This window comes from Astyanax mexicanus, chromosome 5 (assembly GCF_023375975.1).
Source record: "Astyanax mexicanus isolate ESR-SI-001 chromosome 5, AstMex3_surface, whole genome shotgun sequence".
NCBI lineage: Eukaryota > Metazoa > Chordata > Actinopteri > Characiformes > Acestrorhamphidae > Astyanax > Astyanax mexicanus.
In genome coordinates this window covers 28,420,801-28,564,979 of record NC_064412.1, presented here as the reverse complement: position 1 = coordinate 28,564,979, position 144,179 = coordinate 28,420,801, and the positions used below count along the sequence as shown (strand labels likewise).

The window sequence follows — 144,179 nt, the reverse complement described above, 5'->3', positions numbered from 1 at the left end:
ACTGCCAGTATAGCTTCAGCATGATAGTAATTTTACACAAAATTGCTTTAACCTGTTCACATTGATTACCCGGTTATGAAAATGCCACAAAACCTGGTTTTAAGATGTGAACATGTTTTTTAATTTTAGAGTGTTTTAGGTTTTGAGTGTACTGAATTGGTTAGAACATTGAGTCTCTTTCTGCATCCTTTCTCGAACCAATGAGAACAAACCCCCTTAGTTTCATTTTCATTGTTTATTTCTTCCATGCAGACTTTCAGATTGGCCACAAACCACTTTCAGGCTCGTTACTTTGTTCTTGAGTGTCTCTGTGGCTCTCGAGCAAAAGCACTGCATTCCTCTGCCGTCACGTTAACCGCATTCTTCTCGAAGTGCTCCAGGCTACACATACAACTCAAAACATACCATTTCATCTAAATAACTCTGCAGCGAGCGTCTATCAGCTGGCCTGTGGAATGTTCCAGAGTGGTGTGCTGGCTTCCTATCATGCAGCATTGGCTGTCTGAGCCCCTATCTCTGGTTATGTCAGACAGATTTCCTTTTTTCCCCCCTCCTCTTTCTTGCTGATCTGTTTGTAGCTCCTGCGCTAAAGATTAATTTTAAGCCACCTCGGCTGACTGGTGAATCCGGCTTTGTAGTTCACCTCATAAGTCTTACAAAAATGTGTGTATGTGTGTGTGTGTGTGTGTGTCTGTATCTGTGTGAGAGATGGATTATGGATATGACTGCGGACTGTCGCCCAAAAGCCATCTGTCTCCTGCCACCCATGAGAAAGATCTCGAAGTCGATGGGCTGTGCAGAGAAGCTGATGAGTGCAGTAAGGCTGAATTTGGCAACTTCCCTATTCCTCAGAACAGAAATGCTGAGTTCACAACAGTCCAGTAAAGGAAGTGTCTCTGCACATCACTGCAGTCCCGCAGATGACGAAAAGCCTTTTCCTGGACTTGTCGAGCACCAGGGGCCAGTTATTATTGGCTGTGAGTTGGAATACGAATGATTTTTTTTTTCTAATCTCTAATGCTGATATTTTCAGAACATTACCAAAGTGTTAAATTATTATTAATAAATGCCATGTGTTAAAAAATTAAGTACAACCCTGACGTGCCCACCCCTGAGATACCCCTACCTGGCTGGGTTGTGGATAGTTTTAAAAATGAGTCCAACATTTAGACGGCTGTGCCACTGGAAACTGCCAAAAAGAGCGAAGGCCCTTTACGTTTACCTTAAATACATTAAATTTGATCTTGTACACATATAATTCATGGCTTATTTTAGGGCACAAACCCATAAAAATAATAATAAGAGAACCTGATGAAGATGTTCTGGTTATGTTTAACTCAAAATTCTGAAAACTAAGCTGTACCCTCCTGAGATTTCATAAAAAAATGAGCACATTGCCAGTAATCGATCCAGCTAATTTCTAGAGTTTCCGGAGAGTGGCAGTGTTCCCAGTATATTGTGTCAACACCTTGTTCTGATTGCGGTGTTCGGAATAAGATGTTCTACCTACCTCAGACGGAACATTCCAGTGTTTCTCAGAACAGTGCATGAGATTGGTGTGGTGTATAAACATTGGAGTAGCTTAATTTACCCCATTCTTCCAGAATATAAACTTGCTTGAATTTTAATGCTTTAATGATGCTTTATTTAGGTATATTAACCCAGTTTCGAGTTTTTCCCTTTAGCACTTTAGTTCTTCACATTTGGAGGGAAAATACTGCTGTAAAGTCCTGTGGTGTATGTACAATATTTGTTTAGCTAAATTCTGTCACTAGCCAGTACTTGTTTAAGTGTGCTGTGTCCCTGACATGCAAATTGCGCAATCTGAGTATTGTCTTATTCAAAATAACCTGCATCCTTGTCCCTGTGTGCATCAGGGTATATAACAACAGCCAGGTGTTTCTTCTGAGGTTGTTCTGTAAGTAGAATGTAAGAAGAAATTAAACCAGTGGTTATGGATGATTCAGGCTGGAACTTTGTGATGCTGTGTTTGTGCAGGAGCACCAAAGTATTAACAGCAGAAAGAGCAGATGTTGAGCTAAAAATATAGTAGCAGTACTCAGCATTTTGAGAGAACTACTTATTTTGTTATTTCAGCATGTACAGTGTACCTCTGTATGACGTTTGCACCAGTCTGGAGCAAAACATTTCATTGTAGTCGTGATGCCAATTAGTGGAAAATTACTACAATGCAATAGACAAGTCAGCTTTATTCATTTCACTTTTTTTGTCTTTTTTCTGGATTTTTGTAAAGCGGTTAACGTAAATAAGGTTGTAAAAAGCTATATAAATGAACATGCAACTCATGCAGTTTTTCTTCTGCCGAGGATGAAACCTTGGGAGGAAACCATGACTATCTATAAATTACTAATATGTAGTATAAAGTCACTTTCAATCATATCTATTGTTCTGTGTGTGTTCTAATATGATATCTTATATGCTTTGCAGTAATAATAGTAAAATGATTAAGTCTATGTACAATAAGTCTGTGTTAAGTGTATTATATAACAATTTGATTGGGTTTATGTGTAAAATGACCTTGCTGGGTTCATAAGAGCAAGTTAATTCGTAACATCATTGCACCCCAGATGTGGGTATATATTACTCTAAGCCTGGGCTTTATGTGTTTGGCAAATCAGGCCCATGGGCTCGGTTTTTTTTAAGTACTTAGTGGCATGTAAATAAGCCTGAATGGTGCAGACTTTTGAGAGCTGGGTCATGTGACTGACTATCTAACATACTTCTTTATTATGGCACGTTAATTGTGAGTAGTTTTATGTGGTCGAGCAGACCTGCTCAAGCCTGTTTCTGGACAAATGCCATCCCGCAGCCTCACCTTATAGCACAAGTGATCTGACTAATCAAGCTCTGCTGCATCATTTAAAATTTTTGTTTAGGCTTGGTCTGATTTGAGTTGGCTAGGTAGGACTGGTAGGAGTAGGAGTTGTTGTGTAGGTCTGTATACACTGATCAGTTGAGTGCTTCCAAGACATATGAAGATGTTCTGTGGTATATGGTGTCAAGACTTTATAGCAAGTTCTTTTAAGACCTGTGAGTTGTGAGGTGAGACCTCAATGAGAATCAGTGAGTGTTTGGGTGCCTGTGGCCCTGGCACTGTTTTACCATTTTCAATTTTCAACATTTTCAATTCGGAAAACACTTTCCACTGCATACTGAGAACACCCCACCAGACCTGCTTGATATTTTGGAGATGGTCTGTCCTGGTTGTCTAGCCATCATACTTTGGTCTGGACTGTCTGCGTAGTTTGTATTGCCATAAGACAATTAGTGCTATTCTCTTTACCTTTCAGTTGTACCTTTTAATGTTATGATTGATCAATGTATACTGAATAACTGGTATCTTGTCTATCTTTGGTAACCCTTGAAGTACAGAGTTTTTAAAACATCTAGTAGTTTGTAATTTCCCACAATAACATTTATATCCAGAATGTTCTGTGAGTACCACTGATATCCACACTATACTCAGAAAAACATCTCATTACTTGTAACATTTTATCATCTGCCACATTGAAGAACCTGGTGAACATGTTCCCATAACCGTACATGAACATTCCCTATAAAGCTAGACGATTGTGTCCTTGCAGAAAGCCTTTTGACTCCTATTCGGTGTCCGCAGAGGAGAGGGCATAAGCACATTAAGCCTACTTTACCCATTCAAATAAGGCAGCTGAAATCCGTAGGGACAAAGCGCCGCTGGTGTTGCTGTTGTGTTAATGCCCACCAGCACAGGATGTGCCGGCCTGCCGTCCCTGAACTGAAACCAGAAATCAGGATGCATAAAAAAACTGATATGTTCTTGTTTTGGTTAAATCCCTCTGATAACTGAAGCCCATACAGATGGGGAGAGGTGCTGGGGCTTACTGTCGGCTTACTGTCGATGTAGACGTATGATGCTGGAAAACCAGAACTCTTGCAATATGAATTTGCCCAAAAGGAGGGCACTTGACATCGCAGGAGGTTTTCTGAGGCCAAAGACAAATTGGATTAGTGACTGCAGCACTTTTTGCCTGAATATTTGGATATGCAAAAGGAGCAAAGGCAAAGTTTTGTGGGCTGCCCAGGTTGTTTTGTATGAGATCACATTAGACTGGAGATCTCATACAATAGGAGGAAACTACCCCATGTTGAGAAGCATAAAAAGAAACATCATCTTTTTCTTCTGTTTCTGCATGTGTAGGGGGAAGTAGTCATAGTGCTTGTTGTTGTGGTTGTTTTTAGCAAAGAGCATAAAATGGTTCCCCAAAAACATTCTGTTCCATTGTTCAGCACCACCCTTGTACTTCACTCTTCTGGAATGCTGACATCAGGCTGAATACCCTCTGATTTTCTAGAATGGGGTCAGATGTTTTCATTCGAGCCCTGAAAAACAGTGCAGCATTCACACTCACTTTCATTCTCTATGTTTTTGTTTGCTTTTGCTCTTTTATCTGAGTACACCAGCTCTGAAATAGAGTAAACAGCTCTGACTTTCATAGGAAGGGAATCGCAAAAACAGACATGTGTTTTTTTTCACAATCTCTCTGTGGCCCAATTGCATACAATGCGTGCATACGATGTACTATAAGGCAGAGGTTCTCAAACTGTGATACGTCCACCACTGGTGGTACGTGAAACACACCAAGGTGGTACACCACGAAATAAACATTTTTAATGTGTCAAAAACAAAATATTATACAAGTAAATGCATGTGGGTACTAGGGATTCCTGTGTTTTAGAAATTTGCCTGGTTTCCTGGGAGACAATGACCTATTGTTACTGTCAGATATAAACATAACATAACATTTGAAATGGCAGTCATTTTGCAGCATTTCTATTAGAATATGGAGTATACCTTTTTTAATAGCATTAATTTGTGTTTTAATTTCACAATAGATTTTGATATCCAGAAACGTTTGCATTTGTACATGTCGTTCACCCCTAGTTTGCTTGCATATGTTTCTGTGGATAACTGTGGTTGTATTTTGAGTTAAGTTTGATTGTGGATGATTTGTACATGGTCTAAAGTGTATAAGAACCACTGCTGTTAGTTTTATACTCTGAGCTAGACTTAATACTGCAGGTTTGGCAGGTTAGTGCACAAAATATTTATGTATTAATCAGTTGTTGACGAACAAATTGGTGAAGCATTGCTATGCCAACTTGTGACCAGGCTCTTATGCTGCTGCACTTGCATCGTGATCCCTATTTTTTTTTTTTTTTTATAATACTGTTCCAGACAAGATAGCTTTTGAAGTTTTGTTTACTCTTGTTTACTAATAAAAGCCGTCTCTGACCTGCTTTGTTGTGTCAGGTGTCAGTCTGTCTGGCTTTTCAGACGAACGCTTCGCACACCTGACTTTGATAATCATGTCCGCTCGCCCCGTTTGCTGTGTCTGAAGTAGAGCAGATGTTTTGGGCTCTCTCAATGTTCCAGACTGTTCTTTTTTAGCGCTCTTTCATCTATGGTTTAATCCTTCTGGCACGTGTCGCGCACTTCACCTGTAACCTGCCCCGCAGTAAAAATGTGCCTCGGCCCCATTATCAAAAGAAACCCAGGCTAATCCTTTGGTATGAGTTGTTAACAGGAGCGGGATGTGCTGCAGGGATGACCTTAACCAGTTCGTCTGGCCTGAATTATTAAACACTCAGTAGAACATTTTACAAAACTGTGCCAACTGTCCCATTAATGAGTAATGTGCACAAGTAAAGGTTATTAATAGTGAAATGATCTAGTAAAAATAATTAAAAAATTACTTTATTTTTATTATTTTCTTTTGAAAATGAGACAGACTTTAGCTTACTTTTTGAAGTGCCTTTAAATTAAAAAAATCTCAAACATGAAAATGCTGGCAAAATACAACGTGGCATGGGGAATGATAGTACCTTTTTTTTTTTTTTTAACATAAATATCAATTTCGAAACAGAAGACCTTTATAGAAAAGAATGAAATGGACATGGTGGTAGAGTATACTGCTTGGGAACTGTTGTCTTGATTTTAAAGTTTGGGAAACATTTAGCCTCCAAGTGTTTTATTGACTACATACATTACATGTATTTTTTTTAAGTCACCATGGGTGTTTGCACTGCAGGGTAGAGCAACAAGTAAACAGGCACTACAAAAGAAAATTCCAGGTTTCACATACCAAACTTTCATTGTTTTTCATATTCAGTGTCTCGATTCATAATAATACTAAAACAACTCAGTCAGTTCTGCCATTTCTGAATGCATTAAAGTGTTCCTTTGCAGCTATGTACTGGCTTGTATTTTTGTTGATGTAGTCCACATTTGGATGTAATCAGCTCTTCATTTGTTCAGGTTAAAGCCTGTTTATTGTTTCCCCTTATTTACAAACAGAGTGATGTAGAGCAGTGTAGTACAGAAGGTTCTGTATCTCGTTTCGTGTCTTGTCTCATTCTGGCAGGCAGCTGCTGCTGCTGCTGCTGACCAGCAGCCAAAGTGTTTTGAGTCCGATTCAGAAATGTGACTGTGCTGCCTGGAAGGATACGTCAGAGAGAGACAGCTGCAGATAATTTATTCCTTTTCTGCCTCGTGTCAGCTGAATTCTGAATTACTGCTCAAATCGTTCTTGGATGTTTTACGTTGCATGACAACCATAGTCTAATGTTAATGAACCTGCTAGAGCTGGATGAAACCACACATCCTGTTTGGCAAATGAGATAAAGCACACAGTGTTTCTCACACAAGTGATTCTTATCTCAAACATGTTAAGTAATTATTGCTCATCTTCGCACACTCACACTTGTGCTTTCACTTTCCTTATCTTGAATTTTTTGCTAATTGTAAACAATAAAACTCCCACTAAAAATATAAACATGTTTTGTGTCTGAGTATTTTAATGTTTTGTTTTGTTTGTTTGTTTTAAGTTGCTATTTAAACCTGAAGTCAAACTGAAACACTGAGCAGTTGCAACACAACTTGAGAGACCACTTCAGTTTCTTAATCAGTTTATCTGATTTTGATATTTATAGGTATATATTTGAGTAAAATAAACGTTGTTGTTTTATTCTATGACCTACGGACAACATTTTCCCCACAATTTCTCTCAAAAATATTGTCATTTATAGCGTTACTTGCAGAAAATGAGAAATGGCTAAAATAAATTAAAAAAAAGATGCAGAGCTTTCAGATCTCAAATAATGCAAAGAAATGTTGTGTAGTCCATGCCTCAATGGCTTAGAGCAATATTAGGCAGGTGTTTTTAGTGTTAAGGCTGATCCAAAAATATTGTTTTCACATTTTATGTTTTTGCTCACATGCTTTTTTTTTTTTTTTTTTTTTGCTTTTTTTTGTTTTTTTTTGGCTGAATGCTCCCTCACCCCTCTCTCCTTTCCAGGAAAAGCAGTGCACAATCACATCATTGCTGCCACCCTCTGCCTTTAAAGCTATAGTTAAACCAGCCATTCAATTATTTTGCTGCATCAGGAAGGATTTAGGAATTAACAGGGTGCTGAAAAGCTTCTCTTATCCAAGTGTACACGTTTTTTTTTTTTTTTCCTCTCTCCCCGCTCACCAGGCAAAACAGTCACGCTGGTTAATGTAAGGTTAACCAGTTATAACAGTTCACACAGTGTTTTTCTATTGATGTTCTTAATAAAGGCTGTGTTTTAGTCACAACAATGCCTTTACCCAGTGCATGCCTGTACCCTTTGTAAGTCTGATAAATGAGTGTTCTGCTCGTATTACTGAAGCGGTATCAAGTAAACTTGCTGTGGAAGGTGATAATTAACTGTTCAGTAACATTTTAAGTATGCTAAACCAACTATTACATTCTGAAAAGGTAAAATTACTGAAGCACTCACAGCCAATAACAGGGTGTCAGCAACGCTAGCCTGCAATCAAGCTGCAGATAAACTCTGTGCTGCCAGCATTGGTGACAGGCACGCTGCTATTCTGCAGAGTGCTGCAGGAGCGTGATCACACTCTGCTGTGCCGCAAGCTAAGCTAACAGTGTGTGGCTGACAACCAAAAGCCCTCAAGGTTTTGCAGAGAGTTACAGCCTCTATCACTTACAGAATAGTGTGCAAAAGTGAGAGAGCTTCATTTTAATAATTTCGAAGAATTAGTGTGTCTCTTGTTTTTTTGGCGTCATGGAAAAAGCAGCATGTAATTAACAGAAGATGACAAAGAAGCTTCCACTATTAAATCCAGTATCAGATGTTTGAGTGTTGAGAAGCTTTACCTTAATCACAGCTTTCATTCTATTTAAGAGACTTTTTTTTCTCAGAAGATTCCCTTTATTTTATTGTTTGCATACATTTGGTTGATAGCTAAAATGTAAGGCAAATAAACAATAAATTATTGTGCTCTAAAACCAGGTTTTTTAGTTTCATTGTCCAACCCCTGTATACATATGTAGTACTGGACATCAGCATCACTGCAGAATTTTCACATCAGTGCATCTGTACTAATCATATGAATTGAAGTATTAACTTGTACTTAATGGAATTTCTCACTGAAAATTAAATAACTAAGGGTTGCTCTTGCATTTATATCTAGAAGTTTTCCACTCTCTACATTCCCAGATATTACACTGGCGGCCATTCATAGCATAGAACGCATTCCACTTTTTTTTTTTTTTAAACTGTGTTCTTAAATCAAGGGAGTTCTTCAGTGATTTTTCCATGTGTTTTATGTGGAGTCGTGATCATTTAAAGAATCATGGTGCTTAAAGTTAAATGTTTTAAAAAGGCTCTCAAAATGTGTAGCGTGAGAGAGTTCCATTAATTTTGTTTAATTCTGTACTATACAGAGCGCATTATAGAACTAGCACTGCTGTATGTATTGAATAGAGTGTACGAGACTTTTGTTGCCAGTGTTTTTTCTGTGGCTGGGTTTCATCCCGCTGGGAGACAGGGTGTGGATCACTTTCCTTTGCTGTTATTGTTGTGCTCGGTTTGGTGTAATTTTCTAAATCATTATACACACAAAAGCTCATGCCTGGAGCCGCACAGAGATGAAGTGACCCAACCTGTTTTAAAGTCAACCTGAATTCAGAATAGATTTTTTTTAATGTTCATCATAAAGTGCAGTCCAGTGAGTCATAGTGGTTGTAGTGCAGTGGCTTTTACCAGTCTGTAAATGGCGAGCAGTGTGACATGAGTGTTGGTATCATTAGTACTTCTACAACACTGACCACCTGAATGCTTTATTACATAAGGAGCACAGTTAGTGCTGGTTAAATGGATTTATTGCTTAGGTAACTGATACTAATGATTGATTAGTTTTAGGTATAAGTTTCTCAGTAATGCTGATCTATGCAAGTTATGTTGCAAATAGTGTTGCGAGGATAATTAAATTAATTGACTATACTGTTTTAAAGTGATTTTCAAAATAAGATAATTAAGATTATACATATTTACATAAAGAAGCTTTTAGAGTCATATTTTACATTTTTCCTGAAATACAAGGATGTAATGATTGGACAGTGTATATATAAAAGCGGCATTTAAGGTTGAAGGGAGCTGTTTTTTTTTTTTTTTACAAAAAAAAAACGTAAAAACAAATTTTGAAATTAAATGTAAAAGATAACGATAATGATAAGGTAACTGGAGGAGCATAAAGCTCCCTAGGCGTTAACCTGTGGAGCATTAGAGCTCTCTGAAATTATGGTGCTTCATCCAATATTTTTGGCTGAATTGGGCAGTTGGGGATGAGGTGGGGTGGTGGTGATCCAAAATCCTGACCTCAATAATGCTTTTATTACAGAATATAATAGAAAATATATATAGAATCTAAATTGTACACAGAATATAATAGAAAACCTTTGCTGGACAGTAGAGACAAATAGTTCTTTTGACAAGTGCAGAATAAATACTTTAGTCACTGTAGTGTATGTAGATGACAAATGTTAAAATTAAATTTCAACCTACAAGCCCTGTACTTGTCGATCTCTGTGTTTAGGATTATGTATCATTTTATATAAAACTGGTAATCCCATTTCTAACTCTAGTGTCTCACACTACGTTGAAAATGCACTTGTTTTATTTGCGTTTTATATGGGTATGCATTGTACATAGACTATGCCTGCTCTTTGTAAAACACTACTTCTATGAACATTAAGACCAGTACATTAAAATCATCACAGATGCATTAACTTAAATCATTCCTCATATACAGGGTTATTCAGTCTTATTTTGTAGGCTTTGAAGTATGCTTTGCTCTTGCTGTTGCTCTTTTCTAGCAGAGGAATCAATAAAAATCTTCCATTTCTAGCTTCAGCGCGTTTTCTTCGTTGAGGCTGCCTCGCTGTATTTTTCCCACTGACCTACTTTCTGAAGTCATTACATCACTGGAGAGCAAAAATAGGTCTGAAATTGAGACTTCATTCTCCATAAAGTGCAGTTATTCTATTGAATACCTACAGCCCACCACTGACCTCCTTTATACTACATCCAGCACTATCTAGTCCACTAATAATCATGTTGTATAACCAATCAGAGTGTGGGGGGGTAATCTCTCAGTATGAATGAACATGGCTCTCAGCCATGGCATGAGCGTGCCTGCATGATTAAAACCATGTTGTAATTTTCCATTTTCTATGCTTCGTTTTCTGACCTTAACATCATTCAGGCAGATCGTCTCTGGAGATACAACTGTTCTACTTTTCTCTTCAGGAAAGGATACCATACCACACACCAGTCAGCCATAACATTGTCATGTAAAGTGGATAAATTGATTATCTGGATCTAATGGCAACTGAAAAGATACATTATAAGTTGATATATTTTGAATTTTGTCTAGCACCAACTTGTAATTACTAGACAACTAGATCAAAACTGGATCTCCAAAAACCATAGGCAGTCTTGTGTTCTGTTTGGTAGTGAACTATACATACCAAGTGTACTTCAAGAAAGAATTTCCGGTAACATAGCAACCGATTCATGGTTGCCAAAGTGTTCTTGATGCTTAAGGAGGCTCTACTTTACAAATTAGGGCTGGTGTTTTTACACTTGCACTTTTTAGTTCAGTTAAAGCAGACTCTTGCTTGTATGTGTTTTAAACCTTGATTCAGTTTATTCAGATAGGTGTGAATACAGTAATCTCACACTTGGATAAGGAAAAAAATAGCTACATCAGGACCCTTACAAGAGCTGTTCGTTTGTGTGGAGAGGATAGTGTGACTGTAATCCAGCTCAACTATCAAATTAACTATCAAGTTAAGGGTACTCTTGGCGATATGACAAAACACTGAATTAAAAAAAAAAAATCAAGAAGACACTACTGCAACCAAATAAAATAACTAAATTTAAAATGTAAAATTATTTAAAATTATGTAGATGTATAATGATTTTTTAACATTCATTTATAAGTTGTCTAACCAGAGAAGGATGGTATTTTCACAACACCAATACTTTTGGCTATATGACAAAATACTGAATTGCAAAAATACACTACTGCAACAAAATGAAAATTAAATGTTACTTATGTATACGATATGATATGGTACACACCCAACTGAGATATTAAAAAATACAAGAATTTTATCAGATTTGTTACGGAAGTCATTAATCCAGAATGTCATGATACTAATAATGCACTCCCAGTATCTCTATATATCCAGGATTAAAGTAAAATAAATTATACTGGAAACAATCTTTAGTAGATATATAATGGGGGAATAAGAACAGTGTGAATCTTTCTTTTGCTAAAACAGCAAAAAACTAGTACCCTGATGTGAAAATTAGGGGTGGGTAATATGACACAATGTTATTATGTTATACAAATGTGCTTATTGTTGCACATTTTGGTGTTTAAATAATTTAAACCAGTGCTAACCATGTATAGTCAAAGGTCTTTTTTTTTAATAGACTTTGGTAAAAAGGCCTGCTATGATCCAGTGAAGTGGTTGGTACATAGAACATTACGTCATCCAACTGTTTCAATACCCTCCTTCTGCTACTCAGTAGAGTGGGTGTTAAGATGACTTGTGGCGATGCAGTCAGGAAAATACGGTGTATTACTGTGTGAGGGGGAGTTTCTCACTGTGACTCACATCAGACTGGTGTTAGTTAACTTTTCAAGAGGAATAAATGTCTTTCTTAGGTTTAGAGCTCTCTCTTTTTCATTCTTGCACACTTAAACTCTAACTCTTTCACACCTTTCTTTGTGCTCTGTCTTGCTTTTCTTACTCTTTCTCTTTTTGTACTTTCTCCTCTGTTGGCATCAGTCCACTTAATACCTCAAATCACAGAAATGCTAGACGTCACATGTACACTGAGAGAGAGGGAGAAAGAGAGGGAGACAGAGAGACAGTTCTTGCTTTTGTCTGGGTTTGTTGACCACGGGGGCAATGCAGTTTGTTGCGTGTTCCGGAACGTGCTGTGAAAGCGCTACAGTAGCCGCTCTGTCCGGCTCAACACAATGAGGGCTTGAGTCCAGCTGTGAACTGAGCGATTGTTTTTGTGTTTGTTTCACTCTTCAGCTCACGCAGACCAGAATGTGGAAAGAGGGAGGCTAGTTCTGTTTAAACTGATGAAATGATATCTAAACAAACACCGGCTCAAAGCCAGCAATTAAGTCTCTTATATAAGGGTCCCAAAAATGACCCTCTTCTGCCCTCTTTAGCTATAATCTGCTTTTTCTAACACATGATCTGCTAAAGGCATGAAGCAGTGTGCGTTAGTTTCGGTGGGACCTACGGCGTGCAAACCATTCTGTTCCCAAAGGTCAGCTCCATTGATTCGGGTTTGTTTCCAAGCCACCCACAACCCCTTTGTCTCTTCTTCTCTCTTCGTATCTTCAGTGGACTGCCGTTAGTGATAAGTTGCTGGCTCTGGCTGGTCAGAGGATGGTCTTATAAATAGACTTTGACCTTTGACGGCTTTCCAAGCGTGTTAAATTCCTCTCAGAGTGATGTGTTTCCTGGACATGGCTGGGCTGTATAGCCCATACTCCTGCTCCATGCTAAATAAGACCCCCTAAAGTATTTTGGCTCAGAGTGGTCTGCAGTCCTCCTTTCACCAGCTTTCACAAACAGTTAAGTGATTGCAAATGAATGATGATCTCTTTATCCCTTACAAAGAAGCCTGGCTGATAAACAGTGTTGGGCATGTTACTTTGAAAAAGTAATTAGTTATAGTTACTAGTTACTTCTCCAAAAAAGTAACTGAGTTACTAACGGAGTTACTCCACTATAAAAGTAACTAGTTACCAGTAAAAGTAACTATTGCGTTACTTCGCCCTGTAAAAATAAATAAATAAAGAATAAATAAAGAAAATAAATGATGTAATTACTATTATTATTAGAAAAATAACAAACAAAAATAAACCCAAAATGTTGACAAAAATATAGTCTAACGAATAAAAAAAAATAAGAAACGAAAAACTCCACAGGACCAAAGAAAATTACTAAGACATGTAATACTGAAAAAAAAAAACGGAAAAAACAAATACACGTCTGGGGATAAAAATTAAACAAACCAAACCACACTCAAAGAAATAAATGTATATATAAAAAAAACAAAAGAATGGACAAAAACAACAATCCGTTAAAAAAACTCATGTAAATCCATTAAAAAACTCATTTAAAACAATCACAGGCTTTTTGCGCAGAATAATAAAAGTTTCGGTTAGTTTCAGTTTCAAATCATGAAAACAGCTCACCAAAACCTCAACCTATCCTTTATATTTGACAATATTTGATTAACTTACAGGTCCTTACTTATTTTTATTTAACTGAACTGAGTTGTAAATTATTTATAGCCTAATTATTTAGAGGCGCAGCGCATTTTGCCTGATTTCTCTTTATTAATTAACAGTACATTTGTTGGCTTTAGTAAGTTTAATAACATTAATTTTAGTATACTTGTCAGATCTTATTTATAAAAACTTTTTTTTAGAAGACAGAGGTTATTCTGCGCGCAATGCCGCGCCGCTGCGCCAAGCACCACTTTGCGTGCCTGACATTTCAGAGCGCTGGACGAGATTTTAATTCATGAATTAACATATTTAATATTTTAATAAATTTGCCCTGGTGATAAGAAACGAATGCTAACATATAGCGTTATATTTCTGTGTATTTCAAATGTTTTAAGTTTTATATAATTGACGGGCAGCACCACGCGCCAGATTGACAATGTGCTTTGTTTTTCAGATATAAAAGTGAAATTCAGTTAAATAATAGCAAAGTTAACTAAAATAAATTTATGTTCAGTCAAAGTTATTTTCTCTTTTAATTTTCCATTTCAAAACTCCAGCATTTGAGTGAGAATAAGCATCTGTTGAAATTTAAACAGCAGAATGCCTAGTTACAGTTATTTAGTCTGTGTACTAAACATAAATATAAATCCTTATAACTGACAGAAATAAATATAACTAATAATAATTTATAGTTACAGTGCAGATTTTTAAGTATATATATTTTTTCATAGTTGATTGCTGAAGGCTCTGGGTGTGGTTTAATTTTATGTGGTAAAGATGTGATGGTATGGAGTATTTTGGAGCGCAGGGTGAGCAATCGCGCTAAGCTTTTTTCCGCCGCCAAGATAAAAACACGCCAGAAATTTACCTCAACACACATCATTTCCAGACCACCATGCCCATCGGTGTTAATATATTCCAAAGTCCAACGCTATTTTAAGGACGCGTGCAAGGCCTAAAAATAGACTGTTGACGGGTGGCAAAGCGCCACGCTACACGCCTTGTGCGGGGTGTATGATAGGGCTCTTTGTCTGTATGCGCAAAGTTAAAAAAAGTTCATTCAGCTGCTAAAGTAACGTGCAGTAACGGAGTGTCGAAAATGGTAACGGCGTTATAGTTACAGTCAGAGTAATTAGTTAGATTACTCGTTACTGAAAAAAGTAACGGCGTTAGTACTCCCAACACTGCTGATAAATGCCTGAAAGTAAATCCATAATTAGGAGTAATTAGGAGTCTTAGTTATACACAGGCTTTTCCGTTCTGATTTTGAACAAGAGAAAGAATTGTGTGGTTCTTATGCTGGTAAACACATTATCTTCTTGCATATTTTAATTTCTGACCAGTTTTGGGTAAAGAGTAAAGACATGATGGAAGTGTGGTGTGTTTCCACACATACACTCAAAAAAAATTGCTGGAGAAAAAGCATCTTGAAAGATTCAACACTGAAACCGTAGATCATGTCCTCATGTCTACTGTATAATATTTCTACATTTCAGACACTAATCTGTTCTTTTGCCTTGTGAGAGTGCTTGGGATAATGTTGGTTAGCACAGCTCTGCTTTAGAGTTTTTGCGATATAATTTCAGTAATGAACTGCCAATGTAAAAATGTCAAACGTATCCTGCAGAACAATAATGATAAATCCAGAGGTAAGCGGGTCAAGAACTGGCGCTGATCGTAGATGAAGTTGTTAAAAGCAGTGCGTTTGCATGCAGAGTGATGCTGAAATGATGTTGTCCAGAGTCGGGAGGAAGAGAAGACACAGCTGGCTCTGATTTCTCGTTTCCCTAAGTGGGTTGGCTTTTCTCTCTTTCTCATTTGCTATGTTATGTAATAATGGCAGTGCTTTGCATATCAATTCCCGGCTGTATACCTCAGCTGTGTGGCCTCTTCACAATTCTGCACTGATAATGATGATGGCCAGCTCTTAAACTCTTTATGCAAATCTAGGTTGCAAAATGGCCTGAAACTTATGAATATTTGTGTAATTAATAGTGTAGGCAGGTAGGTTGGTAGATGGTTGAGTGGCGTAGCAGTACTGGATGGAACAATATCATTGCAGTGAACAAAGCTCTTCAAACTTCTGGAGCCCACGCCTGGCATTAGGCATTGTGTTAATCTGTGTTTTTTTTTTTTTTTTTTTTTTTTTTTTAAGCTGTCCAGAAATATTGTCACACACAACCTTATACATTAACTTCATGGATGGAAAAAAATATTTTAAATTTCAACGAAGATCGATGTCAAAACTATTTTATCCCGAATCATTTTGGAGCAGGCCAGTTGTTCCACTCATCATACATTATTAACACACTTAAAAAACAGAAATGGCAAAAAAAAAAAGGGAGGTTGAGTTTTTGTTCAACAGCTTTAATCATTTCTATCATTGCTAGGTAAGAGACAGACCTTGAACATGAACCTTAGGATATACTTAGCTTGATGTTAAGATATATATATTTTTTAAATGGACAAGATTTTTCTTTGTAATAGTTTTCCTGCAAATGCATATCTCCACTTTGTCAAACATTCATGTTAGAATAAGGACAACACAATTTCTGCAGTTCATTTTAATTGTTATTGTAGATTGTGATAAGGTAATGGGTTTAAGGTTTAGCTTAAAAATGGAATCTCTACTGTAATCCAGCTTCAAATGACCTGAATGCTGGTTTTGAACAGTTTATGGTGATCTTTAATTTTTTGATGACCATGCAAGGAAAAACTGGCCGGGTTGATTTTTATTTCAGCAGGGCTAGAAACCTGCAGTGCAGTAGAGCGCTAAAGCTGATGCTGTACAGGAAGATGCAGTGTGCATGAAAGGGTAGAGAGACTGGGAATGTGGCCGGAGGAGAGGGAGAAAAAGAAGAACAGGGCTACAGAGGAGAAATCATGCAGCGATTTAACCTTGGCAAGGGCAATGTAGCTGCTGCTGCTGTTGTCAGGTTAATGTATGGCATCTGCAGTGAGTCACGCTCTCTGTTTCAGTGGGTGAATCCTGTAGTTTTATCCACTTCAGCCACACAAAAGCTTTTTAAGTCTAAAGAATAATTTTGGGTTTTTCCTTTTTTGGTGTAAAACAGTGCATATTAGTGCACAGCTTTAGTCTGGATCTTTCTTATATATATTTTCTATTATATATTTATTTAAATCAGGTGGGGATAACATATTTTTGCTTTGTACAGTAAATTTACCAATAGGTTTATGTGAGGAACGCAATTAGAAGAATACCTGTTGGATGTCTTTAACTCCACTATATGTTTTGTTCAGTTCTGTCAGAATCTCACCTGATTTACATTACTGAACAAATGATGAGATAAACTAGGTGTTGGCAAGGAACTAGAACTGTGCTTCCTCCATGATTGCACTTGAAAGACACGCACACAACAACCACAATGAAGTGTATTTGAATGAGCATTAGCGTGTGTGTGTGTTTATTCAAAGCCAAAATCTGTCACGTATTGTGTATTTAGGCGTGCTTCTGTGCATCTGCACCACATGCTGGCCCTGTGATGCTCCTCGAATGACACGCTAATTTGCAGTGATGCCGTTTGTTAAATGTTTGGTGTCTTCTGTTTGTCAGCTGATTTGCTTAAAGCCTAATGCTGTGTAGACTGTTTGTCTTTCTGCACCAACCTGTTCTTATACATGTTTAGAGAAGCTCCCATAGGAGGGCTTTTGTTTGAGTACTCAGCTAGCCTCAAGCAAATGAGACTGGAGTTCCAGGAGGTGTTGCTCTGCGTTGGCGTGATGTGGCTTTAGTTGGTTCCACAGTTTGGTTTCCATGGTAATCAGTTCAGCCCGTTTAGACTGTCTGGAGAACAGCTGATTGCTCTTTGGACTGTGGTTTCTCACTGTGGGGGGGAAAAGCTGAAATCTTAACTCCTATCCTAAGGCATTGGAGAAGTTTTTTCTCAAATACTTGCGCTGAGCTAGAGGCACATATACAGTCTATGGTTGTTGCGACATTACCGGTATTGTTTCTGTGTCTGAGCCAATATTATAAGTAACATTATATAATATCATGATTTAATGGCACCTATTAAGTAATTAAAAAAGTAAAAGTTGAAAATATGCCATCAGTATTGGTATCAGAAGGAGGAAAGTGTGAAATTTTTGCATCCCTAATTTAAACATTTTGAGAATTTTAAGTGCTTTACAAAAAAGGTCCAAAATGTATATTTCTTCTTTTTTTTCTCTGACCACAAATGACGTCTTTTAGCCAGTTTGCCTTTAGAGTTTTTAGTGTGTTCTTGCCTAGAGCTCTGAGGTTAATGTGGCCGCAGGGTAATGGAAGCCTATACCCTACCAATTGGCACTGTAGTAGCTTCACATCTGCCTCAAACTACTTCAATATTACATCCAACCTTTTATTTATTTGTTTATTCATAAGGACTAATCACACTATTAGTCCTCCTTGCTGTTTCTACATTTATTGAGCACTTATGTTTCCAAGTAAACACCGCCAGCTGTTTTCCATGATGTCGTCTCTGACTGATTGACCTTATCGACTAACCCTCGCATCACTAACGCGGTCCGTCACTGTTTGAGTCGTCAGCTCTTTGGTAACCATTGTCTGGCCTTGGAGATCCCAGGTCAAGCGATGCTGGCCTGCCCTTGCTAAACTAGCATTAGTCTGCAGAATCAACACCAATTCTGCTGGGACAATTGGTCTGTTCCACTGGCCCCATTCTCAGGCTGTGGGAGTTTTTGGAAGACACCACCTGGCAGCTCTACAAGGCCTGTAGGCTGTTCTGTAATCGACACGCATTTAAACAGTGTACAGTGTAACAAAACACACTGACTATTCAAGACAAATAGAGATTGTTTACAGTTGTTTTAGAACATGGGGATATACAGTTTCAACATGTTCTTTCCCTAAAAAATATATATCTCATTATCTGAGCTTAGGGTGAACTGAAGAAATTCCATTTTTCATTTTAATTTTTTTTGTGAGGCCAAAGTTATGGCAGAAAGTCAATGTCAGAGTTCAGCCACGCCTGTCCATAATCCTGTCCATTTAATTTAAGATAAAACAGTTGCTGAAAACATTTCAGTACTTTTAATTAGTGCATCACTCTTTTTCAGATGCTTGTGTTTTTGATTTTGTTAGTTTGTGTCGTGTATTGATAATAGTGAGGAGGAGTATATAATGTGTGGGCAGCTTTTGGACGAGCCTGTTTTGTAACAACTTGTTGTTGTTTTTTTCATGCCAGATTTTAGGGCATGATTAAACATGAACACCAATATTTCACCACCTGGGACATGTCCTTAATTTCCCTCACTCCTGATATAGACATTTTATTACACTTATGTTTTTTTTATATAGCATTAAATAATAGGCTCTGTACACAACATAGGCTTTAATGATGCACTGATGCTTATGGAGCAAGCAAACGGCAACTGCAACCAAGGAACCAGTCTCTCAGAAGAGATGTGAGGCGTAATCTTGGGAGAAGTTTTTCCCATCTTGACGCAAATGTAGTCCATCAGCTAAAGGATAATTTATGCTTCTGCATTGAATCAGTGCAGATTCTATGCCATTCTATGTTTTCACACAGCACAAGAAAGTTGACACTATATTTATATAAATATTTATATAAATCATTTTTATATCAACAATTTTTTTATATAAATCAGATGTGTCCATTTGTGTAGCAGTGTAAATGGCCTAAAACATTGATTCTGATTTTTTTTTTACATTTTTTATTTGTACCACATATTCAGGTCAGTGCACCTATACAGCCAGGTTGAAATTTGTGCAACATTTATGTCAAAGAGACGTTTTTGGGGGAGGATAAATGAGTGAGAGTTTTAGTGGTGGAATAGCGAGGACACAGAGCTTATATATATTTGGATTATTGTCTCTGTTCCAATAATATTAGCATGCTAATATTTCTAATGAAATGGCAAACCGTGGCTGCAAGATGTCAACAGAAAACAAAAGCAAAAGCTGCTGTGTTTTACTCTGCATTTACACTGCCAAGACCCTAGGCATGGTAGTGGTGGTTCTACGCTGCTGTGTTGGTCCTTATGGCCATTAAACCAACTGTAGCAGAAGGAGAGTAGCCACAATTCATAAATATGTTTCTGGGAAGTACACATAGGACCACAGTGTATAGTACAAAACTATCCATAGGCTGTGGTGTAAATTTAATGCAGAAACATAAATATTAGCCTTGGTCTTGAACTGGAGCTACAAGACTAATTGAAGCCTAAACCTCCCAATACCCTCCTCCCTCATAAGCAGGTTTTAAGGAATTTCTATTGGACTGCTTGTGTGATTTCAGATATGATATCGCTCATTGTTATCTATAAACACGTACAGAGGAAGTTCTCTCTGTCTCTGTATCTAAGAGTGTGCGCCCTGTGTATCCATAAATATGAGCTTTTGGCTCTCACACTGCATGAGTCTTTGTCTGCCCGTATTTACAGAATTACTCTGAGGAAGAGATCTTTCAGATGGTCTGAGTAAGATTTCTTCATTTGGATACATCCAATAAATATGGGCTCTATGTTTGCATGCTGATAACAAGCTGGCTTTTCTTGTCATACAGTGATTTCTGATGGTTTTTAAACAGTTTTTGGTTTCATGAAGAACCATTTTAAAGACCTTTAAACATTTATTTCGATGGATTTACTCAAATAACTATTAAGTGAAGCATTCACAAAGTTTATATAGAAAACATACATTTATTTTGATGAAACACCCCTCAAAATCAGCAAAATGCAATCTTCAGGCCTTTGAAAACTGTGTGGGTGTTTTTATAATATTCTAATGAATGCACATGGCTAACAGTCTTCCACCTGCAAACAAACATTTGATTACATACCTAAACAGCTACACCAGTCTTTGACTGTGCTTTTTTTGCCTTTTTTTTTTTTTAGCTAAAAGATGGTTGCTGGGCAACAGTTCTGGTTGCTCAGACTTGAAGAGAGCGCAGAGCTTTTAGTTAGCATTGTGATGGTCAGTGTTCTGCTGCCCGTATCCTGGTCCACTTTTGAGAGATACTGGTGAAATATGGCAAAGATTTATTATAATAATAATAATGCATATTATTATTATTATTATTATTATTATTTATTATTTTTTTTACCATATTTGCCCACCTCTAATTTATTGCATCAATCATCCACTTCCACAGTTGGAGATTCTGATCAGAATATTTAAGCTCTGTTTAAATATGGGCTTTGTACTCTGTGTCTTTACTTGAGGTGTTGAGGGTCTCCTCACATGACCACAGTGGCGTGCGAATCTTTTCCACCAACAGCCCTTGAGAGCTCTTAGACCAAAAGAATTGTGATCTGGAATTTCCCCTTCAACTAAGCAGATACTGCATTCCGAAGGGCTGAGTCGTATTCCTCGGAAACATGTTCACTCTTCCTGGTTTTCCTGTGTTTGTTGTTTGTTTGAAGTGAAATGGGGACAGAGTGAGAATTACTTTTAGCTGAGAACCAACTGGCAGACTCAAACCTCATTATCCAAAACAACAGGAGGCCTCACCCTCACTGCAGGCCTGGTTATAACAGACACACACACTAACACACACACACAAACATCTACACCCTACTTGCGGCCTGCTACAACTGTGAACGGGATGTTCAGGGCTTCACAGGACACCCGGTGGATCAATCCAGACTTGTTCAGGAATGTACACAAGCACGCACACATGCTCTTATATGCACACGCCCTCACAAACTCATCCTGCTTCATGATCTATATTAGAATGTGTACATTAGTATGTGTTACTGCACTTTTGGGTGTTTGAATGTGTGTGTGTGTGTGTGTGTGTGTTCCTAATAGAATTTGCTATTGAGGGGTGTTGATGTTAAAGGACTTAATTTGATAAGAGTACTGGTTCAGCTTGAGTCAGCTTAGATAAGCTTAAATACATGTATATGTTGTTTCTTCATTCCCCCCGCTTGGTTCATCTGAGGACACAGCCATTTATGGTCATAGACACTTTGGTTTTGGTGAAATGGTCTTTAATGTGCATCCACGCTTAAGAGAGAACTTTAGAAACACTGGCCATTTCAGTACAATTACATTTAAAGCATTTGCCTCTTGACTCTTGAGCTTTTGTATTTTGAATGGACTATTATGGTAGGCAGTGTTTGTATTGTTGGTGAAATAGTTGATTTCACTTAACTAGACACTACCACACTTTCACAATTGGTAAGTCTCTCTCTCTTCCTGAGATCTTCATGTGGAGAATATGGGTTGAATTAAGAGCTAGTACAGAAGCAAGGCATAATATTCCTCAATCTAGAGCTGAAAAGTTACAAAATCTCTTTTGTCAAACCACCTGGTTTCATGCTAAAGTGTCAATTTTTGGGCTGTTTGAGGATCTTCAGGTGACATGGTTGGACCTCCTTCAGGTCACATTCACTCACTGAAGGCCAATTTATACTTCTGTAGCCTGATGGGCAGCTTTCCAGAAATGTAACTTTATACCACGCAAAGAGGACAGCAGCTGTGATTGGTCCACTGAGACATTTGTTTCTGCCCATACATTCCGACTTTCATGTTTTGAACTGCAGAGCGATGCAGAATTGTGGACACGCGATCACAGTAGTAATAACATGCACAGCTGCGTTTGCCACAGACAACATGCTGACTAAACCACCTGATGGACTACCGAGCTTTACTGATCTTACTAGGGCTGTACAGTATTGATGGGCTGAATATTGGTATTATGGTTGTATTGCTTCATATTGCAAAACTGAACCAGGTGAAAGAAATAGACATGATGTTAAATGAAGATTAGTTTTAGTTTAGTTTTATTAAACTGATTTATTGTTGCCAAAGTAGTTGGGGGGCACAAGACCCAGAGTAAAACACTGTCACTGGTAATAGGCAGATGTCACTATACTGCAAAGTGCGATATCATGACAACTGAGCTAAGATCATAATTAGATAATTTCTCCCTCCTGACCTCGTCACCAAAGCAGCTCTGAGACCTGCACTAATCTAGATTGAGCTGTCCCCCTTTGCCACCGCCTTTTAAGCTGGACTTAGGCCAGCTTTATAGGACTAAGATTGCGTTATTCCTACTGGGAGCACAGTTTAAGCTGATCTGAGACCTGTCCTTAAGTCCTGTCCCGAGGGAGTGCTAGAGATGTTGCGTAACTCGGATTCAGAGCGATGACTGATAAAAGACCTGACCCTCTACAGCTCCTTCAGCTGCCACACACACATATACACACACGTACATACACAGAGCCATTTATAAGTGCATACTGATGCTCTCCAGCTGAGTCCTGCCTGAAGCCCCCACCGCCTTTTTCAAGGTCGTTCAGTGTGTTCGTATCCAGCAGCACTTGCTGTAGTAATGAAGTCCCTCGAAAACCACCTACGCCGGTGTGCTTCACTCTCTTTGGCCAGTACATAAACAGATAAATGCAGCAGGAGTTTATATATTGGATGTGATAAATCATTTTAATAAAAATTAATTGTCTTTCCATTTTAATATGAATTTGTCTGTTGGAAGACAGAATACTAAGGCAAGACTGGCTATATTAAACCTTCTAAAGATAAGATTTTCTATTGCTTTGTCAAGGAGATGTAGTAGTGGATATTAACATTCAAAGATTCAAACTGTGGGCTATTTGACACTTCTTTGAGTGTGTTTTTTGGCTTTTCCTAATTTAACTGTTTTCATTATTGGAGTGATTAAATACAATTGTCTTGGATTAAATGAAGATTTTATTACAGCATGTTCAACAGCATTAAGCATTTTGGAATCGACCTATGAATAGAACAATAGAAATTGTGATCATAACAGTGGTGGGTTAAATATAATAAATGTCTAACTTTAAAAAAAAAAAAAAAAAAAAAAAATATATATATATTTATATATATAAAATTATGTTACATTTAAAATCTTTCTCTCTCTGTTTCTCTCTCAGGCCTACGAGAGAAGGTTCCCCACGTGTCACCTTATACCCATGTTTGTGGCCAGTGACGTCATTAGTGAAGAAAAGAGTGATGACGGCTCCACACACAAGATCGAGAGGAGGTGCAAGCTGGACGTTGATGCCCCGCGCCTTCTGAAAAGGGTAAAACCTCATTCCTAACACCTGAATTCCCACATTCTAATGTCTAATGTCATTCTAATGACCTGTCCCTTTTTTAAGCATTACATTTTATTTTTAAGCATTTTTTTATTACGGTGTCTTATTAGGCTGAATAATATAAACACTAAATGTAGGTATCGTAATATACACTAAAGTAAAATTTTAAATGGATTTGTAAATCCTGAACGACCTGCCAACAGTAGCTATAAAAGCACATTAGTTGTGGTGGAGCTTAGATGTGTCAGTTGCAGCATTCCAAAGGCAGCTGTTAATGTCAAGAATTCCCACATTCCATTGTCAGCAATTGGCTTTGAGAACAGTCTTAAATAAGGATCCCTGCTGTATCCTCGCCTGTGACCTCTTTAGAGTTTTTGGCTGTCAGCTCAGTCGCCTTGTACTTGGAATGTTTACAACAGTGATCTTAAACCCAACTAAAAGAGCTTCTGTCCAGCACACTTTGAATTCGACTCTTATCCACCCCATCGGTCCACCTAACTGCTGCCTGCAGTAGTGGTTGCTTTGTTAAATGGGGTGTTGGGTTTGGGTTAAAGTTCAAATCTGCACTGTTTTATAATATTACTAAGATTACAAGGTGACATGTTTTTACAGCTCTGAAAAAGCTATCCCATGCTTCTGGTGCTCATGTTGTAAACAGTTCTATTATTCTTTATAGTGACCTGCTGTTTTGAGTGTATACATTGCTATGGAAGCTAATTCTCAGTACCTTATTATTTAATTGCTAAATTTCTTTATATACATTCTGAGAATTAAAAGTCCTTTCTCAGTATTTTAAAATGCTTTCTTGATGTTTTGAGATTACCTCATTATTTGAGGTATCCCTATTTTGAAATTATTTATTGCCATTTTAATGTGATCCTTTTCTTTAATCAATGTATTGTTTTGACATTGGTGACTGATTTCACGTTTATTTGGATATTTTGGGGTATTTTGAGACCCTTTTCATTTTCTTTATTTTGAGATTCCTTCTTGACATTTTGACATGATTTATAGATTTCTTTGAGACTCCTTTTTCCAACATGCTTTCCAATACGCAATAACCTTTCAATTTTTATTCAAATGATTGATGGATTTATTATAATCATTATGACTGTGTGCAGATTGCTGGGGTGGATTACGTGTACTTCATCCAGAAGAACACTCTGAACCGCCGCGAGAGAACCTTGCACATCGAATCCCACAACGAGACGTTCTCCAATCGAGTCATCATCCATGAGCTCTGCTGCTACTCGGTGAGACACTCTGCACCCGTTTAGTACAAAAGTACAGGACTGAACATGTATAGAAGGACATGGGTGTCCAAAGTCCAACCCTGGGGCCTGCGGATAGATAATTTATAATCATCATTACTGTTGAGATTATGTTATAGTGGCCAATCAGCACATTAGAATACAGATTAGCATTCAATTATAGCAGAAAACGGCACCCCTACAGTTGAGATTTTTTTGATATCCTGTTAAAGTTATTGCTTTTGTTAAGGGCTTTATGCTAAAAAAAAAACTTTTAAAAAGCTTCAATGGCTATTTATTCAAGTTTACAATGTGGACTATAAATTATGTGCATATAATGCATGCATGTAGTGTACACAGGATTTATTCATACCAAGCAATTTTTTTTTACCACACTGTGTTCTTTAAAAAAGGAGAAATCTTGAGCCAAGTTTTGTTCGTCAAGCTAGCTAACAACGACTTTCTTATATGCATTGGTAAAAACACTTTTATTTCCGAGAGAAACTTGGTTAAACAATGTGCTTACACACATAAAACCTCTGTTCTGTTCTGTTCTGTTTGTCTAAACCTTCATAAAGCCACACCAGTTTAAATAGCACAGCATGTGTTCATATTCCATCATCCAGCCCCAAATCCTTCCCACATCCATGCCAACTAATCATGTGCACAGCAAGGCACTGACACTTACCTTGTGCGGCACGTGCACACACACACACATACACACACACACACACACACACCCTAAAAGTACATTATGAGCGATTTCTTTACCCAGCACCTTCCCCCTCTTGGGAAAATCTTTGCTGCGTGTGAGAATTAAGCTCTCTCTGTTTGCTGAAGCAGCATTCCCAATGTGTACAGTCATTTTTTTTGCTGTTGGGCTCAGCTGTAGTGATGAAAAGCACCCATATGGTTTTCTCTTATAGACGTGGATGTTGGGTAATGAGGTTTAGTGTAAATCTGGACCATTTTGAGATCATTTTGTCCTACTGCCAGTGTGCAGGAGTGCAGAGAGGAACAAAAGTACATAAGTACAGAAGAACAGATGGACCTAATTATGAGAAATGACGAACCAAAAAACAGCACAGAATTTTGTAATGATGCAAATTTCAGTTTAAAATAAGTGTGTCCTCAATTTAGTTATATATATATAAAGAGAATACAACAGAGATAATACAACACGGTAACAATACACTGCTCTGAATGAATGAGGAGTGAGTTAATAAGGTCATTGCCGCTAAAGGCCTTCCAGAAGTTTCTATTTCGGGATGTGTGCAGAAGAATGCTCTTCACTGAAGCGCACATCATCGCACCACTGCAGAGAGAGAGAGAGACAGAGAAAGAGGAGCCTCCTGGGGTCAGAGGCTGACCTGGACTGGCCTTGTGTTGAAGCCCTGCACATTCACACTGCAAATGCAGCATCTGGCCATTTACAGTGTAGTTTTATTTTCTTTATTTCAGCAGAAAGAGTATGTTGCTGATGATGCTTTTTGTCTTTTTTTACTGGTTATTCATTCCCTATTTTTGAATTGTTCTTAACCTCATTTTCTTAACACTTCTTTAAAAACAATTTGTTGTGATTTTTAATGTTTTTTTTTTTATAAAGGAAATGATCAAAATGTTTAAAACAACATTCTGTTGCAGTTGTACCATGAAATAATAGCCAACTTATTTGTTATGTCAAAATGCCATGCTGGGATCAGCAAGCTCTTAATAAGTTAATTTCACTTTTGTTTAGAAATGCTCCTCTAAAACACGTTCTTGAGGTGTGCAAATCAGTGTAAATTACACTTTCTGCATATAGGGGGAGCACAAGGAATAATTTTGGCATAAAGCGGCTTTAAGGGGTACAGTCGTGTTTTCTAAATGAGCAAATGGTGTATAGCAAGCTATTTACTTAAAGTTATGGAGAGACATTACTTGGCTTTAATGTGCTTTAAAAAGATTGTATTCTAGGCACTGGGTGCAGGGATAGTACAAGATTTTAATGCGACAACAGTATATTTGTGTATTTTACTTTAGTTTATGGTGTTTATTTTTGTTTATATACGCACGTAGTGCATTGATGTATATATGTTATTCTTATACTTGTTCTTTTTTGTGCCCTTTTGTGACAGGTGCACCCTGAGAATGAGGACTGGACATGTTTTGAACAGTCGGCCAGCCTGGACATCAAATCGTTCTTCGGATTTGAGAGCACTGTGGAGAAGATTGCCATGAAGCAGTACGCCAACAGCATTAAAAAGGTAGAACACTGCATCTAGGATCACTTAGTATATTGCATTTGTCTGATATTCTTATCTAGATCTATTATATTTGAATCCTGTTACTCAGGTCAGAGAATATGGAGTTTGAAGTCTTACTCAAGGCTGCCTCAGTCTGCCAGGGGACAAGACTATGTTATTAATATCGTATGTCAATCTATGAAATATATGATAATTTCAAGTGTGTCTGTTTCCACCCCAGGGTAAAGAAATTATCGAGTATTACCTTCGGGAATTAGAGGAGGAGGGCATTACCCATGTTCCCCGGTGGGGCACCAGTCCTGCCTCGCCTGTGAAAGCTGTCCTGCCCATCACTTGCCCTGCACTGCCTGTCACTCCTGCCATCACCATCATACCGCCTGTAGAGAGCTCTAAAGAATGTCTTGCGGTCAAAGAAGGAAGCAGTCCGGTGGGCAGCCCCACTGATGCTCTTTCTGCTACACCTGATGGTGAGCAAACCAATCTTGATTTCAACAGTTTTCCACCCTGTTCATTTGTAATAGAGATAACAGCAGTACTGTATGAAGGATTGTAGAGCAAATTTAAAAATGAAGCACTTCATTTTTAAAAAAATATGGAGGTAAGTCAGCATTCATTTATTAGCATTTATTAAATGCCAAGGATTTGAGGAAATTCTGGTGTCTAAATAAGTGCCATTAGAATTGGAGCCAAACAGTTTTCTTACACAAAGTCTTTCATTTTCAAACAAGCAACTTTACAGGAGAAGGAAATAATCCTCAATTCTCATTGGATGTCAATGTAAAATTATTACCAACCATTGAATGTTAACACAATGAGCTGGATATGTATGTATTATTTAAATCTTGAATGTCCTACAAAAAAAATAAAACTATTAAGATTTGCTTGGTTCTAAAGGAATGTCCCCGATCTGATCATATAATTTTCAAGGCATCAGAATCTGGTGGAAAAGGTCCCGGTCACCGATTTATCAAAAATGAGAACAAGGAATTGTCTCAATGGTTTTATAACTTTTTATATTGTACATTGTACACATATACACGCTGTGACATAAAGTTTGATATTAGAATTGTGAATTTTTTTGTTGCATTGTTGATTTTAATTTCTCTATGCTTGTGTTTTTTTGTTTTATTAGACAAACTAGATGCCGACTACATAAACCGCTACCTGGGTGATCTCACACCTTTTCAGGAGAGCTGCCTCATACGCCTCCGTAGCTGGCTGCAAGAAACTCACAAGGGCAAGGTGCGACATATACACAATCTAAAGTGACTGTAATCTTTTTTTTTTGTTCATGTTCATCTGTTTTTAATAAACATGCTGCTGATTTTTGAGATGTCTGCCTGCTGTCTAGTCCAGTACAGCTCTGATCAGTAGCCTGATAGTGACACTTAATTAAGTCACACAAAGGTAGCATCTGCTCTGAGGAAATCGCTTACTAGTTCACACACATACATGCCATGCTGAAGATAGAGGTTTCTAGGTTTCTACTGTAGACCAGCTTTTCTGTAAAGCTTTTAATAATATCCGAAGGTTTGAAAGTATGCTGGATTCTGAGGTACATACTAAGAGAAGCATGAGGAGTTCATTCTTCATTGTCGTGGACATTGACCCTGAGGACCCTAAACAGGCCTCAGATCAGTATACAACGGCCTGTGATGTACATAATCCAAAATACTCTTCAACTTGGCTTCATCTATTTAGAGACAGTTCCTACTTTCTCTTATTGAATTGTAATAAAAACTTAAACAGTGTAGAATTAGTAGTACAAATGAATAAAATTATGATACAAGAATAATTTAACATTTAAACTGAATTACTTGTTCACATGTCATTTAACACTAAACCCATCCTGTTCTCTTAGATCCCCAAAGACCAGCACATCCTGCGTTTTCTGCGAGCACGGGACTTCAATATGGACAAAGCGAGGGAGATCCTTTGCCAGTCCCTCACCTGGAGGAAGCAGCACCAGGTGGATTACCTGCTAGACACCTGGACTTCACCGCAGGTCCTCCACGACTACTACACTGGCGGCTGGCACCACCATGACCGAGGTGAGTTGGCAAACTGCTGAGAGATTAGCACAATTGTCAGAGTAGAAGGTTCAGGAATTTACCAAGGCTAAAGTAAATTTACTAACAAGTACTTTTTAAACTGTATATATAGTAATGTCCATACATTTCAGAGATGCACTGTCGAGCGCAATTAAAGTGAAAACACAATTAAAAAGAGCTGCTTATCCAGCATTTAAAAAGCTATTATTTTAGACTTTATTCTTTTAGCTTTACAACTGACGATGCTTCATATTGGTGTTATATGTAGTCTGCATTGTTTGCTGTTTTGACGATGTTAGTGGTGTTTAATAGCTGTATGCTGTATTCAGATGCTAATTGTAATGGGCTGAGTGATATACTCTTAAGAGGGATATCTGGTTAGTGATGTAAGTCTTTACTCTGCTTTTTTTGTGATGCCAAAAAGTCCAAAATGGCAGGGAGGAGGTAGCATGATGCAAAGTTTAGCATACAGAGCTGATGTAATGCATGCATGCATGTATGTATTAAGTACTGCTGCCAACTTTTAACTATGTGGCAATTAAAAGTCATCTGTCCATGTGAACGTCACATAGTAGTTGCATTTTTTGAGGACTCAGAATGATGAGATGTTCTGCAGTGCTTCATTAACAGCAATAACACACATCATTTGAGTCATATTCTAAGAATAAGTGAGTTAAATGAAGTGTACTGGGAACTCGACTGGGAGACACTAAATTATACAAGACTGTGTGTGTGTGTGTGTGTGTTTACGTATTTACTTTGTGGGGTCATTCTAGTGATCTGACTGACACAGTTGGAGCGCTGTCCAGTGAAAGTGGGTCAGCTCAGTTTGGCTCAACTAGTAAACTGTCATACAGTCAGAGTCCTGATCTGCAGTCTGCAGCGCTGCTCATCCTCTATCCCCAGTCTCCTCTCCCCTCTTTCCCACCTTCCTGCACTTCTCTAGCCTCTTGACATTCTATTTTCTTTCCTGTCCCCTCTTTATCTTCCTCTCTTTCTCCCTCTATCCCCTACCCTGTCTCACTTTTCTTTTCCTATTGTGTTTGCCTGTTTTTCTCTCTCTAACTTGTTTCACTCTCTCTCTCTCTCTCTCTCTCTCTCTCTCTTTCCCTCTCTCTCTCTCTCTCTTTTTTCTTTTTCCCTCTCTCTCAATTCATTTTTTTCCTGTCTTATCTTTTTTTTACCTCCTATCTGTTCTTTCTCTCACTATTCTTCTTTTCCCCCCCTTTTTTCTTCTACTCTGTCAGTCTGCCTCTCTCTCTCTCTCTCTCTCTCCCTCTCTCCCTCTCTCTCCCTGTGTCTATTCTACCTCTTCTGTCTTTCTTTCACTATTCTTTTTTTCCCTCTTTTTTTCTTCTACCTTGTCTCTCTCCTCTCTTTTACTGTCTCTATTTTACCTCTTCTGTCTGTCTTTCCCTCTATCACAACTTTTTGTCCCCTTTTTTATTCTGGCTTGTCTGTTTGTCTGCCTGTTTCTTTCTCTTTCTTTCTCTCTCTTTGTTTTCTACCACTTCTGACTGTTTTATTCTTGTTTTAATTTTCCTCCCCCTTTTTCCTAATACCTTGTATGTTTTTCTCACTCTCTCTGTGTTTCTCTCTCTCGCTCTCTTGCCTGTGAAAGCTGTCCTTCCCATCACTTGCCCTGCACTGCCTGTCACTCTCTAACTTGTTTCTCTCTCTCTCTCTCTCTCTCTCTCTCTCTCTCTCTCTCTCTCTCTCTCTCTTTCTCTCATCTGTCTCCATTCTCTTTTTAATTGCTGAGTTACATTAGAGGTAATTTGTCAGGCTTGAGTGCTGTGGGTGAGTCTTGGTGGGAGATCGGGTATCATACAGTGTGTATGTGTGTCTGCATGCGTCACAGGTTACAGAATGCCATCTGTGTTCGTGTGTGTGTGTGTGTGGGGGGGGGGGGGGGGGGGGGGAGGGGTGCATATACTCTGCGACAGAAATTCACCTTGAGCACACATACTCTAACCCACGCACACGTCCATTCATGAACTGGTTATATAAGATGAACTCTTTAATCCCAGTCCACTTGCTGCAGAGGTGTTTATTTTTCCACTGATTTTATTGTATTTTATTTATATTTCTAGCCTATTTACACATACATACAATCTAATGAAGGTTTTTTGATTATCTGTTGCAAAGTACATGTGATACAATAGATAGATGCAGTCTTATGCAAAAGTCTGGGCACTCCTGAGGTCATAAGACTGTATGTCCACACACAGGGAATAAGGGAACTGTCTGAACTGCATCTCCGTCACTGCAGCTCTCAGAACAAGAAAAAGGAACAAGTCTACGTGTGGTTCCACTAAATGCTGATTTTGAAGCTTTGTGTTCTTGCAGATGATTTGCATTTGTTCAGCAAGCCTGTTCCTGTTCTCTCACTGCAGATGGTCAGCTATTTTCGTAGGTTGGTTACAAAATACGGTGCATGTTTAGGGGTGTAAATCGCCTCATGACGATTTCAGTTTAATTCTTGGAAATGATTCCGCGCTTCCTGAAATCTGAAATTTCTCTAATTGTTTTGGTACAAATTAGGTATTTCCAATACATTTCATTTATGTGATAAATATCATTTGAGTACAGCTGCTGCAATGCAAACATGTAATGATGAATGGTCCAATAGAAGTGCACCAAATCTTTATCACTGCCTGTAATCCAGAATCAATGCAGGAAAATCTCCAAAATCTTCAGATTGATGCGTGCATTTTTAAACCTTTTGTGCACTCATTCTGTGTGTGTGTTTGTGTGTGTGTGTTTGTGTGTGTGTGTCACAGATGGCCGTCCTCTCTATATCCTCCGCCTGGGACAGATGGACACCAAGGGCCTGGTGCGGGCTCTAGGGGAGGAGTCTCTCCTCAGACATGTAAGGACTACAGTTCCCTGCAGGCACTGCTTCACATCCACTTTTGACACATATTTTTAACAGACCGTGAGAATATTTGTGTTTAAATGTTTAAACACAAAAAAATGTGTTTAAACATTGCAGGTCTTGTCCATCAATGAGGAGGGCTTGAGGAGATGTGAGGAGAACACCAAAGTCTTTGGACGGCCTATCAGGTACAAGCTTGTGCACCCTTACTATTAGTGGCATAATTTAACGGAATACAGTTTAAAGTTAGTTTGTTGTTTTTAGTCTAATTTGTGTTTAAGTTAAAGTTCGGCAGTGTGGTGATATGTTTTATCATGTAGAAGGATTTGAGTAGCAATTTGTAAGGAACCTCCCCTGCTGATGCATTTTTTTCTGTATATCAAAATTTTGCAATTAATGCTATTAAACATGAAAATGTCTTTAAATATCATGATGTACTAGTGCATCTCAAAAATTAGAATATCATTGAAAAGTTACTTTATTTCAGTAATTCAGTTCGAAATGTAAAACTAATATTATATAGATGTATTACACACAGAGTGACCTATTTAAATGTTTATTTCTTTTATCGTTAATGATTTATGGTTTACTGCCCGTAAGAACACAATCAGTGTCTCAGAAAATTAGAATATTGTATAACACCAATTGGAAAATATTACAGCGCAACTTTTATGGAGAGGAGGATTTCATTTTCCAGCTTTACTTGGCACACTGCTCACACTGCCAAAAGTACCAATTGGTCTTATATAATATTCTAATTTTCTGAGACACTGATTTTTGGGTTTTAATTGACCATAAGCCACAATCATCAACAAAGAAATAAATAAATGCTTAAAATTAATCACAGAGTGTATTATCTTATCTATATAATATTAGTTTTACATTTATAACAGAATTACTGAAATAAAGTTACTTTTTTTTTATTTTTATAATATTCTAATTGTTTGAGATACACTAGTATTTGTACCATTTCTCCCAGTTCTGTCAGTGTGTTTATGTACTTCACTATAGTTTTTTTTTTATATATTGTTTATATTGATATTGGATTTATACTGTATCAACCAAAATGAAGAAATAAATCAAGATATAAAGTTTGGTCATGTCTTCCAGCCCTTGTTTAAAGGTTCAATAACTTTATAGGCTATATAACTTATCCTTGCTTTAGATTGAGCTCTAAAGAGCTCTAGACAGAGCTCTAAAGGCTTCAGTGTTTTTCTTTTGTTTTAATTTGCACAGTAATTCTTCTTCTGCTTTTACCAGTTGTTGGACGTGTCTGGTGGATCTGGAGGGGCTGAACATGAGGCATCTCTGGCGTCCGGGTGTTAAGGCTTTGCTGAGGATTATTGAAGTTGTGGAAGCAAATTATCCTGAGACTCTTGGCCGCCTCCTCATACTGCGAGCTCCCCGTGTTTTCCCTGTGCTCTGGACTCTGGTGAGACTCTGCTCTTGTTCCAAACTCAACAGCAGGTTGTAGAGCTGTAAAAATACACTGATTTCTGAGTCCGAATCTAATATTTGTTACAAAAAAGCTCAATAGTTTCATATTTGTTAGTATATATTTATTTAGCGATGTGTTGCATTAAAGCACATGGGGTTATTTATATAGATTTATAGTCACAGCAAATGACTAATCCAAAACATTGGTAGTAAAGTGCTTCCAGATGATGTATTGGGCATCTTAATGAAGTTTCTGGACAGATAAACTTTTAAGATTATTTTTATTGTATAGATTTTTATGTAGCACGCTTTTATTGTGTCTTGACTGTTGTATCTTGCGGACATACAGCTAAAAAAACATTTGAGTATGATTCAGTAAAGACTTGTTTCACTTTCATTTAAATATCTACCAGGGTAGCAAATAAGTGTTTTAGCATCCATTTCATTTCAATTGTAGTGCAAGGGCGAATATTGATTAGTTTCCAAATATTATCACACATTAAATATTGTTTAAGTAATTTTAATGCATGTTTAGCTCTTGGTTGTTGAAAATCAGTGTATTATAACAAATGGTAACCTTTGTTTTACAACATTATTTACTAAACTCATATTTTCTGTGGTGCTGTTTCCAGGTAAGCCCTTTCATTGACGAGAACACACGGAAAAAGTTCCTGATCTACGCTGGGAACGACTACCAGGGTCCAGGAGGACTGGTTGATTACATCGACAAAGAGATCATCCCTGACTTTCTAGGGGGAGAGTGCATGGTGAGTAGTTAAATCAAAAGCATCATGAATGTAGGGCTTCCTGTTGCATTAAAAGAAATATTCTGCAGTTCTGCCAATATTTTGAGCTCATAGTATGCTTGTATTATGTTCCTTGTTCTAAAGTACGCATATCGTTTTATCTTAATATCGATTTTATTTCCACTAAAACTGGAGTATTAGCATTAGTGTCTGACTGCAGCTGGTAATGCTAATGCTGCTTCAGCAGTGCCAGCAGGGGTTAGCAGCAGGCTACAGGCCGATAATACTCACCTCTGAACAGCCAACTCCTGTTTAAGTATTTTTACTGCTCCTTACAACCTGGCTGGTAAAATTCATACATAAGGTGCACCAGATTATAAGGCTCTCTGATGATTTGGGGGAAAATTTAAAGATTTTAAGTGCGTCTTATAGTGCGAAAAATTACGGTTCTCATTTACACTATTAAAAGCTTAAGAAAAACTGGACTGCATTTAAATTTGCACTCTTTATTCTTATGTTTTTGTTTGTTTCAAGTAGATGAAAATACATTGTTCACTTTAATAAATGTAGTAACCAATTATTATTCTTTTAGAAGCGCAGGCTAATACAATGTAAGACTTCTACAAAAAAAGTAATAATGCTAAATATTGCTTATTGTTATTATTAAAATTATAAAAATTATTGAGATGTTGTGTTGGCCAGAGGATGGGGCGAGATTTGTACTCATAAAATTCTTTCAAGGTTGGTAGGTCTGTGGTAGAAAATCTGATTTATATATTTTATGTTTGTTTTTTTGTAAATGTTAAACAATAGGATAAATCAGTTCCTTATTTGAATGATCATTTATCTTGTCTCAATTAGTGAAATGGGTCATAGAAAAAGCTTTCTGAATGTTTTGAATGTTTGGTTTGTCGCAGTGTGAGGTTCCTGAGGGCGGCTTGGTGCCCAAGACTCTGTACCGAACACCGGAGGAGCTGGAGAACGACGATATCAGACTGTGGACAGAGACCATCTACCAGAGTGCCAGCATCTTTAAAGGAGCTCCACACGAGGCAAGACGCGCACATAGAGTTATAGTTGAATGTTTGGAAGCATCTCGTGGAGCTTCTTTTATTACTGTTAAAGACCTTATTATCTAAAAGATGATTCTATAATGCTAAGGTTATAAGGTTATCTGATTAAGCCTTTTACAGAGCCTAGAAAGCAGTTTCATGTATCCCTGTGCTAGATATTCATTATTATTTCTATAGCGGAGACTGGTGAAAAAGCCCCTTTGTGGATAATTGTGTCTAAAATAGGCATTACTAAAGTACAATTGATTTAACACAATTTTTTTTTTTCATGACCTTGAGTTATCTTGGGTGTGCCTGTGCTTAACAGACTCTGAACTCACTGCAATGCAGGTTTGAGGCTAAAAAAGAAAATAGAGATTATTTTTGTTGCAAATGCTGCACCCTGGTGGTGATAAAAATGCAACACTCTTTTGTGCCTTGTATTTGTGTATCTATATTTATCCATACTTCTTTTCTTCTTATCCCCCTCCCGTTTCCTTTTCTCCACAGTTGTTGATTGAGATCATCGACGCCTCCTCAGTCGTCACATGGGATTTTGATGTGTGTAAAGGGGATGTGGTCTTCAATATCTACCATTCAAAGAGGGCACCTCAGCCGCCCAAGAAAGACCCACTGGCTGCTCACGGAATCACGTCACCCGGCGGCAACAACGTGCAGCTGATCGATAAGTCGTGGCAGCTGGGGCAGGACTATAGCATGGTGGAGTCACCCCTCACCTGTAAAGAGGGCGAGAGCGTGCAGGTACACCACCTACTGGACTGACAGGTGCTAGTGTTAGAGGCAGATTCATACTGGGGTAAAATTACTCCACAATTATTACTGTAAAACTTCAAATGATGGACACATTGCAAATTCGTACTGGATTAAATTGACCCCACGGGTATTACTGTAAGACTGCAAAACCTAAACACACTGCGAATTCATACTAGATTAAAATGACTCCACAGTGACTACACTCTGTTCATGATTCAATTCGTTGAATTATTCTGAGTTTATGATTTTATTTTCTCCTGATATTTTAAACAGATGTAAATTAAGAAATTTTTTTTTTTTTTAAGTGTAAACAATACACGATTCACAGTTCACAATTCTGCATTTACAATTATATTTTTTTTCTTTTATATATATATACATATATATATATATATATATATATATATATATATATATACCTATTTCTTAAGTGTATGAAGTATTATAAGTATTTTTTAAAGATGTCTAAGCTGATCAGTGGTGAACAGTAATTAAGTAAATACTCTACTTAGATAGAGTATTTACTTAAATAGAGATACATAAATAGATGTTTTGTTTATTTTTACTGCAGTATTTCCATTTTTGGTGGCATTAAGTTACCCTTTAGGAGGCTGCAGAAAAAAAGATGGTCAGCTAACTATGGCTGTTAATTGGTTTTAAAAAGTGACTGGCATGAAAAAGCGGTTGTGTGATGCGCATCAGTCTAAAATGATTGGCATATCATCCGCCCACTGGTTTTCTGGACTTCCAAATTCCAAATTATTTTATTTTCCAAATGTTATTTGTTTGTTGCTTTGGCTCTCAATATTTCTCTCTCTCTCTCTCTCTTTCTCTCTCCCTTTCTAGGGTTCTCACGTGACCCGCTGGCCTGGATTCTACATCCTGCAGTGGAAGTTCCACTCCATGCCTGCGTGCGCCACCACTAACCTGCCTCGCGTGGACGACGTGTTGGCCACATTGCAGGTGTCCTCTCACAAGTGTAAGGTCATGTACTACACTGAGGTCCTGGGCTCCGAGGACTTTAGGTAAATGTCCATTGTGTTTCACCTGCTGCCTTTTTTCTCATAGTCTCTTTGTCTACAGTAGCTGGAGCAGCTTTACAACTAGACTGACCCAATCTGAAACATAGTGTTTTCTTTTGTAATGAAATGATGGAGGTTTTTGGGAGACCTCAAGATGAGGACTTTAATGTTTAATTCTAAACACTGTCTTCATGTGTTTTTGGATTAATATCAGTTCAGCTGCATTCGTTTTAATGTGGTGTTTCCTGTTTTTCTTTTTATTGATTTGATTTCATTTTATTGCATTTTATTTTCTTGCAGCTATGCTAGAGTAACTGCTATCCTATTAGGCCAGTATTACCTGTAAGAACATTGTCCCAGCCTGCTGCCTCTCCATCTATCTATTTGTCTATCTGTCTATCTCTCTCTCACTCTCTCTATCTCTCTATCTCTATCACTCTCACTTTCTGCGCTTATCTCCTCACCACAGTTTTCTTTCCTTTCTGTTTTTCCCTGTAAAGAACGGCTTGCTGCGATGTGCAGAGTTTGTAAGTGATCTTGTTTGCCGTTAGCTTAGCTTTAGCTTCTTGCTAACGAACCTTTGTCATTCTGCAGTAGCGCCTTGCTAACAAAGCTCTGTTTTGTTAGTGTTAACAGCATGCTATAAAAAGCACTGTTGAGCTCTGCTGAAGACACGCTTGGCTTGGGTGTCAATAATCCTTGAAGAGGAGTCCAGCTCTGGTGTCAAGCACAGTCCGGTGATTTCCTCAGCTTTTACGTACTTGATTCAGCTCCTCAGTTTTGTACCGGGCTGGGGTGGGCAGGGTTATTGAAATGTGAAGAGAGAAGAGCGTGAATGTGCAGAATACAGTGTTTTTATCTCCAAGAAGAACTGTTTAATGGATATATTGCTCGTATGATGGATAGGATTGCAAGGGTTGCTTGTGAGTGATTGGATTTTGAGTATCTGCTGATACCGAGTTCTGATCCATTACTTTGGAAGTGCAGTAAAAAAAAAAAAAAATAAAGAACACATTTAAATTGTTTAAGGTTTATTTTAATTATTATTGAAAGAATAGTATCAAAATTACCTTTTTAGCACAAAATAAACTAAAATACTAAATAGACATGATTTCTATTAGAATATGCATATTTTCTTAAATAATAAATAAACAGTAATAAAAGTGTAGTGTGGTTTAGGCCTGGGAGGCTAGATTTGGACAATTTTTACTCAATGATAATATCTAAGGGTAGTTTTGTTGATTTGTAAATTGGCTAGTACAGTTGTAAGTGTCTGTCAGCTAAACTCCAGTTGTGCTGTCTTGGCAGCAATTTGAAATGATTTTGTGGAGCTTCACCTGTCTTAGCGGATTTAATCTGTGCTTAAAAACAAATTGCAGTAATTTTGAATAAAAATCAGTTTATTTAATTTTATCAGCATTGTTACAAATCTGACGCTACTAATTCATTTTTTTTATTCTGCATGTGACAATATAATAATTATCGTGTATAGTGAACTATTCTTAAAATGTTGTGATACAATATATGATATATATGTACCATATTGCCCAGCCCTACTTCACCCCCTAAGATCTGGCAGCATTGATTGATTTTAATGAGGCTTAGTTAATGGGTGGAAATTGGCACCCATTATTATTAATTATTTAACTTAACTCATATGCCTTGTATTTATTTTGAGTCTCTGAGCAGGAAAATCACTGAACTGTGCTTACTGTGCTCCTCTGTTACCTCTGTTGGACTCTCCTGATGTAGCTGTTCACTAAGCATGCACAAGGCTGGCTTAAGCCCTTGTATGCCCTTGACTGTCAATGCATAAATTTAACACACATTTGCCAAAGGACTTCACGCACAAAAAACAGATGCACATTAATTGGTTTAATTTTGGAAACAATGATTGTACTGCTCTCTCTTATTTAAAAAATAAATTCTACATTTGTGCATGAGCATATTTGAATGGAAATAATGTTGAAGGCCTGTTGCAAATGTTAATCAGTAGGATATGTAAAGAGTTTTAATATTCAGTCTAAATTATTTTTGCTTTAAAAGATTTATTTGGGAGTAATAAGTCTGTATGTCCTACTAACCTCACTGTGTACTGCGTGCACACTGCAAACATTGTAATCAATGTGCAGCCATTGTGTTCACTAGCAAGCAGGTAGGACTGAGTTTTGGACTGAAGTGTGTCATCAATCAAATTCGAATGAACAAGCAGAGCATATAGACACATTTTTCTCTGAAACTTCAGTATCCTGACGTAAGACTGATTGAAACAGTAAATATATTATCTCAAAATTTAAGAACATTTTTATGATACATGACCGGGTTTCCTGCAACGCTTTATAATTAGGACAGCTGCTTTGCCAGTCAGTGCCCCCTGTCTTGACTATGTCCCCCAAAAACAGCAGCATCTGTTTGTTAAATATGTTGCTGTTGCTGTAGTTTTTATCAAGAAGACACAAATTATCCATCACCAACAAACAAGAAACAGAGCACCTGCACCCTGCATGACATTTATCTTCATGCACACAATCGCAGTCAGTGTGTCAGTAGCTACAAACTCCAAAAAACATTGCATTGAAATAAATCAGTGGATCAGTGGTTTTACAGCAATGTGGGAACCAGTTTTCTGATTTGGTAATGACCATCAAGTGTCACTGTTCATTTGCATTTGTTCATCAAGTAGTGCTCATTTTGATTGCGCCTCAGAATCTGCCCATTTGGCATTGCTGAGGGTCTCTTTGAAAAATAATGTCTTTCGTTTGTTGTCACTCATTTTCACACTGTTTTCGGTGTGCACGCACAATTAGACAGTCTATGTATTTGCTAATCATGCAGGAATTGTTGGAATGCTAATATGCTAATAATATATTATGAATTATATTTCAGCTTGAGTTGCTCATGCTATTGTTTAATCACTTTTAACTAGTGCAGACTTTATTGGCCATGCTAGCATGCAGATTCCATTGAGGGTTCTTAAAGCAACTGGATTTGCTGGTGCACATTGCACCCTGCACGTGTTAAATCAGTGACTTTGCAGATTTTCTTGATTTTGATTTTGATTTTTATTTATCGTTTTTTACTAATCTGGTTGAATGTGGGCACAGCACAGGGCAGAATTTACTTGACCTTTCACTTCTTTTAATTGTTGACCTCTAAGGCTTAGTGTGTGTGTGTGTGTGTGTGTGTGTGTTTGGTTGGTATGGTGTTCCTGGTTTTGGGTTTTGATTTGAGCTGTGTTTAGTGCTCACACTTACAGCACTGGTCACATCCACTGTTATCAGTTATCATGTTATGTTCTGATCAATTTTATAACACCTTTATCTTTTTACGTAAATGTCGTCAGAAAACAAGGAGAACTCCTGGAGAAAACACTTCTTCCAAAAATGTTTTTAAAGCCTTTTTTAGTTAGGATTAAGTGTGTGCTATTCCTGGTGCAATGATTCAAACAGTTTATCTTGGTTTGATGGTTTGTGATCTTCCTTCTTTCTCTTGATTATATTGCAAAGGTTTTCAATTTGGTAAAATCAGAGAAACTCATATTTTTTTAGTGGTTTCTTCTTATTATTATTTTTTTACAAAGCTGTATATTTATTTTACACGCTGGCATTTTTGGATGAAGTGTTTCTTTAACTTGGTGGTTCACAAGACTTTCCCACCTTGAAAATGTCCTAATGAAATAAATATTTTTGAGGAGGGAAAATCCCATCTTGTGCACAGCTGGCATTGAGAACTGGAACGACAATGTCTGAGATGCAAATACTGCACTCAGCACTAAGAGGTTAATGAAAGTGGAGTGGTTGATGTAATTGTTGCATGTTGTGCTGGAACTTTAGATGAGGGACTGGGTTTGGGATTAACATAAAATTAAGCTTTTATTAACCTTTTATTTTTAAGTTGTATGTTCTGTTTGGTGATGGACAGATTTACACAGCTTTTAACTTAAATGTTGTTGATCAGCTAAGATTTGTTTGGTGTCTCAGATTGAATTTTTTTTTTATCTTTGGCTGGAGCTACAAATCTAATGTATCTAACAAGTTATGAAAGCCAACACCTCACCAATGGCATTATTTTTCTTAAACAGTGTGATATATTTTGTAAAATCTACTAGAAATGAATTTTACACTGTGTGACTGAAATACTGTTATCTGTAAACCTGGACTGAAGTACAGAGCAGAACCTAAACCTAGCCTGAGCCTGAATTTGATTAGTATTTTGCTACTTATAAGAAACCACATAATCAGATCAATTGGAGATTACTGAAAGTGCCTCCAATGGGTTTTAAGAGGATGATTTTATAATTTAAAATTCAAAAGTTAAATACAATTATTTCCTATAATTGAAACAAAAATGTTTTATGAACTATTTGAATGTTATTCTGTCACCTTTTAGATAGAGTTGTATTTCTGCAGACACTCAACACCTCGGCTGATCAGCTTCATTTGGGGGACAACTGTAAAGATCTTTTAATATATATTTTTCTTTGATAAGGCTATGCTGCTCTCTCATTATTGTCATTTCTCTCTTTGTTCTCTCTCCTGTACTCAGGGGCTCCATGACGAGCCTGGAGTCGAGCCACAGCGGCTTCTCTCAGCTCAGCGCCGCCACAACTTCCTCCAGCCAGTCCCAGTCCAGCTCCATGATCTCCAGGTAGATTCCGGAGGGCTTTTGGTTCAGGAACGTTCTGCGGCGCGTTCCGTCAGAAGAGCTGGACTCGACTGTCGAATCAGCTCAAAGTGTGTTCCGACCTCATCACCTCGAGTCACCTACAACCCTCTCAAAACTCTCAAACCCTTTTCAGCGAGAACCTCCTGAAGCATGCTTGCACAACAGAAGAAGATTAGAGGAGTAAAATGACAGAATTCAAAGCGACGTGGTTTTGAGTTGTTTTAAAGGGCTTGGATCTGCGATGCCATAGCGCTCTGCTGGGCTGCAGGTCAGTTCACGGGCAAGTTTTTTTTTTTTTTTTCTCCTTTCTTTCTTTCTTTACTCCCCCACCCCCCTCCAGCTGTGGGTTGCGAAACATCTGTACATCACGACCGGAGCTGATGCTGGACCTGGCAATATAAGAACCTTTGAACAGGGGTGGATTCTGAAACGGAGGAACGTTTGAATGCGCTGTTACACACATGTACACACACAAGTGCACAAAAACACAGTACATGGACTTCTATTACTGTATACATTCAATTTTTGCCATATCGCTGGGAGGACGTGCTTCTAGTGAAAACGTTTCTAGGTCAAAAGTGTGGGTTTCGAAACGTGGCAGGGCGTCCGCTCAGAGCAATAACTTGGGGACATTTCTAGCATTTGAATTTGTATTTATCATTGGACTATGAACCATAGGTTCGGAGACTATTTCAGAGTCTTCTGGGTGCTATGTGCTCTTTAGTGCTTAGCTGTAGTGTCTGGCTGCTGGGTTTGGAGTCTAGACAGATGTGTTTAGTGCTGTTGAAAGCAGTAATGGTGAAATAAAGCGTTATATTTAGTGCTGCTTCTAGTGGTCGTGACGCGTGTCGCATGAATAGTCTTTGAACTCATGGAAATGCCTTGACATAGATTGTCAGAATTGCTACTGATCAGTTCCTATGCAGTTAGCCAGTGGGCCTGAGTTTTTGGGGTCATTTTTAAGGGTTTATAGGACATTGCTTTTCTGGGTCACAAGAAAATGAATATTTTGTAGTGAATTCAAATGTAGTGTAGTGTTTGAAACTCAAAAAAGTTACAATCAGTACAGTTTTAAAGAGCAGAGATGCATGCAGATCTGTTAGCTATATTTATATCAATCAGTAAAATGGATCTTAATTAATTAGAAAAGTTACACAAGACCATTTTGCTCTTCTTTAAATTTGATGTAAATTATTAGATCTGTGGCACCTGTTTTACTTTCAGGAAACAAGGAGAGATACTTGGCAACCCAAACAGTTCACACTCCAGTCCAAATTATATGATCAAATTAATGTCTGAAATGAGCTGATTGCACGCTTTTTTAAAATATACAAGTAGGTCATGTGTTCTAAACGGTCAGGTTTTTTTGTATTTTTGTTTCCTTTGCGATGAAGACTTGAAGTGGCGATGATGTGAGTAAGAGTTACAACGTAGTGCATTATTACAGAAAAGTCAACGTACTTTTAAAAAAAGGTCAGTTTTTTTTGTGAATGTTTGGTGAACTATCAGAGAAATGTAAGCGCTTTACTTGGTGACCATTTTGGTGTGTAGATAGTTAGGCTTAGCTCATGTTCGAAAGACTCTGTGGCTGTGGCCGGGTGCTTGATGAGGTCATCATTAAGCCATGGTTGAATGTCTGTGATGTGTAGATGCTCTGTGGGTCAGAAATTGCTGAAAAAATACACACAATATTTAACAGCAACTGACTAGCAAAACAAGTGAATTTCTGTTTGAGTTAGCTTTAAGTTTTTTTTTTGTTTTTTTTTAAGCTGTAACCTTCTAATCAGACTTGTCTGTCATGCTCACTTGGTATAACCTGGGCAGGTTTGTATTTTTTACCACTTAATTTCTTGTATATAGGTCCACACTTTAATTAATGAATTAACTACATAACTAGCATATTAATTCCAAAGCAAGTTTTTGAATTGAATAACAGGGCTTAATATTAATTACTGGATTATAAGCCTACAGTTTGTTAAGGGTTTATACAAGCTTCTATCATGTTGTCAAGCCTGAGTTTCCAAATGCCCTTAAGTTCAAAGATAATTAATGAATTTCAATTTAATAAGAATTGTTCAGCAAAAAAAAAAAAGATCAGCATGGTTTATCACTGACCCAAATTGGTTTTCTGTCTGAGATGTGCTTCTTTAGTACAGAATGGGATTGGCTAATGTTGCTAACAAACACTGGACTTACTGTCACCAATCTTATCTCAGTCAGTACTTGCCAGAATTCTAGTTTAAAGGAGAACTCCAGTGTGAAATAAACTTTGGTTGTACCCCACCTCCATTCAACCCCAGCGTTCTGAAATACAGCGCTTTTAGCCGATGCTCCCAACAAGCTTACAATACTAGCGATAGGGGCATAGAGTTGCCTATTCAAAGAAATGGTTTTTTACACCATTAACAAGCTCAAAGTAGCTCCACACATTATTGGTAGAATTTGGAGGGCTCTGACATTTAAAATGAGCCACTTTGAACTTTGAAAGTGCACAGATTTATTTATTAAAGAGACTGTTTTATTTTAATATATAAACTACCATTACACTTTCAAAGTTCTACAATCTTTGACATTTTAAGCCTGTTGGGATCATCAGTTAAAAGCGGTGTATTTAGGAATGCTGGGGGTGAATAGAGGTGGACTATTCGAATAAAGTTCACACTCGTTATGTTTCACTACAACCCAAGTCCATTTCACACAGGAGTTTTCCTTTAATTGCTTTAAAATCTATTGAAATGCTATGAAATAAAATAGATTTCAGAAAATTAGTTAGCAAAATGCAATGAATAGACCTTATTTACTCACTTAAGCTGAACAGAAAGGTAAACGTGTTGCAGAGTTTCTTTTTGTGTTAGTAAGCAAGTAAGCTAAATTATTATTAAATAAGATTCACTTTTTTGAGATGAGATCAGTGACAGTTCTGATTAAGCATGTTATATATATTACATAGCATGATATATATAGCTGTGCTAACCTAGCAACTCCCACTGTAACCCAAAGAAACATGTATTTGCTTGTCAATTGAATTTAGAGTCCGAAATAAGTAATTTTTCTTTGGATTTCACTGAACTAATCCTTTAAATGGTAAAATGAGCATGACCATGGGCACTCATTCTACCGTATAAGATGATCCTAACACCAAGATGCCATTTGTGAATCTGAGTAAAGATCAGTGATTTATGGTTAAGCATGTTTAGACTGAAAGAAAAAAAATGTCTGAAAGTTTAAGTTCTTGCTTTCTTAAAAAAATATATATAATACACACACACACAATCGAACTGTTCTCAAATGTCTGGAGCACAGTTTTAAAACCAGTGGATTTGAGAAGACCTTTCTACGAGCTGCCAATCAAAAGTGATTGTGAAATCCGATGGTGGTGATGAACATTTTATGGCTTGAAAGAAAAAGAAAAAAAAAGAAAAAGACTCTTTCGCTTGTTGTTTAAAACTGTCATCAGGTGAGCTGATGGTCATTTACAGCGGTGGACGTGGACTCTGCCCCAAACCGGTTGACTCACAGGTTTTTATTAGTGTGAAAAGAAGAAAAGCACTCCATTTCTGTTGCATAAAGATTTTTAACCTATTTTCAAACAAAGAGTTGTTTTAATGTATAAAAAGAAAACGAGGATCCTCAAGCGAAACGTTTGTAGAGTGTTGCAATAACCACAAAATGCTTTACTGTTTGAAGAAGAAAAAAAAAACAATGAACTGAGGGCTGTGTTTTTTGTATGTTTAAAGGTTGTCTGTTGTCCTAAAACTCTGTTTTTATGTGTGTTAGTTTTGGAACCTGCTCCTCCTTATTGTACTATGCTCTTAAACCGTCGTTCTCAACTCAGCATGCTAACGCTAGATGCTAACGGTGTGCCGGTGTGAATCTGTGTCCGTCTGGCTAAACTCCTGGATGTTGAGCTATACGCACGTTCTTTCCTCAACCGTTTACAGCGAACAGCGAAGCAGTAGACCGAGGCCCCTGCTGTGGCCTTCATGTCCAAACAACGTTACAGGCTTTAGGCTGGCAAATTGCACAAGCAGAGAAAACTCCCAAACAAGTTGTGCAGCTGACAAAAAACTGACCCTGTACATTTTTTTTTTTAAAGCAATGGTTTGACCAAATATCGGATTTGTACACAGTTTTGTTTAGGTGTTTGGTTTGCTTCTTTAGCTTTACACTGAAAATATGAGACTAATCTGACTTACAAGTAGGCCTAGAGAAAGTGCAGAAAGTGTACTTTTGTAATGTTAGCTATATTAGTATCACAGTTCCAACCGCAAAACTTCTTCTTCTGTTTCTACCAGGCTAAATGTGCAAATATGAAGCTAACAAAAGCAATATAGAAGAAACGCCTCGTAAGTTGGCATTGCTTAAAGCTTCCATTATGTTTTGGCTAAAACAGCCTCAGTTATTGAAATAAAATCTGTTCAGTGCAATGTGTATGTAGCAACACAGCTAGTGTAATGTAGTTTTTTACTGCTTGTTGACTATTTTAGCCTCAATACAAAATGAAATGAAACTTGCACTGCGTCTCTCAAAGTGTAGTGTGGCTAACAAATAGACTTAATAGAAATAGCAGTGCTAATTGTTTGGCTATGGCTTGTATTGCTGCAAGGCTAATGCATCCCATATGATGCTAACTAATAATAGTGTATACAGTACAAATCCATTTTGTTGCTACATTACATTATAACCACATTGTTCTTTAAGACACCGAAGCTAACCAGCAACAGTTTTTTTTTTTTTTTTTTTTGCCTTTGTTATGTCAGCCTCAAAACCCCATTAGAAAACAAAACAAAAGTTAAATTGCTTTAGTAGAACTGCAGTGTCTTAAAAGAAGTACCTAACAGAAGTAACAATGCTAATTATTTGGCTAAGCTTCTGTTGCTACTAAGCAAATACATAAGAGATATTACTTGTGAACTGCATTAACCTTTATCTACTTCATGACAGGAGGATTCCACTGCTTGTTAGCTACATTAGCCTCATAGCTCCAGTGTAAAAGCAATCTTCAGACACCAAATATGTTTTATCTGATCTGCTATGTTTTACACATGAGATCTAAAACTGAGTCACTTCAGTTTTAGAAATTATCCACTTGTACAGTAACGCATTCAGCCGTATATATAAACACCTTTTCATGTGATTTTTCTCACTGTTCATATACATTTCATTTCACAGGGTCACTGACTATTTGGGCTCCCATGATGTAAATCCGAACCCGCTTCCACCTGAGCCAAATTCTTGTCAGCATGTTTTCAGTAGTAACGAAGCTTAGCTTAGCTTAGCGTAGAAATGTCAGGTCAGTGTTTCTCATTCCAGAGTGTTTGCTCACCTTGGCTTATGAGGGCTATAAGTGTGTGTCTGTGTCTTTGGTCTCTGCTGTGTTTGTCATTGTGTCTCATTCTCAGTCAGCACATACTGTAACCCCCTCCATCATAAACACTGCATATCTTTACTCTGAGGATTATTATATGTGTAAAAAAGATTTTTTGAATTAATATACAAAATAGCGCCTTTACATTTTTGAAACTATTAAACTTGAATTATGAGACATTGTGTGTTTGGGGTGTTTATTTTTATGATTGTTATTTTCTTGTTCACTTTATACAGCTCTGGAAAAAAAAATACAACTTAAAAATTGATTTTACCAAATTGACAACCTCTGGAATATGATATAATAAAGAGGAAGCTGGATGATCACAAGCCATCAAACCATGCTGAACTGCTTAAATTGTTGCACCAGGAGTGCCATAAAGTTATCCAAAAGCAGTGTGTAAGACTGGTGAGAACTGAGGAGAACATGCCAAGGTGCATGAAAACTGTAATCAAAAACCAGGGTTATTCCACCAAATATTGATTTCTGAACTCTTAAAACTTCACAAATATGAACTTGTTTTCTTTTTATTATTTGAGGTCTGAACGTTCTGCATCTTTTTTGTTATTTCAGCCATTTCCTATTTTCTGCAAAAAAAATGCTCTAAATGACAATAGTTGTATTTGGAATTTGGGAGTAATGTTGTCCGTAGTTTATAGAATAAAACAACAATATTCATTTTACTCAAACTTATAACTATAAATAACAAAATCAGAGAAACAGATTCAGAAACTAAAGTCGTCTCTTAAATTTTTCCAGTGCTTTATCCTGTATGTGTTCAAAAACGTTTTCTATTGCTCCTCTCCTACCTTGCAAGAATGTGGGAAAAATTTGCAGTTTTTGGAGAAAAAAATGGGATCATTGATTCCTTTCAAATATATTGTTGAGTACAAATTAACTCTAAAGATCCAGGACACAATAACCCCGCCCATCAAAAACACTGCATATTTTTACTGTGAGGATTATTATATTTTATGTGTAATAAAAAAATATATATATTTTACATTTACATTTTGAAACTATTTAACTTGTGTTTGAGGTGTTTAATGTTCTGATTATTATTTTCTTTAAATCCTGGATGTGTCCAGAAACTTTTGCTGCTCCTTTTCTACCCTGACATTAAACATGAAAAAAGGAACAGGACGAATAGAGAGAAAGTGCAGTAATTGTGGGTCAGGTGATTTCTTTCAAATATTTTGTTAAGTACAAATTAATTCCTTTCATTTTATTGCAGAGATTTAGTAAACTTTATAACCTGACTTCCTGCAGATCTTGGGATGGTAATTAGTTATTGTGTGTTCATCATTTTTGGTTTAAAAGAGCTTGTTATTGTAATGATGTAGGTTTGTTCACAGGTATGCACCAATTCAGCTGCAAAGTAATCTACAGCCACACTGGCAAAAATCTGTATGAAGCACTTTTACCCCCTTTTGTGGCAAAAGTCTTATCTGACCACACACAGTATTGCCACAATATTCACTCACCCGATTAATATTTTTATAAGCCTTGATCCTTGGCTCACAGAAATAGTGATGTGAACAATGGCAACAACCAATAGAAAAGCTACAGGAAGCCGCAAGAAAAGCGCAGGACTGTTTTTCGGAACTGGACATGGATGAGATTCGGAAACCCCGGTTTTCCTGGAGTCTACAAAAGCAGGAGAAATTGGTGAAGCTGTGGATTGAGCAAGCATGTCTCTTTGATGTGTCTTCCCATTTACACCACGACAGAGTGGAAAAGTATAAAATAGTAAAAGTATATATAAATAAAAATTAAATAATTTCAGAAAGATTCTAGCTACAGACTTGCAAAATAGTGACCCTGCAAGATCCCCAGTCTTTGTAAAATCTTAGCCGGTGAGTAAAAAGTCTGTGACATGTCTTTAGATGTGAGAGGGTGTCAGACTTTAGTCTATTAAAATTCTTTTCAGAGTCTTTTTGCAGTCGTATAGTGTATGGTTGGCATTATGGGGCAGGTCCGGTCGGCTTGGCTCGGGCAGAAGGTACAAGGGCTCGGGCCGGGTCGGGCTTGGTCCGGACTTTTCAGTTTGGTCCGAACCAAAGTAGCAGGTGTGAAAGGGGCCGCGAACCACAGTCCGGAAAAAATTACAAGATTTACTGCAGGGTCCTAAAACTGCAGTCTCCGAGGCTGCAGCTGTATACTATTGGAAGAAGAAGAAAAATAACCAACTAAGTTACTACTAACTGCAGTCTGCGGGAAGGCGGAGTTGGACGTCCAGCGCGTCCAGTCCCACCCACTTTGTCCACGCCACGCCTTGTCCGTCTCGCAAGCTTGTAGTGTATACACAGTATTTAAGCTGGACGACGCAGCACATTATATTTAAAGTCCGCTAACTGCCCTGTACATTGTTTACTTCCGTTCCGAGGCGGAGCTAAGACATGATGCTCACAAAGTGGGCGGGACTGAACGGTATGACGCTGACAAAGTGGGCGGAGCTGGACACACTGGACGTCCAGAGCCATAGAGAGAGAGAGTTGCGTCAACTCCGTTCACTCCAATGGACCAGTTTTTACAGCAATGGCGGACCGTGGAGCCTGTCAATAGTTCCCGGAAGTTAGCAGCAAATACTATCAGCACAGTGAAGCTGGAGCAGGATACACCATGTGTGGTCCACTTTTACAGGTTAGTACGCTTAAATAATCTGATTGTGTTTTATCAGGACATCAGAATCAAACTAACATGTGCACTGAAGCATTTTAGTGAATTAACCCCCTCTTAAAAAGCAGATTTAGGGGAGTAAATCTATGCCAGGACAACGCGAATACAGTTACTGGCATTTAACATTAATGACTGAGAGCCTATTAGTTGTAAATTCCAAAATATCTTAATATCTTATATATCCAGATAGACAATGCTGACCTAACTAAGTAAGTATCTAATATATCAATGTATTATATATTCAGATAGACCATGCTAACCTAACTAAGTACATATCTTAATATCTAATATATCATTATCCTATATATCCAGATAGATCATGCTAACCTAACTAATTAAATATATATATATATATATATATATATATATATATATATATATATATATATATATATATATATATATATATATATATATATATATATCCAGATAGACCATGCTAACCTAAGTAAGTAAACATCTTAATATCTTTTATATCAATATCTTATATATCCAGATAAACCATGCTTAACTAATTAAATATCTTAATATCTTATATATCCAGGTAGACCATGCTAACCTAACTAGCTAGGTAAATAAAGCTTAACTATATTCATTTCAGAAAGAACTTTAAACACTAACAAGAGATAAATGCTTAATAAATACAGACTACTGTGGAAACTAAGTACTAGTACTGCAGAATTTAGCTAAATGTTAGCTACCTATTGCTCAGGTAGCTAACGCTAACTAGCTATCTTACTGTTTGTCTAAGTAACTACTAATTTAACAGAGATATGATTTAAGGTGATATGACCAATATTTATTTTATATATGTTTATATATGTTTATATATGTTTGATTAAGGATATAGGCTATATCGTCAACAGTAGGGAAAAACACTTTCCAATGCATGTGTAATTTAAGATAGCATAATTAGTTCTGTTTAATAGTAGTGCATCTCAAAAGAAATGTTTAATATTGTTTAACAGTCATCTTTTGTATTAATTATGCTTACAGTGACACATCTAACAATTTATATTTTAAGTTTTAAATGAAATATTTTAGGGATTTATTATTTCTGTTTTTTTTTCATGAGCTTTTAGAAAAGTAAAACAAAAACAGTTTTGGGATATGTCTCTTTATATGTAGTGATTATAAAATGTGACAGATTTTTTTTTATTAAACTATGATAGAAAAAAAAATCATTATATTCAGGTTTTCTGAGATGCACTAGTAATAGTGTGCCAAAACAAACCCAATAAATATAAGTGTGTGTTATTGTTTGTTTTATATAAATATAAAATAAGTAAATAATGAATACAAAATATAACAACTTTAATACAATCATCTTTCCTGTCTTCATTTTATATTAAATAATAATAATAATAATAAAATGTAGGTAATGTTTCCAAAATGTTTAATTGTATTCATGTATTAAATGCAATCATGTCTCAATTTTCTTATTCTCTTCCTGCTTTTGTATTCCCCAGGGTTCATTCTTCCGAACTACACAAGTAAACCCCATTTTATGTACCGGTAATCTGTGCTGATTCTTTGGTTTATTTACATGTGCAATGTACTATTTTCCTTTAGTTGATTTACATGTGTTCTGTACTTTGTTTTTCTGTATGTAGCCTCTCTATATTCTGATATCAGTCTTTAAAGTTATATATCATCTCATGTTTGTTGTAAAAATAATAAAGCTGTTGCAAATAATGTGGTTCCTCTTTCTTAATGCAAATCATTCTGCATGAAATATTCAGGTGGTGACTTAAAAATATTTCAGATCTTTGTATCCTTTGATTAAATTATTTTTGCAGTAAACTCTAAATATATGCAAGCCAAAACTTCTCCATCTTCTTTTGAACCTAAAATTTTACTTGTAGCGACTGCATTTGCACAGTGCCATGAAATTAATATTAATTAACATACAAGCCTATAAAAACTCTCTTATGGATTACAATATTGGATTCACACAGAATAACATAAGCCTTAAATAAGTCAATATATGGTCACAATAATCCTCAATGAATTATCTATGTATAATGAAATAATAAAAAAATATATATATATATATTATTTCATATTATTTCATTATACATAGATAATTAATTGAGGATTATTTATATATTATTATTAGTGCCCCAAAATCGCAATTCTGTCTCTGTGTTTATGGGCTTAAATTGCCCACCAAGAACTTCCTGGAACTATCTGAAATCTCCATGAATCACGTGACCATCAAGGATTTTGAACTTCCGTTGTCGCGACTCTCTCTCTCTATGGCTCTGTGGACGTCCAACTCCGCCTTCCTGCTGGCTGCAGTCAGTACCCTCTCCTTTCAGGTGTGAAAGCCCCCTAAAGCTTGTATCGAGGCTATGCTACTACTAGTCAAGCCACTAGGGGGTGTTAGAACCATGTGAAATACCTTGACTGGAATACAAACCTAAAGTCACACAGCCCTAGAGCTCACTCCTGCCAGAATGACCACAAAAGTAGCCATTTGTTAATGCATTTTTAATTAAAAATGAGAAATGCACAGCATAATTTAACAGTGTGCTTGGATGTTTAAAAACTTAATTAATATAACTTTTTAATATTACCTGAACTGGTTTGATGCAGAAAAACTTGACACTTTGGAGATTTTGTTAATCAGTGGTGGTCTGCTAGTTTATACGGTTTGCTGTAGAAACTATGGATCAGTTTTAGTCTGGTATCTGATAAATTGAATCAGGTGTGTTGAAGATAATAGCAAAAATAGCAAACATTGCTGGAAATCAGTCCTCCAGGACTGGGGTTATTTTCATGGGCCAGGCTTCTCTTACAGTGCCTCTAGGTTGCATTACATAGCTTTTTTCACCAGAGGGAGCTTGTTGCACACTGTTTAGACACTAAAAGACATTACATAAAATACAATGATGTAATAATATGTGTTGTAAATATATATATATATATATATTTTTTTTTTTTCAGAAAACAAGTGAAAGTTGCAGCATAATAAATCTAAAAAAACCTTCCAGACATACAGTGCATACAGTGGAGCTTCTTAGTCCAGCGAGCTTCTCTCAGAAATTGAGAAACCGAAATGTTAGACTCTCTTACTTTACACCTTCTCGTGTAAAATAAAACTTGTCAGTGCCAAAGTAAGAGGTGTCAGCTACAGTAAAGCAGTAAGTGTATAAAAAATATGGCTGTTTGGTGAACTTAGCACACAGCAGATGTGCCCCTTCATAAGGCTTAAATGCTGTTCAGCAACTTCTAATAAACATAGATTAAAAAAAGAAACTCATTATAGATTTTAGGAAACATTGTGCAGACCCTAATGCACTGTACATCAATAGGGACAGTGTATTTATAAGGGACTTTCAGGTTTGTGGGCACACACACATAGCTGATGATCTTTCCTGGACCACCAACAACTCTGTAATAATGATCCAAAAATTAGAAAGCACATACATAAGAAAGCACAGCCATGGCTCTAAAGGGCTGGCAACCTGAGTGAGTATAGTCACAGCATGTACAAATTGTGCCCATGGTATCAGTATTTTGTGTGACCGCCATCTTTATCAAGCACTGCCTTAACCTTTTTGTACACAGAATTCACCAGTTGCTATTGGAATCCTGTTCCATCCCTTCAAAATTACACCACAGAGCTGTGGGAAGTTGTGGGAGACTACCGAATATCAGTAAAGGCTCCCTGATGTCTGCAAGTCAGATAAAATCTCCCGGAATCTGGAACGAGTGGCCAAAGAGGGCGACTAAATGATTGCAAAAGGCATGTTGAGGTAAGGAAATGTGATACCTCACCAAGGTGCCACCACCATCTAAGCCAAAGAAATATATCTTGCTCTTGTCAGACCACAGGACATGGTCAAGACATCTATCTAATAAAGGTACTGAAGTCAAACAATGCTCTTTTAAATATTCAAATAAAACGTAATGTATAAACAAACTACTCTGCCTATTTTTTTCATTCTTTAAGATTGTAGGTTACTAATTCTTTTCAAAATATTATTTTGACGTTTGTTTAGTTTTCATTGTAAAGTGTTCTTATCTAAGAAATAGTCAGTAACAGAGAAAATCCTTATTTTTAATATTTTATAGTGAATATTTTTTTATAGGAAAGTAACAACAAAATGGCCGTCGCCTCGCAGCGCCCTAAGTAGGGCGCTTGTGGTGCGATTGGAGCGCGCCCACCGTCACCACCGTCACGCTGCGGAAAGGGGAAGCGGGGGACGCGAGTTAAAACAGACAGAGGAACATCTATGAACCGGGCGGAGGAACAGGCGCAGCAGCAGTGGGAGAGGTTTGGGTGACGCTCTTTCAGGGGGTTCTGGGGGTTTGTTTAGTCAGCGAGCGGTTTAATCCTCTCTGAGGGCGCTGTTTCACTTCAGCCATGTTTTGAGTTCTCTCTCAGTTTCACTTCAGCATAGTGGAGACTGCTGTCCAGTACAGACCACAGCCACTCACAGTATATAACCCTGACCTTTACACACGCCTGTTTAACAACACACACCCTCCGATTCACTGTCCGGCATGTTTATTATGATGTCATACTGGTTTTATTATGATGACATAATAGCACTACTGTAACCAAGAGCCCCAGTTATTTTATTGTGATATCATAAAGCCACTATTTTAACTAAGTTGGTTTAAATATTATCATCATGATGTCATAATGGTACTAAGAGTTATGTGACCAACAGTCCTAATGGGTTTATTATGATGTTAAAATGGTACTAATGTGACTTTTTTGTGATTTTTCTGATGTCATAATGCCACTATTGTAAAAAAAAAAAAAAAACGTTGTGATGATTTGAGTATCTTTATGACATTACAAAATAAAACCTAACTTCTTAGTAACATTATGACAGAATAAGTCACATTAGTACCATTTTAAGAGGTTTGGGTGATACTAATACACTCATCACAAATAAGCAATCATCTTGGTCACACTTGTTTTGTTTAGCGACATCACAATGTAGCAAAACTATTAAATACACTGGTACCATTGTGTCATCACAGGGACAGAGTTCTTGAATAATGTGGTGGCAATATGACACCACAAATAGGCAATCAAAACTCATGGTTAAACTAGTTGTGTTAATGACGTTACCATACAACAGAACTATTGAATACACTTGTTCCATTATGACATCACAAATAAGCAATCAGTACTCTTTATTACACTAGTAGTTTTAATGGAATCACAATACAACTATGGGTGGGTATCGTCACTGATTTCCCAGTTCGATTTGATTCCGATTCACAAGGTCCCGATTCAACTCAATATCGATTCATTTAGGGAAATTTTGTTACAACAAAAATTGTAGTTTAAATATGAAATGTATGTCATTTTACAAGGAACACTTAAACTTCCAGTATTCAAATATTAGTGATAATATTATATAGACTTAACACAACAGTTATATTCTTCTTTTAATATCATTTATTGTAGCTTAGTTAATTTCTACACCATGCTTTACATCTCTATACAGGTTTGGAATGGCCACTTTATTCAAATGCTTACGTGCAGGTAAATGAGCAGGTAATGAGGCTTCGGACATAACATGCTTAATAAATGTATTTATTTGCAAATAAAAGCCAACGGTGGTAACTTTAGCGCGCCGTCCGCATGTAAGGCTAGGATGTAAAGGGGGATTGGCTTCCCCGGTGAATCCGCTAACCCGCTAAGCTAACGGTGGATTCAGCCGGTCAGGTCTTACTTTAAATCAAGTACAGGCGAAAACAACACTGGAAAACAACTTAAACAGTGTTAAATGTACAAGTTTGATAAACACAGGCAGCAATGAATGGAAATACAGAAGAATATGACGTACATTTTTACAGAAACTCCCCGCAGTGCGACTCCTGGGCACTGTCTCTCATGCTCCAGCTCACCCCAGCCAGAGGGCGGTGCTTGAGAGGATGGTCTCACGAGACTGTACTCATATACGGGAAACATGGGCTAGTTTATATTAATCGATATCCGATAATTCAAATGAAGATCGATTTAAATCGAAGAATCGATTTTTTAAACACACCCCTAAATACAACAGAACTATTGAAAACACTTGTGCCATTATGACATCACAATTAAGCAATCAGAGCCCTTGTTACACTAGTGATGTTAATGCCATCACAGTGATCAAATTATTGAATATCATGTTGCCATTATGACATCACAAAAAAGCTATCAGAGCTCTTGGTTACACTAGTTGTGTTAATGAAATCATAATTGAGCTCACTAAATAGAATCATCAGGCTGATACCTGCAGATGGGTTACAATCTCTAACTGAACACCAGTTAATGGGCACTTTATTAGAAACTCCGTGGTAATTCATTGTTAACCAAGCGGCTGCGGCAGCAGTGGCACCTATACTCTGAGCACCTGATCAAAAAGCAGCCATGCTTTAGACCAAGAGAGCATGCTGGGAGACCTTTCACTCAGCAGCAGCAGGAGAGGAACATCCTGCCAGAATGCAGCAAAGCCGGTCAATCAGATGGCTGTCCGATCTGTTCCTTGCCAATGGTGGAGGAGCAGCAGTGAGCTGGCCGCTTATCTCTCAGCAGTTCCACTCCCCTGTTGATTCTCTATTGATTTGTTCCTCAAGTGCTATTTGTTCACATTGTGTCTCAGTGAGGTTCTCAGTCTGTTCTATGAAGAACTGGCCTAATTAATGACAGTACATTTACAGTAGGGATGCACCGAATATTCAGCAGCAAAAAATTGAAAATACTGAGCGCCCAGTTAGTGAGTTAGGGCATGTCATTGTGTCTTTGCTGTCGTAATGACGGGAAAAGTACACCTTGCACTGCTCTAAACATGCAAAAAGCATGTACTTATTCTCTTAATTATTCATAGGTGTGTTTGAGCATAACGGGAAATAAATAGATCAATGTGTCACACGACACATTGTGCTCTGACTTTGGCGGATTGGTATTTTAACAACGCAGTGCTTCTGTGCTTCTCAGCATAGGAAACTGACCTGCTGGGTTTATGCTGGGTGACTTGAAGGCAAGTCACTTATGGAAACAGCTGTGTTGTTGTTGTAAACGTTGGGTTTTTGTGCTGCTCTGCGTGTGTGTGTTATTAGTGTGTGTGTGTGTGTGTTATTAGTGGGTGTGTTTGCACACTGAGAGTGCACAGCACACCTGCATTGCCAAGATAGCAATGAACATCTGACGGTTGGTTGACTGTTGTTTAGGTTGTTCTAAGCCTGTGGCACACTTGTGTTTTCCGTTGCTAAGATCTCACTTCCAGGTCACCACGCCTAATGGCCTAAATATATTCACAAGCACCTTTGCTATTTAAACGACACAGACACAAGCCGTGATAATGGACTGTTGGCGGGGTGTAAAATAGCAATGAGCATTGTGATGCTCCTTTTGCAGGGTGTAAGATAAAGTTATTTATACCGAACAATACCATTTTTGATGTCACAATCAAATCGGAGTTGAGATGTTAAAAAAGCCAATGTATAATACCAGGAAATATTTTAATAATGTGTTTTTTTCATATTTTTTTCTTTAAAAAGCAATACAGAATACATGTGTTTAATTTATCAAATGGGAGTTTCAAAATTGGCTAAAATTAAATAATAAAAAGAAAATCTCCTAAGCTGTGTAAGGTAGAGGTGGGCAATGTAAGAATATTTTATCATATTCAGTGCTAAAAGAATACTAGCCCAACTTTACAGGGCGAGTCAAATGTCACAGGACACCCTTTTATTTCAGAAATAAATATGGTGGCTTTCAAGATGGCTGCCATGTTCTGGATATAGCCTAAAAAAGCCCCCTCACTCATTACTTTCTGGGGTGTTCAGATAAAGTATGTCATTTTACTTTTAGTTTAGTTTCCCTTTTGTTTTCAAAATAGAAATGCTGTCCAGCGACTATTAAATATTGAACTGAAATTTAGGGCTTTTTCACACCTGAAAGTCCAGACTAGAGTCCGCTCCAATGTTACATTTTATACACTGTAAACCACTAAGATTAAATCGGTAAAATCTGTAAAATTGGATGTTTCCAAGCATTACACAACTATTTTAAATTAGGTGAACATTTATGGGCACGTATACATTAAACCAAAGATTGAATCAGCCTATAATAACTGAGTTTAGTCTGTTTCCATTGGCAGCTTGTTTTCATTGGCTTCTGTCACAATCTGTTTGCATACTGGGTGTGTCCCCCATTTTCTGACTCTCACCATCAGTGTGTAGTAATTCCCCAGGGCTACCTTAGGTAAACTTGTAGCTCATATAAAATGATAAGCTGTCTGGCCTCTGTGTTTTAGGCTGTAAGAACAAGCATCATTTTCTGAGCTGCTAACTATTTTTTTGGCTGTATGAGATACTGTTTTTATGAGTAAAGTGAAATCTAAGAGAACCTAAATACAAATATATTTGATTTATTTTGCCATAACTTTCAGTGTAAAATTATTTCGCAAAGCAGTTGATATAACAAAAAAATGAAAATCAATTAAATGAACTGACAATTTAGGCATAGTAACTAAAAGTTATCGACTAACTCTTGTGTTAAGTTTGAGACATTGTTGTTCTCTTTGTTTCTCCCAGAAGAATATTTTTCTAAAGTGTTTTATTCTGCAGTAACAGCATCTACTCTTCTAAGAAGGCTTTATACTGGGTTTTGAAACATTGCTTTGAGCAAGATTTGATTGTATTCAGCCCCAACAAGAACATCAGTGAGGTCAGGTACAGATGCTGGATGATGCCACAGAACAGTGCCATAGAGCAGTTGAGGGTTCAAGCATAGAAATTATTTATGGTGTCTGGGCCACTGCGAGCTGAGTTTGGTGTGTGTGTGTGTGTGTGTGTGTGTGTATGAAGGGAGCAGGAGTGTTTGAAGCAGCGCTTGGTGGAGGAGGACACAGATGCCTGGCAGACAGACCCAGACTTCAGTGGGCTGAAGAGAGTGGGGGGTGTGGACCTGTCCTTCATTAAAGGAGACGAGATCAATGCCTGCGCTCAACTCGTCGTTCTGAGCTACCCTCAACTAGAGGTTAGGCAGAGCTTTACACTCTTATACTATTAGTAATAACAATATTTATTTAATAATCTATGCCCCCCCCCCCCCCTCACTGTTTGTAGGTGCAGTATGAGGTCAGTGAGATGGTCAACCTGAGCGCCCCCTATATTGCTGGATTTCTGGCTTTTAGAGAAGCTCCTCCCCTTTTGCAGCTTCTACAGAGACTGGAAAAAGAGCAGCCCTCTCTAATGCCACAGGTTACAAAACACACATAAACACACACACACACACACACACACAGGTCTAATCCCTTTTTACCCCTTGATCACTTAGCTTATACACCTATATGTTTTGCGTGTTCGTGCATGAGGTGTATGCCTGTCCCGATTCTTGTTGGGATAGAGGGTAGAGCTTAGTTTGGGACCAAAAATCCAGCCCAACTCTACCTAAGCCCCCCGTATGTCCTGTTCAAGGCCAACCCGACTTGTTCCATAAACTGTCATTATGAGCCCGAGCATGATTTAAACCTGAAATGTAGTTTTTTAAATACAATTCCGAGTTGAGCGAATGAGCAAAATCTGTTTAGAATGATACTTATAAACAGTGCAACACAGAAAAAGCTGTTAAAACTAAATTACTAAGATCCCAACAACTCTTTTTTTAGTTTAAGGCCAGGACGTAGTGCTGGGCGATTATGGCATAAAAAATAATCTTTGATTTTTTTCACAAAAAAAATCAAACAACAGATGACAAAGAAGTAGTAAAAAAATATATAATCATATCATGTGCTGGCCTCATGTACACACACTGCGGAAAAAAATCACACACTGACGGACGCTGGAATGCGGGTTTGTGACTGAAAGTTGAAGGAGAGATTATTATTGTTTTCCACCAATAATCACGGATCCTCACCTGAAAGCAGTGAGGATGCAGTTTTTAGAAACGGTGGGATTTATTTTTAGATAAATATATGCTTTATTCCACTGGTGTGTGTGTCAAAAGTGCTGGAACAGTGCTGGAACTCGGATTGAGCGGAATTAAAATATTGGTGTAGGCCTGTCACAATAAGATTTTTTTTTGTGGACGATATATTGTCCCAGAAATTATTGCGATACACAATATTTTTGTAATTTTAACTATTTAATGCCACTGACATAATGATAACAGAATAGAATAAGCAAAAAGCAATTATACATATTTTAAAAGCAACAAAATTTGAACTTATCATTTATTATAATTAGTTTGGAAATTATATACTTATTTCTTCACCTACTTCAGTCCACACTGTATATGGAGGCACAGTTAGTGAAACATGACTGAGTAAAATACTGTTCACTGTTATATGTGTGAACAAACATACAAATAAACACAATAGACGATATCACGATTATCAAAAATTATTGAGGTCATATTCATTTATTGTATGATAAATTGATATTGCAGTTGTGACAGGCCTACATGCGTGCATTAGTCTGCAGGAGGCGCCGGTAACAAGGGTAAGACATAGCGTTTTCGGATATTTTCGATTAAAAAGATAAAATGTCTGTATGTAAAATCACGATTACTCCATTTTGAAAATCGCATTAAAACTGAAATCCGAATTAATTGTGAAAATCGCCCAGCACTACCAGGACATAGGACATGTTTTAGCTTTAGCCCTGTGGTACGTTCCAGAAGAGTGATATCATGTACATGTGTAATCCAGAGGATGGGTGCAGGAATGGAGAGTTCAAAACACATTTTAATTATTGCCTTTTTGGCTGCTGTGAGACACAGGGCATTTTCTTTAACAAATGAAAGTGATGTGAAATATATAGTCCCGATCCGGCCCAAGCTTGGGTTGGGCATCAGGTTGGGCTCGGGCAGAGAATCTAAACTGTAATAGAGGGGGAGGGTGAAGTGCTAATCAGCGACACACTTCAAACAGAGGGTTATGAGAAATCACCAGCATGATAGGGTCGCCTGCTAATAAAGCAGTGTTCTTTTTTTATTCATTTATTTTGACCACAAATCGGGTTCTCGAAGATTTGTTCCAATTTGGTATGTTCCATTTCTCAGAACATTCAGAAAAAAGGGCTAGGGGTAACAGTGAGGAATGGGATTTGGCCATTATTTCTAAGCAGCACACAACCTTTGAATTTGGGCCCAAATATGACTGAATACTTTATGTAATGTTATATTATTGAATTATTATCTGTCACAACATTTCCAGTATAATTTATTCTCTCTCTCTCTCTCTCACTCTCTCTCTTTCTCTCTCTCTTTTCCTCTTTGTTTCTCTTTCTTCTTAAACTCTCTCTTCCTCCCTCTCTCACACTCAGCCCACATTACACTCCTACACTCATCCTCTCTTAGCCGCTTTCTCCTTTTTCACTCTCTCTCTTTCTTCTTGTTTCTTGTTTTATGTCCTTTGTTTGCTGTTTTTTCTTTCTTTTTTCATTTCATCCTTCCCCCTGCTTTCTCTTTCTCTCTCTGTCTCTCTCTCTTTCTCACGTGTCTCTCCATCACTTGGCCATCTGAGTCTTCCTGATTCATCACCACTTTTGGACGGCTGCTCTGTGTGTTCACTCAGATGATGAATGTGAAGTTTACTTTCTAAATATTAATTTTCTGTCATGAGAATAAACCCCCACATAAACCCCCACTCTCTGTCTGTTCCGCTGCAGGTGCTGTTTGTTGACGGAAACGGTCTCTTTCATTACAGAGGTGAGCTGGGAGTTGAATTGATTCTGCAGAGAGGTAGAAAATTTACAAGCACTGCTAATTATTGCAGGATATTTACCTGTACCTGAAAATGATCTGTAGAGATGATATACAAATAAAAAAAACACTGTGGTGCTTGCTGTTGTTGTGTGTGTGACTATATTAGCTTAACCATTCCCAGTGCACTCCTGGAGGAAGACCAGTATTCCCAGTTGCCACCCAACATCTAGTTTATCATTAAATTAAACCAGATGCACTCCTGGTGAAACTTATCAAACCCATACAGTATCAGTTACAGAGTTACAGAAAAGATCACAGTCAAACCCATGCTCTTCTTACTTCTATCTTCTAACAAACATCTTAATAGCTTTATTAACCACCATCACATTCTGACCACTGATTTTATGTTTATTTGGGTTTATTCTAATGTGATATAGAGTTTATTACAGTAGATACACTCACTGACCACTGACTTTATGTTTATTTTGGTTTATTCTAATGTTATATAGAGTTTATTATAGGTAGATACTCTCACTGACCACTGACTTTACTGACTTTATGTTTATTTGTTTTTATTCTAATGTTATATAGAGTTTAATATAGGTAGATACTCTCACTGACCACTGACTTTACTGACTTTATGTTTATTCGTTTTTTTTTTCTAACGTTATATAGAGTTTATTACAGGTAGATACTCTCACTGACCACTGATTTTAGGTTAATTAGGGGGTTTATTCTAATGTGATATAGAGTTTATTACAGGTAGATACACTCACTGACCACTGACTTTATGTTTATTTGTGTCACGTCTTAGCCCTGTCTCATGTCTTTGTGTGTCTTCCCCACATGACCTGTGCCCCTCTGTGTCTCCTGTCAGTAGTTTTCCATCACGTGTTTCTCATTTGTAGCTCCGCCCCTTCCCCAGGTGTTTCCAATTCTTGCGTGTTTCATGTTACTATAAAAAGCGCTCCTCTGTCACTTGTCCCTCGTCGGTCTTTGCACCTTCCTCTGTTGTTTTGTCGCTCCTGGTTATTCTTGTTTCATTCGTCACTCCCTAGTTCCCTGCTTAGTGTTTTGCTTCTTGTTGTTTTTGCCGTGTAAATATATCCCTGCCCTGTTTAGTTTTGTTTATTTCTTGGTTATTTTTGGTAGTTTCTAGTTTCTTGTTTATTCCTTGTTTATGTTCTTAGCTTTGTTTGTTTATTTGTTTATTTACTCCCTGTTTGTTTATATCTTTAGTACTTCTTGTTTGTTTAGTTTATGTTCACTAGTTCCTCTCGTTTGTTTTGGTTTACTTTATTATTACATGTTCTTTGTTATTTGTTTATCTTTGTTATTTATTTATATATATTTATTAAATTATTCGTTTCGTCCCTACCTGCACTTGCGTCCGTCTCCTCGTCTCCCTGCCTGGGTCACCCCCCATTGTGACAATTTGGGTTTTTTCTAATGTGATATAGAGTTTATTATAGGTAGATACTCTCACTGACCATTGACTCTACTGACTTTATGTTTATTTGTTTTTTTTTTCTAATGTTATATAGAGGTTATAATAGATAGATAACCTCACTGACCACTGACTTTATGTTTATTTGAGTTTTTTCTAATGCTATATAGAGTTTATTATAGGTAGATACTCTCACTGACCACTGACTTTACTGACTTTATGTTTATTTGGGTTTATTCTGTTATACACAGATAAATAGATCTTGTATCTTTAACTATATTATTGGGTGTGTGTGTGTCTGTGTGTGTTGCTGTTCCTCAGAGTTTGGCCTGGCTTGTCACCTTGGAGTACTTTCGGACTTGCCCTGTGTGGGCGTGGCTAAAAACCTGCTGCAAGTGCAGGGCGTGTCTAAAACTGATGAACATTTGTCACAGGTAGGAAACACATACTATTTGTTAGGGAATATGAGCACAGGTGAATAATAATAATAATAATAACAATAAAGCCAATGCTTAGACAGTTGCTCCACCCTGGAGATTTTATTAGTTATGAATTTACTGGATTTACTAGGGGAGAAAACTGTAGATTATGTGTTTTTCATTGATTGATTTCTTCAGCTTGGTTTGGAAGACATAGCTGTATAACCTGAGTTCTGAGTTCACCGTGAGTGTTTTTCTTTTTCACACTCAGGATGTTTCAGGATGTTGCGTCACTCGCACAGATGCTCTGTATAGCTCTGAAGTGTGTAATGGGTGTTTCCCAGATGGGAGTGATGGTGTGTGTGTGATTTAGGGAGAGAGAGATGGAGAGGGGGGGAAAGTGAGAGTGTGAGACGTCTAGTGGTTGAAGAGTTTCCTGATGGGTATTTCCCAAGCTGCCTCGTCTGTGGTGGCTCCTCAGGCTACAGGCTTTCGTTTGTTTTCATATGATTTTATTAGTTTGAATTTGATAAATCCAACAATATTACATTCCCTGTATTATTTTTAAACCAGCTAATATTTCTTTGTTTGTTAATGTCCGATACGGTAGATATTATGAGAATTCTGACTGACAAGGTTGTATTTGATGTGTTTGAAAAGCAGTAAATAAGTCCCTTTAAGGCTGTACACAAGCTTACCCCTATTTTATGTGCTACTTCAGACCCCGTTCAGTTCAGTTCCAGTCCCAGGAGGGCTCTGGTTCTTGCTCTGAGGTCAGTTCTGATACCAGCGGCCAGAGTAACCCCTTTTCCTGTCTTTCTTCCCGAGATGACTCCAGCTGCTTCTCACTGTGCCACTGCAGTTCCAGCTCCCTGTGTCATGATGAGCACAGAATTGCAGACACGTGCAGATACTGATAAAAATATATGTTTATTATAAAAATAAACAGATGTAATACGTGGTTGATACAGAAAACAGTTAATCACCAGAAACCAGAGCAATGTAGACAAAACCATACCATAAACGAGAGACAGTCCAGAGTTCATACACGAGAGATCCAATGTCAGAGGTAATCCAAGAGGCAGTAGTGAAAACACAGTCCAGGTAATACACAAGCAATCCAATATCAGAGGCAAAGGCAATAATCGGCGTTGAGAAAACAAAAGCAAGGTCATACACAAGATACACAAACTGAGACAAGAGATATAGAACGCTTTGTAATGAGGAGAACCTACAATACGCGGAGTGGGTGTTTGTGTGGAGTGCTCTTTTATAGTGCCAGTAATCAGTATTCAGGACTTCCTGGAGGAAGCAGGTGAGGTGTCACGTGATCAGGTGAGTGCGTGATGTCAGCGGGTGGTGCATTCTGGGTAATGTAGTTGTTGACCTGAGAACCTCCGTTAGAGCTGGGTGTGGAAGGGACAGAGGAGCTAACAGCACCAGACGTGACACCCTGGGCCACTCTAGTATTAAAGTGAATCAGATGTATTTATACAGCGCTTTTTACAGCTTATATTGTCGCAAATCAGCTTTACAGAAATGTGATCGCAAGACAAAGAATCAGACAAAACACTAAACATACAATACAGAACCTCCAGTGAGCATCAGAGGCAAGGAAAAACTCCCTCAGATCTGGAGGAGAAAGAAAACCTTGGAGGAACCAAGGCTCACATGTACCTCGTACTATCACATGAAATATCAAGGCTAAAATATAAGGAGGACCTATCCTCCTCTGGTCAGACAACTTGTTGTTAAAAAGTCATTATACATCTGCATACAGTACAGGCCAAAAGTTTGGACACACCTTATTCAATGCGTTTTCTTTATTTTCATGACTATTTACATTGTAGATTCTCATTGAAGGCATCATAACTATGAATGAATACATGTGGAGTTCTGTACTTTTTGAAGAAACTAGAATATAAAACATGTTTTCATTTATTTTACCTTTTTTTGTTAAGTACATGTGTTCATTCATATTTTTGATGCCTTTGGTGAGAATCTACAATGTAAATAGTCATGAAAATAAAGAAAATGCATTGAATGAGAGGTTGTTTCCTGTACTGTATATCTACTATATACAGGTGAATAGCCACACCAGCAGTGAAAGAAGTTCGATTGTCTATCAGTATGAGGCCGGACAGGTTGGCAGTGAGGAATTCAGTTTGACTGGATTTATAGGGAACAGACAATATGCTACATTATGCAACATATGCTAAAGACGTTGGCAGGACTGAATACAACAGCCTAACTAAAGGGAGAGAGCCAGAAGGTAACATAGACATGGAGGCACCCTGAAAAACTGGTATCTACACACTCCACCCTCCACAAACCTGAGTGATGCTGTTGTGCAGTGGCCAGGACAACAGCACCAGCATCTCAGTTTACCACAATTCCCTATGTCTATGGACCCCTGAATCTGCAGCTTTTACCTAAGGGAAAACATTAATTGTATGTTCCTGTCTCCAGAGCAGTCCTAGCTTCTGACCACTGCCCTGACTAGCAGTTTAGACACGCCTGCTCGACCGTTGAGGTCTGGGTCGCCTCAGTAAAGCCATTATGCCTCAACTGTAGCCTCTCTCAAACCTCATCATGTTACACATAAAAATTCCATTTATCCTCATTTCCGCACCACTCTCCGGGAAAGGCTTTTAGGATCAGAGTAGAGCTGGAAGAGAGAATCATTGGAGGACTGTGCGTGTGTGTGTGTGTGTGTGTGTGTGTGTGGTAAAATCGAACAGATGCCAGTGTTTTCTCAATGTACCCACAATCTCCCAGAGACCTGCAAAAACACTGTGGTTTCTGTTTGTTTAACTGTGGAGACTCTCTCTCTCTCTATCAATCTATCTCTCTGTAGATCAGTTCTCTGAAGAAAGCTGGAGACACGTTTCCTCTGACTGCAGCCTCTGGGAGAACACTCGGACAGGTGTGCTGCTGTTTTCTGATAAAAAAAAAAAAAATTCTTTATTGCTCTAATTTTATATTGTAGATCTGGGGGTGAGGCTGCAAAGAATTCTTTGTGGTTTTGGTTAGCTCTTTTCTTTCATCTGTTCACTTAATAGACATGTCTATGTATATTTGTTATTTTTATTTTAAGAAATACATTGTTTGGATGGGGTGTTCAAGTTTTACAATCATCTTCGTTTTTTTTTTTTTTTTTGTCTGACGATCACTTTGATGATCCTACCTACCTAAAACAGTTTCTAATTATTAGTGCCATAAGTAGTAAGCAATAAGTGATAAGTTCAAATATACTGATAAAAAAACAGTGTTCGGTTCTGGAACAGCTACTTTCCATAGGCCATTAGGCTGCTGAACAGCCAGTGGCACAGCGTACCAGTCAACTGGAACATTCAGCCCACAGTCAGTCACAAAACCCTGTTTCACCAAACCTTGTCTCACCGCACTTTCATCGTTTTTGTATTTACAGCTCTGGAAAAAATGTTTTAATCAGACTAAAATGTGCTGGTGTGAAAACACCCTAAATTAGCTGTGTATTTATCATGAGTATGTACAGCTTTAGAAAAAAATGAAGAGACCACTTCAGTTTCTGAATCAGTTTCTCTGATTTTGCTATTTATAGGTATATGTTTGAGTAAAATTAACATTGTTGTTTTATTCTATAAACTACAGACAACATTTCTCTCAAATTCCAAATAAAAATATTGTCATTTAGAGCATTTATTTGCAGAAAATGAGAAATGGCTGAAATAACAAAAAAAGAATGCAGAGCTTTCAGACCTCAAATAATGAAAAGAAAATAAGTTTATATTCATAAAATTTTAAGAGATCAGAAATCTATATGCATCTTGGCATGTTCTCCTCCACCAGTCTTACACACTGCTTTTGGATAACTTTTGCCACTCCTGGTGCAAAAATTCAAGCAGTTCAGATTAGTTGGCTTGTGTTTATCCATTTTGCTCTTGATTATATTCCAGAGGTTTTAAATTTGGTAAAATCAAGAAAACTCATCATTTTTAAGTGGTCTCTATTTTTTTTCTAGAGCTGTATATATTGTACATGTTAGTCAGTGCAATATTATATGTAAAATGCATCTATAGTGTTATAGTTTTATATATTGTGTTATACTACCTTACAGGACTATGCACTCATAGTTTTATCTTACGTTTAAACCTGTGCTACTGTAATGTGACAATAAACCTAATTTCTTTTGATTTAATTTTATATAAACTGATTAAATAAAACAATCAGAAGTAATTTAGCATTACCAACCAGCTGATATATTGGTTGGTTAAAAAACCTTTTTTTTTTTAAACATGCTTTATGACCATCATAAAGGATTTGTTTTCATCACAAGGTGGTGGGGCACTAAAGTTCATTACTCTCATAACTACATTAATGACATAATGAACAATAACTTTATAGGCCCTACAACAGAACCTTGTGGGACTCAACAAAACATGCTACCCCTATATGAACACCAAACATTATTGTTTATTTCTACAAGAGGTTAAATTAAATTAAATAATAAACTTAGGATTCAGGAGGTTCAGGATAGGGAGTAGGACTATATATGGTCTGGAAACCCCTGTGTTAATTTCGCCTCAGACCCGAGAGACTAAGTCGGGCAGTTCAGCTCAGAATAGCTTTGTTAATTATCTGATGAGGCTTAAATGAGGCGGAGGTGCTAAAATTTGTGGCTCTGAAGGGACTGGAGTCTCACAGCCCTGAAATAGACTCTACTTTAGTAGCACTGGAGTTGGAAACACTGAAATATCTCCTATATGAACAGTATGAACTTCTTAAAGCTCTTTAAACTGATCTAGATGATCAGTATTTGGTTTCCACATGTTCTTCTTATTTGTCCACATGCTCCTCTTGTAGTTGTTGGACTTTTCTTCTCCACGGATCTCCCAGCACAGTCCCATGAGCACTGCATAAATTTCACGAAAACTGTGCTAAATTTTGCTCCATTTGTTGTGGTTTCCCAAAAGTAGATACTTTTGAGATACTTTACTTTATTACTGGTAGAGAGAGCATGATCAATGTGATACACTCTTGACTGTTGCTTTCAGGAAACCCAGCCCTAATGTGCCGTTTGTTTTGACTGCCAGTGTAATTCAGTTATCAATTAAGATACACTTACTATCATATTGCATTTTAAAATGTGTTTGTGTGCATTGTGTATATGTGTGTGTGTGTGTGTGTGTGTTTATCTTTCCTCTCAGGCCCTTCGAAGTTCAGGCAGCAGCACTAAACCAGTCTATGTGTCTGTGGGTCATCGGATCAGTCTGGCTACAGCAGTCCGTCTCACACTCTCCTGCTGCCGGTACCGTGTACCTGAACCTATACGACAGGTAAACACACACACACGCACACACACACTTTATTATTTTAAACAACAAAGGCAAAATAGGATGCAAAAAAAAACAACAACAAAATGTACACAAAGAAAATAACTTGAAACTACCTCCAGCATGTTTGGCAGCTGTGGCTAAAAAACTTAGGTTTTTGATTTAAAAAATATTTTTTTTATCTAAAACGAATGTGTCTTATGATGTCTTACATATTAAAAGGTCTGTGTTCTTATTTGTACACACTGCATTTTGCTATTGCCAAATATGATAGGCATGTTAGCGTACTGATTAAACAGTAGACTCCATTAAACCTGACCAACAGCATTTTTCATGGCTCTGTGTCACAGCTGCCAACCACAGGACAGACAAGTGTGGAAACCAAACACTCGCTTTATTTAATAAAGGATCAGGCTTATAAGAATAGTCAGGGACAGGCAGGGTCAAAACCAAATGGAAGCCTAAACGTACCAGAGTATGCAGGCAAAGAGGTCATACACAGGAAATCCACAACTGAGCAAAAAGGGCTAGGCAAGAGAAAAGTCTAAGTACAAAATAGGTTGGTAACGAGTAATCAAACAAACAAACAAACAACCAATAGTGGGCTAGGCAAATAGGATAAACGGTGAAGCAAAAAGGGTCGGAAACAAACGGTCAAAACAACAAAGGAAACGTGAGGTAAAAGAGCTATAGAAATAGATTGAATATCGGGATAGAGTAAAAACAGGGGTTATATATATATTCTAAAAAGTCCAGGTGTGAGCAATGATTTGAAGCACGGTAAACCGGAACGCCAATGCATTATGTGATGTGGCATGTCCGGAGGGTTCAGCACAGGTGCTTTTTTGGAAGAACTAGAGTCTGTGGCAGGCAGACAGACAGTGATAGGACTGTTTTTTCAAATTTAGCACAGTTTTCATGAATGCTATATGTGCATTCATTTGTGTTTGATTTTATTTATGTTTTAAAGAAAATACATGATTAACAAGCTTACTGTAAAGTCTGTAAAAAATGTTGTTGTGGGTTTTTGCCATTTTGCTATTGCAGAAATAGTCTCAATTTTTTATTCTATTTAAATATATATATTTTTTCCCCAAAACCTGCAGATTCCCTGTGTGTGGATATACAAAACTATGAGCATTTTTCTTAGTTCTGTCTGGAGGAAAATTTAATGTATGCCTTTATTATTGATGTGTTTTGCTATAACTGTAATAACACATCACACGTCTGATGTTTCTTGGTGGCTTTATTACTGCCCTTAAAACCTTTTACAAAAACAGAACAAAATGTAGAAAAAATGTCTGTAGGTCAAGTAGATCTAATAAACTCAAAAATCAGTACAGTGAGACTGTAGATATAGAGTTTTCCTGAATTTCTGAGGTAAATATTTCAAGAAATACACACAAATGTCATATGTTCAGAAAGCTCCACTTCTGTAGTCCAAGAGGTATATTCACATTTGTTAATATTCTTATCGCTTATGAAGTTATTTCAGGTTAAGCACAGCATGACCTGAACAGACTTCATACTTTAAACAGTTAACTGAAAGAGAGAGTGTTCAGTATGATGTTCGCTTGATGCATTTAGGGGTCATCTTTTTGCTAAGATGCCAAGTATGGCAAGTGGTCACGACTTTTAAAATCTCAGAACTGCTTTACATACTGTTCACTCTACATTACTGCCACTGGGAGGTGCTGTTCTGCTACACTTCAGCAGTAAAGCACAGCCATGGCCTATCATTTCCTGCATGTCTCTCTGAATCTTTCACTTATACAGTGCACCTGTTTCTTACTGGCCAGCCGTGATTTGTCACATTTAAAATAATTCACACACACACACACACACACACACAAGCTCCCTCACACTCACACACTCTAATACTGACAATATGCATTTGTTGGCCACTGTATTGTTTACACCTTATGAAGTTTAACAGCATTTTTACTGGTATTCACACAGATTTCCACCTAAGAGGTAGGGGTGTACCATATCGTATTGTACGCAATATATATTAAAAATAATATTATACCCTGAAATGTCATCTCACATCACCCATCCCTAATTATCACATCAGGGTACTACTTTTTTGCTATTTCACATTTTTCTTATTACCCATTATATATCTACTAGTCAAATGTCAAGTATCGTTCATTTTACTTCATTCCTGGATATATGGAGATATTAGGAGTCATATTAGTATCATAACATTCTGGATACAAAACTTCTGTTACAAATCGAATAAAATTCTTAAAATTTTAATATCTCAGTTAGGGGTGTGCCGTATCATATTGTATGCAATAATAAAATAAATTTTGATTGTGTTGCAGTAGTGCATTCTTGAAATATTTTTTTTAATTCAATGGAGTATCGTCATCACGAAAATACCGTGAAATATCATGATATTATTTTAGGGCCATATCGCCTACCCATACTAATTTTCAATATTTACTCATTTACAAAATTTACACTTTATTACAAATCTTATGGAATGTTTTCTATAATGTTTGGGGGGGGGCAGTTTTTCCATGTCCGCAGTGCTGCCTACTTCAGTTAAATATTTTTTTAATAGATTAAAAATCACCATTTTTGTAATTATTTAATTATATATAAGTTACTAAAATAAAGAAGATTTGATAATACCCTCCAATAAGGGTCACAAATAATAGTACTTTTTACAGTTCTAAACATTGGTAAATGGTAAGGTAATAAAACAAATTATTAAGTGAAAGTAGTTAAGACATTTTTACCGTTACTAAATTACAATGATTAAGAATGTTGTTAATAACAATTAATGAAGACATTGATTTAGACAATTCCTTGTCCATCCTGTCATCTTCAGATAAACTTCTCCATTAAGAAAGTAACTTTTGGCATCAGTGACTTTACAACCGTTTATTTCCCAGGGAATGAAGACACGTACTACATGTTTAGCAATTAAAAATTGTTTTTGACTTATAGTTTCTCATATTGTCTCCATTCTTTGCTGAGCTAAAGCTTAATGCCCACTCTGTTCTGGTAAAATTTCAAGGTAATTAAAATAGTTTTAGAAATAATTTTTGAAAAATGTATTCTTAGAAATGGAACAAGGTCATCATGAACAATTAAAGTTTTTTTTTATTCATAGTTTTCCTATTTTCTCTAAAATTCTCCACCTTGTTATTGTCCACCCATTTTTAAAATGTAAGTTTCATTGTTAGAAAGTGAGGAGCTAATAGGTGCAGTTTTCTCATAATTACCTTAGACAGTTTCAGTAAAATAAATGTGTTTCACATAAAATAAAAAGGTGTTTTCATAGTACATGTGTCTGATAACTGAACTCACATAATTCACTACTGTTACTGACTGTAATAAAACACCATTTAAAGAACAAAAAAAAATAGCTCACAGTGAAAGCTAGCCAGGTTAAAGTACAGCTTCCAAATATGGTGGAGGTAGTTTTACATACTGTTGCAACTAAGATTTAATCTAAGATACATTTACAGCAGCATAGGTGTTCTTTATCAAACCTATTCTCAATAAATAAACTGGCAGATGAGGTGGCTGTTCTTTATTTTCTGGCTAAAATTCAGCTGGGCTAACGCACCAAGCTGATGATCACACAGGGAGAACACAAGGAAGGCTCTCAGAAATGCTGAGCAGAGTGTATTTGTGTAAGCAGACAGGTGCACCACAATTAAAGCCTCCGCAAAGGCTTTCCACAGTCACACGACGGTGGACGCAATTTTCTCATTACGAACAGGTTGCGGAAAGATTGGCCAATTTGTATTCAGCCAGAAAAACACACACAGGCATGCACACACACACAACCACGTGTAAGAGAAAGCTAGACAAATTTGAGCTCCAGACTCTCCACTCTTCTTTCTTTCTGTGGAGAAGTAAAGTGATAGTTCAGCCAATAAATACATATATAAATAAATATGTCATTTCCACCCAGGTAATTGATAAGTCAAGTCCCGTTTGGCATCTAAAGTTTAGTTTCTTTAGCTTTACGCTGCAGCTATGTACCCTTTTTGGGCTGTAATACACAGTGGGTATTATGTTTACCTATCAGTGCTGAAGTCTTGGGTTCAAGTCCACATCTGGCTGGAGTTTCCAGGATCTTCACTGTGTGCGTGTTAGTTTTCTCCCACAGTCCAAAAACGTTGTAATCACGTGAATTTGTTATTTCTAAATTGCCCAGAAACTGGTTAAAGGTTCTAAACATTTCAAGAGTGTTTTTAACCCAGTAGTTTGTTTCTGTGGTCCAATTTAGTTAACAATTGATAAGTATAACAGTATGTCCTTGCGGAGGAAAACCGCAAGTGAAAAAAAATCATCACAAAAGACATGTAAGGACATTCCCTCCACTTATTGAACAAAGATGTCTGGGGAAGAGCAAAAAAAAATAAATACAAGAATGTGGTTATGTGTTCCAGATTAGCATGCATTTCTGTACAATTTAGCATTTAGGGATGGCATACGTTATTAGCTGTAGTAATTATCTGGGTAATAAATCAGTTAAACTGCACCTGAACAGCTTTTTAGCTCAAACATGAGGAGTAAATTTTATAGTTGGGTTGGATCATTGTTGGATCATTTTCTCACCACAAATGAACTGTGCCACACTTTGTTTGGGACCTGTTGTTTTTAATTTCACACCTGCTCAAATGAACCACACCAAGGGTGCAAAAAAACCAGCGCATGTTTTAATCAGACTAAAATGTGCTGGTGTGAAAGAACCCTAAATTAGCTGTGTATTTATCATGAGTATATACAGCTCTGGAAAAAACTGAAAAGACCACTTCAGTTTCTGCTATTTATAGGAATATGTTTGAGTAAAATTAACATTGTTGTTTGTTCTATAAACTACAGACAACATTTCTCCCAAATGTCAAATAAGAATATTGTCATTTAGAGCATTTATTTGCAGGAAATGAGAAATGGCTGAAATAACAAAACAGATGCAGAGCTTTCAGACCTTAAATAATGCAAAGAAAACAAGTTCATACTCATTTAAGTTTTAAGAGTTCAGAAATCAATATTTGGTGAAATAACCCTGTTTTTTTATTGCAGTTTTTATGCATCTTGGCATGTTCTCCTCCACCAGTCTTACACACTGCTTTTTGGGTAACTTTATGCCACTCCTGGTGCAAAAATCCAAGCAGTTCAGCTTGGTTTGATGGCTTGTGATCACCCATCTTCCTCTTGATTATATTCCAGAGGTTTTCAGTTTGGCAAAATAATAATAACAAATAATAATTTTTAAGTGGTCTCTCTGTATGTGTATTTCTGTATGCTAAGATTCAGATTGGCACTCTGCACTGGGTCATTGCGTTTAGTGCTGCAGTCGGCTGCTGCTTCTTTTCTGGTGCGTGTTGGTGGAACGCTGAGTGTGGTTGAATGAAGAGTGTTGATTGTAAAGCGTCCTTGGATTATATAAGTGTATCTTTATTCATGCATTCATTCATAATGTACTAACAGGTGCAGTACATTATTAAACCTAGCAGATAAACATCTTAGCAAAAATGAACAGTGTGAGAATATAATGTTTGAAAACAACACAAATAAACAAAGTTTACTGGAGTTTTTGGTGCCACCTTAAAATAAGGCTCCTTTCTAAAGGGTTTATAAATAGTTTATAAAGGAGTTTATTAAAGGTTATAAATTAAGTATTATAACAACAAGCACTTATAACACATAAATAGAAAGAACAACAGTGACAAAGAATTTTTAACATATGTAATAAAATAATATAGAAAGTCAGTTTCAATTTAGTAAGTTGTTATGGTAAAATTAATAAAGTTATTAACATAAATGTTAAAAATGGCTGATGGAAAAGACAAAGTAAGATAAGCCTCTAGTAAGATCTGTATAAATAAATATAAATTAATGTAAAAATCACTATTTGGTACACGACAGGCCACTGTTGTTCCTATAAATGTGTTATAACTGCTTATAATTGGTTTATAACCTAATTAATAACATTAATAAACTCATTTATACGCTATTTATAAACCCTTTATAAAGGAGCTTTATTTTAAAGTGGTACGGTTTTTTTAAATGATAAACTATATATTGGAAGGGAACTGGTAATAATGGCCTTTTTCAGAGAGAAGAACCGGGAATGGTTAAACTAGGCAATTGATCGCTTATTGGTTACTTTATTGACTTTTGTGCAGTGAGTTTTGTGTGTGTGTGTGTGTGTGTGTGTGTGCAAGAGTGTGTATGTGCTTATGTTTGTCCAAAAGCTTTTAGTGCTGTTTTAGCTCAAATTATGTTAAGAAAATATCACAAAATACATGTACACACACACTGAGTGGGCAGTAATGGTGTGGTTACTAAGGGAGAGAGAGTGAAGAGATGGAGAGAAACAGACAGTAAAAAGAGAGACAGAGATAATACAGAGACAGATGGGATGCAGTAGGTTGGAGAGAGAGAGAGAGAGATACAGACGGAAAAAAAAGAACGAAAGAAAGCACAGAGGAGGAGAGAGTTTAACATGTGAGTTGAAGTAGAGAAGAAAGAACGTGACATAGAGAGCGAGGGGGGAGAGTGTGAGAGATTATGTGAGAATGCTTGAGAACGTGAGAAAGAGAAGAGACTGAAAAAGAAAGAGAGAAAGAGTCTCCTCAGCTAAACAAACATGAGACAGTGTTTCTTCATGTCTTAGGGGATTGTGGGAGCATCGTGAAAACACGAGCATCCGTTTACATCACACACTTTTCTATTGATCCCAAAAGCTTTTCCCGGACATTGGAATAAATGGATAAACAGGATTGTTAATGTGTCTGGAGAAAGCTAGACAAATTTGAGCTCAGAATGCATTCTTATTTCTTCTGGTGGAGAAGTAAAGTAATAGTTTCGATCAATAAATTAATAAAAAAGCTGATTTCCATCGAGGTAGTAGAAAAGACTAGTCATCTTTGGTGTCTGAAGTTGAGTTTCTGTAGTACTAAACTGCAGCTTTGAGCTGATGTTTTTTTGTGCAGCACAGTGCAGGGTATGTTTGCCTATCAGTGCTGAAGTCTTGGGTTCAAGTCCACATCTGGGTAGAATTTCCATGTTATTCCTTGTGTCCTTGTGTCCATTTCCTCTTACTGTCCAAAAACATGGTGATCGGGTGAATATGTTATTTCTAAACTGCCTACACCTGTAGTTTGTTTCTCTGGTCCAAGCCAGTTAACAGTTAAAGGAGAACTCCTGTGTGAAATGGACTTTAATTGAACATTAATGGATGTATTAAACATGATAAAAATGACCTACCTTTGTTGAATAGCCCTCCTCTGCTCTCCCGCAGCTTTTGAAGATCCAGTACTTTGTGCACTTTGTCCAAACAGGCTTTAGAAAGAGTGAGATTGGGCATATTTTGCCCATGAAGATAAATAACGTTTTCCACTGTTATTCAGGCTCAAAGTTGCTCAACACCTCATTGGTAGAACCTGGAGCGCCCTGACATTTAAAATGAGGCATTTCAAACTTTACATTTGCATTAAAAGTTTATTAAAAAACACTGTTTACATCCCATAGCATAGGTAAATCTTTGGGTGCTGCCATCTTCAAACAAATAGGTAGGATAGTTAAGCAGTTTGCAAAATTAATTCCTTGGAAATGCATGAATTCCAGCTGTTGCTGAAAATATCTGCTTACTGTCGATTTTAGAATAAACAGTAGCCTTTAATAAACTTCTTGTGCAGTTTTAAAGTTCTAAATGCCTCGTTTTAAATGTCAGGGCTCTCTGGATTCTACCAAGGAGGTGTGAAACTTCTTTGAGCCTGAATAACGGTGAAAAAAGCGATTTATCTGCAGGGGAAAAATATGCCCCATCTCACTCATTCTAAAACTGTTTGGGCAAAGTGCACAAACTACTGGATCTCAGAAAGCTGCAGGAGAGCGGAGGTGGGCTATTTAACAAAGGTATCTTATTTTTATTACATTTTAATACACCCAGAGTCCGTTTCACACCAGAGTTTATAAACTTGGAGCATTTTCCTCCTTGTTAATATTCTGATTCAGGGTTTATCTAGTTACTGTGGGGACATTACTCCTGAACAGGGCAGTTGCCCTACTCAGCTGTGTTTAACTGATTATGTAGTTGTAAAACTGTGTTTGCTTTACTGCAGTTACTTTACAGTACTTTTATCTGAAAAGAGGACTTTGGAGCACTGAGTAACAGTGCAGTTTAGTGCAGTTATCTCTGATTTTCTTGAGATGTCTGTGCATAGTGGCTCTTATCGCATTGACGCCAACCTCAGTCCCCCATTTTAAAGCTCTTCCAAGTCTCACTCTCACTCATGATTGGTGGACTGGTGGGTGATGTGGTCCATTAGTTAAGGCATATAGACTCGGCCTAGACAGACAAAAGTTTAGACTGGGGGAGGCTGAGATATGCTGGCTGAGAGCTTCAAAGCACTTAGATCAGTATGGGCTGCGGTCAGAAGATCAGTATGGGAGGGATGAATAGCTTCCTGAATAAAGCCAAGGCAGGAAGTTCAGTCTGGTTATCTTGGATAATCAGAACTCGAAAGCCTAACTGTTTGGATATAGATTTTTCATTAAACTTTGATTCATTTTTCTTTTATTTTTCATTAACCAGTGCATTCCAAAAGCACTGTTTTGTCCGGAAGATTATAAGAAAAAAAACAGGCAAAGCTAGATTTGGACTGGTATCTTATTTGACTAAATCTTTCACCCCTCCTATTCTTAAAATATCATTTTTCCATTGGTGACTTAATTATAGTGTTTGGTTGCACTCACTCAGGGTGGTTGGGACACCATTATCTCCACTTAAGAGTTAAACTGGAGAAGCTTATGTCCTCTATGGTATAAAGGGGCCGGCAATTTAGTTTGGCCGCGGGCCAGATATTTTCCAAACCATTACTTACTGGGCCACAAAAAAAATTCTGTTTTGGAAAATGAAGTGTAATGGGATGGAGTGCTACAGACTAGTAGCTCTCCAGCCCAGAGGGTTGTTGAACCCAGCTGCAGAACAGTTGATCTCAAAGCAGGTAAACCCAAGAAGAAAGGAAAAAAATAAATAAACACACCGCTCCTCACGCAGGATTGAACCTGTGTTGTCATGGTCATGGTCCAATACACTACAGCTGCCCTGGTTAGTGAATTGGGACATGGCCGAGAAAAAAAACGCCCTTATGAGGAGAACGAGCATTCGAGATGCACTATTATCTGTCTGTCTGTCTTGTCTGTCCATCTATCTTTCTTTCCTTGTTTTCCCCATTATCTCTCTCTCTCTTTCTGTGATCCATTTTCTCTTAAAGTCTTTTTTTTCTTTTCTCTCTCCTCCTCTCTTTCTTCTCTCATCCCACTCCATCCTGCTGAGCTGCGAGGTCTCTCTTTCAGAAAATGTTTTAGATCAGGCAAAGGAGGAGGATGAGGAGGAGGAAGAGGCCAAGGCTAAAACACACACTTTGAAAAGAGTGGTCCACTAAAAGCCCTTGAATCAAAGCTATGCTTTATTTCCACATTCATAAAAACACACTGTATATCGATGAGTAACTCCTGCAGCTTTTCTTCTGTAATCAAGGGTATAGCTGGGAGTTTGACCCCTAACTCTGCTGCCTCTGCTGCTCTGTGAAGACATGACACTAGCTAATGGAATGTTGTTGTGAGGAGGATTTGATTGGAGCTAGAGCATCAGTGAGGTCAGACACTGATGTTATATGATTATTAGTTCCCAAAGGTGTTGGATGGAGCTCCATCTTCACTCCAGAGGACCACACCCCCGTTCTCAGCCTGTTCTCAGCACAGTTAGTGGATAATGCTAATGCTGCTCCAGCAGTGCTTGCCAGTGTTAACAGCAGACTACAGGCCCATAATACTCACCTCTGAAAGGCCGAATGACTAGCGCTTAGCGGGTAATGCTAATACTGCTGGAGAACTTCACTGAAACTCCTGTATAACACTGTACTTCATCAGAGTGGCTTTACTGCTCCTCACAACCTGACATATACAAGGTGCAGCGGATTATATGGTGCACTGATGATTTTTGGGTAAATTGAAGTATTTTAAGTGCGCCTTATAGTGCGAAAAATACGGTACATAAACTGTATATGATGCTTTGTTTCAGCAATGGAAGAACCTTACATGAGCTGAATTCAGTAATATACTTAACATCAGACAGTTAGAACACCTAGAAGGAATCAATCGACAGGGGTGAAACATGGTGGGAAGATTTGCCATGGTTAGACATGCAAATGATGCAAGTTTGATTGTTAATGCTTGTAATCTAAGCAAGAAAGGGCCATATGTACCTGATTGATTGTAAGGTCATCCCATTGCATGTTCTTTCCTTTGCAATCAACGTATGGCTTGTACAAGAGTATGAAACAATTCAAGCAGTTGGAAGAGTACACTGTTGGTAGAAGTGGATAGAAGAAGGCATGAACCAGCAGGATTAAGGATCTTAGAGACCTACATGAATCACAGAGAGGGAGAGCCAGTGGATTTGCCAGTGGATTTGCCCTCCATGATGAGTTATCCTTTTAGTGCCAGCACCATTGGCGGACGGCTGTGGGACACAGAATGCAGAATGCACAAAATACAATTCATACAAATGCTCTTAACGCCATGCCAGCATCGCTAAAGACTCCAAAGGTGTTGACCCAGACTGTAATGGCAGTGTAATACAGTGTCACATTACTTTTGGTCTTCATTACAGGCAGACCACTTTGACAGCCCACCTTGTTGTTAATAAGCTGCATAGGATGGATTATTGCAGATAACACCATTAAGAACCTCTACAACTCATCGTGCTGAGATTTCTGGAATGTTGCTCACTAATCTGTAAGTGTAGCTTAATATATATCATCCATATCAGTCTAAATGTGTTCTCTTTATCTTCCTTCCAAATAGTCTTGCAGTCCGACACTTCCTTCTAGGTGCAACTATGTTTTGATAATAAATGTAATAAGGGTGAATAAGTGACTATGACATCAACACTTTTTTTTGTGTGTGTGTGTCTTTGTGTGTATGTGTGTGTATCATTGTAAAGGGGAAGTTAGTGGCAGGTGGTGTGTGTTTTTGGAGCATGTGGGGGTTATTAGTCATAGTTTGGCTGTGTGAGGGCTTCCTGTGGACACCAGGAGAAAAATATAGAGAGAAACACACACACACACACACACACACACACCTAATCTTAAAGAAGTACTGAGGAACAGGTTTTTATAGGTTTTTATTTAAGTACACACACATACACACTTCAAGAAATATTCAAAGACATGGTTTTGTTAATTTACACAAAAACACACAGACACATGGCTGTGGTAACCTATGCCATTTATGCAACATACACACACACACACGTACACACACACAGTCACATGCACACATTCGTGACTGTGATAATGCTGAGTCACAAACCTTGCTGTCTTTCTCTCTCTCTCTCTCTCTCACACACACACACACACACACACACACACATGCTCGCTTGACCGTGCTGAGTCACGAACACCTTGTAGGATAAAAGCTGGATGAAAGCTGAGTGAGGAGTCTTCAGTGTATTTTGGAGGCATTTCTCCAAGATTTCACACAAAGACATGCACACACAAAACACAAACACACACACACACACACGCATGTACGTGTTGGTGTTTGATCTGTGGGGGGTGTTATGCAACGCCAAGAAACTTCACCACCTTCAGGTTTAGGAAAGATGTGTAAACTTTACTGGCAGTTCTGTGATGCTAGATCTTCATTTGGCCTTCAAGCCTGGACCAGTTCACTCACCTCTGAAACCTCGCTGCTCTCTTCACCCAGAGGTGTTATACATATTTCAGGTAAAACGGGCCGTGTTAAACACATTTGAACACATGTGAAGGGTATTGGACCACTTTTTACTGGAGAACATCAATACTGTAAGCACTTCTTTTAAAAACATCTTAGTTAGTTAATGGGGAATTAGGCAAACTATTCCACACACAAGCATGGTTACCTCCCGAAGTTGGGTTCGTTTAAATAGTGTGGTCGTTCCAAACTGTACATTTGAAGTGGTGGGCCAGAGCATGGTTCAATCGTTGGGTTGCATAATTAACTAATCTCTGGTTGTGCCATGTATTAACATTCCCAAAAAAAGGGATGCATGTAGCGCACTTTCCTTCAAAACAAAAGTTGCATTGTGATGACCAGTGATGTCAGTAATGCATGTAGGTAACCCACAGGTCCCCCCCCCCCTACACTCTCCCCCAATCACACACTTGTCTTTTACATTTTTACACAGTAGTTATTTTTTTATAAATAGTCAGTGGTCACTGAACATTCCTGCATTACTGATTCAATATGGTATATTATATACTGACGTCTGGCCTATGCGACACATGTAACACCACACAGCGACACAAACACTGGAGGGAGGAGAGAAAAAACAGAAAAACTAAAAAACAGAAGCTATTCTGAATTTGTATCAGCTAAAGATGACAATATTGAAAACACAACGTCAAATTTGAAGAAACGCTTAGAGTCGCTGCAGCACACTTACACAACAAGTCCCAAAGTTGGAGTGAAGTTTCCAATAAAGTGAGTTGTGGCAAAACTGCTGTGTTGAGGTGGCAGTAACTTAAAATGTATAAATGTCAGTACTGGTGAAGATGTAAGCAGACTGAGTGCAGTCCAGTGTAAGGTGTGTGCTTGTAACCGGCAGCATCTGTATAGAACTGTCGCACACACACACATCCTGCAATTCAGTACTGAGTTCTTTAGTTCTTTAGGTTTACCACAGTATTAGTGTCTGTCCCATGACTTTTGGCATATCAGTGTAAAGTCATAAAGGAAACAACGTAAGAATAACTTGTATTGTGTCATTGCAATATCAAAATGGCACTAACATAACCAAGAGCATGATCTGCTTTTTTATAATGTCATATTGGCACTATAATGTTATCAAAAGTATTTTAATACCTTATTATGATGCCATAATTACACAAAAGAGTTTTATTATGTTTTATCATGATTTTGTAATGGGGTAGAAATGCCAGAATGTATATGCCAACTGGAGTGAAATGTGGAGGATAGACAACTGCTTTAAAAAATGCTTTAAAGCTAAAAAAAAAAGCTTAGTATTTAGAAACTAGATTAAATAATAATGACTGAAACTTTTCTTTGTGTTTTTTGTTTCTTTGTGTTTTCCAGGCCGACATTCGCTCCAGAGAATATTTGCGAACACACTTCCCTCCCGCCAGCTCTGATTAGACACACACACACACATACCTGCACAGGTGAGTCTAATGATGCTTTTAATGATTTTAAAGCTTGCCAATCTCTTAGGCCCATATTTTAATCACTTTCAACATCTGATATGTGTTCTATGATCTATTGTAAATATAATATGGCTCTAGAAAAATTACAATTCAGTGTCGCACCTTTTTTGGAATTGGGTTTGTACATTAAAATCACTGCACATTTATTAATGATATACTATAATATGTACAAACATTGCTGATTCATACTGGATAAAACTCAGATCTCATATTCTTTCTTTTAAATTGTAGTATTAGCGTAATAGAGGAGCTTCATTGGAGCTTTAGAAAACGGTGACTTCTGCCATCCGCCTCTACAGACTTAAATGTTTTGATGTTTATCTTTGAAAAAAAAACACATGAGGTATAAAAAGTGAATCAGTTTGAAATTCTGTTTGATGATCCTCTACTTTGTTGCGGTTGTTGCCCTCAGCATTACTTCAGTGCTGTCAGAGATGCGTGAGTGTATATTTGTAATGCGTTTGTGGTTCACCTTTGATGATTACTCACTCCTAATCGGCTTTGGAATAATTAATGAGGCTTACTGAGCGTTGTCTGATTTTTAGACATATTACACAACCTCAAATATCTTGAATAAAGTGTATTAAAGTAGCGCGTAAGGTAGAGCAGGGGGCGTGCGAGGTGAAGAAAAAGCTTTTACTTTTTTATTCTGTGAATTATTACTGACCGCAGGTTCTTTGAAACGGATGAAGAAATCTTCTGGAAAGTGAGGGTAGGGTTGTAAACCTTCAGCCTGGACACAGAGACCACTGACATGCTGTCATCATTTTGTGGTCGGATTTTCAATGGCGGAAATGAGTGGAATTTTAACAATCCTTTTTTTTTTTTTAATACTGTCAATATATTCTGAATACTGTCATTATATTCGGATGTACATTTGTCTACTGCACACTGGATCCTATGCATTATGAGGTGATTTAAGGGCATTTTCACATCTAAAATTGCAGACCAGGCTCTTATATTTGTTACCATTTTTTGTGCATTATAAGGTGCACTTAAAATCCTTTAATTTTACCAAAAATTGTCAGTGTGCCTTTTAATCTGGTGCATCTTATGCATGAATTCTATCAGTCAGGTTGTAAGAAGCAGTAAAGCCACTCTGCTAAAGTACAGCGTTATACAGGAGTTTCAGTTTAGTTCTCCAGCACCTGGAGTAGCATTAGCATGAGTATTATTGGCCTGTAACCCTGCTGCTAACCCCAGCTAGCACTGCTGCAGGAGCATTAGCATTACCTGCTAACCTCGCTAAGCATTAGCTCTTTCCCCGTTCAGAGGTGAGTATTATCGGCTTGTATCCTGCTGCTAACCCTGGCTAGCACTGCTGGAGCAGCATTAGCATTAGCCTCTAACCGTGCTAGCTCTTTCATCGTTCAGAGGTGAGTATATCAGAATGTAGCCTGCGCATTTAGTGTCTTAAAACAAGCTACGTGGGCTGAACGGCTAGCTTATATCACCCTGGCATACTGGAACACTCAGGGGTCCGCACTGTAGTACTGTCTGGCCGCTAGTGGTTAGCCGCTAATGCTAATGCTCCAGCCTTAGAGCTGGAGAAATTCAAGAATATAAGCTTACTGTACATAAATGGAAGTGCTTTACTCAGCCAAATAAACAGTTTTCAGGAGAGAAATCTGTGTGGATTAACATCCAGCACTTTTTTAAATATTAAAAATATATATTTTTTATTACAGTTTTATTTACTTGGCTTAGCTTTACTTAATTTAGTTAGCTACCCCCTCTAACTAGGATTGCCCTACAGTCAAAAGGCAAAAGTCATGGGATACAATATTAGTTACCACCCACCGCCAACCAGCGGTGAGACCTGCTGAATTAGAAGCTCCTTATAGTGTCTTAAAATGCACCTTATAATCCAGTGCTCCTTATGTATGAAAAATAGAGCAGAAAATAGGTGTTTATTAATAGTGCACCTTAAAATCCTGTGTGCTTTATAGTGAAAAATATATGGTACATTGTATTGTGTATATTTGTTCCAGTTAGTTTTGGTTTCACACTGCAGTTTAGTAAGCGGACTTTATTACATCCTGTTGTCATCAGATACATGGGCTGTGTCTCTCTATAATTCATATTAATGTATTTGTAGAATGTCAGTTATGAGTTTCTTAAGCTGCTTTGCAACTTTGGTGGTGTGACGGATTCTAGCTCTCGGTCAGAATCTGACTCCCTTATCCTCAGATTCCTTTAATTTCTCTCATTCTCTCTCCTTCATTTTTGCCCCTAATTAAACATAATTTCCCTTTGTCTGGCAGCCACTTAACTACATGTAGTCCGTCAAGCCAGGCCCCTAAATTTTTAATCCACATGACACATAACTTTATCATTCGTTCCTCCTATTTACTCCCATTCATTTTCACACATGCCCAAGCCATAGAGTTTCTGCATCCCAGTTTCTATGTGAACAAACATAGTGTACTAGCTCAGTACAGGTGTTTGAGCTTTAGTCCACAGACATATAGACCTACACTTATTCATTTTTTTCCTTATGTCATCCCTCATTAAATAATTCAGTTCACTTCCATTCTTTTTTCACACATGCCCAATCCATAGAGTTTCTGTGTCCCAACAGCCTCCAAACTTAATGTACTCCCTCAATGCAGATAATGAAGCTCTAATCTACAAATTTACTGACCCTCATTCATCTCTTTCTTGCTTTTATATCTCTCTTTCCTCCCATTCATCTGGGCAACCCATTCTGTGTTTAGTTCATTTCTTCATTTTCTTGCAGATTACGTAATTGCATTGCAATAATATGTGAGTACAGTAGGAGTTTGAGCAAAGGGTTACGGTTTGCATGAAAGGGTAAGACAAAAGAACAAATGAAAAGTGAAAAAAAAAATCAAAAGATTTTATTTTCTTTGATCCCACTCTCCCTCAGCTCTCCATCCCTGCTTTCTTCATCAAAGGCCCGGTTCCCCTCTCAGACGTCACACACTCACACAGCTGATGCTGCTGCTTCCTCTGACGTTCAGGAGTGTGTGTTAGCCGGGTGCTCGGTGGTTTGGGGATGTGTTGTTACAGTTTAAACCTGGTCTAACTCACTCATTCACTTAAAAAAAAAACAACAACACTTCTGTTATCTGGTCACAGTAACAAGTGTGAATTAATTTTCTTTATATTTATTTTGCTTTATTATTTATCAGTTTATTCTTTATTTAAAAAAGGGCCCCAATATGTCTAAATGTTTATGGAAACCACCTCGAATGAGTGCATTCAGCTATTTTAAGTTGCATCCATTACTGAGAAAGGTGTGCAAATACAGTAGCTTGCAAAAGTTTTCATACCATTTGAACCTTTTACATCCACAAACTTAAAAAAAAAGTATTTTATTAAGATTTTAAATTATCGGAGAATACAAAGTAACTCATGATTGTGAAGTGGAACAAAAATGATACATGATAAGTTTATAAGTTGGTTTACTTGGAGAGTTTTCTTTCTCTGTCTGGTTTGATTTCACACAGGCATAAACTTAAATGCACTAATAAGCCACGCAAGCATGATTGGCCAGAGCTATCATTGGAGCAAGAAAAGTAAAAAATATGGCGAGAAGATTCTGTGTTTCAGTGTGTACAGTATATCTGTGCAGTGTGAAGCTGTTTTAGCACAAAACACCGAAAATTTTCTGCTGTGCTTTCAAACAGTTTTTTTTTTTTTTTTTTATGGGACGGGTAGTGCAGATGTTCGCGTAGTAAACAGAGTCGGCGAGCAGTGAACGCTGTACACCTCACGCTCAGTGTGTAAACAGCATGGAGCAGCAGTTTGTTCATAGCAGTATATTATCTGGCTAATATATCCGATTAAACTATATGATTTATCAGCAGTTTAGCTCAATTAAAATTTGATTTGTAATAATTGTATAAAAGTATAGTAAAGTTCTTACCACAAGCAAACTGCTCCAGAAAGAAAATCTGTGCATTGGGAGGAGACAGGGCAGATTACAGTGGAAGTTGGGGTCAAACTTGGTGGCGTAATTAATTGCGTTTAAAAAAATAATAACGCATTACTGATTCCAAATTATTCTGGTTCATACATTTAAACAGTTTAAAGAGAGAGAGAGAGAAATGTATGATAGGACAGAAAGAGAGAGGCAGAAAGAAAGAGATGAAGAGAGTAGGGATGCAATAGGATAGAAGAAAATGAAGGAGAGATGGAAGGAGCACAGGGAGGGAGATACTGTGTGTTTCTTAGTCTTTAGGTTTTTACTGCAGCTCTTTTTCAAAATTTAGGGAATTATTACTCTAAAAAGTTACAGAGGCAGTAAAACTGTATTCCACACTGGGATTATTAGTGATCCATTACTCCACTAGTGTGTGTGTGTGTGTGTGTGGATACACGCTTTTGCTTAATGTTTAAGCATTTTGGAGATTTTATAGCATTAAAGTCAAGTCAAGTCAAGTCAAGTAGTTTTATTGTCAATACTGCATATGTACAGGACATACAGAGAATTGAAATTACGTTACTCTCCTTCCCAATTTTACAGCAAGTACAGATAATAGATATAATAAAGGAGAATGGGAGACACTATGTGTACAATACAGCAGGGACACAAATAGACATACATGAGACAAAAACAAGGTGCAGTAGTGTGGGGGAGGAATAGATATATAAATATAAGTAAATAAGAAAAAATAGATATATAATTATAATATAAAAGAGTGGGAGACACTATATGTTCAATACAGCAAGACACAATAAACATACGTAAGACAATAGTGCAATATTGATGGTGATTGAGATGGAATGACAGTAAAAATAGTAAATAACAGTAGTGCAAATACGGCATATGGTATATAGCTTAAGGCTGGTAAAGTGAATGGATGCGTAAGTCCTTAAAGTTCACAGTTTAATTAAGTGGAATTAAAGTGCGTATTGACAGTGCAAGTATATCAGTAGTGCAGGTGTTGTGTAGTGCAAGTCCGTTTGGAAGGGACCAGTACTTTGTGCATTGTAGTGCAGAGTTTCAGTACTTTATTAGTGGGGGGGTCAGGATGCTGAGTGAGTGTGTGCTGGGGGCAGGATTGGGATGGGGGGGTAGAGCAGGAAGAGAGTTCAGCATCCTCACAGCCTGATGGATAGGGCTGTCTCGCAGTCTGCTGGTCCTCGCCCCGAGACTCCGCAGTCTCCTCCCTGATGGCAGCAGGCTGAAGGAGCTGTGTAGTGGGTGAGAGGGATCTCCTGCCAGACGGAGGGCTTTCCGTGTGAGGCGGGAGCTGTACAAGTCCTGAAGGGAGGGGAGAGAGGTGCCAACAATCTTGTCAGCTGCTCTCACGATGCGCTGGAGGGTCCTGCGGCAGGATGCTGTGCAGGCCCCGTACCACACGGTGAAACAGCTGGTCAGTATGCTCTCGATGGCCCCTCTGTAGAAGGTGGTCATGATGGGGGTGGGGGCTCCAGCTCTTCTCAGCTTGCGGAGAAAGTAGAGACGCTGATTTGCCTTCCTGGCCAGTGACCCTGAGTTGGTGCTCCAGGAGAGGTCCTCTGTGACGTGCACACCCAGGAACTTGGTGCTGCTCTCCCTCTCCACAGCAGTTCCGTTGATGAACAGAGGGGTGTGCAGTGTGTGAGTTCTCCTGAAGTCCACAACAATCTCCTTGGTCTTCTCTGTGTTCAGAGAGAGATTGTTGTGTTTGCACCAGGAGGCCAGGCAGCTCACCTCGCTCCTGTAGTGTGACTCATCGTTGTTGCTGATGAGACCCACCACCGTCGTGTCATCCGCAAACTTGACGAAGAGGTTGGAGGTGTGTGCTGGTGTGCAATCGTGGGTCAGCAGAGTGAACAGAAGGGGGCTCAGCACACATCCTTGGGGAGCCCCTGTGTTCAGTGTGGTGATGCTGGATGTGCTGCTGCCAACCCGCACTGCCTGTGGTCTTCCAGTCAGGAAGTCTAAAAGCCAGTTGCACAGTGAAGTGCTCATCCCCAGACTGTCCAGTTTGTGTATGAGCTGTTGGGGGACGATTGTGTTGAATGCTGAGCTGAAGTCAACAAACAGCATTCTGACGCAGGTGTTCTTCTTGTCTTGGTGTGTGAGGGCTGAGTGGAGAACAGTGGAGATGGCATCATCGGTCGAGCGATTTGACCGATAAGCAAACTGGTAGGGGTCCAGGGAGGGGGGGAGCAAAGACTTGATGTGATGCATGACTAGTCGTTCGAAGCACTTCATGAGGATGGGGGTGAGTGCAACTGGACGATAGTCATTGAAACAGGATGGCGATGCCTTCTTTGGGACAGGGATGATGGTGGTGGCTTTGAAGCATCTGGGAACCACCGCCTGACTCAGAGAGGTGTTATAAATGTCAGTATAAACCTCTGCGAGTTCCCAGGCACAGTCTCTCAGCACACGGCCAGGAATGTTGTCAGGCCCAGGAGCTTTCCTAGCATTGATCCTGCTGAATGCTCTCCTCACACTGTCTGGGGACAGCGTCAGCACCTGGTCACCAGGAGGAAGGATGGATTTCTGGGCGGGTGTGTTGTTGAGTGACTCGAACCTTGCGAAGAACCCATTCAGGTCGTTCAGCAGAGATGTGTCGCTGTCGCAGGTCTGTGGATGTGGTTTATAGCCTGTGATAGACTGGATACCCTACCACAGGTTCTGTGTGTCTCTGCTGTCACTGAAGTGTTGGGAAATCTTCTTTGAGTACAGCCTCTTAGCTTTCCTGATCCCGCGGGACAGGTTGGTCCTGGCTGACCTCAGGCCTGCCTGGTCACCTGTTCTGAAGGCTGCATTTCTAGCCTTCAGGAGCTTGTGGACCTCTCCTGTCAGCCATGGTTTCTGATTCGCTCGAACAGTGACGGTCTTGAGGTCGGTTACATCATCAGTGCACTTGGTGATGTAGGCAGAGACAGTTTCTGTGTACTCCTGAATGTCTGTGGAGTTGTTGTGGGTGGCAGCCTCTCTGAACATATTCCAGTCTGTTGTGCTGAAACAGTCCTGAAGTGCCTCTGAGGAACCCTCTGGCCATACTCGTACCTGCTTAAGAACTGGTTTGGTGACTTTAACCAGTGGTCTGTAAGCTGGCATTAGCATAATGGTGAGGTGATCAGAGGCTCCCAGGTGGGGGAGGGGGGAGGCTCGGTAGGCTCCTCTGTGTGTAGTAAAGACCTGGTCCAATATGTTGTTTCCCCTGGTTGGAAAGTCTATGTGTTTAAAAAGTCCAGAAAACACACTCTTTGGGTCTGCATGGTTGAAATCTCCAGCCAGAATGAGAAAAGCATCTGGGTGCGCTGTCTGCTGTTCACTGATGTACTGGTACAGTTCATTCAGTGCTTCACTCCGCACGCTGTTGTTGGAGGTCGGAGGGATATAAACAGCAGCGATCAGCACGGCGGAGAAATCTCTCGGTAGATAGAACGGACGGCATTTGATAATCATCAGTTCCACTACCGGTGAGCAGTGTTTACAGACCACAACAACGTTCTGACACCAAGCATCGCTGATGTAAACACAGAGCCCGCCGCCGCGGCTCTTACCTCCGTCAGCTAGCGCGCGGTCCGCCCGATAGCATGTTAGCCGCTCCAGCTGAACGGCGTGGTCCGGGACGCTGTTGTTGAGCCAGGTTTCGGTGAAAACATAAACACAACAGTCTCTCACGGTCTTCTGAGTTGAGTGAAGTAAGCGGATGTAATCCAGTTTATTGTCCAGAGAGCGTACATTGGCCAAAAGTACGGTGGGGATAGCTGGCTTGTGTGGGCTAGCCGCTAGCCTCGCTCGGATACCCCCGCGCTTACCCCGTTTCTGCCTTCTTGCCTGCCGCCTGTGGCGCTTCCATTGTGGGCGAGCTGCAGCGGTGGGGGTCGGTGGGGGTGCGGGTGTCCGGAGCACGCCGCAGACTCGCAGTTCTTCTCGGAGTCCGCGGTTTAACTCCAAAAGTGAGTTTCTGCCGACTCCAAGCAGAAACTCACGGCTGTAGGTGCGTTTCAGGACGTGCACGCACGACAAAGACGTACAAAAACACTGCAACTTACGAGACAAAAAACACGAAAACGCTGTTTCCTCGGGGGGGAGAGAAGCCGCAGCGTGTGCACGCACCGCCATCTGGGATCAAATGAAGGATGATTAGCACCCAACCTCATCCCTAACTCCCCAACTTATCCCAAAAGACCTGGATGGACCACCATCATTCCAGAGAACACTGCTCCACAGCTCAGCCCTGGAGACACAAAAATAGACAGGGGGGTGTATTAATTAAAGCTGTGTTGGTGTTTTTGGGGTGTGTGTACAGCTTCTGGTATCACCTGTCTATTTTAGTGTGAAAGTATGCACACCATCTCTGCTCTGCACTCTCTGAACAGCAGTGACTATCAGCAGCCTCATCAATCCTCCTTCATCAGCGAGAGTCAGGAAAAGAGAGAGAGAGAAAAAGAGAGAGAAAGAGAGTGAGAGAGAGAGTGTTAGTGTGTTAATAGAGTGTGTAACAGGTGTGATTGATGCGCATCAGATCAGGGAGCTCCTTTAAAGGCACAGTCAAAAATAAAGAAATTCTCTCTTCGCTTAAAGCATCAGTCCTTTTAATTATTTTTCTCTTAAATTTAAAGCAGATGTTGTATATGATGCTGCATATGAAACTCTTTTTCAACCTCCACTGTCTGCAGTAGCTAGTAAAAGAAAATATTCAGGCAGCACTGATGGCTGTTCATTCTTGTATTATTTGTGCAAATAACACATCAGTATTTTATGTTTTGCCCAGTAATTCAGAGATAAGGAACAAATGGTTAGAATTCGTCTATGGAACACCACCAGCGAAGTACAATTTAAATAGGTAGGTGTATGTTTAAAACAGTTCTATTTACACTAGTTAAAAGCAAAATTCCATTCCAAGGTTTTGTTCAATCTGCCCGGGCGGCTCAGCTGCAGCTCAGCCAACAAAACCCAGGGGTTGATTTTCACTCTGGACCTGAACTACCCACATCTGTATGTAGGTATTTAGGTTTACATAGGATTTTACATTTTACAGAGACTCTAAGACTAGGTCAGTGGCTGAACTGCACTTAGAAGGGAATTACACATCTTGTAAAGTAACATATTACATTGCAAAACTGTTATTAGTGTAAAAATGTCAAAGAATTGTGTTGTCAAAATGTTTAAAACGTTGTTTGTCTCACTGCTTCGCAGTGCTGTTAGTCAGTCAGAGCCCCCCACCCCCAATCCTCCACGGGACTAAAGCAGCGTTCACAAAAAAACAGCTCACTTGGCATTCATACTAGAGTCCACAACTAGACATTTTAAAATGAATGAAAAAAACGATGGAATAAGACCTTGAAATCAAATTTTAGGAAAACTGTCATGTTTCTGAAATCCGAGTAAAATAAATAAAGTCTCCTTTTATCTGCTTTTGATACAGTATTTTTATATGTTCTTACATCCCTACTTGCTTCACGTCATTATCTCCACTGAAGGAACACCCATTAGAAAGCCTCTCTACACTTTTTTACACATGCAGGGGCACCATTTACAACACTGCGTCCCATGTAACCCTGTTTGAGGAGCCCTTCATTATGTTTTACCACTTGTTTTGATCCTTATCCAGCCCTGCATCCCATTTTCTCTTCTGAAAAAACCCACCCTTTGGGACACGGTCAAGTAGGGGTGTTATAGAGGGCACACCCATAACATCACCCATTTTTATTGGAAGGGCATCCATTATTGGACGTTCTTGCTGTAGAGGATGTATATTTAGAATTAATCACGAGAAGTATAACCCTTGTAAGGGCACTTGATCATTAGATTCTCATGTGAAGGGCAGTCAATAGGGAATTCGCTTGTCTTGTTTTTGTGCACTCTAGAGGGCACTTACAGACTGATGCTTTTTTCAGCCGTGGAATTTGTTTGGCAGTGTCACCAGTATCCAGTAAATCCAAAGAAGCAACCCCTCTAGAGACAGGAAAATGTCAAGTACTGAATTACCTCACTCAGAACTCACAGTAGTTTTCATTTAACTCTCTAAATTGTTAAGGTAACACTAACAAAACGGTTAAAAATAATTTGAAGAAGATTATTCAAACAATATAATTGGCAGAGAAGATAACCTTGTGTTTTTGGAAGGATGAAATCACACTTCTCAATAAAGGAAATGGTAAAACACACTTGCACAGCTTACAAAACTGCACAATAGAAGTCAAACATTACAAATTCAACTGATTACCCAATAGAAATGGAGAGAAATACTACACACTGATGGTGAGTTTAAAAATGTTGCTAGTAAATTAATATGCTGCTACTTTATTTATTCTTTTATACCAAATTAGACACAATTGCACTAAAACAACACTGTGTACATCTAATTTTTTTTTTCAGCTGATCAGTACAGCAGCTCTATGTGGCATGTTTAAGATGATTGAATGCACTTTCTGCTTTTTAATAGTGGCAAACATCATTTTTAAGCTAGCACTCCACAGTGCAAAACCAGCAACTTGCTCTTTTGGCCTACAACACTGTGTCACTGTGACAAACAACTATTCTTCTAGGTATAATTAAATATTTAAGGGAAGGTAGCTCTGGGGGGCAAGACTGCAGGCTGATGCTGTGTTAGGGGAAGGATATGGGTTGTGAGTACTGCCCATTATGCAAATAAATGATACCAGGAGCCAATAAAACAATTATGTTGAGTCTTTACCTTATTTCTTAGTGTGTCTCAGCTGTTTAATTTAGTTCATACCTCCTGCAAATATGGGTTCAAGTGTACCCAAAACAAAGCGAATGCCAATTTTTGCTTTATTACTTGCTATTGAGTAGATCCTATATCTGTTTTATATCTGTCTAGAATTGGGTAACAGGATGGTGCTGACATTTAGTTGTCTTCAATTAAAGAAGTCAAATAAGAGGATAACGTTTATTTAGAGAGCTTTTTCAGAGAGCTTATTCAGATTGAGCCTGACCGAACCACCCCATTAACTGTCATTAAGAGCCTGAGCCCAATATTTTTTAAAGTAATAGAGTGTTAAAACAGAAAAAAAAAACATTCGTGCAGTTTGAATGAGCGAAATCTGTTTAGAGTTAATTAAACATTGCAACACTAAAGAAGCATAGACCTATTAATTAAGAAAAGTCATTCTTACTTGTGCAATTTTTATTTAAAAACACAGTTTAATTTGTTACTTTGTATTATGATTATCACATCATAGCTTTATATAAAATAAAAAATAGCATTAAAAAACAGACGCCTACATCACAGACCATTTTCTTGAGCCAAGAGTTAGGAAATCTCGGTCAGGCTCGGGCAGAGAATCTAAACACTGAAATCTTAAACTCTATCAAATAACTCCAACACTGAACACCATTTCAATCCGAATCCAAGATAAAATTACACTTTCAGAGTTAAAATCAACCCTCTGCTGTTTAACTCAGGTGGTGCTGTGTAGTAACTCCGCTAAATGCTGACTCAATCATTTAGAAAATGTTGCGTTTAGGCCGCATTACAGTATGTCTGTGATCCATAATGAAGTTTAATGGCTCAGCCTTTATAGCGAAAAAACATTCACAAGAAAGCAAAGTGTGCCAAGCCAAGCGCCTGCTGAGGGCAGAGACCCTCCACCCATCATCTTAATGCAGATTGGTGTGATGACTGCGTGTGGAGGAGCTTTTAATTAACACCATGCTGATACACACACTGTGCTGCCCTTTTCCAAACAAGCAAATGTCATGGAGATGCAGAGGGCGGTGCTTAGCCACTGCAGGCTCAACACTGATTGGCTCTGCAGGGGATCGGGGCAGTGCGTGACCCTCTGTTTAACCCTTTACACTACCAACTTCAGTTTATATAGTAACTAAATGAAGCTCATATATACAGCTCTGGAAAAAATTAAGAGACCACTTCAGTTTCTGAATCATTTTCTCTGATTTTGCTGTTTATAGGTATATGTTTGAGTAAAATGAACATTGTTGTTTTATTCTATAAACTATGGACAACATTTCTCCAAAAATCCAAATAAAAATATTGTCATTTAGAGCATTTATCTACAGAAAATGAGAAATGGCTGAAAAAACAAAAAAGATGCAGAACTTTCAGACCTCAAATAATGCAAAGAAAGCAAGTTCATATTCATAAAGTTTTAAGAGTTCAGAAATCAGTATGTGGTGGAATAACTCTGGTTTTTAATCACAGTTTTATGCATCTTGTCATGTTCTCCTCCACCAGTCTTACACACTGCTTTTGGATAACTTAATGCCACTCCTGGTACAAAAAATCTAGCTTGGTTTGATGGCTTGTGATTATCCATCTTCCTCCAGCTTCATTTAGTTATATACATATACTAGTGCATCTCAGGACATTAGAATATCATTGAAAAAAATTCAACTTTATTTCCGTAATTCAGTTCAAAATGTGAAACTCATATATTATGTAGATGTATTACACACAGAGTGATCTATTTTAAGCGTTTATTTCTTTTATTGTTGATGATTATGACTTACAGACAATGAAAACCCAAAAATCAGTGCCCCAGAAAATTCAAATATTATATAAGACCAATTGGTATATTTGGCAGTTTGGGCAATGTTCCAAGTCCTGCTGGAAAATGAAATCTGCATCTCCATTAAACTTGTTAGCAAGTAGAAGCATGAAGTGCTGTAAGATATTCTTGAAAAACACTGCACTGATATTGGACTTGATAGAACACAGTGGATCAACACCAGCAGATGTCATGTCTCTACAAACCATCACTGATCATCAGTACATTTTACATTTCATTTGGAAATCAAGGGAGCAGAGTCTGGAGGAAGAGTCGAGAGACACACAGTCCAAACTGCTTGAGGTCTAGTGGGAAGTTTCCACAATCAGTGATGGTATGAAATGAAATATGTGACAGGCATTCTCAGTCAGGATTTTTATTTTAAAATGTGTTCTACATTGTAAAAGATGTTTCTTACCAAAATATATTTTCTAAAGAAATGTAATTTTTCCATAGTACCAGCCCTTTAAAAGCAAATTCTAATTGATTTGTGATTTGTGACCATAAGCAACGCTGTGGAAAGCTAATAGGCTTTTTCAGCTAATCAGTGCAGCTCTATGTGGCATGTTTAGGATGATTGAGTGCGCTGCAGTTAGGAGCTATATACACACTGGCTGTCATAAATAATGCATGGCATGTAAGCAGAACTGTGTATGTGTGTGTGTGTAAGTGTGTGTGTAAGTTAGGTGCAGATGTGATACAGATTAAATGTGATTGTAAACTGTTCCCAAATTGTAGTCCAGATTGGGGGCTTGAGCAGAAGGGTCCAAAAGCAGATGTGAGACAAAACACACACCCACACGAGTGCTCTTTCGCTTCTCCCACCGAGCCGCTGTGTTTTCAGAGCTGTCCTGAACGCCTCAGGCAACAGCAGCTATCCACACACACTCTCAAATACATGCATACACAAATACACACACACACACACATACACACACACACTCGCACTGGCAGACTCATACATATACATGCACACAGAAAAACTCTCTTTCTCTCCCACTCTTGGCTGACATTCTCTGAATAGAACATTTCGCTGAATTCTTCTGCAACTGCCAGGAATACAGAAAGAGAAAGACAAAGAAAGAGCACTGCCAAAAAAAAAAAAAAGCTTCTGTTACCGCGAGCTGTCCAACTGATAAACGAATGTTCACGTGTTCTCCAGGTACAGAGCAAGTGCTGCTTTCTTCTCTGCAATATTCCAACCCATCCTTAAGGCGTGTAGAGGAGCTCTAATATTCTTTCTCATCCTAAAGGTGTTCAGAAAGCTCCAATACTGCAGTTCAATAGAGATCTCTTACATCAGTACGTCAAAAAAGTGTGCAATGGTGCAATGGATAACCAATATTCCAACACATTCTTGAGTTCAGTGAAAATTCATCATTTCAGTTCATCACAGAGGTATTCAGTGGTGCTTCAGTATTCCAACTCATCTCAAATGTCTCAAAGACTACCACATTCAATATCACGCCAATATTCAACTCAGCTCAGCTCATCACAAAGGTGATGATATTCCGATATTCCATCTCATCCCCAAAGGTGTACAGTGGAACTCCAATAATCCAACTCTTCCCAAAGGTGTTGAGTTGAATTTCAATAATCCAACTCATTCCAAAGGTGTAAAATGTAATTACAATAATCCAACTCTTCCAAAAGGTATAGAGAGGAACTCCAATAATCCACCTTATTCCAAAAACGTAGAGTTGAACTCCAATAATCCAACTCATTCCAAAGATGTAGAGAGGAATTTCAATAATCCAATTTACCCTGAAGGTTTGAGGTGAACTTCAATAATCCAACTCATTCCAAAGATGTAGAGAGGAATTTCAATAATCCAATTTACCCTGAAGGTTTGAGGTGAACTTCAATAATCCAACTCATTCCAAAGGTGCAGAGTGGAACTCCAATTATCCAACTCATACCAAAGGTGATGAGTGGAACTCCAATAATCCAACTCTTCCCAAACGTGTAGAGAGGAACTCCAATAATCCATTTTATTCCAAAAATTTAGAGTTGAACTTCAATAATCCAACTCACACCAAAGGTGTAGAGTGGAACTCCAATAATCCAACTCTTCCCAAAGGTGTAGAGAGGAACACCTATAATCCATTTTATTCCAAAAATGTAGACTTGAACTTCAACAATCCAACTCACACCAAAGGTGTAGAGTGGAACTCCAATAATCCAACTCATCACAAAGGTATAGAGCAGAATTCCAATAATCCAACTCACACCAAAGGTGTGGAGTGGAACTCCAATAATTCAACTCTTCCCAAAGGTGCAGAGAGGAACACCTATAATCCATTTTATTCCAAAAATGTAGACTTGAACTTCAATAATCCAACTCACACCAAAGGTGTAGAGTGGAACTCCAATAATCCAACTCATTCCAAAGGTGCAGAGTGGAACTCCAATTATCCAACTCACACCAAAGGTGTAGAGTGGAACTCCAATAATCCAACTCTTCCCAAAGGTGTAGAGAGGAACTCCAATAATCCATTTTATTCCAAAAATGTAGAGTTGAACTTCAATAATCAAACTCATTCCAAAGATGTAGAGTTGAACTTCAATAATCCAATTCATCCCAAAGGTGTAAAATGGAATTACAATAATCCAACTCTTCCAAAGGTGTAGAGTGGAACTCCAATAATCAAACTCATTCCAAAGATGTAGAGTTGAACTTCAATAATCCAACTTATCCCAAAGGTGTAGAGAGGAACTCCAATAATCCATTTTATTCCAAAAATGTAGAGTTGAACTTCAATAATCCAACTCACACCAAAGGTGTAGAGTTTAACTCCAATAATCCAACTCATTCCAAAGGTGTAGAGCGGAATTCCAATAATCCAACTCATTCCAAATGTGTAGCATGGAACTCTAATATTCCAACTCGACCCAAAGAATCCAGGGGAGAATTATCATCTCAACTCATGACAAATGTGTAAAGTGATGCTCCAATATTCCAAACAACTCTTGATTACAAACATCTCGCCAATTATTGCTAAATGTTGTCAGTAGAACCTTTTTATTCTAACTAATAGAAAAAGTGCTCAATGCAGCCAAATCACATCCATCGCTGTGTGGGACTGTTGGGTGAATGCCCCAACAGACATACCTAGAAGACAACAAGTCCTACAACTAATCGCAAAGGTGTTAAGATTTTCATCATGTTTATTGGAGTTTTATTCTTTCAGCTAGTCTCAGAGATGTTCAATGAAGTTACTTCCATCCAACTCATTCCAAAATAATTATTATCTTCAGCTGAGTTCCTGTATCCCAACTCAACCTAAAGGTGTTTAAGACAGCTCAAATGTTTTACCTAGTGTTCAATAGAATGCCATCCCTTCAGCACCTCTCAAATGTGTTTTAATAGAGCATTTAAACTCCAATTCAACCTAGTGGTGTTTAATTGAGCCTCCTTCATCAACTTAAAGCTTAATTTCTCAAACTCCTCTCAAAGATGTTTAATTCCAGCACTATAAAGAGGCACTAAACCATATCTTTTCCATTCATAAAGTCGTAAAAAGTGCTAGTCCTGCTTAAATTTTTTAAAAAACATTTCCTAACCTTTAAAAAATTATTTTATTGCAGTCATTTCTGCCTCTGCAGCACACTCACAAGTTCAATGGTGCTATAGACGAGAATGATGTTTCTGTGTACTTTGGTACGCAGACACATCACAATATGCAAATCAGACCATCAATAATATCACCCACCCCTGGTGGCGTCCAACCATCTGGGTCTCACCACTATCAGAGGCACACTGCTCCCCAATCATCTCTTCCCAAACCCCACTCCTAAACCCATACATCACCTAGTGCCCCTCCCAAACTACCCCTCTCATTTTTAAGCATTTTTCAAATTGGGGGTTTAGTAAGCCTTACTCCAAAATGCATTTAATGTAGCTTTATTACTCCTACTTAACAGTTGAGTGATCAGATATTTTATAATATTCCGGCTGAAGTTTGGCAAGTCTGGCATCTGATTTAATAAAAAATAGATGATTCTTTAGTGACTAATATTTAAAAAATTAGATGTGTGATTGTAGAGATCTAATCATCCACTCATTCACAATGTTCTGATAAAGGCAGGCCAAATGCACATTTTTAATGTGGTCTGTTTTGCATGAATTTCACTCGCGCAGAAAGAATAAGGGAAATCCTTCTAAAGGAGCAAAAGCTCAGTGATAAACAGAGCGGTGTGTAGAGGAGCAGATGATGAGTGCTGGAAGGCAGGAGCCTGAAATTTCTGCATCTTTGATCCCAGCATGTTTGATCTTCCAGGGCGGATCAGGATTGTTTGGCTATGCCTGGTTTGTAACAGGCCTGGGGAAGAACAGCTCTGTGCTCAAGCATTGATAATTGACCTGAACCAGATACAGTTCTTTCTGCAGACAAGAGACAGAGAGAGAGAGAGATGTAATAAATCTGCATCTAGATCAATAGGAAAGATGTCAGCAAATAGACTAAGTGGGTGAAAGTGCACAGTCGGTGTATAAGTATGATACAGAAAACACTGAAGAACAGTGAATAACAGTATACTGTATTGTGTTGTATTGTATTGTAGTAGGTCTGTGTAGAAACCAGAGACTGTAAAAAAAGATGGACCCCGTATCGCCGTTCCCATTCATTCAGTGAAAATGAAGCCAAAATCTTCCGCCATGTTGGAGATCCTGACACCCGATTCTGAGCAGTAGAGTCCAGAGGAAGGAGAAAGGCTGTGTTGAGACAGCCTGCTCATTTAAATAACCCCGCCCGTAAGGGCTGCCTCGAGGTCACAGGCTGCAGAGCGGGGCGAAGTGGAGCTGACGGTCTGTTATTGGTCCCACCCATAACCAGCCCTTTTACAATAACCACACCTTTTTTTAAATAGAGCTAAATAACCTTCTAAAAAACAAATTATGTGGGGATATAAAAAAATGACAATATAAGCAGAGGTTACACTAGCTGTTGCATTTAAATAAAGGAGGTAGAATTACAGTATATTGGAAAAAAACGTGATTGAAAGTTGTCTGTTTTGCCATTGAAACCTATGGTAATGGGTGGAGATACACATCTTTCTGAAACCGAACAGCAGGGGGCGCCCGACCTGTGGTGGCTTCACTTTTGAGAGACAATGCTCTGTCCAGCTATATACAGTCTATGGTAAAACCAATTAATGTTTTAAAAAGAATTCAAAGAAATCACTGTTTAAACAGATGCACATGCATAAAATAAAATGTATATTTTTGCTGTAATACTATGAACATTGCACACAGCACAGATATATATTGAGTTAACCCTCCTATTATCTGTTTTCTTTAATCAGTATTTAAAATCTCTGAAAAAATGTTTGACCTGTTTGGTTTTGTGATTAATATTTATTGTATTTTCTTAATTTGACTTAATTAGACAATGCATCAAAAATAAAATGTTTTTAAATGTCTTTATGTCATAAAACATAAAGAAATATTAATATTTATATTTGTGTGGTAATAAAGATTTATAATCTTTCTCTAAATGTCCCTTCACTCTAGACCCTAACTTCACAACACAATACCTTATAATACTCATATAATACTTATATAACATTATAATAATGCCAGATCTGCTGATACTTTATTATATAAACATAAAGTAAATGGCGAATAAACTTTGCCAGCATGTTTATTTAAATTTAGTTAATAATGAATAATTTTCTAGAGGTTTAAATTGCTGGAATCATATTGATCCAGAGAATAAAGGATATTAGTAAATTTGAGGATAGTAGGAGGGTTAAATCAGCCGGTTAGAGCACTGGGCTATTGATTACACAGTTGTGGGTTTGATACCAAGGTTCATGAAGATGCCACTGTTGGTCCCTTAAGCAAAGCCCCTAACCCTCACTGCTCCCCGGGCTGCCCACTGCCCTGAGCATGTGTGTTTACTGTATGTGTATACTCTGAGTGTGTGTGTTCACTAGAGTGTATGCATGTGTTTACTGCACAGATGGATAAAAGGCAGCAACCAAATTCCATCTGTGATTCCAGCACAAGTTTGGAAGCAGATTACTCCACATTTTTTTTACACACACACTGCAGATTCTTATTGGACAAAAAATAAAACAAGTTTCTCTATTGTGTCTGTCAGAATGTAAAAAAGATGCACACTGCCAGTTCATACTGAATGCTCCAATGTTCTAACTCATCCAAAAAGATTTTAGTGGAAGATCATCCCCTCATCTCTGAGAAGTTCTATGAAGTGCTGTCTCTTCAACACATCCAAACTGATAGAGCTTTTAAACTCCAACTTCAATTACTCATCAAATAGTCCTTTATTTCTCAAACGCAGTACCGTAGTGTTCAGTAAAGCTCATCATTTCCCAATTAATGCTGTCAGAATGTGAAAACAGCACACATTGCCAATTTAAGCAGTTGTAGATTAATACTAAAATCATCAAAAACATGTTAAACAAACCAGGTTATGTTTTATATTTTGAATTCTTCAAAGTAGACCACTCTTGTTTAGATGACAGCTTTGTTCATCTTGGCTGGATTTTTTTAGTCAGCTTTATGAGGTGAGTCACCTGGAATTCAGGCTTTCAGTTAACAGCTGTGCTGAACTTGTCAAGAGTTAATCGCTTTAATTTCTTGTCCTCTTGTTTGAGAGCATCAGTTGTAAAGTTGTGAAGAGGTAGAGTTGGTATACACTGAATAGCCCTATTTGAGTAATGTTTAATCCATATTATGACAATAACTACTCATCTAAGTAAAGTAAAGAAAAAAATATGAGAACTAGGTAAGACAAGTACTGATAAGAAAACACAGGTTTATTGACAACACAGACCTCAAAAGGATTGATGTACACAGTACAATTAGAAAACAACAGGGCAGTAATAAAGAGCAACACCCCAGAATGCAGTGTTGGTACACGGTAAAAGTCCAAGGAGAAAGCAAGGTCGGTAACAGAGGATCCACAACAAAAAAAGGGCTAGGCAAGAGGGCAGATAACAAGAAAACAAGAGAAAGTAGGAAAACGCGTCGTAACATAGCAAGAAAACTATATAATACTCGGCAGAGAACAAAGGGAACAGAAGAGTATATACACAGATACAAACAGGTGTGGAAAATGAGTAATCAGAAGGTGGGCGAGGCTGAACGCTATACAGAGTCACGTGTTCAGCTGAGTCATTGTAGTTCATAGGCTGAGAATGCTGAGAAATGGAGTCTTTAGGAGAACCATTGTCCTGAATGGGCAGACTGACAGCGTCAGGGCTGAAAGAAAGATCTCTCAAAAAAATGGTATGATGAAAGTGGCTCTCATCAGGACCGCCCCAGAAAAGTAAGACAGAGAGTTACTGTACTTCTGTTGCACAAAAAAAAGTTCTTTAGAAATAAAAGCCATAGAAACCGCAAGTTACCAGCACCCCAGATAAGAGCCACCTAAAAGTATTTTGGTTTGTTTAACACTTTTAAGTTACTACATGATTCCTTATGTGTTCCTTCATAGTCTGGATGATGTCAGAATTCATTTACAATGTAGGAAAAAAGTCAAACATTAAATGAGACAAACTTTTGACTGGTACTGTATATAGTGACAGATAGGTAGATGGTTGGTGACAGTGAGACGAGTTCATGTAAGCATATATGGCATAGTGGCCTACTTTCAGTATGTAGAGTCACTCTTTCCCCAGTTGGTTTGGCTGTGTGTGTGTGTGTGTGTGTGTGTGTGTGTGTGTGTGTATGTGTGTCGGTGTCAGTCATTCTGTCACTGCTGATAGAGAGAGTAGCACTTCAGCAGCAGAGACAGCGGCCGCATCTTAATCACATCATTCTGCAGAACCTCCGGGAAAACTGACAGCTGAACATGGATACACCACTGACACACACACACACACATTCATTCTTTCTCCTTGCCTCATATTATATGCAGTATTGCCAAACCATTTACCCAGTTGCAACTGTCCTCATTACGTGGTCAAAAGTTTGTGGACATATGCACCTCCAGTGTTTGTTCTGGTACTACAGCTATTAATAGAGAGGGAAAATTGATTGCATTCATCCCCAAGAGATTGAGAGAATAATTGAGGTCAGATATGGATGTTGGATGATTATTTCTGTCGCTTCAACTCATCCCAGGGGTACTGGGTGAAGCTCCGTCTCTCCAGAAAAGGCAGCTCCAGTTCTCAAACCCCAGAGCATTTTTTGTTTATAACAGGTCAAGTCCTCCTTTTAACACTTTTAATGATGTTCAGATAATAAAAAAAAACAGAATTTTTGGTAAACAAAAAACATGTTAAACAAACCAAAAAATGTTTTAGATTTTAAATATAGTCTCCTGGAATGTGAGCTTTCAGTTAACAGCTGTGCTGAACTTCTCAAGAGTTAATTACTTGAATTCTTGTCGTGTTTTCTAAATGTGTTTGAGAGCATCAGTTGAGTTGGAATGCAGTGAACAGTCCTGTTTGAGTAATGGTTTAAGCCATATTATGACAAGAAAGAAAAAAATGCTTTAAGAAATGAAGGTCAGTCAATATAAAAGATTTCTTTGAAAAACTTAAAAAGAATCCTCAAGTGCATTCGAAAAAAACATCAAAAATGTTATGAGATTTGGATTGTGAAGGGGCTCTCCCGTGTGCTCTGTATGTACAGTATATATCTTCAATTTGCTAAGAACTCTGGAGTTTTTCACAGCTAGTGTAACAGTTATTTACCAGTGTTTTGTGCTGAATCTAGATCAAATATTTCCTCTTTTTATGTCTTATGTTAGCATTGTTGGTTTTACCAGTTTATAACACTGCATTATTAACACAGGGCGATCAGGGGTTGGACCCATGAGCAAGGAGGAAACTCAATTTTAAATTATTATTATTATTATTATTATTATTATTATTATTATTATTATTATCTGCTAATATAAATGGTTATAATAATAGGATAAAATAGGTACAGTTAGGAAAAAGGCAAACAAAAGGAAATGCCACATGGCATGGCTCAAAGAAAGAACATGCAAAAAAAATTTGAATAAGGAACTTAGAAAAAAGACTAGCTGTGATCAGTCTGTGCTTTTCTGTTATCTTTTAAAAAAATGTCTTATGTGGCTTTAATTTAAGACCTCTTAGCTTTTGTTTAAGATATAGTTTCTTATTTTTTTTAAGATGTATTTTCTTATCTTTCCGATACTCTCTGTTACTGGTCATGCCGCTACGAAGGTGTGACAAAGGTGTGCTGCTTGCCATGCTTTTATATGCCAGTGCCAGCAGGTGTGCCTGGTTAGCACTGATCACCTCTTGGAATTCTGGGATTTGGAGTTCCCATGGGTGACAGTGCATTTTGTCTTCACCCTCTGCCTTACAATTATTCAGTGATATTCCCATTCAAACACTATGGAAGCATGTCTACAGGTAGAAGTTAGACAGTACTGTGTGTATGACTGATTTAATGACACACACATAGATAAAAGTGTTAATAAACTGTATAATATTACTACTGATTTTATTACTGTTGATGTGTGGCGGAACCATCTTGAATTTCTGAATTTAGGATTGCTGAGATTTTCCCAACTTTCTTTAAAAGGAGGTTCCAGTTGAAATTACCTACTTGGAGCTTAAAATTCCAACAAAATCTAATCACTAAATCGAATGCAATCTCTAATAGACTTGATTATTATTGCTGTCTAATGAAAAACAAGCATCTTTTTACTCTGTTTTAACTATTTTTTATACTGTGTCAAAAATTCTTGATGAATGGACCTATAGAAATTCTACAAAATGACATTTACATTAACTTCCATTGAAAGTTAAGTTAATTTTATCTCTATCCAGTAAAGTTTGCTGTTTTGGAGATACATGTTTTTCATTGGACAGTGAAGTTATGCACTTTTTGACACTGCACAACTTTCTGAGATACCTATCATATTTTTGTACACTATAAGGCACATAGTATTATAAGGTGAACTATCATTAAACGTCTATTTTCTGGTCTATTTTCATACATAAGACGCACTGGATTATAAGGTGCATTTTAGGTGAAAGTACTAGAGAACAGGGGTGTTGCCATGTTTCCCTTCTAATGTAGAAGCTGGGGAAGTGCCTAAATAAAAAAAACTGGAATTCTTATAAGATTTCAAGATTTCTCTCCTGAAAACCGTTTATTTTGGTGAGTAAATTGCTTTGGTTTATTTACAGTAAGCTTAGATTTCCAATATTTTTAACAGCACTGTTAGCAGCTGCGCTAGCCGCGGTTAGCTGCAGCGCTAGCCGCGGTTAGCAGTGCTTAGCACTAGTAAATGCTGCCCAACAGCGCTACACTGAGGAACCCTGAGTGTTCCAGTAAGCCAGAGAGTTATCAGCTAGCGGTTTGTCCCACGTAGCTTGTTTTAAGATGGTAAACACACAGACTACAGTCCGATATACTCACCTCTGTAAGGCAAAATAGCTAGTGTTGTGGTTAGCTGCTAATGCTAATACTGTTCCAGCCTCGATGCCAGAGAAAATTCACTGAAACTTCACTCCTGTATAACTCTGTATTTCAGCGGAGTGGCTTAACTGCTCCTTGCAACCTAACTGGCAAAATTCATACATAAGGCGCCCTGGATTATAAGACGCACTGAGGATTTTTGGGAAAATTAAAGGATTTTAAATGCACCTTTATAGTGCAAAAAATACAGTACATAGATGAACCAAAGACAAGCACCAACCAATCAGAATTTTTTTGAGATTATAGTGAATTAGGCCATTAGTTAGCAGCTTGCTAATTGATATAAATACATTAAGTTCCATTGCTTTTAAACATTGGCCTCATAATTCCACCAAACATGTCAGAATGATCTATTTCTTGTCATTTCTAGTATCTAGTGACATGTTTTAATGCTAATAAGAACTGAAAGCTCTGTACATGTAAATGTTCTTTTCTCTCGCTATTCATGGGCTTCTCTGGATGGAGACGGTTTGTTAGACAGTGTGTGTGTGTGTGTGAGGCAGACTTTCTGCACTGGTGTGTGAAAAATATATTCGGTCTTTGCGACACAGTGACAGGGAAGTGTGGAGGAGCCCTCTGTTCATTCCTCTGAGATCTGACAGTCTGAGAAAAACAGAGCTGAGAAGTTTGAGGGAAGTGAATGTGCTGAACCCTGCCAAGAGCTGAAGCCATGCACAGGACATTCATTTGTGACAGAGAACAGATTCTTGTGGCGAATTCCACTGAAATCAATGTCACTTTGCTTAACAGAGAGCCACTGTAGGGTAGAACAAGGTAATCTTAAAGACCAAACCAGTGGAATTACTGGAAAATAGCAAAACTCAAGCTGGTAGCTGTTTTTGTGTTTTTTGGATTTTTCTTGACCTTACATAAAAGTAACACATTACCAGTGTTGGGCATGTTACTTTGAAAAAGTAATTAGTTATAGTTACTAGTTACTTCTCCAAAAAAGTAACTGAGTTATTCCACTATAAAAGTAACTAGTTACCAGTAAAAGTAACTATTGCATTACTTTTGTGTTACTCGCCCCCGTAACCCCCACCCCCCACCTTCTCAGAGTGTGTTTCATAAGCCAGATGAATAGAGTGCACAACAGCAAAGACAACAAACATTGCTTAGGCGGTTATCTCATCCTCCCCTCCCTTGTGATTCACACACACAACACGCACACACACACTTGCGCCTTTGTCTGTATGCGCGTAAAAAAAAAAGTTCACTGAGCGGCTAAAGTAACGTGCAGTAACGGGGTGTCGGAAATGATAATGCCGTTATAGTTACGGTCAGAGTAATTAGTTAGATTACTCGTTACTGAAAAAAGTAACGGTGTTAGTAACTCTGTTTATTTTAACGCCGTTACTCCCATCACTGCACATTACCAACATGAAGAAGCAGAAGCTTGAGATCTCATGCAGAGACTGAAAATGGAACAGAAACTAGTTGTACAGCTTAAATAAACATAATTCACCAGGTCTAGACAACAAGTATTCACCAGAAACACAACTACCTATCTGTAGAACAGTGTAACATTTTAGAAATGATTGGAGTGCTATAAAATAAGCAAATCAAAATGGTTATCAAAAGATAATCACTGAAGTCTTAAAGAACATTGTTATTTGTTTTTATTATGTTTTTGTTCTAGTAATAGTATTGAAAAACAAGACAAGAGTTTGCAGTCCTATGAAACATGAAAAATAAAGGGATATTATATCACACCAATAAGTTCTCTTGTTCTCATGTATTTAGGATATATGTTTTAAGTGATATTACTGTATCATTTTGGAGTAATGTGATACAAAATCATAGGAAAAATCTATAATCAGTTGTTCATAAAACAGATTTGATGTGTGCTGTCCTCCGCATTTCCACATCAGATAATCAGTCTGACTTTAATGCACTTGTCTAAGCCCAAAACAGGCTAGATTTCACTCACTGAACACAAAAAAAGAACTGAGGTAGACCAAACATACAAATGCATGTATTGCATTTTTTGTCTAAAGTTAAGGGATGCTGGTCTTTTAAAAAAACATTTTGAACATTTTTTTGTGTTTTAAACACTGTGAATGTTTTTTTTTTCATATGTGTTAAATATATGACGTTAAATACATTAAATATTCATATAATTATGTGCTTAACATTTTCATTTTATTACTATAATGTTTAATTTACTGTTCTTTATTAAGTTAAAGCGATGCTGGTCTTCCTATTTTATGTCAGGTTGTGGTGCTAGTCAAAACAATGCAAAATGCCCTATAAAACCAATGCAATTTCTCATGTTGGCTCCTTGGAAAAAATAATTGCCCACCCCTGGTCTACAGGCATTAGACTAGTTTTGTGTGTGCATTTTTATGTGTCCACAACCATGTAGCAACCATCAGGCAACACCATAGCTTGTAACTGTCTAGCAACCTAGAAAACACCCTAGGGTTCTACCCTAGTGACTTTCCAACACCTCAGCAACCACTGAGTAACTCACTAGCTACCACCAACCACAGCAACCACCTAAAATACCAAATGATCTTCTCTACTTTTCATAATGTAATGAGAGAGAGAGAGAGAGAGAGAGAGAGAGAGAGAGAGAGAGAGAGAGAGAGAGTGAAAGAAGGATGTGGACAGGGTTGCCAAATCTTGTCTGCACCCTACTAGTCTGGATAAATATTGATGTGGCTGCAGCTGCTATTTGATCAGCATCTGTCTCAGACCACTAAGCCCTGCCCTGTCACAATCTGGCAACCAGCGCATCAGTTACACAGCCAGAGCTCTTCTACAGGCACTTACTCATGTTCCATAACAGTGACACACAGTGGCTGATCAGAGTGCATATACTGTAAATAACTGTATCTAATAATATCACCCATATGTATTTTATATATGTAAGTCCGGCCAGAATAAAATGACAGTCACTGTATATCTTATCAGCTCCACTGAGCAAATAACTGTGTATCTGTTTCTCTGCGTTCTATATTCATACCCTCTTTTCATCCTGTTCTTCAATGGTCAGGACCCCACAGGACCACCACAGAGCAGCTATTATGTAGGTGGTGTGTAATTTTAGCACTGCAGGGACTGTACTGACATGTATAGTAAAATAGATACTAAAAATAAAATGTACTCAAAATAAAATTCTAAACTAAAAAAAATCACCATCCTTATTCATCCTTGGGTACAGCTGATGTACATCCATCCATTAGAATAAGGGGAAAATGTATCATGTACTACTGCACAACACACACACACACACATATACAGGTGATCGACACTAATCTATTTACCATTCTGCACCTGCTCAGTATGAACGATCAAACATGGCAACATCTGCTCCCCATAGGAATCTACATTACTGTTCTACCTGCACACCATCCAGAAGGAGGTGTGTGTGTGGGGGGGGTGGGGGAATAGAAAGTGTAGTGACTACGCCAGAGAGGCTGAATGAAGAAACACACACACACACAAGCACAAGCACACACTGAGAACATATGGGCGAGTAAGAGAGAGAGAGGGAATGGTGGAGCAAGCAGCAGCGTGGTGCTGAAAAACTGAGCAGGCCTGTTTAATACTGTCACTCTGTTAGTAAACAGACACCAGCACTAGCATCCCTACTGATGGAGTATATTGGGAAAAATTGGCCTGGCTAGATTAGCAACCTTATATGACAGTTTTTTTTTTTACCAATTGCTAACACACTAAAATGACATTCGTAGCAGAGTTATTTAAACTGACACACCGAGAAAATAACCTGTTCACAAGTCTTCAACATTCTAAACACAGTTTCTGCTTTACACACCTATTGCAGCTCAAAACAGCACATTTTAAATGCACTGAACTCGGGTCTTTGCATAAAACACAACAGTCTAATAGAAACTTACGTATTTGTATCAAAACACTCATCATTTATATCAAAATGACACAACATGAGCTCATTTGACAATATACATTTGCCACCTGGCCAAACACCTCTATAAAATGGCCACAGGTGAGATCCCTTTATACAACAATAGTGGAAAACATTGCAGGTAGAGGAAGAGGTATAGTAAGAAGACATTTTACTGTCACCCCAGTTCATCCAGACCTTTAAACTGTAAAAAAAAAAAAAAAAAACACTTCGTCAGTTAAGGTATCTGATAGTGATTCAATAATAAGAAAGACTTTTGTGACCTCCTGGATGAGTTGTCCATGCCCTTTTGGGAGAAATTTTGTTAAGAATTTCTTCAGATTCGGCATAATGTGTTCCTTTTAAAAACCGATTAGTTGCTGCTTGTTGCCAGACAGGCTCTATTTAATTGGTTCCTTCATTCTACAGGTCTGGCTTGGATTTGGATTGGTAAATAAATGAAATATTCATTTAAAAAACGGATTTACTCAGGATCTTTGTCTGATATTAAACTAGCAACATCATACCAACCACTTTGCACAAATTGCTCAACATGACATGGTGGATGGGGGTCCACCCAGGGTACCATACAAGCAGATACAGCCACTGTTCTCAACTCAGTCAGCTGAGTTCATCACTTAGAAGCACACGTGCAGTTTCTTCACTCGTGTCCTTTTCTCATCTCTGTTTCACACACCCACACATTTGTTTATTTCTGTTTGTGTGTGTGTATATATTTATATGTGTGTGTGTGTGTGTGTGTGTTAGGACTGCTCTGCTGTCTCCTCTAGCTGTCCAAACACCCTTTCCATTACCTAAGCTCTCCTCTCCTCCTGCACAGTATCACCGCTCAGAAATCTTTAGCTTGTCCTGAAGTTACGAAGCTCTGTAGGGATCTAACCCGCTGTGTGCAATTAAGCACAGAACACGTGAAGCTATTGTAATGCTGCTTAGTGAACCTCGCCAGGCTGCAGTCTGTATTCTCTCGTGCCGCACTGATGAGCTGTGTGAAAAGTAATGGTGAAGAATATTACACTTACATAATTCTAATCTTCTGGGATTTCAAAACAATCAGAAGGTCAGATGCTGGAAGCTGAAGATGGGAATGAATAACAGAAACACCCACCATAGAGCTGCCCTTTGTAGGTTTTCAGTTACAGACTGAAGCTCATCTGATTAAAAGCCTGACTGTATCCAGTCCATCAATGAGCAGTGAACCACCATAGGATCAGGGATAAGCCACTGACCAGGCAAAAACTGAGTGGTGGTCCATTCTAAGCACAGCACTGATACTGGAATCATTGTTGCTTTGATAAGCAGTTACTAAATGGAAACTAAAAGGAACTAGTTCTAACTACCTTCACCATGTTTAACAGATGGCGTGATAATAGGAATGTACTGGATGTTTGGCAACAAAATATAGAACTTTCTGTATTCGTCTGAATTTTTACATATACAGGAGTTGGACAAATAAAACTGAAAATGAAACTGGTTTTAGACCACAATAATATTTATTGTCCCGACGGACAGTTCTGGTGGAAACAGGAGAGTTGAGGTGCACATTGAATTCTGCTGTGATTTGGGCAGCCGTGGTTTTATGTTTTTTGGATACAATCCGGGTTAGCACCCGAACATCCCATTCAGACAGCTTCCTCTTACAGCGTCCACAGTTAATCCTGTTGGATGTGGTTGGTCCTTCTTGGTGGTATGCTGACATTACCCTGGATACCGTGGCTCTTGATACATCACAAAGACTTGCTGTCTTGGTCACAGATGCGCCAGCGAGACGCGCACCAACAATTTGTCCTCTTTTGAACTCTGGTATGTCACCCATAATGTTGTGTGCATTGCAATAATTTGAGCAAAACTGTGCTCTTACCCTGCTAATTGAACCTTGTCCAACCCCTGTACATTTAAGGTATTTAGCAGATGGCCTTGTCCAGAGTGACTTACAAAAGTGCTTTGTTGATTACTTCGAAAATATCCGTAGCTAGTTTGTAGAGTAAATGAAAAGGCTGAATAATTTATATTGAAAAAGTGTTCATTTATCAGTTGTTACTCTAGCTTTCTTTCAGCAGTGGTTGCACCTTAATGGATTCTAAAGCAACACAAAACAGAACCAAAAGAGACAGACAGAAACTTTGGTCTGTCATCAACTCAGCATGTAATCCAGCTCAGAAAAACAGTTGCTGAGTCTGTATCAGTATCAGTCCAGCGATGCAGGCAGCATTACATACTTGTTTTAACCCGGCTTTCAGCAGTCGTAGCTAAACCGCAGTGGAGGTCGGCTAACATGTCTGTATCCCACATTTCAAATTAAAAGCCCTCCTCCGGGTTTTGTAATAACGTAGGCCACTGCTGCAAAATATACTGTATTTGAAGTGGAAACGCTGTATTGTGCTTTGTTGGTTTGTCTATTGTGATATTAAAATTGAAAAATGAAGTGTTCAGTAAATATTGTAATTTTAAAATTGTAGTTGTAGAAAATTGTAGTTGTAGAAAATCAAGACAGGAATACATTTAGACTATTTAATGAATTAAATGGTAAAAAAGTGGCAAAATGCATGAACCCTGTGAAAAATCTATGTTCAATTTGCAGTATTTGGCCAAATGTAAAATTTTTATGGAGCCATATGCCCTCCTTATTCTCTTTACATTCAGTCATTCTGGTACAAGTTAAACTTAGTCTCAACTGTCCGTAAGATGCTGTTTCAGAAATGAAAGTTTTAGCAAATATTCCACTACAAGACTGTAATGCTACATCACCTTTACCTCAACCAATTACCAATTTCCAACTGTCTTTAAAATGCATCTACTTACACAGCTGTTTTGTTGCTTGCAGATGCTCCCCTCCAGATTCCCTTCCATCACCTGTTTGGCCCCACCCAGTTGCGTCAGAAGGGTTGCTCCAATCTGCAAGGATGAAGATGCTACAAGACCTGGGCTGATGATGGGACCTACGCCAAAGAATTTTGTTAAAATAAAAAAAAATTGTTTTACTTTGAATTGTTAATATTTTGATCAAAAATTAAAGGATTTTAACTACAGGCTATTTGGTTTTAGCTATTTTTTATTTGTAGCCATGAACGAATGTAAGAGTATGTATGTAAGAGATTTTGTCCCAAAACCTTAACTCTGGCTGGGCATACATAACACCACCTCCACCATGCTTGACAGCTGTTGTTATATGTTTTCCCATCAGTTTGGTATAAGTTGGATAATTTGCTGATGGTTTGATGTGTGTATGTCAAAGAATAGGATATACAGCTCTGGGAAAAAAATTAAGAAACCACTTCAGTTTCTGAATCAGTTTCTCTAAATTTGCTATTTATAGGTATATGTTTGAGTAAAATGAACACTGTGATTTTATGCTATAAACTAAGGACGACATTTCTCCCAAATTCCAAATACAAATATTGTCATTTAGAGCATTTATTTGCAGAAAATGAGAAATAGTCAAAATAATGAACAAGGTACAGTGCTTTCAAACCTTAAATAATGCAAATAAATCTAAAACTAATTTAGAAACAACAATGCTAATGTTTTAAGAGTTCAGAAATCAATATTTGGTGGAATAACCCCAATTTATAATCACAGTTTTCATGCATCTTGGCATGTTCTCCTCCACCAGTCTTACACACTGCTTTTGAGTGACCTTATTCCTCTTCTGGCACAAAAATTAAAAAAATTCTTTAGCCCCGAATAATTTTCCAGCAGCCCCGAATCATTTCCCTCAGCTCAGCTCAGCTGTACTATTATTGAGGCCACTGACCGTGTGTAAATGGAATCTCTTAACGCCAAACATGGAGCCGGTTCAAGGATAAAGTTCCGCCTTTCAGGAGAAACAGCCAATCAGCTTGCTGGTTTTGTGGACCTCGGTGGGCTAGTAGGGAAGCGCCACCCTGTTTTTATTAATGTAGGATTGCAGGACTCACTGTAAGCTATAATTAACGAAAATTAATGAAGGTAGCCAGTTAGCTAGAAGCTGGATGTTGTGGATAGCCAGAATTTAGTACTATACTTAGTTTAAATGAGTTTCTTAACCCCTGGTTTCTGCCCTAAAAGTGTATCTTTTCCAAATGATCAGCTAATAAACTACACATTACAGTGTTAAACATTGTATATCAGGATACTTAATGTAATATAGAATATATATTTTAATATATTCTAATACATATACACATATATATACTGGGCTGAGCCCCGGATCTTTACATACCCAGGCAACACCCCTGGTTCCTAGGACTGAGACTGTGATTATTGCAAGGGTCAATATTGAATATTACGCAGTATCTACTGAATACTACCTAAAATTATTATCTTTGATTAATATATGAGTAGTAAACCCAAGGTTAAAGGGGTTAACAGTGTGTTGAACCCGTGTTATGTCTTCATGTCCTGAGCTCCTCTTTGGTGCTTGACGTCCTTGAGAATCAGTGTGAACTCATTATGAGCGGGTTTGTAAAAACCTCTCGTAGTAAAACAGTGTGAAATCATTAAAGGCTTGGGTAAGAATGCGACGCTAGGCTGCGGCGAGCCGGCCGGCTGTGTGTGTAGCCAAAGAGGGAGTTAATGAATGGTAATTAGTGACGGATACAGCGGTAAGCGCGGGGGGAAGCCATCATACTCTGATGAGCCTCGGGGCATGGAGAGCACAGAGACTGATCTCTTATTAAAACCTCCAGCTGCACCAGCCTTGCTCTCTGTGTGTGTGTGTGTGTGTGTGTGAGTGTGTGTGTGTGTGTGTGTGGTGTTGACATTTTCTGATTTCATTTCATACTGGAGTTGGAGCTTTGTGTGTTTTAGATGAGTGGTCCAGTGGCTCACACTACAGCCAGCTCCAGATGGATCCTGGTTTAACAAGGCTAGGGGGCGTCTCACTCAGGTCCTCAAGGGTGTTTTAACCCTTTAAAGCTGAATGTATCATACACTGCCTGGATTTAAGTAAGTAAATTATGTGGGGTTGATGCTGCAGTTGGTCTGCAGGTCTAGGTTCAGCAACAGTATGTGCTGAAAGAATGAGGTCAGCTGACTACCTGAATATACTGAATATAGACCAGCTTATTCCATCAATGGATTTTTTTCTTCCTGATGCCACAGAGATATTCCAAGATGACAATGTCAGAATTCATGGGGCTGGAATTGTGAAAGAGTGCTTCAGGAAGCATAAGATCATTATATTTTTACACATGGATTGTTCACCACAGAGTCCAGATCTTAACCTCATTGAGAATCTTTGGGATCTGCTGGATGGAGAAGACTTTGCACAGAGCTCAGACTATACCATCATCAATGCTGCAAGATCTTGGTGAAAAATTAAAGCAACACTGGATTGAAATAAATCTTCCAACAAAAATATTAGAGTGCGTGTTTTTTTGGTGGCAACTTTTTTTTGGCCAGTTTTTGAGTTTTTGAGTCTTTGCCAACGTCAATGTGATAAAACACAGTCATAATAAAAGAAAAATCATTCACAATTTATACAGATATTAGCAATAAACACACCTCATTCCTAAACCACCACACGCATCAGCATAAATACAGTATTCACAAGCTCTGTTGCTGTTTAAGCAATGCAAGTGAGGGGTGTGAAAAAAGACAGTAGACGGGATGTAAGATAGCAATGCGCATCGTAATACAGGGCCCTAAGTGCTTTAAACTAAAGAGTATAGCTGTGTTTTAAAACATGCTATACACATATGGAAAATAAGCTCCAAGAAAATGGTGTTTTCTGTCGGTCATGGTTGGTCATGTGAAGGTATTAAATCTGCAGACTTCCCATGTCTCCCGGAAGTTGCATGAGTGTACCGCATATCAATAACAGCTCCCTGATGCCACAGATTTTTTTTTTCCCCGAACAAGTGTGTGAAAGAGAGGAAGAGGGAGAGGAGCTCCACTCCTGTGTGTATTCATGAAGCACCTGCAAAACAGAGAGGGTTCTGATTGGCCTGTTCTTTACAAAGAGTTTGAGAGTGAGCCAAACATTCTTTAGTGTGGGCGGGCAGTGTTTTTTTCCCCCCTTCTGGATGGGTTTCTTTCATTGAGTAAAAGAAGGAGCATCATGGCTCCCATCAAAACTCATTTCACCTCAGACTACTCTAAAGTTTATCCATGTCAATGAAAGTCTTGCCCGCTATACAGTTTGTGATAGTAATTTTAGCATTATTACATGCTTGTAAAAGGCATGTTGAGGTAAGTTAATGTGACTATATATGTATATATATATATGATATATGGGGGGATGAATGTCTGACTCTGATAATAGTGGATATGAGTTTGACCTCCAGTAGAACTTTCCGTCGTATGATCACCAACCTAAAAACTACAGAAACACCTGAATCTTCCTCACCCAGCAGCGACAACAGCAGCTACTGAGAAAAAAAAAAACACACACACAGAACGTGTAGAGGTTCCCTGCAGGCTTTTGTTCAGAACATCTGGGCCAGACCACCAGCAGCTCCACGTTTACCCATTCTCTGCATGTCGCTCTGCTCATGTGTGGGGTGTTCATGAATATCTGTCTCTTTTGCGGAAGAATGGAGGGAATGATGGCAGACCCCCAGTGGTGATCAAAGCATTGAGACATAAACAAACAGTTTTTACTCTTTTAGGAGCTCGTCTTCATCATCACTCTCAACAGTGTCATCAGTGTTATTCTTCTCATGTTGTCTGTGCTGTAGTGAATCATTTTATTTTATTCTGTGTGAAGTGTAGAGAGGGGCGTGCTCGGAGAGAGCAGAGAGACATGCTAAGTATATACCATAACCCTGTGTTACATCAGAGTGTGTAATGTATATGGTGTGTCTATAGCCAGCCCTGGATCCCACAGACTCGAAAGAGAGAGAGTGAGAGAGACAGAGAGAGAGAGTGTTTTATTTTTAAATAACATAAAACCCGAAAATTGGTGGTAAACAAAAAACCTGAAAACAGGTGGGAAACTAAAAAAAAAAAAAAGAAAACAGGTGGAAAACAAAAACCCCCTTCCGTTTTCGGGTTTCTGTTTTCCACCTGTTTTCGTTTTTTTTTTGCTTTCCACATGTTTTCAGGTTCTTTTGCTTCCCACCTGTTTTCGGGTTTTTGTTTTACACCCATTTTCGGGTTTTTGTTTTACACCCATTTTCGGGTGTTTGTTTTACACCCGTTTTCGGGTGTTTGTTTTACTCCCGTTTTTGGGTTTTTGTTTTCCACCCATTTTCGGGTTTTTGTTTTACACCCGTTTTTGGGTTTTTGTTTTACTCCCGTTTTTGGGTTTTTGTTTTACACCCATTTTCGGGTTTTTGTTTTACACCCGTTTTTGGGTTTTTGTTTTACTCCCGTTTTTGGGTTTTTGTTTTACACCCATTTTCGGGTTTTTGTTTTACACCCGTTTTTGGGTTTTTGTTTTACACCCGTTTTCGTTTTTTTTTGCTTTCCACCTGTTTTTTGGTTTTTTTTGCTTTCCACCTGTTTTCGTGTTCTTGGGTTTTTTTGTTTTCCGTCTGTTTTCTGTTTTGTTCTTTATTCTGTTTATTGCAGAGATAAAAGTCGGGTTTGCACGGTACGAGTTAAACGAGTGGTGGTGTACACATGCTGAGCACATGCTGAGGTTTAACCACACCCTAACGATTTCAGATTACTTTAATAAGGTACCCTAAAATAGCCCCCCTTTTCGATTGTACACATTTGTACAAAGCACTGTGTAAATGCACATAGCCCACAATACATGCAAAAAAAAGTATCTCAAAAAGGCAAGTAATTTTGGAGCATTTCTATTCTGTACTATACAGTATAGTATACAGCAATATATGCACCTGCTCACATTATTTAACATACTGTAAATGTTTACTAGGGATGTAAAGGTACATGTAATGAGATAGCAGTTTACTTAATAAAAAGAGAAAAAATGTTAATTTAAGGTGGCGGGAATGGCTACAAACATTAGGTTAAGGGCTGGTTAAATATATTTTCAGGGCCCCAGAAGCCCAGGCCAGGCTACGCCCCGGATTATGATTACTATTATTATGATGATTTTGTCAAAAAAAAAAATGAGTGTTTGTCTGAGTAAATAAATACTTACTGCACAGATAAGGAGCTTTAAATTCTAATTACATTTTCACAGGGGAGGACTACCATGTTTCTGTAGTGTGTGTGTGTGTGTGTGTCTGTGCATGTTATTTATACTAAAGCCCTGGGCAGTTAGTGCTTCCTGCAAAGGAAATGTGAAAATATTGTAAATGCTTATGGGGGTTTCATCAGTGTGACATATCCAGCGTGCCATGAACATGCAAGTGTGTGTGTGTGTGTGCGTGCATATGTGTGTGTGAGGAGTAATAACCCCACCTGCATCTGTAAGTAGTACAGAGCAGGAAAATGCTGACTGCAGCAGAGTTCAGGAGAGTGTGTGTGTGTAAATGGTGTGTGGGTGTGTGTGGACGCGTGAGAGCGGAGGTGTGTTTCTAGTTTATGTGATTTGTGTGTGTGTGTGTGTGTGTGTAAGGTGGGGCTCATTGTTCATTTTTATGGTGTGGGGTTGTGTTGGTGTGTTCACACTGGATTTCTTTGTATTGAAAGGGTCAGTGGTCTACCTTTCAGGGATTTTTAATTTAGATTTTTACATGATCAATGAAAGATTGAGACAATGAGGTCCTGATTTTATTTATATTGTATCTGGTGTGTAATGCGTTTTACGCAGAAATGAATTTTAGTCCAAAAATAGCTTTGCCAGTTTAATCAAAAGAATGATCCGGACCAGGGCGAAGACTAACACATGCTTCCTCCAATACATGTGAAGCTGCTGCTGATGCAGCATTGCCGAGCAGCCAGCGCGCTCGGAGGAAAGCGCAGCAGCTTGGCTCCGATATATCAGCTCACAGATGCCCTGTGCTGCAGACATCATCCTAGGAGGTATGTGGGAAGAGAGCGCCATCTACCCACCCAGAGGGAGCAGGGCCAATAGTGCTCCCTCTGAGCGCCGGCAGCTTGATGGTAAAGCTGCATGAGCTGTGGTTCGAACCTGCGACCTCCTGCTCATAGTGGCAGCTTTAGACCGCTGGACCACTCGGCGCCCCCAACAAATCTTTATGTTAAAAGGCAATAATCTACCTCCTCATGGTCGATCCCATCTAAAACATGATGACTGTTTGGTTTGCCTGTTCTAATCTTGAGCAGGTGTCAGGTGCAGGTGCAAAAATAAACTGACACAGTAACCTAGCTGTTAGTTGGAGGAGGTCACTAGTGTTGTATAGTTAATAATAAACGAGTGGGAGAGTAGAGTATAGTAGAAGGGAATGGGCCCTATTCGTAACCCCAGATGTTAGGTGCAATAGAACAAATATAACTCCTCCAATCATTTTTTTTAAATGTTACCCCTATTCTAATTGCTGCTTTGATTAAAAAGCACCTCTGGATGAAATACACCTAAAACCTCAGCCATAGGTTTTCATATGTGGACTATATGAACTGACTGCAGTGCAAAAAAGTATGCTAAATGATCTGGGGAGTAGTAATGCGTGCAAGAGACCCAAGAGATACCTTATTTTAGATATTGTCCCTTTAACGAAAAAATTAAACTGAATTACATTGAGATACGTGTGGGAGAGAAGGAGAGAGAGAGAGAAAAGGAGTGTGAGATATTAATGTGGGATTGTTCATCATCCAGTGGCAGGCTATGCAGTGTAAAGGTCTCCCAGACTGCAGGGGAATTAGCTCGTTCCATTCCTGCACTGTTCAACCAGATTTCTCACACTCTGAACAGCAGTTCTTACAGTTTCATAGCTTAAAAGAATGTTTAGTAAATGAAGACATTCATAGCCCACATTTATATTATGTACTCATCATCAAACAAATACTTTAATACATTTTTCACACTAGTTCATGCAGGTGAAATGAGCAAGGATGAGTCTTATTGCCTGACTGTCACCCCAGACAGCAATGGTGTCACGCCAGACTGTCATGGAGTGAGTCAAAAATAAGTATAGGTCATCTTCAGCGAAGAGTCATGCTTTTTTCTTGATGGAGACAACCAGTACATTTGTAAGGATGCACAGTGGTCACCGCCAAGATCAGCTTTTGTACATTTGTACAATGCCAGATCACTTTGCCGTTTAATACAGGCACTTTGACAGCCTAAAGTTAAGTAACTAAGGTCCTGCAACCAGTGGCTCGACATTTCTTGAAAGCATACTCCACTTAAAAGCATACTCCATCCTAAAAGATTGCTTTGAAGACACAGTTGTATTGCCATGTCCAGCCACAACTCCAGACCCATTCTTTAAAATCCTTTAAAAAACGATTTTCAACATTCATAAAGACCCCTATTTAACCAGCATGTTGTGTTACATTGCACATACACACTACTTCTGAATATGTAGCTTAACAAATATTGCTCATGTCAGTGTAAATGTCTAAACATTTATTGTTCCCAGTAATATTTAAATCCTTCTAAACAGCATCACAGTCCAACAACCCAAGAAATGTTCTTATCTTCTTGTGGAATCTATACCTTGAAGAATTGAAGTTGTTTGAGAGCAGAAGGATCTTCCAACTGCTTCTAGCAATATTTCTTCAAAGTGTTCTTCACTGTTTTGAATCCAGAAGAACATGTTTGGGATGTGGTAGCAGGAGGGATTTAGAGCATGGGGGGGATTGTGAAAAATCTAAAAATACTGTGCGATGCAACTTTTTGTGGGATCCATAGTAAAAAAATTAAGCTTTAAGTTTTAAAAGAAAAGGGTGGCTGGTTATTATAGATAGTAGGGATATCCTGCCCTGATGTCAGGGTTGATTTTAATGGATCAGATATTGGCTGTATGAAAAAAAAAACTGCTAATATGCAAATCCTGGAAGACATGCATGCATATAACCTATTTTCAGCAACATAAAAATAATTCATTACTTTACTTAAGTAGAAATGTTTTTTTAGACAACTTTTTAGCCTTATTTCTCCTATTTATTTTCTGCCATTCACTCCTATCATCATTAAAAAAAATGTATCCAAATAAATCTCTCCATTAGGATAGAGTGAATTTGATTGCGGTTGGATGTAGAGAAGTATAAACATATACCCTTCTGACTCCCTATTGGTTCATACTCCATCCATCCATCACACCTGCACACACAGGTCACACTCCAGCAAGGATATAGCAGATGTATGTAGCCTAGTATGAAGATGATCCGTGAAGAAACTCAAGAGAAATCAAACTCTCAAAATGTCCCAACTAAGCTTCTTTAATATATTTACATTTTACTAAAATACATTCATTTTTTAATGAATTTATAAATGTGGCTGAAACAGGGAGTCTAGTGCATCCCAAATTTATCAACATTACCATTTTAATATAACATTATAGTCATTATGGCTTTTAGAAAAATGTGTTTTACGGAGGAGGGTAATAAACTAAAGGCTCCTTTGACACAACCTAAGCTTTTGGACTTTGGATGTAATAAAACATGTAAAACAAGTGTACTAACCTTTGTTGAATAGCCCACTCTGCTCTCCCGCAGCTTTCCAAGTTGGAGCAATTTTGTGCAGTTTGTGCAAACAGGCTAAAATGGGTTTTAATGGGGCATATTTTGCGCCTGCTGATAAATCGCTTTTTACACCATTATCCAGGCTCAAAGTAGCTCCACACCCCATTGGTAGAATCTGGAGAGTCCTGACATCTAAAACGAAGGATTAACAACCTTAAAAGTGCAGAAGAGGTTTATTAAAAAACACTGTTTACATCTCGTAGCGTAAGCTAAATCCATGGGCACCGCCATCTTAAAGTAAAGTCATGATCAGTAGAGTGAAGAGCACATAATGTTGACGGAAGCACATGCTGTACACATGAAGAAGGCATTGCCAGGTGTGTGCTGTGCTCGGACTGCAGCTTCAGCCGGAGTAACAAAGGAAAAGGCGAAGGGAAAAGAAGACAGAATGGTTTATGTTTGTGCCTTTCCAGGCTGCAACCTTTCGTGCTCGTCACTCTACTGATCATAACTTTACTTTGAGATGGCGGCATCCAGAGATGTAGTTTACGCTACGGGTTGTAAACAGTGGTTTTAAGTAAACTTCTTGGGCACTTTTTAAGGTCTAAATACCTCATTTTAAAATGTCAGTTCTTCCGAGATTCTAGCGATGAGGTGTGGAGCTACTTTGAGCCTGAATAAGGGTGTAAAAAGTGATTTATCTGCAGGGGCAAAATATGCCCTGTTGAAACCCATCCTAGCCTGTTTGGACAAACTGCACAAAATTGCTGGATCTCGGAAATCTTACATTACTTTTACTTTTATACTTTGTCTTTTTGAAAGCATTACTTTTTATTTAGTAAAAAGCTTGAGTTGATACTTCAACTTCTATAGAAGTGTTTTAAACCCTAGTGTAGAGTATTGCATGTAAACACAGTGAATGGACTCATAGAAATGTTCCAAAATGACTTGGGGTGCTTTCACAACTGAAAGTCCGGACCGTGGTCCGAACCAAGGTTCATGTGTTTGCTACATTGTATATATTTGGTCCCCTTTTTTTTTTGTTTTTTGTTTTCACACTGCAGTTTAGGGAGCGCACCAAAGACATTTGTGTGATACTCCTACATCCTTTCATCATCACTTACGTATCGATGCGTTTTCCTTAACTTGACGCTGATTAGTTTTAGAAGGACATGCGTCTGACGTTGGCGTGTTGATAATTCAGCGGGTGGTTCATTCGGTGGAAGGCCTTTCCAGGATAAGAATAAAATTAATGAACAGATTCATTTCGTCTCCATAGTAGTGCTGCTATTGTGGTTTTAATACCAGCAGCAGCAACTTCAGGCACAGTACTCTAGATTAGTTTAAATTCACCAAACGAATGTGTTTGTCCTGAAGCAGCTGTATGCACGGCTCATTTTTCCTGTTTTTCCGGTTATTTTGAGAGGGTACTGATTGAGCCTGCAGGAAGGCGGAGTTGGACGTCCAGTGCGTCCAGCTCCACCCACTTTGTTAGCGTCATACCGTCCAGCCCCGCCCACTTTGTCAGCATCATGTCTTAGCTCCGCCTCTGAACGGAAGTAAACAATGTACAGGGCAGTGAGCGGACTTTAAATATAATGTGCTGCGTCGTCCAGCTTAAATATGTGTGTATACACTACAAGCTTGCGAGACTGACAAGGCGTGGCATGGACAAAGTGGGTGGGACTGGACGCGCTGGACGTCCAACTCCACCATCCTGCAGTTGTTGAGGAACGCCTGCTCAGCTTCCTGAAAAGCGCTTTCACACTGCAGGAGAACCGGACCATGGTTCAGAAGATCCGGACCGAGACCACCTCTCTTGGTCGGACCAAAATCTGGTCCTTTGGTGCGGACCGTGGTTCGCGGCCCCTTTCACACGTTACTTTGGTTCAGACCAAACTGAAAAGTCTAAAAGTCCCGACCAAACGAGGCAAGTGTGAAAGCACCCTTACAATCAATTGTATTGACTTCTATAGAAATTAATAAGCGTTATCCTTCTCTTGTAAAGTTGCCGTTTTGTACATACAGACTATAAACTGGATAGGAATCCCGGAGAGGGTGATTAAGCAACTGCAAGCACAACAACCTGGATTCATATTAGAAATGAGAGGAGCCTCTTTTCATTTGATTCAGTGTCACTTTAGCCAAAAGTGCTGAAGAAGGCAAGCTGAGCCGGGACCATTACTGTACTCCAGGAGGAGAAAAGAAGACAGGAAAACAGAGGGAAGATGATACGAAGGAAGAAGAGCATCTGTGCTTTTAGAAATTAAGGTGTCGGAAAGGATTCTTGGGGCCACTTTTTGCTCCCTGAAGAACTTTTAACTGTCTGGTTTTTAAATGGCTATTTATGTAAGCGTGTCTCTGTTTCTAATGTTTAAAGGACCTTTTCTTCACACTTTGCAGTTAAGAGTTTATACTTGTATCTCATGGGTTAAACCATTTAGGAAGCTTTATTTGTTTTTTAAAGGGCCAACATCATAAAACCCCACATAATTCCCTGTTCTCTGGCTAAAAATACATGTGTATCATGTGTAAACACTATTAAGGTTTTAAACCAGTTCTTTTTATATGCAGAGAAATAACCAGCCTGTTTTGAATGTGCTGCTTTTGTGATGCCCAGCTATCTACTGTATTCAAACTACAGCAGTTTAGCACTTTCTTTTTTTTATGTGATGTGAGTTTTTTTTTTTTTTATTGTACATTTAGCATTGAAGTCTAGCTATACAGGAACACATATACATATTTTGTAAACAAAAAATGATAAAGAAACCAGAATATGTTTTATACTTTAGATTCTTCTAGAGGACAGATCTGCACAATCTTTGTATTTTAATCTCAGTGTCTTCATGAGGTAGAGTCACCTGGAATATATTTCTCAGGAGTTCCTGGAGGTGCTGAACAATAGTTGCTGCTTTTCCTTTAGGCTGTGAAGCTCCAGCTCATCCCAAATCACCTCAAATCACATCTCAGTTTAGGGTTCAGATCAGGGAATTACGGAGGACAAACACTTTTTTTTGTTTACTACATAATTCCATATGTGTCCTATAATTGTTTTAATGTCTTATATCTACAATGTTTTATATGCAATGTGATCTACAGTATAAAAATAAATTAAAGAAAGAAATAAAGAAAAAAACATTGAATGAAAAGGTGTCAGGCAGGGAGAGATGCAGACGCGGAGGCGGACACAATTGTGAGAATTTATTTGAAAAACACAAGAAAACAAAACAAAGAAACAATAAACTGAGCAACAAAGAGTCATAGAGAACATGACTAACGATAAAACTTACAAGTACCGACAAGGGACACTAAAACAAATGGACTATGTATACCCACCTGGGAACGGGTAACAAAGGGGCGGGGCTAAAGGTGAACACAGCTAAACAAACTGAAGACAGGGGTGGAGACACGGGAGGAACACACAGGGCCATGTGCAGTGGAAAAGTAAATAGACAAACAGGAGGGCAGGAAAAACACAGAAACAGACAGGAGAGACACAGAACAGGATGAGAATATGACAAATTGTATGTCCAAACTTTTGACTGGTAATGTATATTGGTCTCAAATGTGCAGTAAAAAAAAACAAAAAAAAATTATCTGTTTAATTCTTAGAGATAAAAGCCTGTGAAATTGAGATTTAGCCCAAATGACTTGAACCAAAGTTGTACAGATTTTCTCATGAATAGGATATATTGCACAAAAATGACCAACACTTTCTTTATAATGTATCATTCCACGTTGTACTTTCTTTTGTAAAAGCTGCTTTTTAGTAGATACACAGTTTTGTGGGAAAGCGTATTATATATATATATATTATATATATATAGCTTCATATATAACTTCAGTTTCTGAATTAGTTTCTCTGATTTAGCTAATTATATGTATATGTTTGAGTAAAATTAACATTGTTGTTTTATTCTATAAACTACAGACAACATTACTCCCAAATTCCAAATAAAAATATTGTCATTTAGAGCATTAATTTGCAGAAAATGAAAAATTGAGCTTACAGACCTCAATTAATGCAAATAAAGAAAACAAGTTCATATTCATAAAGTTTTAAGAGTTTAGAAATCAATTTTAAGTGAAATAATCCTGGTTTCTAATCACAGTTTGCATTTGGCATTTTCTCCTCCACCAGTGTTACACACTGCTTTTGGATAAATTTACGCCACTCCTGATGCAAAAATTCAAGCAGTTCAGCTTGGGTTTGATGGCTTGTGATCATCCATCTTCCTCTTAATTATAATCTAGAGGTTTTTAATTTTGTTAAAATCAAAGATACTCATCATTTTTAAATGGTCTGAAATTTTTTTCCAGAGCTGTATTATTCATTACTCAGTATATATCTACATAATATTACATAAATTCAATGCATCCTCCTCTTTTCAGTCTGTTTGCTTAGGCTATTCCTTTAAGCAGGGATGAGATGAGAAGAGAAGAGAAGAAAAAGAGGGAGATATGAGAGGGCATGGGGAGTAGAGCTATGGATCACCATTAAAACTTATCAGAGGGTAAAAGCACCGGCTCACAGTCGTAAAGTGTCATCGGGGGGCTGACTTAGTGCTTTAGGAGTGAAGGTGTAAATGAATAGAAGCCGCCTGTAAAAGCTTCCACTGAAGCCCTTCTTTTGAATCCTGTTCTGTCAGCACTGGAGAAAGTGCTGCAGTGAATTTAATAGCATATATTACATCGACACAGTCAGAACATGTTAAAACACAAGTAAAGGCAAAACTCTGTTGATGTTATACAACCTAAAACTATAAAAGGCTGGAAAAATATGAAAAATGCACATAATAGTAATAAAAACTACAGTCTGACATTAAATGTATTTAATTGCAGAGAGAATAAACCATCAGTATGAAGGTATTTTATGCTTTAGATAGATAGAATCTATATATGCTTTAGATGTGGAGTCAGTAATGCGTTATTATTTTTTTAAATGCAAATTAATTACGCCAGCAAATTTGACTCCAACTTTCATCATAATCTGCCCTGCCCCCACCCAACACACTTTTTTCCTAGAGCATTTCACATGAGGTGAGAACATGATCTGGTCTCGTTCTGACCCAGCTATCAAATATACTTATTTTTAACTGAGCTAAACTGCTGATGAGGTGCAGTTTAATCTGATATATTAGCCAGGTACTAACAAACGCTGTCTTCGCTGCTGCTCCATGCTGTTAACACACTGAGTGTGATATGTGCAGCGTTCACTGTTCTCTGACTCTGTTTACTACATCTACATCTGCACTGCATGTCCCATTGAAACACTGCTTTTAAAAGCGCAGCATTAAATTTTCAACATTTTGTGTTAAAGCAGCTTTACACTGCACAGATATGTGTGCTGGAACACAGAATCTTCTCGCTATATTTACTTTCTTGCTCCCACACCAGATAGCTCTGACCAATCAGAGGAGAGAATGCACTTGCGTGGTTGAGTGGTGCACATTTTGGTGTGTTTAGGTTTATGCCTTGTGTGAAACAAAACCAAACAGAGGAAGAAAACACTCCAAGTAAATTAACTTATAAACTAATCCAGACCATATAAATGAATGTCTAATGATGCTTTTTTGGACTGAAATGCAAATAAATGTATTAATAATGAATTAAATTAAGTTGATCAGATGAAACATTAAATATCTCGGGGGATCATACTGTCTGCAATTAAATATGAGTCAAAGTAAAACTCGTTTATAGTCAAAGTGAATTTTATTGTGGAAATAATTCAGTTTATTTTTGTGGTTTTTAACCTAGCTAGTTTTGATTAGCCACAATAACGCAGTGCAGCTCACTGGCTGAGTTGTAAGCTACAGTCTCACATTACTTTAAACTGGATTTTTAACAAGTATTGTGTGCAAGTTGATCAAACTAGCATTTCTTTTGTTTGCTCTGAAAGAATTCAGCATCTATCTTTTCTCTTTTCTCATCCATCTCTTCATGAACAGACTGCATTCTCAGCCCAACTTCAGTTGCCTAAAGCTGAATTGGACAGCTGCTCTGCTTATTAACACAGTGCTGAACAATCAGCATGCCCACATCCTCCTCTCTAACAGGCTAATAGGCTCTTGTGTAATTGCTAATAGCTGAAAGCTAATCAGTGCTGGAGCAGAACATCCAGAGACTGAGAGCTCTAATAGCCACTTTCTCTCTTCTGTGATCTTTCTATTTAGTCCATGGAATCAGTAGTGCTGATGAGGAAGGAAAAAACACATAAAACAATAAAGAAAGAACAAAAGAAAGGCAGATAGACAGGTAGGTCGGTAGGTTGACTGGTAGTATTGAAGTATCCACACAGTTCTGGACATACTGTAAAAAAATAGCATTGTTTCTGATTCTCACTTTCTGTTTTTATACAGATGCTGAAACATGTGGAATTCACAGCAGTGAATAGTGATGTCCAGCAGAGCCATAAGCAGTGTGTATGTGCGGTGAGTGCGTGTTGATGATCTGTAAATACAGACTGGAAAAAATAAGAGACCACTTAAAAATGATGGGTTTCTTCAATTCTACCAAACTGAAAACCTCTGGGATATAATCAGGAGAAAGATTGATGATCACAAGCCATCAAACCAAGCTGAACTGCTTGAATTTCAAGAGCAGCGTGTAAGACTGGTGGAGAAGAACATGCCAAGATGCATGAAAACTGTGATTAAAAAACAGGATTATTCCACCAAATATTAATTTCTGAACTCTTAAAACTTTATAAATATGAACTTGCTCTGCATCTTTTTTTGTTATTTCAGCCATTTCTTATTTTCTGCAAATAAATGCTCTAAATGACAAATTATTTGGAATTTGGGAGAAATGTTTTCCATAGTTTATATAATAAAACAACAATGTTCAATTTACTCAAACATATACCTATAAATAGCAAAATCAGAGAAACTTAATCAAAAAGTCTCTCAATTTTTCCCAGAGCTGTATCTCGATGATTGAAGGTGTACGTGTGAAAGCATTGTTTGAAGCACTATTTCATATTTTCTACAAATAAATGATCATTAATAATGATTTTTGTTTGCTCTACTTCAAAATAAAGACACTGTGTGTGTGTGTGTAGCACAGCAGATTTCAGTTCTCAGCATGAGCCTCATCTTATCTCTGTCATCATGCTCTTACATAATCTCTCCATACATCCTCCAAAGTGAATCTGATTTAAGTCCTTATTTTGGAGTGTGAATCTGATCCAGTCTTTAAATTAAAAAGTGAAGTTCATTTGGTTTTAAAAAGTGAATTCAGTCTAGATTTTAAAAGTTAATAAGTGGATAAATAAGTGGATCTTTTTTTGGGCTTACACTGAGGGCCCTATTTTGCGATCCATAGTCCAGCTGGCAACAGTGCACTGCTCAGCTTGGTTTAGGATGCGTCAGAAAAGGTACACCTTACACGGCTCAAAACGCACAAAAGGCATGAACTAATTCTCAAAATTAATCATGGGTGTGTTTTGGCTGTAATGTGAAATAAAGCAATCAGCGTGTCACTTGCTATTCCCTTTAAGAACCAGTTGCTCAAAAAGGACTTTGGCGAATTGATATTTTATTAGTGCAGTACTTCTGCATGTTCATGCACTGAAAGTGTGTGAGCAGCTCATTTACAGTAACAGTAATGTTATTTTTTTCGTACTTTGTTTATTGTAGATGTAAAAGTTGGGTTTGGGCATGCATGGTGCACCTGCGTTGTGAAGATAGCAATATATGCCGGATGAGTGTTTAGGTTGTAGTTAGTCCGTGGTGCACCTGTGTTTTGCGATGCCAAGATAACAATTTGGCAAAAAATTTCCTGAACACTCCAAAGCTTCCAGATCACCATGCCCATTTGCATTGATATATGTAGATGCAATAAAATAGACCGTTTACATCTTACGTATAAGATAGCAATGAGCATCACGATATGCCTTGGTCTTTCAACTGAAATGTGAATATAATCTGTTTCGAATCTTCAAACAAAACAGTAAATTTAAATTCTGGCATTAGATGCTTCAGTCTTATTGTAAGTTATGATTTAAAACCTAGGGGTTGCAACCCCCAAGTGGGTTCTGGGCAGTCGCACAAGTGATGCTACACTGTTATATATAATACAACTTGTATATGATTATGTTTGACCAAGAATAAGGCAAAATCCTACTGTTCTCCCACGTCTTCAGCACTGAGCGGCATCCTGGACAAAACAAGTAATGAATAAAAGGATGTAACTTTATCAAAATGTGACCTTGTGGTGTCAAATCAACAGTAAAATATTTATGTGTACATTTCTTTGTATTGTACCTTTAGTTTGACATCACATTTTGAGAAAGTTAAATAGATTTATTTGTTACTGAAAAGGATTGTGAAGGGTGTAATGCTGCTTCTTATTTCCGGTGGCAACCTCTACAGAGTTAGAATACGAGTTTTTATGTCGGTTAGGACAGGAATTTATTAAATCTTCACACCCACAACATTGTAGTAACAATATGAGACAGCTTGTGTGTGTTTGTGTGCATGTGTGTATGTGTGGTTCTGAAATTTAAAGAAACAAAGAAAGGAAAAATAATGTTCTAGTGTCAATATCGATTCATTTAACAATATCTGACATAAACACTTAGCGTAGCCACTGCTTATCACACAATTTCCAATGAAAACTAACATAGCTACACATAGCTAATTATTAAGTAACCAAATAATAAATGAATAAATGAAAATAGAACATAAAATAAGCCAAAATCTGGCAATAATAAGCATCAATAGGGCTAACAATAAGCTAAATACTGTGTTAGCATGCTAATCGCGATTAGCACTGATTAGCATCAAGAATAGGCATTTCACACAACAAAAATAGATTGGGTGCATCTGAATAACAGGCAGATTTTTTAACTGCAATTTCTATAAATCCACTTCTAGTGACTAAACTCACCCTTGTGAGATGTGAGTTGAGGACGTCTGTAGGCTCAGCTTTACCTAAGGTTAACCTTGCCCCTTGCTGATGTGAAAAGGAGGGAGCCTAGAGGGGCTTCAACTAATTCACACAGATGGCTAACCACCTGCCTGACTAAAATTCACAAATATTATAGAAAACTAACTTTTGTACAGTTACTCATTTTGTCTGTTATTTCTCCAACAGCCCCTAAAGAGTAGTGCAGTGGGATTGGGGGGTTGCAAAATATTATTAATCCTAAAGTGTCAATGCTACACTATTGATTCTGTCAGAGACAGCAGTCAGTGCTATTAATACATAAATAAAACAATATGTGGGAGAGATGAGACAGACAGAATTTACTTTGGAAAAATTATGCTCTTCATTTGGGTTTAAAGAGAGTGAGGGAAGCCCAGAAGAAGCTTGTGGCGCCATCTCAGCTTCAGGACACAGAAAAAGTCTAGACACTTCTTTTCCATTTCAAAAGAAGAGCTGATTTGAATTCCTCACCCGAAGACCTTGACTATGCCATATTCAGATTGTCATCTGCTTTCAATGAGCCCTTTCTTGTCTGAGAAGCTGAAAGGGAAGACAGAATTGGAGCTGTTGTCCTTGAGATGAGTTTGTTTTCCGCACTGTGTAGGCTGAGAACATCTGCAGTGAAAAGTCTGCAGTCTCTGTTGGATTCCATTCACTTTGCTTTTTAATTTCTTGTCTGGAGCTACAAAATCTAAGCTTAGCCAAATAGTCTGGACTGAAAGTATGTGTCTGCTGTCAGTAAACTCTACAGTAAATATAAAGTCAGTGGTTAGTGAGTGTGTTTACCTGTAGTAAACTCTATATAATATTGGAATAAACCCAAATAAACATACTGAACATCAACACAAAATATAGGTCATTGTTATGTTACTTTACACTGCCTGTCCAAAACACGTTTTCACCTGGATTTAACTAAGTAAATGATGTAGGGTTGATGCTGCAGTTGGTCAGGTCTAGGTTCAGCAACAGTATGTGCTGAAAGAATGAGGTCAGCTGACCACCTGAATATACTGAATATAGACCAGCTTATTCCATCAATAGATTTTTTTTCTTCCCTGATGGAATGAACATATTTCAAGATGACAATGCCAGGATTTATGGGACTAGAATTGTAAAAGAGTGATTCAGGGAGCATGAGATCATCATTTTCACACATGGATTGTTCACCACAGAGTCCAGACCTTAACCTCATTGAGAGTCTTTGGGATGTGCTGGAGAAGACAATCAATCATCAATGCAAGATCTTGGTAAAAAAATAAAAAAGCAACACTGGACTGAAATAAATCTTGTGACATTGCAGAAGCTTATTGAAACAATGCCACAATGAACGCAAAGCAAAGCTAAAGACGGTCCAACAAAATATTATGGTGTGTGACCTTTTTTTCGGTCAGTCAGTGTAGCTGGGGTGTCGTGATGCTTTTTTGCTATCTTACACCTTGTCAACAGTCTATTTTTACACCTTGTGTCAATGCCATTAATATAGCACGGGACTTTAGGAATATTTGTATGCTGATATGGAAATGAGGTGTGTTCAGATCATTTTTTTGCGGCAGAAAACACAGGTGTGACACTGACTGATTAAAACCCTGACAACAGTCAACAGTCATCCATTCATACTTATTGTAGCTACGCTGCATACACCTCTGCTCCTTACACACCCGATGTGCTGCAGTGTGCAAATCCATCAACAATGATGCTTTCACATTAACAATAAACAGAATTCAAAATAAAATATCATTACCGTTCCCTTAAATGAGCTGCTGGCGCACCTTCACAGCGTGAACGTGCTGGTCAGTTTTCTCTGATGAGACACACAAAGCGCTGCGCTGTTAAGATACCAATGCGCCAAAGTCAGAGCGTACCTGATTGGTTTATTCTCTGTTACGCCCAAAACACACCCATGTTTAATTAAGATAATTAGTACATGCATTTTGCGTGTTTCAAGCCACTCAATGTGTACTTTTCCCGTCGTTACGATAGCAAAGACACACCAACATTCCCTAATCCAGCTGCAATAAGGCCCATGATGTTTTAAGGTTGGACCTCCTGAACATTAGTGAACCCTGTGTGTCACTTGCCATGACCTTGTTCCTTGTTTACCCGTAGGCCTTTCTTGGAGCATTTTTGATAGCACTGACTACTGAATACTGGGAATACAGCACACACCGTGTCCTGCCTGATGTTTTGAAGATGCTCTGATTCATTTGTCTATCCATGACATTTTGTCTTGTAGCTCTTTTCCGTTATTTGTTTTCCGTGTTGTTGTATTTTTATTTCTGTAGGCCTGTCTGCACTGTTCTACACTTTAGCTTTTTCTCCTTTATATTCAGTGCAGTCAGCCTGTGTGTGGTTTCATGCTGTTTTTATTTCTTCCTCTAATTCCTCCATCACTGTTTGTGTTCACCAGCTTGCTGTAAGAGGCTGATTGCCCACGAGCGGAGGGTGTTAAACGCTGGACACATACCTGCATGAGAAAATGTGTGTTTGTGTGTGGGTGTGCAGGAAGCTGTAGATTCTGCTCACTCTAACCTTGCAGGAGAGTTTGTGAGGCAGCGTGTGCTGTAGAGGTTTAGTATTGCTGTGTTTGTAATGATGTAGGTGTTTGTAGGTGTGTGTGTTCCTGTGTTTGTGAGGGTTTTTTAAGGCCTGTTATTTGGTACTGTAACTATATTAAAAGTGATGACATAATAGAGGAAAATGATGCTACCCTCTCGTTAAATGGGTTATAAAGTGCTGACTGCAAACAATGCAGCATAACAGACTGGATCTGCTCAACAATCATTTTAAAATGACCTAGAGATGTATAGTAATGAAGTAGAACTATTTCACTACTGTCACAGACAGAAGGAAGAAGGGACTGACGTAAATGCAGGTTTTAACTTTTAATAAAATAAAACAGAAAACCACAGCAAATAAAACAAAAAAGCAAACACAGACAACACAAAACAAATAAACAAGACTACAGATTACAAAACTAGATTTTTATGACAATACTTAGAAATTAAGAAACAAAAGAACTGAGACCAGACTGAACATAAAAAAACACACACAAACCATACAGACTCCAAAGGGAAACCTGAAACAGAGGGGCTTATATACACGAGGAGGGTGAGGAGCACCAGAGCTAGGAAACAAGGGGGCGGGGTTACAAACAATGGCAAGTGCGGAGACAGGTCAATAACAAAACAATGCCATGTGCTTAAAAGAGCACATGGCTGGGAACACAAAACAGGAAAACAGAGGGCAGAAGCACATGGAAGACAGACAGACAGACACAGGCTAAGGTGTGACAACTACTGTACCTAAGTACTACAACAGCTCCTAGCGCCGCCATCACTGTGCTGAAAATAACATGGACATATATATATACATAGACGGCTATGCGGAATCTATGTATATATGTCTGTCATTATCTGTACAATGATGGTGGCGCTCGGAGCTGTTGTAGTACTTAGAAAGCTTGCGTTAGGGATGTGAACAGTGTTTTTTAATAACCCTGTGGGAGAACGGAGGTGTGCTATTCATCAAAGGTAAGTGCTTTTTATCATGTTTTACTACAGCAAAAGTCCATTTTACACAGGAGTTCTCCTTTAAGAGATGGAAAAAATAAAGAAATGAGAAGAGAGAAAAGATGAGAAAACAAGGTAGACAGAGCAAGAAAAAGAGGAATGGAGAAATAAAGGAACAAAAAGAGAGAGGGAGAGAAAAAAAGATGGAGAGAAAGGTGAGAGACAGAAAAGGAGAAAGAGACAAAAAAAGAAAGGGAATGAGAGATTGAGAAAAAGAGCAATGAAGAGGACCTTACACCTTCTGAGTAAATGCCTCAGTGAGATGTAATTTTGAGCGTGTGTGTGTGTGTGTGTGTGTGTGTGTGCGCGTGTTCCATTAGCACACTTTCCAGTTGGACTAATTATGTTGGAAAGCCGCAGGCTCTGTTCGTACGTAAGTGCAGGCGGGACAGGGGAATGAAAAAGTAAAAAAAAGCTCTATAATTTGTCGCTGTCACACTTTTACCTAATAAGGAACAGCGAGAGAAAGAAGGAGAGAGAGAGAGAGAGAGAGAGAGAGAGAGAGAGAGAGAGCGAAAGAGAGAGATATAGAGAGAAAGAGAGAGAATGGCAGATTTAGGGCAATTAAGGAACTGGTACAGGAGTCTGCTGGTGTCTCCCTGAGGAGCCCCTGGTTTCAGAGAAGTATCTGTACACACACACACACACACACACACTATAAGCCTTTCTAGGCCGGTGTTGATGTCTCTCACCTGTCCAGGGTCAGTTTGTGTAACCGCAGCTTGTTAAAGCCTGCTGAGCTTTACTCCACGGGAAACAGTTTGTTGTCATGTGCTTTATGACATGACTACATTTGTGACATCATAATAAAGCAATCCAAGCTTTACATTAAATAAAAAAATTATGTGATATCAGAATAAATCAGCACTCAGTTATATTGGAAGCCGTTATGATCTCAACGAATTCATAAAAAATAGTCGTATTTGGTACCATTATGACATCATAGCAAAACAGTCCCAATTCTTAGTTGCATGAGATATGTATTGGCATCATAAAGTAATTATAATGAATAATAACACCAACAGAATTCTAAGCTACATAGGAGCCCTAGGAGAATATCATAATTAATTCAACTGTCAGCCTGTAGGCACTGCAAGTTAAATCAACACAAATAATTTGAGGCATAAATTTTGTAAGTATTGTTTACAGCATACTTGAATTAATTAGACTTCAAACAATTAGTTACAGTAAAATTGTCACAGGTTCCAAACACAGGACAGACAAGCATGGAGACCAAACACGCAATTATTTAAATAAAAGGTCAGGCTTATAAGAACAGTCAGGGACAGGCAGGGTCAATAACAAAATGGCAGCATAAACAAACAACATACCAGTGTGAGCAGGCCTTGGGTCAACAACAAAAAAAAAATCAATGCAAAGGTTTGCAATAGACTTGTGTCAACTTCTTGTAGAATTACATTGGTTAGCAACTGATAATTCCTTACTATTACTTATCTGTCTTATTGTCAGTCATATAAGTATTGTAGTATTGTGCAGAGTAGTTGGTTTGGCCTCAACTAGAGTTCAACTACAGTTTGTAAATTGTGCAACACATATGATTTATTTACTCTTAACTTTTAACAAAAAAACTTAATAATGTTAGTTGGAGCAACTAGTTTGCTGTAGTTTATGGTGCAATTCAATATTTCTTTTTCAGCTGATTTTAAAATCACCTTAAGAAGAACAATTTTAAGTTTTGTTTTTTGAGGGTAGCCTATCATACCAAAAGTGTATTTATTAATCTTGTTGATTTGCTCATTTAATTTATTTTCAACCTTCTCTATTCTTAATAAAGTCTTAATAAAGTCAAACAATGTTAATATTCAGCAGTGTGATCAACTTTATTCAGTACTTTGATCACACAGCTCATCCCTCACATACCTAAAACTGGTGTCTGGTGGATCTTCTCTACTTCTCCAGAGTGAAATCCAACATGTCCAAGTAGGGAAGAGAATTCAGATGGATGAGAAAATTAAGTTGTCCAATACAGATAATTAAGTTGCCAGAAAATGTCTTTTGTGTTTTAGTGTTTAATGGAATATATTAAGTCTGGGTTTGTCAGGAAAGTGTATTGAAACTACACTTTCATTTTTATGTCACTACAACTCAATAAAACAATAAATAAATAAAAAAATCCTGCCAAATTCATATAACTTTTTTTTTTATTGGCTATTTATTTAAGTATTGGCTAAAGGCTATCATATAACTTTTTAGAGTGTATGATAACTTTCCAAAGTATTAGCTACATAGGGGTGCTTATGCTATTATAACAAAAGAATCAAACAAATCATATAGTCCTAAAATACTTTTATATTAAAGCTTATCATATAACAATTGTAAAGGTGTCTTTATGACATCATAATAAAACTCTTTATTACCCACCAAAAAAATACAATTTGTGACTATCAAATAATCATTATGATTATTATCTTTGTCGTAACAGAGCATCAGAACTAAGTATGGAATAATACATCCTTAAAATGCTATATTATATACCTGTAAGAGCTATGATGTCATAATAAAGCAGTTAGAGGTCTGGATTGCATTATTTTTTGATGTCCCTATCTATTGATTACGTATAAACCATTTCATACATTCTTGTGACAATATATTAAAACATTAAGAACTTTAGAAGACGTAAGGTCCATTATGACATCATAACAAAAGAGTAGGAACTCTTAAATACATCAGAGCTGTTATCAAATAGCAATACTCAGATCAGAACTGTTGATTAACTGGGTGCATCATTAAGGCATCATAATGTAACACATTAAGGCACTACAATACATTTTGTCACGTTCCTAAAATGCACAGATAGTAGTGTATCAGTGAAAGCGCTTGCTATATGGAGCAGATAAGAAGCAGATGCTCCTCTGAGGCGTCGCTGTGTCAGAATGGTGGTGAAAGTGTCACAGAGGGTTCTGGAGGTGTGCGTCTATGCTGATAATAGAATGAGGCAGAGTTACAGTATATGCATGATAAATTTCTCCTGAGAAGATGTAGCTCTCTTTTTACAGTCAGTGAGGCTATGTGTGTGTGTGTGTGTGTGTGTGTTTGTGTGTGTGTGTGTGTCTTTATATCTATAGGGGGAGTATATGTGTGTATCTGCGTATGTGTTTGTAATTATATCTTCTCCAGTTTGAGATTATGTGTAAAGACGAAGCCCAAGGCAGCGCTTGGAGGTGTCACACTTCAAAACTTGCAGTGACATTTCACATCTGAGCATCTGTCTGCTGTCAGCGGCTCGTTAGGGAGGGGAATCACTTCTGGAACCTTCCAAAGCCTCCAGAGCATCCGAATCACTGCTGCCACGACCTTCCACAGCAGGAGCCCTGCAGCCAAGGTGAAAAACTCCAGCATTTCACTCTAGTTTGGCCAAATCCAAAGAGGCAGCAGCTCGTTTTCCAGCTGTCGGAGCTGTGAAACGCCTGCTGCACCTGACAGTGAGAGGTTTTTCAGGTACGTGTAGATCTGAATTGTAAAAGGCAGTTCCTGGAATTGACTCATTTTTCGATATGAATGATAATAAATCAAAACTTTAGCTGTATAAGAGCCACAATACAAACTCAAACTCTCAATCACGCAAAAGCTATTATGACATTATGACAAAATCATTACCTCTTGATAACACGAGAGCATAACACTTTATGACATAGTAAAACAGTGAAAATGCTTCCTCACATAAGAGCCATTATGACATCATAGTAAAATAGCATAGAACTCTCTTTATCACATAAGGGACATTATGACATCATATTAAAACAGTGAAACTGCTTCCTTACCTAAATCTATTATGATATCAAAGTGAAGCAGTGAAAACACTTCCTCCCATTAAAGCCGATATGAAATCACAGTAAAACATTCAGAACTCTTCACCACATAAAAGCCATTATACAACAGTTCGTTTTAAACTCATAATCTGATTGGTTGAGAAATGTTCTAGCCATGCTGATATTTGTGATAACATCACTGCCTTCTCACACTAAACTTGTATCACTCCGCCGACGCGTTACCGAGTAACGGCGTATATACACAGTACAGTTTTGAATCATCACCTCCACAGGCAGCAGCGTTAGCTTAGCACAGGCTAGCTCTCAGCCCACAGCGCTGGCTCGTATTTTGTGGAAAAAAGGGAAGGAAAATCGCTCGGCTAATGCCGTCTGACAGCCAGAATGGCAACTTAACCAGCCAGGCTAGGCTAAGCTAAGTTAATGCTGAGCTAAAGCAAGCTACGCTAACCTAACCACAGTCCAGCCGGCTAGCTAACCAACAACACCCAGCAAAACAGGCAGAAAAGTTTCAGTTCTGTTACAGTTGTTGTGGAACTACTTTTTAAAGCATATTCATTCTGAATTTCTTAAAGTTCTTTGATTTATTTTCTTTATTCATTTTGTAAAAAAAAAAACTGTTGTATAAAAGCAATACAACACTCGAGGTCATGTGTTATCACGTGATAACACACTCCCTCTCGTGTTCTATTGCTTAAATATGACATCAAAATAAAATAAAAAGGCGTCATAGGCCAGCGCTGAGGATTAATTTGGCTAATTTCAAACACTTGCGATCTACACCTTTTAAGGAAAGCAAGCCAGCTACTCTGCGCTGGATCTTTCAAGCTCATGGGGGTGAATCTCTGCCGGATTTTCCTCCGAGCTCCGGTGTTCTGTCGAGGGCTGCTAACTTGTCAAACCGTGCTACCCTAGTGTATATTTAACTGTAAAAATAAAAAAGAACCACCATATCAGAACATGTCCCAGTAAAAGTAGTGTTAGTATATTTGGATAGCATAAATCACTGTATCTTGGTAAAGTTATGACAATGAGAGATCATTAAAACTGCTTTTGTATTTTTTTTAATAATAATTATTGCATTCATTATTATTATTATAATTAATTTCCATTCACACTTTTGTGCAGTAACACTGAGTCCAGGTTGTTAAATGCACAAAAAAAACAACAAAAAATAAAATAAATTCATCATAATAAAAGCACAAGAAATAATCAAAAAGTGTGGGTCAGCGCATGCGCAGTGTCTTTAGGAAGCATTTATCGATGGGTAGCGTAACTCGACAGAACACCGGCTCTCTTTTTTCCCATCTATCAATTCAATTCAATTCAATTCAATTTTATTTATATAGCGCTTTTTACAACAAAGGTTGTCACAAAGCCGCTTTACACGCTATCCACCACAGTTGCCGTTTTCCTTACCGTGCTTTGGAGTGAGATTGGACCCATTACAAATGGTCAGATCTGTTTATCATACAGAGCCATTATGAAATCAACGAGTTACATAAGAGTCATTATAATATCATAGTAAAACAGCCACAACTCTTCATCACATAAGATCCATTATGACATCACAATAAAACAGTCAGAGTTCTCTTCATCACATAAGAGTCATTATGACATCACAATAAAACAATCAGAACTGATCATTATTATGAGCCACTATGACATCGCAGTAAAAGAACCACTTTAACATCATAGTAAAACTGTCAAAACATTTCATCACATAAGAGTCTCTCTGACATTATAGTAAAACATTCAGAACTCTTCATCACACGACAGCCATAATGGCATCATAGTAAAATCATAGACTGTATATAAAGATGGACGCCGTGTCGCCGTTCCGGAGCGGAGCTGACGGTCTGTTATTGGTCCCGCCCATAAGCAGCCCTTTTACCATAACCACACCTTTTTTGAATAGAGCCGAATAAAGTTTTAAAAACCGAATTCTGTGGGGATATAAAAATTTGACAATATAAGCAGAGGTTACACTAGCTGCTGCATTTAAATAATGGAGATAGAATTACAGTATATTAGAAAAAAACGTGATTGAAAGTTGTCTGTTTTGCCATTGAAACCTATGGGGATGGGTGGAGTTACACAGCTTTCTGCAGCCGAACAGCAGGGGGCGCCCGACCTGTGGTGGCTTCACTTTTAAGAGACGATGCTCTGTCCAGCTATACACAGTCTATGAGTAAAATTGGTCAGAGCTCTCATCACATAAGGGCCATTATGACATCATAGTAAAAAAGTCACTTAAGGGCCAGTCAGAACTCTTCATCATAAATAGCCTTTATGGGCCACTTAATGGCCATTATAACAGCATTATAGTATCTTAGTAAAACAGTCAAAATTCTTCTTAACATAAGAGCCACATTATAGTAAATCTAACCGAAAAATCTTTATGATCACCCTAAATATATTTTTTTGATTACATAAGGGCCATTATGACATACATTTAAAACAACCGGAACTTTTGATCACATCAAGATCTTTATGACCACCAATCAATATTACGCTCAAATATACAGAGGACTTTTTCAGTGGCAGGGCCTTAAAATTTATTGATGCATTTTTCATCAGGATAATGCTCACCCACATTCAGCAGGTGTTTTTCAGGTATTTATCTGCCAGATTGCAAGACTTCATTGGTTTCCTGCCAAGGGACCAGTGATGCAAGCTTCAGCAACCTACAAACGTACATGATCTACAGGCCCAGCTGCAACGTTTGTGTGTAAATGAGCTGGCAGGTTCTAGAGCCTTGCACAATTACTTGAAAATATGTAGCCTTACTCAGCAGCCATTTGCACACACACACACACACACACACCACAGTCTGCAGGGTATAATCTCCTCTACCAGTTCCAGTGGCAGTATAATCAGATCACAGGTCAATCAGTGATTACAGCAGGGCAGGGAGGGATTTGCCTGACCTGGAAAATGTAGCATGTCACCTTCCTGTGTGTGTGTGTGTGTTAATGTGAAGATACTTGTTAGTTAGTTTGTTTGTTAGTTTTTTTGTCTGTTTTTCTGTTTGTCTGTTTGTTTGTTTGGTTGTTTCCCTCTCTCTGGGGAATCCTCGGTGGTGAGGGTATCCCTCGGACGCTGGTGTTGTCTGTCAGCAATCCAAAAGCAGAGAGAATAAACAGAACAGTCCCGACTCGCACACTCAATTATTCATATGCCGTCACCTGGGCGTGCACACAGAGCATACAGAATGAAAGCACATGCGCACGCACACACACACACACACACACACACACACACTCACACACACACACATGCAGGTGGAGAGAGTAGACTGTGGGATAAAAGCAGAGCGAAGATGTTTCTAAAGGGGGCTGCAGAGTTTTATATTCATCTACACTCTCAGCTCTCTTTCTCTTTCAGTCTTTCTCTTTTTCTTTCTTTTTCTCTCTCTCTCTTTATGTCCATGCTTAATTATCTAGTTAAGTTATTTAATCAACTCAGTTTGACCCATAGACTGTGTATAGCTGGACAGAGCATCGTCTCTCAAAAGTGAAGCCACCACAGGTCGGGCGCCCCCTGCTGTTCGGTTGCAGAAAGCTGTGTAACCCCACCCATCCCCATAGGTTTCAATGGCAAAACAGGCAACTTTTAATCACATTTTTTTCAAATATACTGTAATTCTACCTCCATTATTTAAATGCAACAGCTAGTGTAACCTGTTTATAGTGTTTATATTATTACATTTTTATATCCCCACAGAATTCGTTTTTAAAACGTTATTCAGCTTTATTAAAAAAAGGTGTGGTTATTGTAAAAGGGCTGGTTTTGGGTGGGACCAATAACAGACCGTCAGCTCCGCTCCGCTCTGCAGTCTGTGACCTCGAGGCAGCCCTCAAGGGCGGGGTTATTTAAATGAGTAGGCTGTCTCTCCACAGTCTTTCTCCCTCCTCTGGTCTCTACTGCGCAGACTTGGGTTTCAGGATCGCCAACATGGAGGAAGATTTTGGCTTCATTTTCATTTAATTTAATTTTTACAATATTGTGTTTAATGGTACCAGTGTGCTGGAACGACCATCCCTGCTAAGCCTAAAATACATCAGTTCTAAAAGTGGGGTGTCGCTTTTTGCAGAAGTTCTTCTGGCCGTGTCACGCGTCTTTACGAACTTACATCACACATACAGCCTCTAAAAGATGATCCAGCTCAGTTGGTGGAGCAATGGAGACTTCAGAAGAGGACACTCAGAGCTCAGTAGCTCATTCACTCACAGTAAAAACAAAGAAGGAGTAAAGTTTCTGACTGAGCGCGCTCTTTCTTTCTGGAATCGGATTCATCCGCTCTGAAAGGAGACCGCAGTCTAGCGTTCTGAGAACATAAGGTCCCACTCAGCAACAGAGTAAATTGTAACTTGTACTTATAGCCTAGGAGTAATCAGTATAAAATGAAAGTGAATGTGTAACATGGCTACGGAAGTCCAGTTACAAAACACCGGAGAGAGCTGTCTAACCCTGGCCCACCCACCCCTCCACAGATACGAAGCTCACTCAGGTTGCCATGCTGAGAACACTGAACATAGCTACACGAATGAAAAAATGTGAGATGAATTCAATAACTTCTGCCAACCAGGTATTTTTTACACAATTGACAGATAAATAAACAAATAAAGAGCTACTATCGTTACTCATTTTGGATGTAAGAAATCGCTCAACATATAATCACATTTGTAGCTAAATTGAGTCAATATAGAGCCTAACTTTCAGTTTCTGCTGAGGTAGTAATCAGATACATCACTTTTGCCTCTAGTAATAAAATACTTATTTAAGCTCTGCGGACAAGACATGACAATGCTTGAACGTTGCATATATTTTATTAATATCTAATTTTATCATTTACTACTGAAAATATTATCCTTAATGGTCCTTTAATATCAATTACACATGAACAGAATGGGGAAGCTAACCTGGGGGGAAGACTATACACTGGCGGTGAGTGAGGCAAGGGAAGACATGCCCAGCATGCACATAGATGCCATAGATGCCAGGAGCCAACGGGGAAGGTGTGAGTTTTACTAATCAAGGTTTCACTAACAAACATAAAGCATGCAAATTCATAACCACGCCCTGAAAAGACCTTATGCGTAGATCTGCATCAAACCAGCATAGGGTCTTTATATAAAACTACCAGTCACTCAAAATCCTTTTTCCAGTGTATTTTTGCTCTCTTTCCCTCTTTTGCTCTCTCTCTCTCTCTCTCTCTCTCTCTCTCTCTCTGTCTTGCTGACACATTCCCCTCCCTTTCCCTCTCGCTCACATACTTTCCCTCCCTCCATTTTTCCATCTCCTCTGCAATCATTACTGTAACTCACTCCCCTCACTGCTGTGTTTTTCCTGCTCTCTCTCTCTCTCTCTCTCTCTCTCTCTCTCTCTCCTCGCTTCCTCATTAGTCGATGGAGACCGGGGGCAGGTGCAGTGCAGCTCTCTACAGCGGGAGCTCCTGTAGTGTCCTGCACAGTGACCCAGGGATTCTGGGATACGTGTCCTGTTAACTAAAGCTGTAGTTCTTCTCTCTCAGTGTGGATCTGCTCCGGAACACTGACAGGATATATTTACAGGGTTGCTTTATTAGGCCCAATCTAACATTCCCAGTCAGGTCAGGAGAGATCCTCCACTTCTTCAGCACACATTCAACCAGACACATTTCAGCTCCTACCTTTAAAAAACATTACATTTAAACTTACGTCATTAGACTTCATTAGAAACAGTGCCATCAAATCACTGCAGTGGGTTTTTTTCCTTGGGGGGGTGACAGAAGTGATTGAAGGTCGGGAAGGATGCATCAGCCGTGTCTTTCAGATTCTCAGTAATGAATGACGCACTTCTCTGCCACATTTGAAGGGTCCTACAAGACCTTGTCAAGCACCCAGTGACGCAATGGCTGAGAAATGCAGCCTTCCTCAGCTGCACCCTTGGCTTTTACCTCAAACCTCCAAACATTAAAAGATTTCATTATATTTTGAGGGAATTTCCTTGCACAATGTGGGAAAGAATAAATCAATAATAGACAAACAATGTTTGAAGAGGATGTCACGCTCACAATCCTCTCACTTGCTTTCACACACTTTATGGATTCCCTTTCCCACAATCCCACAAATGCAAATGCGAGTAATATATTTACTGAACAAAGAAAACAAACAAACAATAAATTAAACTAAAAAACTTAACAACAGAAAAACACAGAGTACACCTGGACTAAAAATCAAAGAAACACACGCATCCTGACTGACGTGAACCCGCACAAGAACTGGCAACTGAACACAGACACAAAGCGGCTATAAATACACAGGGAGGGAACAGGAAACAAGAAACACCTGGGGCAAAGTAACAAGGGGGTGGAGCTACATAAGGCACAGAGGAAGCACTGAAGACAAGGGTGGAGACAAGAAGAACACAGAGAGCTATGTCTAGTAAAACATGAGAAGACAGAAAAGACCACAGAGATAGAAAAGGAAGAACAGAAAACTGGACAAGAATGACATTCCCAGTCACATTACATGTCAGTGCTGTCTGTACTTACTCCTTGCAAAGTATTGCCAACCTCTCTTTCTGTTGCATAGCAAATATTCTAGCATCAGAGTTTTAAGGGTGCTGAGCACTCAACAAACAAAGCCTCAGAAGATACAACTGTTGGCCACACAAGCACATTTTTACAGAACACATTTTTACTAAACATTTTTCCCACAGCTGCATATAGCATTCATCTAATTAATCTAATATAAGGTGTTGAACATCACCTGTCTTATCATACATATTATTACTCTGTAACAATAATTAGTTGATACATATATAAACAGTACTAGTCTAGCACACTAGCTTTATTGTCAACACACAGACTGACTACCACAGCTAGCCTCAAACAGTTTCTCTGATTTTGCTATTTATTGGTATATGTTTGAGTAAAATGAACAATGTTTTTTTATTCTATAAACGACAGACAACATTTCATCCAAATTTCTAATAAAAATATTGTCATTTAGAGCATTTATTGGCAGAAAATGAGAAATGGCTGAAATAACAAAAAAGATGCCAAGCTTTCAGACCTCAAATAATGCAAAGAAAATGAGTTCATGTTCATACAATTTTAAGAATTAAGAAATCAATAATTGGTTGAATAACCCTGATTTTTAATCACAGTTTTCATGTATATTGGCATGTTCTCCTCCACCAGTCTTACACACTGCTTTTGGATAATTTTATGCCACTCCTGGTGCAAGAATTCAAGCAGTTCAGCTTGGTTTGATGGCTTGTGATCATCCATCTTCTTCTTGATAATATTTCAGAGGTTTTCAATTTGGTAAAATCAAAGAAACACATCATTTTTAAGTGGTCTCTTATTTTTTTTTTTCAGATTTCCAGATTTTTAATTGTGATGTAATACATTGTACCACATTGCCTCCAACACCAAATGATGCAACATACATATACTGTAAACATGTCTATCCACTGTCTTTCACCTGCTCCACCTTCATCCTCCTCTCTCTTTCTCTCCATCCTGTTCTCGTCCTTCCCTCCACTCTGCAGATGCCCCCCACCTCCCTTCATGTCCTGGCGCCTGGCGGTTGTTTCCTCTGTACATCCTCCACTTTCTTCCTCCATCCTGTCGTCCGCTCTTCCGATCCTGGCTGAGCGTCTCCCTCGTTCATGCATCTTTCATCGGATCATCAGTGAAGGTTTGGCTCAAAC

At 38.2% G+C, this 144,179-nt stretch overlaps 2 protein-coding genes across 6 annotated transcripts in view; both read left to right on the top strand.

Annotated features, from left to right (window-relative positions):
• Positions 1-47,391, top strand: part of si:dkey-237i9.1 (SEC14-like protein 1) — a 54,910-nt gene extending 7,519 nt beyond the window's left edge. Inside the window, exons 1-16 of one of the 3 annotated variants that reach the window (XM_022675237.2) lie at positions 676-977; positions 23,561-23,710; positions 24,847-24,978; positions 27,093-27,221; positions 27,442-27,688; positions 28,354-28,463; positions 29,083-29,272; positions 32,056-32,144; positions 32,268-32,338; positions 33,411-33,582; positions 34,220-34,354; positions 35,251-35,385; positions 35,896-36,147; positions 37,006-37,184; positions 37,682-37,708; positions 41,727-47,391. In XM_022675237.2, coding sequence (XP_022530958.1) covers positions 921-977; positions 23,561-23,710; positions 24,847-24,978; positions 27,093-27,221; positions 27,442-27,688; positions 28,354-28,463; positions 29,083-29,272; positions 32,056-32,144; positions 32,268-32,338; positions 33,411-33,582; positions 34,220-34,354; positions 35,251-35,385; positions 35,896-36,147; positions 37,006-37,184; positions 37,682-37,708; positions 41,727-41,832 — 2,181 coding nt within the window. In that variant the 5' untranslated portion in view covers positions 676-920 and the 3' untranslated portion in view covers positions 41,833-47,391. Of the gene's footprint in view, positions 1-675; positions 978-23,560; positions 23,711-24,846; positions 24,979-27,092; positions 27,222-27,441; positions 27,689-28,353; positions 28,464-29,082; positions 29,273-32,055; positions 32,145-32,267; positions 32,339-33,410; positions 33,583-34,219; positions 34,355-35,250; positions 35,386-35,895; positions 36,148-37,005; positions 37,185-37,681; positions 37,709-41,726 lie in introns of those variants that run through there. The other 2 variants (XM_007252156.4, XM_007252159.4) reach the window with 2 other exon arrangements.
• A 6,092-nt stretch (positions 47,392-53,483) lies between these two features.
• On the top strand, positions 53,484-111,792 carry LOC103033314 (endonuclease V). Of its 3 annotated transcripts, none has more exons than XM_049479601.1 (9): positions 53,484-53,654; positions 58,720-58,891; positions 58,981-59,115; positions 61,525-61,564; positions 63,330-63,442; positions 66,285-66,353; positions 68,617-68,745; positions 81,862-81,947; positions 111,588-111,792. In XM_049479601.1, exons 1-8 carry the CDS (start codon positions 53,632-53,634, stop codon positions 81,919-81,921), a joined length of 741 nt encoding a protein of 246 aa, XP_049335558.1. In that variant the 5' UTR covers positions 53,484-53,631; the 3' UTR covers positions 81,922-81,947; positions 111,588-111,792. The 3 variants fall into 3 exon arrangements, with proteins under 3 accessions (XP_049335558.1, XP_049335556.1, XP_049335557.1); XM_049479599.1 differs by lacking the exon at positions 53,484-53,654 and adding an exon at positions 54,061-54,175; XM_049479600.1 differs by lacking the exons at positions 53,484-53,654; positions 111,588-111,792 and adding exons at positions 54,061-54,175; positions 82,662-82,811.
• Positions 111,793-144,179: the final 32,387 nt, after the last annotated feature.

Excerpts from the sequence above, each read along its gene's own strand:
- LOC103033314 (XM_049479599.1), top strand. The coding sequence starts at position 54,135 with ATGAACCGGGCGGAGGAACAGGCGCAGCAGCAGTGGGAGAG. Across the intron at positions 61,565-63,329 it reads CGGTCTCTTTCATTACAGAG|AGTTTGGCCTGGCTTGTCAC; the intron begins GTGAGCTGGGAG and ends GCTGTTCCTCAG. Across the intron at positions 66,354-68,616 it reads CTGGGAGAACACTCGGACAG|GCCCTTCGAAGTTCAGGCAG; the intron begins GTGTGCTGCTGT and ends CTTTCCTCTCAG.